Consider the following 144,179-nt stretch of genomic DNA (forward strand, 5'->3'; position numbering starts at 1 on the left):
TTGTAGATCTAAAATTCATATATCAAATAGCATTGTTGAACTTCACAGTATTTGGTACTCCATTACTGCTAGATAATGAAGAAGGGAAGTTTGCAATAACTTATAAGGTAACAATAGACAGAGAATTAATTGCTTTGTGTGAATGAGAGCTGACTGTATCATGTGTTCCAAGTTGGAAAGGGATGAACAAGATATGCTGAACAGGACTAATGGCAATAAATAAATACACTGAAAAAATTAAACAGGTAAGGTGGGTGGGGAGAGCACTTTTATTTTGGCAAAGCCACAAGAGGTGGTAACGATGGTGGTGAGGGGTTGTTACAAAGGGTAAAACAAGATTATTAGTTTTGAACATAATAGACACACACACATAGTAGTTAAGGATGACGCAAAGAAGAAATATTTCAGTGTCATCATCAGCCGGGAAAAGCTGCCTTAATAGGTCAGATGCAGCGTGTGTAACTCACGATCACAGGATCAATCCTCGTTGAAATAGTAGACTTTTGTAAGCTGAGTAAAGATGTCTATACTTCAGGTCATATAGTTAGTAGCATCTTAAAACCTCTGGCAGCACATGCAATGTACCAAGTGCTTCAGATATATACTCTGCAATAGAAAGGGTGATTTACACCGAGCTCGATAGCTGCAGTTACTTAAGTGCGTCCAGTATCCAGTAATCGGGAGATACTGGGTTCAAGCCCCACTGTCGGCAGCCCTGAAGATGGTTTTCCGTGGTTTCCCAGTTTCACACCAGGCAAATGCCGGGGCTGTACCTTAATTAAGGCCACGGCCGCCTCCGTCCAATTCCTATGCCTTTCCTCTCCCTTGTCGCCATAAGACGTATCTGTGTCGGTGCGACTTAAGCAAATAGCAAAAAAAAAAAAAAAAAAAAAAAAAGGGTGATTTACCTGGTCTGCTTTCATTGTGATGCACAAAATGGCTATATGCAACAACGTAAAGTTGGAGAAGTTGCCAGACGTTGTAGGGACTGCAGACGAATGGGGAACTAAATTAGCTAAAACACCACCTGTGGACTTTGTGCATTACTCAGGGTACAAACAGCTCTAGCATGTCAATTCATAGTAATAGAAGACCACGTCACTATGCTGTTTGTATTTGGAAGGTGTCGTCACAATGAACAACAAGCAGCTGTGCTCTATACACAGCAATAATCAGACACATGACATCCAGATCATAATACATTCCAGAACAGGGGTTTCCAAATGGCAGCCTACGAAGCCGTATTTTGCAGCCTGCGAGGACTTTAAAAAGAATTATGTTAAGAAATGTGAAGAATATTTACAAAAAATATCTCATAGCTCGTTCAAAAATGTATTAATGTTTGTACCCTTTATAGACCCAAGCCAGAAATAATTTATTCTTTAGTGTTATTTCCTGTTTTTAAGTATTCACTTAGGCTGAATAGATTATTTTTTATTTAAAAAATTAAAATCCAAACTTTGGTAGAAAATGAGTTCTTGCAAATACCATTATAAAAATAGGTATTGGATGAATACCAATTCTTGAACTCCATGAAATGAAATGGCATATGGCTTTTAGTGCCAGGGGTGTCCGAGGACAAGTTCAGCTCGCCAGGTGCAGGTCTTTTGATTTGACTCCCATAGGCGACCTGCGCATCGTGATGAGGATGAAATAATGATGAAGACGACACATACACCCAGCCCCCATGCCAGAGAAATTAACCATTGATGGTTAAAATTCCCGACCCTGCCAGGAATCAAACCCGGGACCCCTATGACCAAAGGCCAGTATGCTAACCATTTAGCCATGGAGCTGGACTCTTGAACTGCATGCCACCCTCACTGTGGACAAGATTACCAAGAAATACTTTAATTGCCAATGGTGTGAGAAGCAGTTTTAATTCTTCTGTTGTTGGTAGTACTGGCTGGTACACAGTGCTGCACACTCAAAGAAATTTTCAGGGAAGTAATCCTGGGATTTTAGGCCCTTACAGCTGTATACCATTGTTCCCTTCACACTGCTTCCACTAAATTGTCCTTCTTTAAGTTTTGTTTTGTCTACATCATTAATTTCAGTTCATCTTTTGGTATTAACATTTTTTTTTCATTCTTCAAATATTAATTCAAATGAACTGGCGATATTGGGTGCTTTTCTTCCAAATTCAATTGTCCTGGTTATAATAGTGTTTATTTTTAATTTATCTCTGTTATGCAATTGTAAAATAATGTTTTAAGCAATTAAAATTATTAAATCTTCATTTCAATTGAACTATGCATATTATTTCATACTGGTACCTCTATTCTATTTGCAGAATTTCACAAAAATTGGCCTATTATTCAAGTGTGGCCCATGATCATGCCTAAGGTTTCCAATGTGGCCCTTGAGCCTTTACAATTTGGAAACCCCTATTCTAGAATGTAGAAAAGATACTCGGACAGTACGGTACGCTTGATGTTGTAATATGGCCATTGAGGACACAGCAAGTGGATCCGGACAAGATGAATATGGTGATGATGGTGATGAGGGAAAGTACAACTGGGCAGCCTCTTTTAACACTAACCAGCAGAGAAATGGAAGAGGTCCGTATTTACGAATAGTGAAGGTATCAGAAAAAGAAAGGGAAAGACCATGAAGGGCATGAAAATGAGAGAATCCCTAGTCCTCTTAGCACTAATCAGGAGAAAGAGGTCTGATGTGAGAGAAGCTGTTCACCACAGAACCTCATACAAGTACTAGAACTGTGGCACACACATCGCCAAGTCCATAAGCAAACAAGCTCCATGATGATACAGACTTGATGGGCCTTGGTCTACTAAGCAACCACTGCTCAGCCCGAACACCTTCAGATCACGAGATGATGGATGATCAGTGGCCTTAGAAACTATCCAGCATGTTTCTGTTTCCATTGCTTGATAGCAGTGCAGTCAGAATATTCAAAATGGTATGAAGGCTGGCTAAATAGCATCACTTCAGAAAGGAAAAGAATTCCTAATAATAGTAATAATTGTACAGGCTCAGTTACTGGATTGAAGAACTTTCTGAAGTGATTCTATTTAGGTGGCCTGCATATCATACCTGATGTTCCAAATATGCTAACATCTAACAATAAAGTAAAACTCTTCTACACATTCCTCAAGCTCGTTAGGACACAGAGTATACCTCTAGAGGACTTAACATGTTAATAATCACACGGTATGAAGGTTTATGAAGGGACAGAATCTTTGCCTGCCCTTCAAGCACTGAATATTTTGGCTTGGATCTAATCTGTGAACTTGGATCATGAATCAGACACTATACTTCTGATTCATGGAGACAGCTAGAAGAATCCTGAGCACTTGTAAGTGTTCCAGAGGGATTGAAAGCAACACCACCACGGATGAAGGAGAGATTAGTGAATAGAAAGGTGGGAAAGGGTAGCCAAGGTGGAATACTGGTGTGCAATCTTAAAAATCTTCAGAAAGGGAAGATTTTTGCCTTGTCAGGAAATTCAGACTCAAAACAAGACTCATTCCATGGATCTCAATGCATTGAATCTTTGTGTAGCCAAACTTAGAGCCCTAACATATCAATAAAAGTGGTGAGATATGTACAATCTCAGTAATCTGGCTGTCTAAGGGCAGGGAGGGGTGCCAGATAACTGGATTATTGTAATTTATAGGCTATAACTTTTGGTGTTACAGAAAAAAATATGCTACAGATATTTAAAATGAGTTATAAATCATTCTGTTTCATACCTTGATCCAGTTTTGTAAGGATGTTACACTATTTACTCAATGATGTTTTGTGCTTGTGTTTCTCCATTTTCAGCATTTTTCAAATCACAGTTGATATTTAACATAACACTCTTCATTAACAACAAAGTTTTATGCTTGCATTTCTCCAAGTTCAACCACAGTTGATACTTAACACATACATTAGGGGAAAAAGATCTCTACAGGTCGATGCCCCAAACAAATAGCATTTTTTTAACACATACATTTCTTGGACATGTCAAACTACAAAACAGGCAGATTGTGGAGATTGTACTGTTGTCAGGCTTGTTATAACTTCCACCTTAGCTGCATGAAAAATGAAAATCCACAGCCTGTTTCCAGTCATTCCAACCAGGTCAGAAATGGAATGAATGACACCCCCATCTAGCGGCAAGGATAGGAATTGTGCCGGCTGCCGAAGCCTGTCATACTCCTCTAGGGCAATGATTAATGACTGACAGATGAAATGATGATATTGGAGAGCGTTGCTGGAATGAAAGATGACAGAGAAAATTGGATTACCCGGAGGAAACCCTGCCCCACCTCCGCTTTGTCCAGAACAAATCTCACATGGAGTGTTCGGGATTTGAACCACGGAATCCAGCGGTGAGAGGCCGGCACACTGCCGCCTGAGCCATGGAGGCTCCTTAGCTACGTGCAGTGTATTTAATTGTTACTTTATATGTTGGTATGCTGTCTCTAGAGGGATGTTCAAAGGGCTTTTCAACCGGAGAGTAACATGACTTCACTTGCAGCATCATAAAATAAAGTGACATCAATATAAATAAAAAATAGCTACACAGTGACCAGTTAAGCAGCAGTTATATGGATAGTGAAGTGAATGACAGTTGGCAGTGAAGTAAATCAACTTTATTTGGTAAAGGAACCACTCTAGAATACATTCTATTACAAATATCACATCATTCTTATCATGAAGCTTTACCCTGCTTACCCTACAAACTTCCTAGTGAATGAAGATTTATTATTACATTATTAATAATGCAAAGAGATAATTCCAAACTTCAGACACCTGAAATGAAATTCCTATGCACTATGATCCAGAAAACCAGAAAAGACAAGATTAGGAATGAGAAAATTAGAGAAGAAGTAGGAATAGATTATTCTCTCCTCAATAAGATTCAGATATCACGACTGAAGTGGTTTGGTGACATGAAGAGGATGCCAGTAAACAGAACTGCAAGGAAGGAATTTGACAGAAAAGTAGAAGGAAGATGACCCGTGGGAAGGCTACGAAGAAAATGGATAGATTTAGTTAAAAACGATGTACTGCTGAGAGGTCATGACTGGGACAAGTTGGTGGAGGAAGAATGGTACAAGGACAGGATGAGATGGAGGAGGCTCATATACCACACCTGGGAAACTGGAGATGGTTTAGGATGATGAGAGAGTAAATATAGTAAAAGTTTGACATGAAGAGAATTTTTCCATGTGGGGAATAAAAGGAATCAAGAAAAGACATTAAAATTTGTGGAAAGAAGGATCTTATATTGACCAGCTATACAGCTGGGAATGATGATGACAGCAGGCAATAATGACATTACTCCAATTCAAGAGTTATTTTCCAGCAGTAAAAGTAGTTATGTGCTTTCACCGAAGATAAAGAAAATGTGATAGTATACTGCAAATACACTTTGAGGAAACTGTGGATAAAATTTATGAATATTATCATTCGGGATGAGAAATCAAAAGCGTATGTTGATGTTTTAAAATGCCAATTGACTACCATGTCAAATGGGATTCTTCAAAGAATAATGACATTATTCAAACAGAAGAAATTGACAACAAACAACAATGGGTTAAGGAAATAATTAAGGTAAGAAAAATACTTCTAAAAGAAATTGTGATTGTGAAGCTTGATTTGGCCAGAAATGTTCACAGTTCAGTCAGTTCACAACTGTTATTTATGATTATAGTCTTGAGAATCCACAAAGAAATGCAGGCTGATAATTACAGAGTTTCACCAACTTTAATCAGAAATTAAAACATTTATTCCAAGTAAACAACAAAATTTATCTGTACTAATTTTATAAAGAGGAAAAATTTGCTTGTTTGTAACAAATAGGCTCAAAAACTACTGAACCGATTTTAAAAATTTCTTCACCTATAGAAAGATACATTGCCAGTGAGTAACATGGGCTGTATTTTATTTTCAAAACAATTCGATGTGGGGGGACATGGAGGAGAAATATAAAAATAATAGGCTAATATAGGCAAAATATCGAATTTGTCGTATAAGGACGAGACAAAGCTCAATTTAATCCCCTTGACGCAAAGAACAAAACTCAGTAAACCCTATGGGCCCGAAAACTATGTTTTAAGGCTCAAAAACCAACCGTTACGGACATATTGGCACCATACTACCCCTGCTCTAGAAATCGGATAAAGAAATGAACTGCCGTAACCATGGCAACGTCAGCTCCAGGCTTCTAGAGCCGTGAGATTATGTATGTATGTATGCCAACCAAAATTGGTACAAATAAGACTTAATATCTGGAAAAAATATACTATTGTGTAAGGCACTCATAAGGCTCCTTTGGGTGGGGATGGAAAGGGGGTGAAGTACGAGTATAAAATCTTACTACTGTATATATAGAAATGGAAGTGTGTGTGTGTAAATGACACATCTCCTCCTAAACCACTGGAGCAATTTCAACCAAACTTGGTACACGTATTACTTACTATTGGGAGACGATCACTGTGTGGGGTAAGCCATCCCTAGCGCCCTTAAGGTAGGGGGTCAGGGGGTGGGGGTAGTTATAATAATAATCGAGAATAGTGTCGAATTCATAGTTTTCGAGGTCGCTGAGTTGAAAAGTAATACTCTAGAATTTTTTAAAGTCCAAGTCCAGCCCCCTTTTAGGTGGGGAGCAAAGGGGGGGGGTGAGATATAGAAATAATTAAAAACAGTTTCGAATCCATATAGATTTCAGGGTCTCTGAGATGAATATCTACAACAAATCACAGAAACATAACATGTTACAGGCATGAATATTGATAATTGAAATCTCCTTTAAAAAAATCCACTTAAGTGGGGAGGGGGGGGGGGGTGAAAAAAGTAAGGAAGGAGTTGAATTATTTATATGATGATACATATATATCTCAAAAATGAAAATGTTACAGACTTTAAAATTGGTACTTGCAATTTCCTTTAAAAATGAACACACTCTTTTTGGAAAATCCACTTAAGGGGGTGAAAAGAATAAAAAAAGTGGGTGAATTTTAAATATGAGTATCTTCTTCTTCTATCGCTTTACCCACCCCTGTGGGTTTGTGTGTGCGAAGTGTGTCGCATATGTGTATTTGACCCTGTTTTACGGCTGGATGCCCTTCCTGATGGCAACCGTATGAGTAGAGATGTAATCTATACTTCTATACTAATACATAAAGAGGAAAAATTTGAATATTTGTTTGTAACGGATAGACTCAAAAACTACTGAACCGATTTTAAAAATGACTTCACCTATAGAAAACTACATTGCCAGTGACTAACATGGGCTGTATTTTATTTTAAAACAATTCGAGGGGGTGCGACGGGGGGGGGGGGTGATATAAAAATATTAAAATAATAGGCTAATATAGGCGAAATCGAATTTGCCGTACAAGGACGAGACAAAGCTCATTTTAAGCCCCTTGACGCTAAGAACAAAACTTGGTAAAAAACCCTTCGGGCCTGAAAACCATGTTTTAAGGCCCTAAAACCAACCGTAATGGAGATATTGGAACCACACTACCCCTGCTCTAGGAATCGGATAAAGAAACGAACGGCCGTAACCATGGTAACGTCAGCTCCAGGATTCTACAGCAGCTAGATTATGCATGTACGTTTGGGCATAGCTGCCAACCAAAATTGATACACATCTGGAAAAAATAAACTGCTGTGTAAGACGCTCATAGCACTCCTTTGGGCGGGGATGGAAAGGGAGTGAAGTATAAAAATAATAGCCCCGGAGATCTCCGTAGTACAGCGACCAGCGGCTGCCGACAGGCCTCCGTTTTTACGTACTGCCTTAAGTTTCAGCATTTTACGGAGTCTGTTACCTATAGTGTAAACTATTTTCTATCAAATCATGGAGTAGTAGGATCACTGATGTTATTAGTGCCACATCAGTGCTGATATTTTTGTCCACTTTTACGATCATCGTAACCATGAAAACAATCTATATACTGTACCCAATTTTCAACATTTATACTCAGATTCATTATATGATGTGCGACATGAGTGACAAGCCCAGAGAGTTACAATTATCGATAATTATAGTCGTTTCTTTTATACATCGCGTATTTCCTTGATCATTTGTAATAGTTACGAAATGTCGGATCAAACAAATACATTCAATAATATTTATATTTGTGGTACTATCTAGTGGAAGTATACTTACACTAAACCTGCAGCTTTGTGAAGGGAACAGGTATATCTAGGTGGAATTGAAGGGAAAACATGGCAGCAAAATATCTTAGAGGTCGACGCTAATTAGGAACTAATATTTAGAGGCCCCCATGAAAAAAGAAGAAGAAGATACACTATAATTCCAAACATGACAAATAATTTCTACGTACTTAATAAATACACCAGTGATATAAATATCTAATGAAGTCAGTCACACCGATAGTATGAGTAACTAAAGCCAGTTTCTGATAACCCGTACGAAGAACGGGTACTTCTGCTAGTAACAGATAAAGGCATTACAGATGTCACAGAAAATATATTAAGGGTTGGATTTCATTACTGGAATCAATTATGTTGTGAAAATTGAAAAGTTTGATGATGCAGAGATGTGGAACAATGTTCAAAGCCAAATGATTTATTAAATAACATCAGTAAATACATCTCAATCTGCACAGATCTCACAGATACCATTGATGTTGTTCGTTAGGACAACTTAAGTGATAATAATGGTATGTTTCTGACAAATATTAAACAACAAATAGAACAAAATCTTTCACTTCTTACAAGGTATAACAAAATTCAATACCTATCAAACTTCTAGGGAAGACAGAAAAGACCAAAACAAATATGTTTTATTAAATGACTGTAGATCAATAATTGATAATTGAGGTACGGTACTTTTTAGTGTGATTGAGAACTAAAATACTACATTTCAATTTAATTGTAATTCTTTGCAAAAACTGTTAAAAAGTACAGCCTCCTGCTGCTATACAAGCTCTGCAAAGATGAGCCATTGCCAGTCATACATGTAAGGACCCTTGTATGTGCTGTAGAGAGTAAGCTACTTCATGCACCCAAGTGGCAAGTTGTTCCTCTGATTCTATTGGAGTCTCATACACCAGGCTCATCAAGTGCCCCCCAACACAAAAAAAGTCAAGTGAGGTGAGGTAAGAAGAACATGCTTGTATTGAATCAGGAGGCTACATTGTTGACCATTTTTTGAAAAGGATTATCATACAATTAAACTCAAATGTAATAGTTTCATTCTCAGCCCAGTCGAAAAAGTACCTCAATTATCAATTTCTGACCAATGGTTATTTAATGAAACATATTTGTTTTGGCCTTTTCTGTTGTCCTTTGAATGAGTACTGAAATTTATTACACTCTGTATATTCGTACGTTAATGCTAGTTTGAGGGAGAAATATCTTAAGAATATATTGTCATTTACTAATGACATATTGTAGATTTCAACACTCTGATGCGGGTATTGGTGTTGCTATTTTGATGAAAGTCATGTGTCATACATTTGGGTAGTTCACAATTGAGAGTAATAATAATGTTATTGGTTTTACATCCCACGAATTACCTTGATGATTTTTGGGGACATTGAGGTGCCAGAATTTTGTCCCATAGGAGTTCCTTTTTATGTACCAATATATCTATCAACACGAGGCTGAGATACTTGAGCACCTTCAAATACTACTGGATTGAGCTGGGATTAAACCTGCCAACTTAAGTTTAGAAAGCCAGTGCTCTAATATCTGAGCCTCTCAGCCCAGCTCAACAGAAAGAGACAGAGGGCAGTAGACATTGACACTGTTGGTGATGAATCTAAATTCTTTAAATAGGGAAGGCATTAAGGTCAGCTTATCGGGAGGTTCTTAGTAAAAAGGCAAAGAGAAAAAATGGACTCTCTCATAGAGGAAGTGATTTACATCATGCTATCCACAGAAGTACTGGGAGACCACAATACAAGGATGAAGAGAAGGCATTTAATAGGAGCAGACTGGGTGCTTCAGGAGATATTTGAAAAATAACAAAGCATAGAAGACAATGGACTGAAAGTGAACTGCTCAAAGACCGAACATTTTCATTACACTTTATTATTATTATTATTATTATTGAATATCCAAAGCAGTTTGGAACCCTATTCTACATAGTATACTAGGGTTATAGTTAAAATACATATTCAGTTTTACAATGAAAATGAATTCATGTATTTAATCAATGGAAAATGAAGTGGATGAAGTTAATAAAATATTTGTAACAGCATGGCTTCTCAAACCAATGATACAGGGGTTTTGATAATGCAATGAAAATGAAATGAAAGGGCGTATGGCTTTTAGTGCCGGGAGATCCCAGGATGGGTTCGGCTAGCCAGGTGCAAGTCTTTTGATTTTGACGCCCGTAGGCGACCTGTGTGTCGTGATGAGGTTGAAATGATGAAGACAACGCATACACCCAGCCTCCATGCCAGGGAAATTCACCAATGATGGTTAAAATTCCCGACCCTGCCGGGAATCAAACCCAGGACTCCTGTGACCAAAGGCTAGCACGCTAACAATTTAGCCATGGAGCCGGACGATAATGCAGTGTTGCAATAATTCAAATGAGAATTCGAGTCATGCCTTCTTCTTTCAAATGCAGCACATTCAAAGAGTAGGTGGTCCACTGTTTATGAGGATCCGCAAACACACATGTAGCCATCAGGATGATTGATTCCAAATCAATGAAAATAATAACCAAATTTGCCATTACCAGTCAAAAATTGAGTAATTTCAAAGCTTGGCACCAACACGTTACTTTGCAGACGGTTGAAAACCTCAGGGAAGAATATTTCTCTGGTGACTTGGCCTCTAGTGGAAGCAGTCCAAATGTTGTTCCATTGATGGATTACGTGCTTCCTTATGATTTTTTTAGTGTATCTAGGTGACGTTTTGTCATAAGAAATTTTCAAATTAGATGTTGCTGCTGCTTTTGCCAGAAGATCAGCTTTCTCTTTTCCAGATATTCCACAATGACTGTGAATCCAGTCAAAAGAGATGTGCAGACTTTGTTGAGCAGTGGTTCTAATAGCTACAGATATTGGATTCAGATTATTTTATTATTTATCACATTCAACGTAGCTTGTGAATCACTTAATAACCAAGATTTCTTATTGTTAGATTTGCACCATTCAATTGCTGATTTGATCTCCCACAGTTCAGCCTGGAAAATAGAGCAAGTGGAAGAGAGTTTGTACTGGGATGAGAACACCTCAGAATCGTTTTCATGAACAACAAAGGCACATCCAACTTTGTCCTGTTCATCTGTGCTTGGTATGCAAGTTTCATCTGTGTAAATAAAGCAGTCATGGGTAATTGAACAATTTTCATAAATGAAGTTTTTGAAGAGACTTGGGTGATCAGACTGTAGAAAATGACAAGGTTGCTCTAGAGTGGTATTCAGAATGGGCATTGGTGATACTTTGTTTTTCTTCAAAAAAGTTCAGCTTTTGCTATTGCCATCAGAAATAGTGGGTCAGTGCCTGCAATAAGAAGACCTGCATCAGTAGAGGTGGTGCGGTAAGCACGGGAAATACGAAAAGCAAATCCTCTCTGAATTTACATCAATTTATTCTGAGCCCATTTCTTCTCAAGTGTCATTTGAAAAGAGGAAACATACTACAGTATCAGAGGTACAAACACTGTATCATAAATAATTCTTACTACCTCTGAATTTAGTCCCCAAGAAGGTCTGCAGGCAATAGCTAGTCCTTGCATAAACTTACTGCCTTTCTGTTGTAGTTTGTTGAAATGGGCCCTGAAGGTTAACTTCTTGTCAAGCACAACTCCCAGATAAAGAATATGATTTTCCATAGTGATATTTTGTCCATTCATTTTAGTCTTTCTTAGTTTCCTTCTCCTCTAACAAGCATGGCCTTTATTTTCTGGGGATCAAATTGTAATTTATTATCACAACCCCAAGTAAATAAAATGTCAAGAGACAAATTTACTCTTACTCTCAGAACCCACACATTATCTGCTTTAATTAAAAGAAGGGCGTCATCAGCGTAGGTCACAACTTTACAACCAACAGGAAGACCTAAAGTTAGAAGGTCATCGTATAAAATGTTCCAGAAACCAGGACAACAACTAGATCCTTGTGGGCAACCCCTATTCAGGATCTTTGAAGAGACTGTTGATCCAACTTGAAGTTTAACTTTCCGATTTTGGAAATAAGATTGTATTAATTTATATAAATTTTTGGGACAGAGCTTCTTTTTCAACTGAATCAGAACTTTTGGGCACCAGGCATTATCAAATGCAGTGATATTAGGATAGCTACTTCATGCATGGAGAAAACAGTCTCAGCCCATTCTATTACACTAAGAACAGCATCTTCTGTCGATTTTTGTGGAGTAAATCCGTACTGGCATTGACTTAAATGCTTGTTGCTATATAAGTGGTACATGACCCGATTGATTATTAACTTCTCAAAACTCTTCCCCAGAACTGGAAGAAGGCAAATAGGCCTAAAAGAGTTGGCAGTAAACATTCTTGAAATAATGCCTTTAGGGATTATTTTAACAACTGCAATTTTTCAAGATGTAGGGAAGAGGCTGAACATCAAGCACTTATTAAAAAGTGTGACAAACAGGGAAGCAAAACACAAGTAGATATTTTTGATAATGTTTGCTGATAGTCCATCCCAACCTGGTGCTTTCTTATCATTTTGTGAGAGTATTATTCGCTCAACTTCTTGGCGGGCGAGGGAGAGTGCAAAATAATCTAATGGCCTTTTGCGTTTCTGTGTCGTCATCTTCTTTGGAGAAGAAAGAGTTGATAAGAACATCAGCAGTGTCAGAGAAAGATTTTGTAAAACCGGTGTCTGATTCAATTGAGCAAATAGTATTATTCAAGTTTTCAGGTTTTCTTGTTAATTTGTAAACAACACCCCAAGGATTACATTTTGTAGGCAGTGAGCAGAATTCTTTCCATTTTTCTGATTTCCTTCTTATTATCAAATTCTTGTACTCTTCCTTAACTACCAGATATATTCCTTCATTTCGCTGATGGAGAAGAGGACAACAACTTCGTTTGTAACATCTGTGACAAGAAAGAAACCGTTTACGCATGACTGTTAGCTCTTCGTTCCACCAGAAATCTTTAGGAGGTTTCTGAGATTTTTTGGTCGATTTGCTTCAGAAATTTTGATTATGGCATGAGTTAGTTCGTCTGTAGCTTTTCCTAGGTTTTCTGCGGTATTGCAGAATTTTATATCTTTTGATATTCTAAGTAAACTTCTTTTAGCACCCTGTTGAAAGTGAGCCCCTTTGATGTTTTTGGTCTTGTATTTTCTGGTTAAATAATGAGAGGCATTCACTACAGGTGAACTGGCCATAGACTTCATACTTATTATAATTAGAGACTGGTTGGAGTAAGTTGGCAGGTTGCTTACTTTCCAGTCGCGTATAAAAGGAAGGAGTGAGGAGTTACACACACTAATGTCTAAGGAGCTCTGAGAATTCCTGCGCATATATGTAGGTATATCACCGGTATTTAACAAAATTAAGTTGCCGGCACAGCAGAAATCATGGAATAGTTTGCCTTGTGCGCCATCAAAAAGGCTGCCCCAGGACCCGTGTTTCACATTAATATCTCCTGTTATAAGTAATGGCTTCCCTTTTAGCTCATCGTGTATTAGTTGGAGAGCATTTATTTTCTCAGAAATATCGCATTTAGAGTCAAAGTAAACATTACATATGCAAAGCTCCTGTTGGCCAATGGTTGTACATACAACCACTCTATCAGCTGAGCAGAACTGTGACAATAACAAGACATTCTGAGATTTTGTAACAATTGCCACCCGGATTTTTTCTGAAGATGTAGTGTTTCTTGATGTATGAATAAGAAAGCCTTGTCCAAATCCCATAACTATATTATGCCTGACATTTGGTTCTTGTATGCATAAGATTGTTCTGTCATTTAGCTTGAAATTGGATATAAGTTTGTGCATTGGAACGAGAGACTTGTGCAGATTTTGTTGATATATTATAAGTTCAGCTATAATTAATTTAAGATTTGATTATATTAAATACCTTCTTGTAGATAGGACACTCTACAGATGTTGCTGGGTGTTGAATGTATTCAGTATTCATTTTTGAACATTCATGGGCATAATGTGCCTCAAAACAGTACGAACAGATCTGCTGTATATCACAATTCGAGGAGAAATGACCAAATCCTAAGCACTTATAGCAACGAATGATGGAGATGTATTCATTAAAGCTACACCTAGTGTATCCTACATGCAATTTGTCACAATTTTGTAAAGCCCGAAAAGTGGCGGGACTAACTTCTATAACTGCGTACTTTGTGCTGCCATCTTGAGTAATATTCATGAAACCCTTTTGTATTTCAGTACTCACATCTGTCAAAGCTAGTTTCCCAGCTGGATTTTGCTCTATGATTGGTTCTACTAACTCGTTCTCAGGAAAACTAACCTTTATTCCATGAATTATTACTCTAGGATTTTTCTTGTGTGGAATTGTAGCTCTTAGATGAGGGCTGGCTTCTATTGTATTTACCGTAGTCTTGTATTCATCCTCACTTCGTAGTTCAACAATCACACCTTTATTTACTCCAACCTTCATGGACCTGGTATTTGTTGTGGTTTGTAAAATTCTAAAAGTTTGTTCAGAGTCTTTTACTGTTTCATCATTTTTAGGAGAAACCATAACCACATGTTTAGTTGAGGTAATTGGAAGCTTTTTAGAGTGCACTGCAGGTTGTTTACCTGGATTAAGAGATACATTCGTCAAGATCATAAACTGTTCATTGAAGACGTCAAGAGTCTGCTTGATCACATTAACAGAAACTAATACTTCATCACGCCAGTTTTTATTTGTACGTTTGTCAGTTTTTAAAATATCATTGATTAATTTCACTTGACTTTCAGCCGAGCGATATAATTCACCAACATTCATATTCAGCGCCATCTTTATCTTTATTTTCATTACACTTTTGAAGATTATATATAAAATTAAAAGTTTAGTTTAACAGTTCCACCTTTTTAAAACAAAATATTTGTAATGAGGGTTACATTACAAATGAAACATTTATTTGGTACTAGTTTCGACCTAAGGTCAAGGTCATCATCAGCTAACAACACGAATTGCACAACATATTAAATAGTCCATAAACAACATACATACATCGCAGAAACATTATGGTTTGATGCTATAAAGTTAAAAGTTGAAGACGAAACAGTCACAATGGAGATAAAAGTTTTAAATTATGCATAAATTGCATTAAAGTAAGGCACTTAGCTGCCATTGAAGGATGCTTCAATTTGATCAATCTGGATGCCGAAGAATCTTGAAAATTTGTGTATCCTTCGCTACAAAGTTCTGACAGCTATAAGTCACCATATGGTAGCAGTGGCATTTAAAATAGAAATTATGCACACGCAATGAACAATGTAGAAACATGGTACATTGATGTCCGAAGAGCTTCTAGGTAATGTTCTTAAATGTCCTGAAGGCGAAAGTTGCGCTTGAAAGTCAAATTATTTCTGTGAAGCAGGTGGAGAAGATTTGCAGTTCAATGCAGAAACAAGTGAACTGATAAATAATAATAGTAATAGTAATAATAATAATAATAATAATAATAAAGAGCCAAATTAGTGCAAGGGCTGTTGAAAAAGGGACAGAGTAGGGCAGATTGGAGAGAACCGGGAAGGGAGGGGGAAGTGAGGAGGGGCTATTTTATGGCAGGGCTGAGGGGTGTGGGAATAGCAGTAAATGCTGTGGAAAGGTACCATGAATTGAATGGAAAGTCAATTTTTGATTTGTTAAATTAAAATTTCTAAAAATAATAAAGAGAAGGTCAAATAGAATGTTGGATTTCTCTGAAATGTCATTGAGGTTGTAGTTTGAATTGAAATACTGATCTAAATGTAAAAAACAGTTTTCTGTTATATCATGTAGGGGGCCTTTGAAAATATCTTAAGGATTTCCATATCTTGCTCTATGTTAGTAAAATTATGATTGTAATCTTGCATGTATTGACCTACTGCTGAGAATTTGTTGTATCTTAGGGCATTAATATGTTCTGAATATCTTGTGTTGAAACTTCTCCCAGTCTGTCCAACATACGAAAAATTGCAATTATTACACTTGACTCTGTAAACTCCTGATTTTGAGAAACTATTAATTCTATTAACTGATGTGGAATTGTATATCTGCATTTTTATTATTTGTTTTAAAGGCTTTTTACATTGAGTTTCTTAAAAATATTAGTGATTTTATAGATCTCTTTATTAAACGTGAAGGTGGAGATTAAGGGGAATGTTGTTCAGTTCGTTTTCTTAGATCTTTTCTAGACATATGTATAGTAAAGGCTTGGTGAACTAGGCTGTTGTAAGTTGTTCGTTTGTGAGTCTGTGGATGTATTGAGTCTTGGCGGATAGTAGAAGCAGTTTGAATGGGTTTCCTGAAGATCTTATAATTTAAAAAGGTTGGATGTCTGGTGATGGTTAAATCCAAATAGTTTATTTTCTGGTCTTTTCCGGCTTCCAGTGTGAATTTAGTATGTGAATCAAAAAAAAAGGTTGGATGTCTGGTGGTGGTGATGGTTAAATCTAAATAGTTTATTTTTTGGTCTTTTCCGGCTTCCAGTGTGAATTTAGTATGTGAATCAACGTTATTAAGACCGAAAGAGTGGTAGCAGTGTCGTCTGTTTTTTCATCCATAATTACTAAGATATCCTCTATATATCTAGCCCAAAGGAGAATATCGTTGAAGTTTTTGTTGTTGTCAATTTTAGTATGGTCTACAAAATCTAGGCAGATTTCTGCTAAGATACCAGAGGCAGGCAAGCCCATTGCCAAACCTTCCTGTTGATAGATGATGATATCAAAAGTGAAGAAATTGTTATTTACAACTAATTTTAAAATGGACATCAAATCCTGGATTTCTAATTTACTTAAATGGCTGTATTTATTTAAATTATTTTTGATAATAGGGTATAAGTTTCATACTTGTATGCTGGGATACATATTTACAATATCAAAAGAATGAAGGGAGTGATGGGGTTGGATACTGAACGTTTTTAATTTATCAATTAGATCTGTAGTGCTTTTAATGGATTTTTTGGACCTAAATTGGTAATTCTTCCTCAAAAACTTTTGGATAAATTGAGATATTTTGTATAAAGTGCTTGGTCTGTAGTAGATGATCGGGCAAATGGGGATGCCAGCCTTGTGTATTTTAGGAAGGGCTTTTGCACTGGGAAGATCTGGATTCATAATTATTCATTTTGTTTTTTTCTTGGTCTGTAAATAGGTACAGGGTGTTCTTTAGGATCTGTCTGAGTAATCGTTGAATTCTCTAAGAGGGGTCCTTTTTAACTATGGAAAATGAACTGTCTATAAAGAATCTCTTTGTTTTGCTAATGTACTAATTTCTGTCAATTATAACAGTTGTATTACCCTTGTCGGCTTTAGTGACGATAAGCTCGTTGTCATTGATTTTCTTTTTAAGTGCATGTAAGCATTTTTGTTCGGCAAATAAATCCTCGTTATTGTTATGATTAGTGGGGTTGAGTGAATTGTTTCAAAATGCTGGACATTCTAAGAAAACCACAAAGCATTGTCTAGATGTGATGAAGATGCTTAGAAAGTCAGCAGGAGTTTTGAAGAAGAGTCACGTCTGAAAAGAGTACATCAGAGCTATTACATGTGAAGGGGACAGTTGCAGAGAAGGTTCAGCGTGAGTGGGTACCATGGTTCAAAAAGGTGAACAAGCAGGATTTGACCTATCTAGCCATAAGTGCACTTGACCTTCAGCTAGCTGAGATACAAAGAAGGGGAAGGCCTACTAATTGTTGGGCCCAACAGATGAGGCAACAGCAAGAAATTGCAACTGCATTCCACTAACACTGAGGATCTGCAACAGCAGCTTCACAACCAGGATGTCATCAATGAAGTGCATCGACGGCAAAGCATGGAATAAGAAGAAAATGAAGAAGACATTGGGTGCATCTGGCCAGGTAATCCCTCGTAACAAAGGAATTGATGACAGTTTTCTACTCATAAGTTATGAATTTTATTATGGTCTGTACTGACAATTGATCACTATCAAAGGGTAGAGAAAGGTCCACCTATTCAGTACCATTACATCAATGTTGGATCTTAATATCACTCGTAATATTGGTACTAGTTTCAACCTTGCTATATTAGGTCATCTTAAGCCATGATAGAAATTGGAAATACATGCATATACATGAACACCAATGAAATATTATAAATTGGTATGTCTTAAGTAAGTCTTAATCTAAAACAAACCAATGTGGTGTTGATGTCCGTGCTGAGTGCATATAAATTACGAGAAGCATGGGGGACGTTCACTTCACACTGAATTCAAACAATAAAACAACAACTTCATCTGATGGAAAGGCCATTTTCACATTGTGAACATCCCCTTCAAAGCTATATAAACTGTTACTCATATATTCTATTCATTAAGGCGTAATTTGTAGATCGAATGGGTCCATAATACACACAAACAATAAATATCAGCTCCAAGATCAATTCAAGACTCAAGAATACTTGTTCATTATAAGGACATTGGCATAGTCCAACAACACTATTCACAACAGTTTTAAAGTGTTATTTTAATTCCAATTTTAAATGTGTAGTCTGACATTTCATCCACACTGTTTTAGATTAAGATTAATATTAATATAAGATCCAACATTAATCTAATGGTATTGAATAGATGGACCTTTCTCTGCCCTTTGATAGAGACAATTTTCTAGTAGGATGATATGGCTCTGGTATTGAACAGATCCACTTGCACTGTATAGCTTAGCTGAAGGACAGCAAGTGCTCAGCATTGTAGGGGTGAAAGTTGTCGAAGTGAAGACATTGCTGATTGAGGATAGGTTTAATAGGGAATGAGATGTCATTACAACTGGTGTGTAGAGAGAGATCAGCATCTAAAATGATGCTGGAACTTGAAATGTGACTACTTGAACTTAAGGATGGGAAATGGGTTGTTGTATTCTGAAGTTACCGGATTACACTAGGTAGACATACTGTACTTGATAAGGACCTCAACAATATTGTGAGAAGGACAGTAGGCAATGGTATGATGATAAATGGTGTTAAAAGTCAGGTTGTGTGTTTCACTAATAGGAAAAGTCCTTTCAGTTTTAATTACTGCATTGATGGGGTGAAAGTTTGTATGGGGATCACTGTAAGAACCTTGTAAGATCTTCATTGGGGTAATCACATAAATGGGATTGTAAATAAAGGATACAGATCTCTGCACATGATTATGAGGGTATTTAGGGGTTGTAGTAAGGAAAACTGAAAGTGGGAAAGATTGAAAAACTGCCATTAAGAAGAGAGAAAAGAATTAAAGTATGGAGAAAAGCATACAAGAAGAATTTCAGAGGGAAATAATACCTTTGGTACCCAGGACGGAAATGGTGAATGGTGAAAATGAATGGAAAAGATTTAAGGAAGCACTGGTTGGATGTACAGAAAAGGTATATGGTAGAACATCAGGAAATGTGAAAGACAAAGAGACACACTGGTGGAATGATAGGGTAAAGAGTAAAGTGAAGGAAAAGAAAATGGCATGGAAAACATCTAAAAAAGTAGAAGAAAATATGTGGAGGCAAAGAATTTTGCCAAGAAAGTAGTGGTGGAAGAAAAGAGGAAAAGCTGGGCCTTATTCACACAGAAATTGAGAGATTATATGCAGGGCAGCAAGAAATTATTGTATGGTATCTTAAGAAACAAAAAGACCAATCAAGTAAACACCAGATTTGTGAAGAGGGGTCCTTTTTAACTATGGAAAATTATCTGTCTATAAAGAATCTCTTTGTTTTATTGTTTGAATTCAGTGTGAAGTGAACGTCCCCCATGCTTCTCGTAATTTATATGCACTCAGCACGGACATCAACACCACATTGGTTTGTTTTAGATTAAGACTTACTTAAGACATACCAATTTATAATATTTCATTGGTGTTCATGTATATGCATGTATTTCCAATTTCTATCATGGCTGAAGATGACCTAATATAGCAAGGTTGAAACTAGTACCAATATTAACAAACCAGAAGAAATAAGAAATAGATGGAGAGAGTATTTTCAGAAGTTTCTGAACATGAGAAATAATGACAGTCATTCAATGGACCACCAGGAAAGGCATTAGTTGATGAAGAAATGGATAAATAAATTACAATGAATGAAATTGAAATGGCAGTAAGAAAGATGAAGAATGGAAAAACTGCTGGAATAGATGAAATTTTGGTGGAGATGATAAAGGCAGCTGGAGCTGTAGGCCTGCAGTGGATATATTGAGTTCTCAGGATTGCCTGGGAGAAAAAGGAGGTCCCTGAGGATTGGCAAAAAGGAATAATCATCCCAATTTTCAAGAAAGGCGATAAGAAAGTATTGAAGAACTACAGGGGAATTACTCTGATATCCCATGTTACTAAGATAATGGAGAGGATACTGGAAAGTAAGATGAGGTTGAGGGTTGAAAATCAGACACAGGAAAATCAGTTTAGTTTCAGAAGTGTAAGGTCAATAATAGAGCCCATTTTCATTATGAGACAACTAATGGAAAAGCAATGCGAGTATGGGAATGATATGGTGATAACATTCATTTATATTGAAAAGGCATATGACAGTGTCCCCAGGACTCAAGTTTGGGACAGTCTGGTGAAAAAAGGAATTGAACAGGGATTAATAAAAATGATCATGGCAATGTACAAGGAATGTTGTAGTTGCATGCAAACACAAGTTAGCAGGACAAGTTGGTTCAAAATCACTAGTGGGCTGAGACAGGGAAGTGTTCTGTCACCTATCCTGTTTACAATAGTAATAGATGACATCATGAAAACAGCAAAAGCAGCATATGGAGGAAGAGAAATGAACATGTTATTTGCAGATGATATTGTGATTTGGGAAGAAGATGACATGAAGGATCAAGAACAGTTGGATGTGGTGAATGGGAAGATCAAAGAATGTGGATTGAAAATAAGTGTAGAAAAATGTAAAACTCTTGTTATGACTAGAGGGGAGAAGGGAGGGAAAAGTCAGATTAGGCTTGCAGACAAGTGAATTAATGGAGAATGCTCGACCGGATGCTGAAATTAGTAAGAGGATTCAAGGTGGAAGCTGCTTCTATCATAGTGTAAGAAACATGTTATGGGACAAAGATGTGCCAATGGAAGCAAAGGAAACTATGTACCAGATGTATTACTTACCCATAACAACTTACGGAGCAGAAACTTGGACAATGACAAAGAAGGGTGAGAGTCGAATACAGGCAGCCGAAATGAAGTTCTTGAGGAGTATGATACAGAAGAGTAGAAGAGACAAAATAAGGAATGAGAAAATCCGGGAAGAAATTGGAGTTAATAAATTAATGATGTATGGTCCACCTTTTTCAATGCTATATTATGCAATATTATTGAATTACATTATTAAACTAGGGACTAGTTTTGGCCTGGCTGCCCATCTTCAGCCTTAATGTAATACATCTAACAATGAAACAAATGTAAAAACACACAATTAACATTAAAATCTGGGATGAACTAAGTGTAAAATCTGAAAAATAAATTAGGCTCTAAATTCTTAAATTTCCTGTTTTGCAATTGAAATTGTAATGATTAGCAGTGATGGAACTAACAGTTCTATGAATATCAATACAAGAAAGAGTCTGGATGATGAGCATACTCCAGATGCTAAGATGTCAATTGTGTGTTTTTACATTTGATTCGTTATTAGATGTATTACATTAAGGCTGAAGATGGCCAGCCAAGGCCAAAACTAGTCTCTAGTTTAATAATGTAATTCAATAATATTGTATAATATAGTATTGAAAAAGGTGGACCATACGACATTCATTTAATAATTATTATTGTGATCACAATTCAATACGGATCAAAACCATGAAGTTTATATCCCATGAATTGGAGTGGAAAAAATGAATGATAGAATAGAGAAGAGCCGATTAAGATGATTTGGGCACATAAAGCGAATGAGTGATGAAAGAATGCCAAAAAAGGTGATGGAAATGCAAATGCGAGGAAGGAGAGGCTGCGGAAGACCATGATTGAGATGGAAGGACACAATCTAATGCAGTATTAGAGAAAAACGTGGACTGGGACACAGTGTTGGAGGAGGAGTGGTGGAAAGACCGAAGAAAGTGGAGAGGAACCATATTTGGCTCTATCCGGCCAAAGTTGGATAATGGGGAATGATGATGATGATGATGCCATGAAATGAAATTTCTTATGTTAAATGATGATGATGAGTAAGGATGTAAAGGAGGAGGCATATAAGTCTCTGGTAAGACACCAACTAGGGTATGGTTCCAGTGTATGGAACCCTCACTAGGATTACTTGATTCGAGAACTGGAAAAAATCCAAAGAAAAGCAGCTCGATTTGTTCTGGGTGATTTCCGATCAAAGAGTAGTGTTATGAAAATGTTGAAAAGTTTGGACTGGGAAGACTTGGGGTAAAGGAGATGAGCTGCTTGACTAGGTGGTATGTTCCAAACGGTCAGTCGAGAGATGGCGTGGAATGACAGTAGTAGACGAATAAGTTTGAGTGTTGTTTTTAAAAGTAGGAAAGATCACAATATGAAGATAAAGTTGGAATTCAAGAGAACCAATTGGGGCAAATATTTATTTATAGGTAGGGCAGTTGGGGATTGAAATAATTTACCAAGGGAGATGTTGAATAAATTTCCAATTCTTTGCAATCATTTAAGAAAAGGCTACGAAAACAACAGGTAGGGAATCTGACATCTGAGCGACTGTCCTAAATGCAGATCAATATTAACTGATTTGATTTGATTTGACTTCCACCAGCATATGAAGGAGTTTCTCAGTGAGGATATCCTCAAGTTTCCTCATAAAGAGGTTAAAACAGGAAGATGCTATGTGCTTCCCTGTAGAAGCCATACCATCCATACCAATTCCACACATTGACAAAATACAACACTAGAAAATGTTGAAATGTGTAGAATATATGTAATTTTTTCTTTTTAAATTCAAAGATTATATTAACCTTTATATATAATTTTGATATACTAACAGCATCCGTCCGTCCCCCCTCCCTCCCTACCTCTGTCCATTCGTCCATCTATCTTCATTACAAATTGTTATGCCTTTCAATATGCAGTATGCAAGCCTCCATGAATTAACTAAATGCCTCCACTATCTTCTATTTGCAGCTAGTTGTATGGCCTCATTTAGTTCCATACCTCTTATTTTTAAATCATTAGAAACCAAATCTAACCATCGTCATCTTGGCCTCCTTGTACTTCTCTTACCCTCCACGACTGAGTCTTTATTCTCCTAGGTAACCTATTCTCTTCCATTCACCTCACATGACTCATCCACTGAAGCCAGTTTAAGCATACCGCTTCATCCATCACATTCATTTCTAACTCAGTCTTTATTTCCTTATTCCAAGTACCTTCCTACCAATTGCTCCTAGCACCCAACGGAACATATTATCCCCGTCCCTATTAAGGTACTGTTTTACTATATGTGCTCATCTGCATAAAAATGTATTTTGATTCCTAAAAGGGACTTAATTTGATGGGAGTTAAGCGAGTACAGTCTGTGAAAAATAAATTGGAACAAGGTTTCTTTTTTTATTAATTTCCCAATAATTGGTAACAATAAGCTACACACTGCATATACTTAGATCTTACACTTTCTAGGCATTGTTTATTCTTTATTGAATAGTAATTGCTCTGTGTGACTATTGTTTTATGTTAAAAGTGCACTTGTTTGCATGTATTGTATTTTTGAGAAATTTTGAGGTTACTGCATGAGATTTGTAATATCTCTCTTCTGTGTCAGTGCAAAGTTAAGACAATTGTAAAAAATATAAAAACATCTCTCTTCAGTGGATATGACTCTAAGGAAGTAATAGCCTGATTGTAGCATTATCACAGGATGCTTCTATAATGCAAAGAGAGATGGCTACAACATTTTGCATCAATGTAGCCACTGTAAATCAAATTATTCAGCAGCAAAAATAGTCTGATTCAATTTTACACATTAAAATGAGAAAGAAAACTATGCCAGTCAATGACTGTTTTCCCCTCAGAAGAAGCAAATTAAACACTGAGGACATGACTCATTAATTAGGAACTGAGTGACAACCCAGTGAATCTACAGGTAACTAACATTTGTCATAGATTTTTAGTAGATGGAAGAAAAGCCCACAAAACTTAGAAAACATCTTCTGACAGGAGAAATGCATAGGAAACACCTCTTGTGGGCACATAGTCATCAGTAGGCTATTGGTCAACAGAACACTGGAAGAAAGTACTTTTCTTTGATGAAAGTCACTTTGAGTGTGAAGACTGAGCCAAGTTCAGCACATTTGCAACAGACCATTAACAAACCTCTGAAGAAGATGTTTCAGGGTTGTTTCACTCATGAAGATCTAGGACGCTTAATGCCAGTCAATGGCATGATGGAAAGAGACCAATATATTGTAATACAGAAAACCAGAGTTCTTCATAAGTTGTAAAACAAAAAAAAAAGTTTTCAGATGGTAGTGGAAAGTTTCAGCACTTCAAAGAAAGGACATTCTTCAATGAAAACAATATTGATGTGCTAGAATGGCCAGGAAACTCCTCTGACATTAATCCCATACAAAATATGTGGGCTATTTGTAAAAGGAGACCCACAAAACTTTACTGTTCCATAAAGATATACCAGTACATGATAAATGAAGTATGGTATCATGATGTTGAACGTTTAAAAAATTGCTCAAACGTTTATGTCAAAATAAATAAATAAATAAATAAATAAATAAATAAATAAATAAATAAATAAATAAATAAATAAATGTGTGTATATAATTGTCATGCGTGGAGCTGTATGGGTAGATGTATTGTAGTTTTTTGATTACCCACATAAAATACTGCCAATTGGATCAACAAGCTTCCCAGCTGAGCAGCAGTTCTGTCTTAATCTACACTTTAGTTTTACTTAACATAACAAGCTTCTATTTATTCAATTTTTTACTTATCTAACATTGAATAATATGGGATCTAAACATCCGTTCCATACCAGAGGATAGGAAACTTACTGTAAATTGTATGTATGTTCAGTTGCCAGCACTAAGGCTGGTTGGATCCTCAACAGCTCCACCATCAGCTGTCATAGATTGTCTAGTTATCACTGAAGAGGCATACTAGGGAAATGAGGAGTGAGGTAGTTTCCCATTGCTATCCTCACCAGGCCAGAAGTTGCTATTACATATCAGTCTGCCAAGCCCACTGAAATGTATGCATCAACCAACCCTATGAGCAACATTTTTACACCATTCATAGCAGGGATTAGCTACATAAGGAATGGCATTACTAGCATCACTCATACCTCAGTCACTTTCATATTGTCAAAGCCAAGCATAAGACTGAGACAGGTCAATTAAAGTAACAAAACTGCTCTAGTCTATACCAGAAGACATAGTGCACTGTGAACACTAGGTCCTGCCAGCAAAGGCATTACTCTAAATTACTCCAATTAAAAGATTGTTAGACTTTATAGCACCCTGTTGATTTTTTTTTCCTAGTTGCTTTACGTCGCACCGACACAGATAGGTCTTATGGCGATGACCCTGTTGATTTAAAGCCTAATGTACAGCTGAGGTATTAAATTAGGAAATTTTTTTAGACCAGAAAATGGGCTCAGATAAGAAAGTGTCCTCTCCCCACTATTTTTTATCATGGACAAATTACTCTAGCCTTCTGAGACAAAATTGGTAAGTTTGATTCTGGCTCAGCCTGGTGATATTTGAAAGTGCTTAAATATGCCTGCTCCGTGTGGTAAATATACCAGCACAAAAAAAAAAAAAAAAATCTCCTGTGGAGCAGAATGGCATCTCTGAAAAACATAAGAAATACTGTAATTAGAGGGAAGTAAAATAAATAACATTACATTGATACATTACTAGAGAGTGTAACAAGAAGAATTGGAGAAGCAAAAATGAAAACAATGTTGTTCACCGATTCCATGATATGCACTAAAAGTAAGAAATAAGTACAAGAACACCTAGGTATGAGAGGAAATATTTTCATTTTATGGAAAGAAAATTGAAATTGGCATCACAACATGCATGAAAAGATGTAAAAATGTGTAGAGGGAGAAATTTCAAAGAGTGAAAAGTTTTTAAATACTTGGGAAGTGTGATTGAGGAAAGTCAGTAAAATAGGGTAGGAAAGAATGTGAATTCAACAAACATGTAAGAAGTCTAATTTGCAGCAGACAAATGCCACAGAAATACAAGGGACATTGTACAACACCTATTATGTTCCTATATTGACTTACGTATCACAGATTTGAGTAATGAAGGAAGGAGATAAAAGCAACCTAGTGAAATAGTGAAATGAAGCACCCGAGGAGCAGGATTAGAGCGATAAGACTAGACAAATGGAGAAATGAGCGAGTGAGAGAAGTAGTGAAGGAGTAACCCATACAGGATAGATTAGAAAGGTCAATGTTATATTGATATGGTCACATGAGGAGACTGAATGAATAAAGAATGCCACAGAGACAGATGGCTACAAGAAGTCAGGAAATGTGTAAATACAATATGATTAATATTGATGATAGAGGTGAAAAAAAAGACATGGGCAGAGGGAACGTGGAGAAATGGCTTAATTTCCTAACAGACTCAAATGAAGTCTGGAAACTGTTTGAGATGATGATCCATGATAATATTTTTCTCACGGCCATCATATAACAAATCTGTATTGTTGTTTGTAATTAATACTAGAATAACACCCAACATCTTCTTGATAAAACTGCATTCTCTTCAACATTAACTTATAAGCTAAAGTTTGTTTGTTTTTCACATCTACATGGTACAAACAATTATTATAAATCAAAATATTTTAACAACAATAAACAATCAACGATACTATCATAAGTATGCCACATAGAAAAACAAATTTTCAACCACTTTATAAGTTAAAAAGAAAATCAGTAATGATTAAAACTCATTCATTGATCATTCTACATGGTAGAATTTTACCGTGGCTTGAAAATAACCTCTAATACATTCCACAATGTGGAAGAATTATTTATTCATAAGAAAATGTATTCCTTAGCCACTCCTACTAAGAAGTAAAATTCATTTCATTCTAGAGAACAAGCATTTCTATAGTTATAGAATACTTCTTTGCACAGAAGACTGGAGCTCACACTCAGAAAAGCTATACAAAATATATACTTCAAAAACCAAAATTCACCATTTTAAGCAGACTAATGACAGTTACCCTTAACTAAAACTATTATTTTACAATATTAACTTGGATCTTAAGATTCATACATTTGAAATCATTTCCTTGCACACAGAAATCACATCTGTATATTAGATTGAACTTCAGTTTCAGGCTAAAAAATGCTTTAATTGTACTAGATTAAAAGTAAAAGGAGGTCAAATTACTATCTTAAACCCTCATGAGGTCCCAGCTCCAGTTGCATAAATGGCCTTTAAAATCTCATTCTCTTTCTAGCTACCTAACTTCCAGTCTTCTTTGTGTACCCATTGCATTCAGAGCTGCCATTGTTTTCTGGAGATAATTCTTGTAATAACTTGGTCCCCAGGGCCCCATATTCGTAGCTGTGTAACTGTAATCTCTTTCAGATGAGAAGCTGTTTTAGTTGCCGTTGATTTTATGAAGTAAAAATAATTTGACCAAGTGTAAGAGATACTTAACATTGTGAAATTTTCCATGGATTGCAACAATGAGCAGGTGGGATAACATGTCAACACATCAGCCCCTTGGTTGGACTATTCCAACTAGATCTCAAGGCCAAATTGCTTCCCATTTGACATGGACTATAAATGTGGTTGTTTACATTCCCCAACTTTACAGTACAGATGTGGATGATAGTCTGTGACTATCAAAATTGAGACAGACAGGCACATGTCTGATGAACAAAGTGATTTATATGTTGCAAAGTAAATTATCTCAGAAGATGATTTTCATTTATCATGCTCGGAAAATGAAGATTACGGTATATCCAAAGTGAACATGACTGTGAACACAATTCAGACCCTGTAGTTGACCCTAACGAAAAGTTAACAAGAGAATTTAGGAAGACCTGCTTCCTCTGTCCATCCAGGATGAAGAGAAAAACAAGTTGTCTGAATTGTCTTTATAAAATTTGATCTGCTTAAAATGCACCTGAAAAATGTGTCTGTAGAATCAAAAGGTGAAAGTATTGCAATTTTTAGTTTAAATTGATTACTATTCTAGGAAATTTTTGATATATTCCATTATGTAAACAATTAGTTTATGATGCAGTTAAGTAAGTGTAAGTTCCAAACTGCAGATATTATGATATTTTGAAGCCTCTTGTTTCATGCCATACAAATGTAAAATTAATAGTTTTGATGCTTTAATGTTTCTATTATTTGCTTGTGTTTTGTGTGTTTTAATTCAATATGTTTTATTAGATTAGGAATGAGTAGTTAATGCACCAAAATTAATACTTTGGGATTTTTGAACCCATATTTCCAGTAGCAGTCCTCGGAACCTCACAGCAGTAACCATGCACAAAATATTATCGTCAATGGTTAAGTGTTAATATACTGGTTAATATATGTTATATCAGTATCTCAGTAATTTGTAGCAGTATCTCAGTAATTTGTAGTGACATTGTTTGTAGATGTGAAGATAAATTTCCCATACAAATGCGTTTCTTATGTGTCAAGCAAAATATCCTCTATCTGTACCCTATATTCACGTCCTCTCCTGTGGTTGCAAAGTTCGTTAGTAGTATCAACATTTTTGAGAGATGTCAACATTTAAAAAAGTAATATATTTCTGAATTTTGAGAGAAAAATAATTTTTTAATAGAGTAATATCATGACAGTATAGTTTAAAGATATAAGAGGAAAAGAAGACTATCTCATAGAACAATCTGTGGACGTGTTTACCCACTTCATAAAGTTCATTATCAATAGCTTCAGGGATTACAGAACTCTATATAATTTAAAAATGCTGGCATACCAGTTATGTTCAGCAGTGTTGTAAATGATTTCATTTTGGACTTGTCATCAAGTTATTGATAACCTATATTTTATATTGATTACATTATGATATTGTTAAGTAAATATTGAACTGTGTGAGATTTGTTCAAGAAATAATTTAACTTTGAAAACACTCTGCAAAGTCTTAACTGCTTCTGGTACACGGCACAGTATAGTGGTATCCTTCATATATCTGAAACAATTAGTTATCGTTCAGAAGCAGTTAGTTTGTGAGTATGTTGAGTTTAAGGTGAAATTGTTGAGAGGTCTGAATATTAAAAGCAGTATATCAATATTCGCTTCTGCTTCAAACTGGGGAAAATGTTTATGGAGATGTGCCAAGTGATGAAGACAGTTTATGGCGTTTTGCCAAGACCGAAGATAGCAAGGCAGGTCAGGTTGAATGTTACAATCTTATTTTGACATTGACAATGTAGTGCATCATGAATTCCTATTTGGGGGCCAAATCAATCTTGAAACATTTGAGAGAAAATAATCAAACTTGTGGAAAGATAACTTCTGGAGCCTCCACCATGACATAATGTGCCAGTGCATACATCACTACTGGATCATGAATTTTTAACAAACACAAAGACAACTGTATTTCTTCTCCTAACCTAGCACTGGCAGACATTTTTCAATTTCTTAAATTGAAATTTACCCTGAATGGGCATTTATTTCAGTCAATTGAAGAGATCAATTTGAAATCACAGGTGGAAATTCACGCCATCTGCCAATTTGCTTGCCAGGACTGCTTCCATAAGTGCAAAAGGCATTAGGAGCATTGAGTTAAGAGAGGAGGGAAGTTCTTCAAAGGAGACAAAAGTGAACTATGCTCCATGTAAGCCCCTGAAGAGTTATTTTCAAAGTTTGGTTATTTTCTGAACAGACCTTATATTATACACTGTAACATGTTCAGATCTAACTATGCAATACTTTCACTTAATGTTGCTATATTACAAAAGACCAGCTCATAACTGAAGAAGTGATTAAGCTGCAATTGCAATACAGGGATTGTACAAATTCTTTTCTTAATGATTTCACCAAGTAATGCAGTCATCAGAAGTGAAACTAATCTGAATACTTTTTGGATTATGACTTTTCAGGATTAAATTTGACAGAGTTTTACATTTCTATTGTTGTGGGCAAAAATGTCATAACACTGATAAAAATGTTCACATCTTAAATCTCTCTGATTTCATGCAAATTATTACAAGATTTTATGTTGCCTTGCTGAAATTTGCAAAAATACCAGATATTTAGCAAAATAATATGTCCAAATCCCTCTACTTCATACAAATTATTTTAATAGTGATATAATTTGGTGAGGCTCTTGTTACAAAATACTGTTGAACTTCTAGCAATATGAGTTCATTAATTCAAGAACTGAATAAAATATTTTGTACAACTTATATTACTTATAGTACAAAGAGTTCATTTTTTTGCACTCAATTATAAAGAAAAGACAATATAATTGAAACATTTTGATCTGCAAATTCATTTGTGAATTCTATATGTACACTCGAAAGACCCCTTCCACATTTGATTCCAGGAAGGCCATTATTGTGTCTACAGAACAACAGCGGTAATACACTTATCTTGACCACTCTTTAACCGGACAGAATATCATGTTTAGTGAGTAAATAACACTTGACATATGCTGTTTACTGGAAAAATAGATTTCACTTCATTATCTTTCCATTTCATCTTAAGTTTTTATCATAATGGATTTTTACACACGTTTAGTCCTAAAATTAATTGCATTTTGTAGCTTGCTTTGCTCGATACAGTTCAGCTAAGGACTGTATAGCTGCAGAACTTCTCCGCTGGCTTTGGCGATATTTCTGACATGCTTCAAGACCATGGCGTTCCATGTAGCGACGCTGTGAAAAGGCTTTGCTACAAACTGAGCAACGCCATTCCCATTCATGGTGGTTTCTGGTTCGTTGATGAGCTCTTAAATTAGACCTGCAACATTACATCTTATCATATTTAGATGACTGATTATGTATTGGTTACTTTATCAAAAGCAATTACAAATAGTAAGAAAGAGAAGCATTATATGAATCAGAGGCATATTTATTGAGATTCTATAGGAATCAATGCTGTAAGAGGTCAGATATTTACTCTTATACTCTCACCATTTCTCTCTGTACACAAGCATATATAGTATATTGTATTGAATTTGCTACTTTACTCATCAAGTGGTTAGAGTACTGACTGCAACTGATTTTAAAGATTCTTCCATGTAGATAATAAAGTTTCTAGTGGTATGAGCACTGAAGTTATTTTTCAAATTGTTCTTGATGAAATTTATTAAGATCAAAGGGAAGTGATGTGTATCTTCTGCTAAGCAGATCACCCATGACATTTGCTGATAATTTAGAAGACCTTCAGTTCCTTTCTAAAAGCATCATAGAAGTAAGCAAGAGGCTTGGCCTTAAAATAAACATAAAACAAAAAAGGAAATCATCATAATCAGCAAGCAGAAATTTGTTAATGCTGTTATCACCCTGGATGAAAACAGGCTAACACAAGAATGTAATTCAGATGTAGAAATTAAAACTGGAGGTGACATTGCAAGAAGTGTATTTCTAAAATTGAAATGTCTTGTATCTGTGACCTCCAATTCAAAATTCATTGGATAGAGATATTTATTTATTTATATATTTAGCCTATTTATTTATTTAATTAATTAATTTATTTATTTAATGTATGGCTTATAGTGCTGGAAATGTCTGCCTTCATAGTGTAATGTTCAGCACTATTAGCTACTGTCCTTGGAGGTCCAGGTTTGATTCCCAGTACTGCCAAAAATTTAAGAATGACAAGAGGGTTGGTATGTGGTTACAATGGTACATGCAGCTCATCTCAATTGGGGGGTGTGCCTGAAAGGACACAAGTTTACTTACTAGTGCCGGGAGTGTCCTAGGATATGTTTGGCTCACCTGATGTAGGTCACTTTATTTGACACCTACGGGTGACCAGCACATCTGGGTGCCAGATGGTGGTAAGGAAGGGAGAGGGTAAAATTTGGTATCGGGACATAGCCTACTCATGTTGAATAACACCATTGTGACTCGAACCGGCTAACCGCAGCGTCAGACAATATAGCCTTGATGCTTTAACAATCATTGGATAGTGTTATCAGTGCTGCTTTATGGTGTCAGAGGCTGGGCACTAAAGGTTTTATCAAAGAATTGACTGTTGGTTGTTACAGAATATAGAAGATCCCATTCGTAGATCATGTCAGCAATGAGGAGGTACTCTGACGTGCCAGGAAATATGCAATTTCTTGACCAATATTAAATACAGGAAAGCTGCCTGTTTCAATCATGTCTTTTGAAATGACAAATCCAGCCTGATACAACTGATCATACACCACAAGATAGAAAGGAAAGATAGATGTGGACAACAAAGATGGACAAGGATGTGGACCTGGGGAGTTGAACCTCCAGCAGTGGTTTGATAACCAAGATACGGCAAACACAAAATAGGCAGAATGATCGTTGCCAGTCTACCATGAACAGACAGCAATCTGATATGAGAAAAGTTCAAATTATGTATAACTTTTTTAAGAGTCTCAGGTTAACAGAAGGTAATTAGAAGTGATGTAACACTAATAGTATGGGCCCAGTTACTGCAAAACAAGATGGTTGCATAACTACAAGACTTTTCGTTTGCAATCATTTTTTTGATTTGCTGCCTTGCTGGATATCAGGATTTCTGTTGTATTACATCTCATTAAACAGAGTGTGAAAACTCTAAATATGATATAGAAAATGTCATGGGTATTATTGTCATAATATATTTACACCAATGAACATTGTTTCACAAAACTGGATATAAAGACTTAGGTAGTATCCATATTCATTCTAAAGGAGAATCTTAATTCTGGAGAATTACTGTTGAGGAATACATCTCTTAATGTGTTTCATGCAAACCTGAGTAACTTATAATATTATACTTACCTTGAATCTATCAGGGGTAGCATGCCTGCCTCTTATCCGGAGGACCTGGGTTCGATACCCAGCCAGGTCAGGGATTTTTACCTGAATCTGAGGGCTGGTTTGAGGTCCACTCAACCTACGTGATTAGAATTGAGAAGCTATCTGACGGTGAGATAGTGGCCCTGGACTAGAAAGATAAGAACAACGGCCGAGAGGATTCGTCGTGCTGACCATATAACACCTCGTAACCTGCAGGCCTTCGGTCTGAGCAGCGGCCACTTGGTAGGCCAAGGCCGTTCAGGGCTGTAGTGACATGGGGGTGGGGGGTAGGGGGTGGGGGTCTGAATGACAATCTATCAACTATTTTCTCTCAAAACACATCTGATAATATAGAGCGAGGTTCTTATATTGGTTAGCCAAAGTAATAAACTTATTTGTCTACTAAACAGTTAGTGTTATACTGTGTACTGAAATGCTAAAATTGCTATTACAATAACAATACTCAGCAGCATGCTGAAACTTCAGTCTAGCTCCACCGGGCGAGTTGGCCGTGTGCGTAGAGGCGTGCGGCTGTGAGCTTGCATCCGGGAGATAGTAGGTTCGAATCCCACTATCGGCAGCCCTGAAGATGGTTTTCCGTGGTTTCCCATTTTCACACCAGGCAAATGCTGGGGCTGTACCTTAATTAAGGCCACGGCTGCTTCCTTTCAACTCCTAGGCCTTTCCTATCCCATCATCGCCATAAGACCTATCTGTGTCGGTGCGACGTAAAGCCCCTAGCAAAAAAAAAAAGTCTTGCTCCAACAGTTGTTATTGCTCATGATCAATTATAAGTTCTTAAATACAAGTTATGCAGTATTTGAGTGAACAATGATGAATTTCAACATAATTAGATAATTTACTATGGGAGAAAAATGAAAAATTTTAAGGAAGGAGAAAAGGCAGAGAAGCTTTGAAATAGAAGAAAGTATGAATAAAAATCATTGTTATCCGTATTGAAGATACTGAATGTAGGATGCTAAAAGGTTTGTTTTTTCCACCTATTCAATACATATAAATTTTATAAATTAGGAATTTATTATTGATTCCACTTGAGACATGTTTCGCCCTTCATTGAGGGCATCATCAGTCAAAATATCACCTCAAGGTAAAAAATCAGGTAACTGGTTAGTAGTTGACATGTACAAATTAATACATATTATTAATACAATTACAAAAATTAAGTATGGGAAATAGTTCTACAAAAGTGATGGTTGAACATATAGGTTTATAGATGAAAAGTCAGCATCAATGCCTAAAATTAACATAGTAGAGTTCGGCAGTGGTGCTCTGGAGAAACAGTTGACGCAATCATAGGAAAAAAAAGTTTAAAAATATTTACATTATAACAATTAAGGGAGAAAAGGTGTAGTGTTCGGCGTCAATGTTTGTAACCAAAAATTAATGTCAAAGGTTGGTAACTATACAGTATTTACATTGTTCAATTGAACAGTTGAGATAAAGTTTTAAAATATTTACATTATAACATTCAGCGTAAATGTTTGTAATAAAAACTAATGTCAATAGTTGGTAACTATATAGTAATTACATTATCTAATTGAATAGTTGAGAATTACAATTATATACATAATTACACAAGAGCAGCTGGTGTGCAAGGATAAAAAATTTTCAGTACCAAGTGCGTCCTGATGTTTTAGAGGTTGGAAGGAGGATTTAGCATTGACATTTCAGAAACTAGAATAAACTGCTCTACATATTTCTGAAATGTCAATGCCAAATCCTTCTTCCAACCTCTAAAACATCAGGACGCACTTGGTACTGAAAATTTTTTATCCTTGCACACCAGCTGCTCTTGTGTAATTATGTATATAATTGTAATTCTCAACTATTCAATTAGATAATGTAATTACTATATAGTTACCAACTATTGACATTAGTTTTTATTACAAACATTTACGCTGAATGTTATAATGTAAATATTTTAAAACTTTATCTCAACTGTTCAATTGAACAATGTAAATACTGTATAGTTACCAACCTTTGACATTAATTTTTGGTTACAAACATTGACGCCGAACACTACACCTTTTCTCCCTTAATTGTTATAATGTAAATATTTTTAAACTTTTTTCCCCTATGATTGCGTCAACTGTTTCTCCAGAGCACCACTGCCGAACTCTACTATGTTAATTTTAGGCATTGATGCTGACTTTTCATCTATAAACCTATATGTTCAACCATCACTTTTGTAGAACTATTTCCCATACTTAATTTTTGTAATTGTATTAATAATATGTATTAATTTGTACATGTCAACTACTAACCAGTTACCTGATTTTTTACCTTGAGGTGATATTTTGACTGATGATGCCCTCAATGAAGGGCGAAACATGTCTCAAGTGGAATCAATAATAAATTCCTAATTTATAAAATTTATATATATTGAATAGGTGGAAAAAACAAACCTTTTAACATCCTACATAAAGTATGAATAGTCGGAATCATGCATTCAAAATTGTTAAAATCTGAATACATTACAGAATTGTTTACATTATAGGACGGCATTTAATAAAAATCATTAACTGCAAGTAAAAATTAACTTCAAGGGAATAAATATAATTTGAATGAGCATTTTCTGAATGTAGCAAAAATTTTAATAACAAAAGTTAGTTATTTTATATAGTAACAATGAAGTTTCAACTGAGATCTTAAAGGCATAGTTACTACAAAATGAAGAGTACTGTATATTTCAGATCAACTGCTTATAATTTGTATATTATAATTTTTAAATGAAACATTTAATGTTCCACAGCTGTTATTTTTCTCTTAGATACAAGGTTTATGGTACACAAGTGAGTAATGATAGATTAAAATTTTTAATTGCTTCCCGTATGACTATGAATCTTAGCCTCTGTGGCTCAGGAGGCAGTGCGTTGGCCTCTCACCGCTGGGTTCCGTGGTTCAAATCCCGGTTACTCCATGTGAGATCTGTGCTGGACAAAGTGGAGGCAGGACAGGGTTTTCTCTAGGTACTCCAGTTTTCCCTGTCAGCTTTCATTCCAGCAACACTCTCCACTATCATTTCATTTCATTTGTCAGTCATTAATCATTGCCCCAGAGGAGTGCGACAGGCTTTGGCAGCTGGCACAACTCCTATCCTCACCGCAAGATGGGACCATCATTCATTCCATCCCTGATCTGATCACTGACTGGAAAACAGGTTGTAGGTTTTCATTTTCATGACTATGAATCTTGTATTCACTACTACTAAAATATTTTCATTTCATATCCTGATGGGGTAAGGGAGGCTTCCTGAAAGGGTGACACCCTCTCTCAGGCCAGGGGATATATTGTGGTCATTTGAGGTGTGGAGAAGGTGAGAGGGAAGTGGCCAAGGCCTATAAAAGGAAATGTCGCAGCATTTGCCTTGGTGAGGAGAATGGAAAACCACAGACAACTATTATCAGGACAGCTGATGATGGGACCAGCCTACTGCCTCCCAAATTCAGAGCTGTAAATAATTTTTCAACCTATTGTAGTGCTTATAAGCTGGCCCCGCGGTGTAGGGGTAGCGTGCCTGCCTCTTACCCAGAGGCCCCGGGTTCGATTCCCGGCCAGGTCAGGAAATTTTACCTGCGTCTGAGGGCTGGTTCGAGGTCCACTCAACCTACGTGATTACAATTGAAGGGCTATCTTACAGTCAGATGTGGCCCCGGAAGCCAAGAATAACGACCAGGAGGATCTGTCGTGTTGACCACACGACACCTCATAATCTGCAGGCCTTCAGGCTGAGCAGCAGTCGCTTGGTAGGCCTTGGCCCTTCAGGGCTGTTGCGCCATGGGGTTTGGTTTGGTAGTGCTTATAAAGATAGGATACACAATGTAAATAGAAGAGAATAAAAATTTGGTCTGTAATTCAGTGCTGGATCTTTAGATCTGCACTTTAATTTTTCTTAATTTTGCCACCTATGCCATTTTCTGTGTTTGTTTGGTGTACAGATTGTCAGGTGCTGTGAAAGATATTTAATTTACATTTGATTCCCTAAACACTGTATATATGAATTTTAAAGGGTGTGAGGAAGCTTAAAAATGAAACAGTGAAGCACACACGGCACTCAAATAAAAATAAAGTATCACTTAATCTAATTCTTTCATTTACTTTTACCAATTAATTTTGAGGTCAAACTTCTTCTAATGATGTAACAGCAGAAGTAATAAATACTGTCTCTAGTAACTGATTCCTAACAGTTTTATGTAGACCACTTCATATTGTCTAATAGAATGGATGAAAATGGATTTGCTGAAGCATGTTATTGGTAAACTCTAGCATATTACATAGCAAGCCTAAGAATAAGCGGTGTGATGGGACGAGGATAGACTCCACTCATAAGCAAAATGAAAACTTTTTACTTTTACCTCCCTGCAGTATCACATGGAGCCGCCATGAGATAGTATCTCTTCTTCTCTGAAGGCTCACCAGCTGGCCAGGTGGGAGCAGCCCAAAATTTTATGGGAGGAATTCACCTATACAGAAATAATTGTATTTCATAGCATGCATTAAATTGTCTAATAAAGTAGCTGAGTTAGTACAGCATATATGACAAGGTCATTTGTGCTGGTACTAAACCCTTTACCAAAATTTTGACTAATCAAGAGTTGTCTTGATTACAGTAAGAATGTTCTGTACGCTAAGAAAACCAAAAGCAAGACCTCATATGTTGAGCTGCAAATATAAATGCAATACGGTTTTAATTTTCATTTTGTTTATGAGAGAGTCTTCAAATTTTATTCTTATATTTACATACATTTGCTGAAGAATAGCCAACAGGCTTAGAGAATAAGGAATACTTACTCTGCATTTTCCTTTGTCTTTAGCAGATAGTTATGGAAGTGAAAACCTGGACTCTGTACTCCTGTGACATCAAGAAACTGGAATGCTTTCCCCAACATAAACTTCAGTCTATTATGAATATTAAATGGCAGGGCTATGTGGCTAATATTGCAGTTCCTGAGAGAACACAGATGAACAGTATAGAAGCCTCCGTTATCAGTCATCGGTTCAGATGAACTGGCCATGTTCAGCATATGAGAGATGACATTCCCTCAGCAAATCCTGTATGGTGAACTCGGCACCGGCATGAGATCTCGTGATGCACCTACAACGTTCAACTCAAATGGCATGAAGAACACAGCCATCAACTTGAACAATTAGTTATGCTGTTGCAGAAGATCAAACTCCTCGGTGCACAACCTCGTCATCTGATGTTGTGTAGTTTGAACAAGACTGATGAGGACAGGAATCAGAGGCTTGTTAAAAGTTGAAACTTCAACAAACCCAGTCACAACCCTCTCCTTCATTTATACATAACCTGTGTGACCACATGTTTCATGAAAGGATTGGCCTATGAAGTCATCAACACCATCTACTCAGAATGAATAAATGACAACAGGAACTGCAGGAAAGTGACGTACACTCTGAAATGAGTATCAGCTGCCACCACCAACCAATAGACAGTTGGATCCCACTCATTCCTACACTTAAAATAGGAAAGGGGATGGATCTAAAGATATTAACTTCATTAAGATGTGCCACTTTTCCAAGGGAGTTAGATGAAAAATACAGTGTGAAAAATTCACCTCCTTTCACCAGTTCTGATAGTCTGCAGGTGTAAATTTGCTGGACTTACCATGATATTCATGACTGTGCCTTAGAAAATTGGTGACATTGACAGAGAAAGAAGATATATTTGTCAGGCAAACTTGAGATGGTGCCTCCTATGTTCCGTAAATACATTGAGTGCTGTCCGACTCGTTGGCTGAATGGTCAGCGTACTGGCCTTTGGTTCTGAGGGTCCCGGGTTCGATTCCCGGCCGGGTCGGGGATTTTAACCTTAATTGGTTAATTCCTATGGCACGGGGGCTGGGTGTATGTGTCGTTTTCATCATCATTTCATCCTCATCACGACGCGCAGGTCGCCTACGGGAGTCAAATAGAAAGACCTGCACCTGGTGAGCCGAACCCGTCCTGGGATATCCCGGCACTAAAAGCCATACGAGATTTCATTGAGTGCAAAACTTAAGGATGAAAGCAACTTTCGCGTGTTGTGTCACTGCCAAGTAACGCAGCTTAATGAAACTTGAACCATACATAGGAAGAACTGCTGCAGTATGGTATGGTAGGCAACTGAAAGGAATATGCAATGAGATGAACAGAAATTACACGTTTATACAGAGACAATAACTTACACGTAAGTCACAGCTACTCATGATGGTCCCCTGGACATAACAAAAGAAAGGTGTGTGATCATCATGGACAGCAAATGCATGCTCTGCAATGTGTTACCATGCTGGCCACAAGATTGGTAAGGAGTTTTTGTGGTAGGGCGTTCCATTCCTCCACCAGCACGGTTGACAACTGTTGGATGATCATTGGTGCATGTGGACGTGCTGCAATACGTCTGATCAACATGACCCACACATGCTCGATGGGATTTAAGTTGGGGGAACAGGCAAGCCAGTCCATGCAATGAACATCCTCTCGTTCCAAGAACTCCTCCACCTGCGCTGTTTGATGTGATTGTGCATTGTTGTCCATAAAAATAAAATCAGGGCTGAATGCACCCCTGAAAAGATGTACATGCTGAAGGAGCACACTGTCACAATAACGTTGACCGGTGAATGTACCCCGTTCAAAGATTAGGAGGTTGGTATGTCCATGCAACATTATGGCTCCCCACACCATAACACTTAGACCATCAAAATGATCATGTTTGTCATTGTTCCTGGGTGCATTACATGTTCTCACCTCTTGCCAGATGAGGGTACATCTAGAATCACTACTCAGACTGAATCTGTTCTCATCTGAGAAGAGCACGCGACCCCACTCCTCATCGGTACAGACCCGATGCTCTTGGCACCATCACAAATGATGCCGCTGATGTGCTGGTGTCAATGGAACACAACGTAATGGTCCTCGGGCAAATAGACCACCGTGCCACTGTGGTATGTTGAGATTGGGTGCCTTGCAATCCTGTTAAATATGACTGTAATTGCATCCGCTGTTTGACATGAGTCTCTTCTTGCCTGTTGCACAATGTAGCGGTCATCTGCTGCTGTAGTTGACCATGGTCAATCACTTCCTCTCCTTCGGGCAGCAGTGCCTGTGGTTCGGAATGCTCTCCATACATGTGAAACAATGCTGTGAGCAATACCAAACTCCTGGGCTACACTTGTCACACTTCATCCTTCTTCCAGTTTTGCAATGATTCTTCCCCATGTGATGTCATCAAAATGTTGTTTCTGGGCCATGTTGTAATGAATTACACCACCACAGTGCACCGCAACAGCTCGCTGATTGACTCAAACTGTCTTGTCCCGTTCGTTCAACTGCCTCATTTTGTGGGGCCGGACCTGTTTGGTGCTATAGTCACGCTGACCTCACGCCATGTTTCTATGCTCGTGTGGGAGACCTCTGCCAACATTTTACCGCACTTTCATTCATTTCCACTGAGTAGTTGATATGTTTTGTTGCTTTATCTATCTCATCCTTAAGTTTTGCACAGCAGTGTATTTATAATACGATGATGTCTCATGTTTCAAGAAATGATCCCCTTAAAAACAATTGATTATAGAACTGATGAAATGTTGGAATTTGTAATTATTTATGGTGGCCACCTATAGTCGACAGATGATGAAATGAAAAGGAACCCATTACCCTACTACAAGTGAAATCTAGGAAGCCTTCTTGACAGCTCAAATAAATTTTTGGGTTAATCATTCACTGATGAATGAGTGTGGTAAACTGAAGCCTTCTCTCCTTGCTCCCCCTTCAAGTCCACATAGCAATAAGTTCTGCTCAGCAGATGAGAACAGTCAGTCCACATTCAATATACCAGTCTACAGGTTGACACAGGCCAGAGGGAGTAAGTATAAACAGTTAGCATAATGCTTTCATGTTAGGTATTTGCAGTCACATACTTTTCTATCTTTTTTTACAAGTTGCTTTACGTCACACCGACACAGATAGGTCTTATGACGACAGTCACATACCAGTTCTACCATTTCTTTCATTAAAGGCATCCACTTTTCTTCAGCCCACTTTACCACTGTACAATAGTCATTCCAGCGTCATTTTATCTCCTAATTATGTTGTAGCCAATAACACTCAAATGCAACTAGAAATAGCAGTAAAGGGTGTTTCCTCTTTATGACAATTAGCACCATCTATATATCTATATTTAATTATAAAATGAGAGTTTTGTTTGTACATTGCTCAGAATTTGAAAATAATGTTTTTTTCCTGTATCAGTCATGTCCACAGTAACAAGGAAATAGACTTTTTACTTTTCCGTAATGTCTGTCTGTCTACCTGTCTGTATGTATGTACACGCATCACAAGAAAATGGCTGAAAAGAATTTAATGAAAATTGGTATGTAAAGTCAGGGGATAAGCCACTACAATCTAGGCTGTAAATCAATTTATTCACACTGAGTGAAATGGTAGTTTAGGGAAAGTCCTAAAATTTAATTCTCAAATATTTATATTATTAGTGGTCCTATTGATAAATATTACATAACTAAGGTTATATAGAATTAAATTTCCAATCATTTATGTCTTATACATTTTTAGCATACTGGATATGATAATACCGACATTCATGAATTTGTATTTTTGTTGTTAAGTCCATATCAACGCCGAGCCATGAGAAAATGGGTTAACAGAATTTAATGAAAATTGGTACATAGAGTCGGGGAATAAGAAACTACAGTCTAAGCTATAAACAATTTTATTCACCCTGGGTGAAATTGTAGTTTAGGGAAAGGCACCTAAAATTCAATTTTCAAATACCTTTGTTATTGGTCCTATCGAAAAGTACTAGATAACAAAAATTGTAGAGAATACAATTTCTGATCATTTATGTTTTATTCAGTTTAACCGTACCATCTATGATAAGAGTGGCATTTCAGAGTTGGAAGAAAACTAAATGTGAAGGCCTACAATATCGAAAGCGCATAACATTGATCAACAATAACATTACATTAACCATTGTTTGTTGTCCTGTTCTTTGTCTCTTATGCTGCCACTCAACTCCAATAGATGGGATTACTGCTGCATACCGAGTATAACAGTCTGACTGAATATTGGCAGGAAATAGCTGGGGAGTTAGAAAACTTTCTTCTTTAGCATGCCATTCCTCTGGTTCATACATTTTCTGATACTGCTGGTATGTAACACACTGGTTCATCATAGTATTCCAGCAATTCGATCCCTAGTCTGACACGCTGTTTTGAACGAGCAGTGTGCAAATTTAAGGCAGAGGCTCACTTAGTCATAGTAGTAGTATGACCTGGACTAGAATTATAATGTAGGCCTATTCCATATTATAGCACAATTATTGATTAAATAGCTCAAAATTCAACCCTGAAAAGAGCCATTTCTTAAGAAAAGCTTCTTTCTCTTCACTTTTATTAAATTCTACATTCATTTTATTCCAAATTAGCAGTGAAGAGGGGGTTTCTCCTCTCCAAGTCAGTGGAGTGAATTGAGATTTTCCGACTCATCGGGTACTTCTAGGAAACAGATTAGTAAAACGGCATAGTTTAAGGCCTGGGGCTCTCCACTATTCGAACCCCCTTTCTCCCCGCCCCCCTCCACTGAAAAAAGACGAAGTGTGTTCACGAATCACGGCTATCTGCGACTTGGTCATTCCAGCTCTGGAACTTTGGACTGTTAGATCAGCAGCATAGTACTGTTCATTAAAAGTGAGAAAATGTGTGGTTCTTCATTTGATCGAGTATTTCATATGAAAGCATTGCTTTTAATCGTGCCATCCCTATTGAAGTCATTGTAATGACCTATGTTCATTTCAATTGGGAAAAACCAACTAAGACAGTCTTTCTGAGGATGTAAAAAGACAGGTGGCGAGTGTGTGTCTGCCATTATAATGAAAACTCCCCAACCTGATTGTGACTGATGCTAGGTAAGCAGGCGTACCATTACAATGAAAATTCTCTAACCCAGACTTCGTATGAGAAAAGATGTTTGGTGACTTCCCCGCCGTGTTTCTAGGATAACGTTAAGAGCAATACAATTTAATACAATCTTGCTCAAAACGTGTAACGCTACCTAACCTGGAATTCTGTATACAATGCAGAAATCCATAGTGAAGCACGGGTACAACAGCTAGTTTTACATTAATTTAGTATCAACAATTGCTTGTCCCAGCCAGCTATGTCTGTTGTGCTCCTTCAATCGTATGGCAATGCTACGCTTTGTCTTGCATTATTATGAAAAGAGCTTCCCTGAGTTTGCTTAAAGCAAATATAAACATCAAAAGGGTGGATATTTACTGTTATTGATTCAGTGTAAGCGGTATATTCTGACCTGTCAGTGGGCAGATGGCGTGGAATGACATTAGTAGAGTGGTGTCTTTAAAAGTAGGAAAGATCACAATATGAAGATAAAGTTGGAATTCAAGAGGAAAGTGGTCTCCGGAAAGCTACATTAGCTGTCACTCCTCAAAGGACACAGTAGGTTTGTTGTAATAACAAGATTTCGGGGAAGCTTTCTTCATAATAATAATAATAATAATAATAATAATAATAATAATAATAATAATAATAATAATAAAAAGACAGTAATCAGCTTCAGAGAACCTGTAATTAACAGAATTAAGAGACTCACTTTTATAAAACTAAAACAAATGAGAGCAGCTGAAGAGAACATTTTTGTAAAAACAGAATATCGACAAGAAAATTATTTTTCAAAAACTTTTTTATTAGCAGACAACTAGAGAATCACACTTCATAGTGAACAAATGTGCTGGGAAACAAAATATTTTTTTACATCTGTTCAAGTGAATAGATATAGTTTTAAAATACGTTAAAATATTGTAAATCCATTTCCCTTCCCATTTCGCCGCCACCGGGCGAGTTGGCTGTGCGGTTATGGGGCGTACGGCTGTGAGCTTGCATCCGAGAGATAGTGAGTTCAAATCCCACTGTTGGCAGCCCTCAAGATGGTTTTCTGCGGTTTCTCATTTTCACACCAGGCAAATGCTGGGGCTGTACCTTAATTAAGGCCATGGCCATTTCCTTCTCATTCCTAGCCCTTTCCTATCCCATCGTTGCCATAAGACCTGTCTGTGTCAGTGCGACGTAAAGCCACTAGCATTTCACCGCCCCATTCAACCCTCCACACTGATTTTAATTATTTAAAATTTTTTTTAAATTCATATACTTTTTAAGCATAACAAAGTACTGATTAAGATGTTTTCTAAGAAGATAAAATATGCTTTGTAATTTCACCTAAGCACTGTAACATAGCTGAAGATGTTCCCAATAGAACGAAACATGTATTATAAATGATTAATTAGTTTGCTTAAAGCAAATATAAGTATCAAAAAGGTGGATATTTACTGTTATTGATTCAATGTAAGCGGTATGTTCTGAGCTGTCAGTGGAGAGATGGCATGGAATGATATTAGTAGATGAAGTTTGAGTGGTGTCTTTAAAAGTAGGAAAGATACAATATGAAGATAAAGCTGGAATTCAAGAGGACAAATTGGGGCAAATATTCATTTATAGGAAAGGGTGTTAGGGATTGGAATAACTTACCAAGGTAGATGTTCAAAAATTTCCAATTTCTTTGAAATCATTTAAGAAAAGGCTAGGAAAACAACAGATAGGGAATCTGCTACCTGGGTGACTGCCCTAAATGCAGATCAGTAGTGACTGATTGATTGATTGATAGATAGATAGATAGATAGATAGATAGATAGATAGATATTTAGAATGAGGAGATTCAAACATCAGAACTGTGAGACCGTGTGATCACTAACTTCGATTGACAATCAAATTAAATACATTAAGGAGACTGTTCAAACTATTCTTTAATAACATTAGTGCCTTACATTATTAGCCATGAGTATACAGGCTAGTACTTAGTAACACCTGCAAGTTGCCAGTAAAGTCTGTGTATTAAATTAAGAGGATCGGTACTAATAATTTGTGAGTTTGCATTTGGGAGATAGTGGGTTCAAACCCCACTGTCGGTAGCCCTGAATATGGTTTTCTGTGGTTTCCCATTTTCACACTTTTATTAAGGCCACAGCTGCTTCTTTCAAACTCCTGACCCTTTCCTATCCCATAGTCATCATAAGACCTATCTATGTCAGTGTGACATAAAGCAATTTGTCAAACAAAAAAACTTGTAATAAATAATTTGTAGAGTGCAGGCATGGGATTCAATTGCATTAATATTATTTACTGGTTTCCCTTGTACATAGAGACTTAGGAGCAGGGAAGCTGAAGGGCCAAGACCTCAATGGAGGTTTCCAGAGCAGACGGAGTCCTCGTCTTTATCTTATCTTACGTAGTATGTAGAATAGTGGCCTCACCACCTTGTATATAGTGTAAATAATAGCAGAGTTAAATGCTGAATCACAGCTTATGTATTTGTTTAGCTGAAGTAAGACCACCATTTGCAGTTGCATGCTTTGTTTTCAGGATTTCAAGGATAAACAGTCAATTCTTGTGTAATTACAGTCATCGTGTATAGTTCAATGCATATTTCCCTGATATATGTTAGGCAGTCAACTGTAATCTAGGACCATGAACGCTTAACCTAGAATCGAACTGAAGACTGTAGAGAGATAGGCAAGTAATGATTAAAGGGGATTTAGATATTCATGAATTTTCAGCTTGCATTAGGAAAGCTACTCTCTTTTGTGAACCCGTGACTCCAGCGAGGATAACCTGCAGATCGAGATCTTTTGGGTCATATTTGAGATTCTTTATGTTGCGTGGATGTTGTATTGATATTCTTCTGTGTCAGGAGTAGTGTACTTGCTACCTATAACTATGTTTTGGAGTGGTACGTGGCGGTGTGAGGCTTAGAGCTTTGCTGTTTGTGGGATGCTCATGATATAATGAGAGACAGAGAATCAGTGTATTATTGAGCCCTGGCTGCCAATGAATGGAGCTAGACCATGAAAGAAATGGGAATTTTATGTTGATTATTGGCCGAGTTGCATCTGAAGTGGGAAGATGTTCCCGTAATTTATGTCCTGCTGAAAGGCTGTGTAGTCAGCTGTGTGGTCAGAGAAGGTAAGATTGCCAGCCAAAGCAGGTTAGCTATGAGAAGAAAGGGATTCTTGAGGGACTTGAAGAACTTTTAGCCAAGCATGTCTCGCTCCTCGAGTCACCCTGAGTTATGTAATTATGTTGTGGTCATCAGTAAAGACTCTCATTAGTGCTGATGTAAGAAGGAAGGAAGATAGATAATGTCATACAACACAAGCCATGTGATTTAATAGGGTTATAGATCTATCAGTCATGGAAGATGTTCCAACAGAACACCTGTTCGCAGGGCCGGATTAAGGGGGGGGGCTAAAGGGGCTGCAGCCCCGGGCCCCGCGTGCCAAGCGGCCCCGGCCCTTGGCCAGACCTAAAATGGTATAAAAAGGCCTGCTGCTCCACCTCCGTGCATGTATATGAATATTTACGCTCGCAAAATATCAAACAGCGCTCTTCCTTCTTATCAGCTGTCCGCGTTAGTATTTCATCGCTGCTAGAATCAATTACCGTCCGGAGATACGAATCCTCGCTACTTACGCACTGTAATTATTGTTGACGAAAATTTAAATCTGGCAGTTTGCGAGTGCCGGCAGAGGGAAAAGGGGGGAAGAGGTCTAGGAAGTTGAGCGGGAGGGGACAGGGGAAGCGCGGTGGAATGCGCATGTAATACTATATCTTTGCATAAGGAAGAGAACTTCCAGTTCACCTCTGATTATTGAACCATTCTTAAGTTACAACTGTATTGTTCCTGTAAAATGGATAGAAAATATCCTAGTGGTGCTAAAAAGCGTAAATTAAAAGAACAACATTTGAAAAGTTGCCGAAAATATCAACATTTTTTGACAGGAAGTCTACAAGTGCATCGACGACTGAAGAGACTGTTACTGGTGAATTGGAATCTTCCACAGGTAAGCGAATAGTGTCATATCTAAGTCTGCTGTTTTATGAGAGATTAGGTCTTTACGGAACTGGAAAGCATGAGCATTAGGAAGATGGTTTTAGGAACAATGAAAGGGAATCCTAATGTGTATTTTAAACTTCAGTCACATTGTATGGAATACTCAAAGTCGTAAATAATAAATTGCCGACCTCGTTGGTGTAGTGGTAGCAATAATGACTGCCACCCCCGGAGACCCAGGTACCTTCCCCGGCATTGCCTGGGGGGTGCCTTCCTATGGGGTCTCAATAACTTGATCAGGGCACTCCGAATTAAACCCAGACCCGACACGGTGTGGTCACACGTTTACTTACTTAGTAATAAATTATTTAATAAATACACGAATTAAAAAACCCCAAAGGTCTACAACCGCGGAGGACCTTGTCTTACCAAGTGACTGCTGCCCAACCTCTAGGACCTGCAGATTCCGAGGTGTTGTGTGGTCAGCACAACGCATCATCTCGGTCGTATTCTTCGTTTTTTTGCCCGGGCTGCCATCTCATCGTCAGATGACTCCTCGATTGCAATCACACAGGCTGATTGAGCCACTTGCTAGCCCTCAGGTACACCTGAAAATCGCTGACCTAGCCGGGAATGGAACTCGAGGCCTCCGGGTGAGAGGCAAACACGGTACTCCTACACCACGGGGATGTCTAAATACACTAACACACAAGTAAATTACTTGTGTTCTTATGTTGCAGGTTCAGATTTAGTACTCAAGAATGAGGCCGTGTGTGTCATAGAGCCTGGTTGCAGCTCTGCCACTGCTAATGGCAGTCCTGCTTCAAATCTTCCTTCTGCTGATCCTGGTTATTGGCCTGAGTGCATGATGGACGAGTTTAGAGAGCAATGTATTCAGCTTGGGCCTCAATACTTTCAAAATCGTTCAGTTACGGGAAAGTATCTTGAATCCAAACAAGTGCAAAAATCGCAAAATCGTTATTTGTCAGATAGTTTGTTTATGCGCAAACTCAGAAATGGAGACTCTGTTGAAAGGATTTGGCTTGTATATTCACCATCTACTGGAAAAGTGTTTTGTTACCATTGCAAATTACTTTCAAATGACAAGATGAACTCTGCATTTTCTTCACATGGTTTTTGTAACTGGAAAAAAAGCAGACGAAGCTGTCAGTAGCCATGAAAACAGTATAGAACATAGGAATGCAATTAATTCTTGGCTGTATAGGAAGAAAATTTCCTCACGAATTGATAGTCAGTTAGTTAGACAGATAACTTTAGAGTCCCAGTACTGGGGCGAGGTGTTGAAACAAATTGTGGCAGTCATAAAATTTTTGTGTGTGCGAGGACTAGCATTTCGTGGAGAAAATGAGATTTTTGGAGTGCATAATAATGGGAATTATTTAGGAATCCTTGAACTAATTTCCCAGTTTGACCCTTTTCTGAAGGAACACATTTCAAAACACGGTAATGAAGGAAAAGGGAAGCCTTCGTATTTATCGAAAACAGTTGCCGAAGAACTGATTCATTTAATGGGGGAAAAGGTGTTAAATACAATCCTAAGTGAAATAAAAGAATCAAATTACTATTCACTGATAGTAGACTCTTCCCCGGATTGTGCTCATGTAGACCAATTGTCAATTGTATGTAGATATCTTCATTCTGGGGAAGTCAAAGAAAGGTTCCTTTGTTTTAAGGCTATAGAAAGCCACACAGGAAACTCATTGTTTAATGAAGTAAAATCATTTTTGGATAGCAAAAGCATACCTTTGAGTCAATGTAGAGGTCTTTCTTGTGATAATGCGGCGAATATGTCTGGCCAGTACAGTGGGTTCCAGGCACAACTAAAGAAGGAAAATAAATTTGCCCCGTTCGTGCCTTGTGCAGGACACTCATTAAATTTAGTCGGAGTAAGTGCTGTTGAATCCTGTCGTGAAGCTTTGAAGTTTTTCGCTTACCTACAATGACTGTATGTTTATTTCTCAAGCTCTCCTCGTAAATGGGCTATGTTGACGAGAAATTTGGAACCGCACTTAAATTACAAACTTCTTCACCTGAAGAGTTTGAGTCAAACCAGATGGTGTTGTCATTATGAAGCAGTGAAAGCCTTGCATATCAACTATGACAATATTTTGTGTGTATTAGATATTATATGTGAGAATGCTGAAGAGAAACATGAGTCCCGGAGAGAAGCAAAATCACTGAAAAATAAGTTCATGAAATTTGAATCGGCTTTTATGTGTGTCTTTTGGCATGAAATTTTGGAAAGATTTGATAAAGTTAGTGTGAGTTTACAGAAACCTACACTAGACTTGTTAACAGGTTGTAAACTTCTGGAGTCTCTGGTTACATTCACAATCAATGAAAGAGGTAATTTTGACAAATATGAAGAGGAAGCTAAAAGGTTATGTGAAAAATATCTCACAGGTTTTGAGCACAAATCTGAAAGACAATCAAAGAAGAGATATGCTGATGGTAATGCCCTTAACGAAACTATTTTGAAAGGAAGAAAAGAATTTGAAGTAGAAACATTTTTGGTGATAATTGATAGTTTATGTAGTGGACGTAATAATCGCCTTCAGTCTTACAAAACATTTCAGTCATTGTTCCAGTTTCTAGTAGACTGTAAGGCTTCGTGTACTGTGGATGAAACTTCTCTTAATAACTGTTTACAATTTTACCGAGATGATCTCGATGAATCTTTGAAACTAGAAATTAAACATTTTTATGATTTCATTAAAAGTGTAGATGTAGTTACTTGCCAGGAGATAGCTAAATACATATACGAAAATGATTTGATTAGTGTATTTCCAAATGTATTTGTGGCATTGAAATTGTATTTGGTAATTCCAATAACCAATTGCGAAGCAGAGCGTTCTATCTCTAAACTGGCACTAATCAAAAATAAATTACGGTCAACCATGCTTCAACCAAGACTGGACGGTTTGACTATCATGTCTTTAGAACATGACATAACAAATGAGTTGTCATTCGATGATTTTTTACAGTCATTTGCAAATCTGAAGGCAAGGAAAAAGACAGTTTTAATGTAAAAGTTATTCAACTACCAATTAGGTCAGTTCAGTACAGCATCGATTATCCGAAAGTATTCGGGAATGGGAACGATCAGATAAGTGAGTTTTCGGGTAGCCGATCATTTGCGAAAAGTCTGATCCTACGCCATAAGAGCAATGGAGTAATACTGAACATTTTCAAAGTTTATCTGTTTCAAGCTTCCGTCCTTATTGTCAAATGCACTTATAATCTTTGAATAGGTATCACTCTTCATTTAAATGTTCGTTACTGTGTTCTTACAGCTCCAAATTCTTGAACTAATCTTGACCCGCCAACACCATCTTTAACTAGTCTATTTTAAATTTATCGGAAAAACATAAAATGACCTGTGTTCCTTCAGACGTCATTGCGATCTCTACAATCATTCATTTCATTTCAATACCTGCCACAAGCGAAGATTCATGCACCACTGACGCCAACGGCAGTATTGTTAATTATGTCGGAGTAAAAAATAGGTAAACGTTGGATGAAAAGAGTTACAATTGGCTGAAATGGACCTAGATTACAATTATAATATATTTTAATGATATTTCTGTATTTTTGGATGCGAGGCTGCTGACGTAGGAAGGAGAAAATGTTATTTTGTCACAGCACTTGCGGATATGCATAACGCAGATATTTCAATTTGCTGACTGGGACACTTTCTGTTAGCCGATATTTCTCTTGATCGACATTCGGATAATCGATACTTTACTGCAGGCAGGAACGAGTTTGCCGTTTGCCAATGATATAACGAAGGACAATGTAGTATTATGACTTGTAAACAAGTAGTACAAGTCATAATACTACAATGTCCTTCGTTATCTCATAATACCACTTGTGCTAGCTTTTTACATGTTGATTTAGTTTTAAATTTTAGATTTTAAATTCATGTAATGCCAATAAGATAATGGGAATGAGTTCGTATTAAGTTCTGTTTTGTATGTCGATTTGATAGTGATGATGAGACAAATGTAAAATATGTTTTGGCATTATGAAATATTAACATGAAAAATAGAGAAAAATTGTATTCTATTTCAGCACTTCCCTATTCATCAATTTAAGTGGAAGTAGTTCTATAACGACTTCAGTATGCTAGTCTTACGTGATGTTACGAAGAAGGGGCCCCACATTTTTAAATAGCCCAGGGCCCCCAAACACCTTAATCCGGCACTGCCTGTTCGATACCCCAGTGCCTCTGTAGAGAGGCAGCAACCATTGTTTGTACAAGTCTTTTTCTTTCAGAATTTTCTGCTGTGTTTGCCTGCCTGCCTGCCTGTCTGTCTGTAAGATCATCAGCCCAGAGGCTGGTTGGATCCTTAAATAGCACCACCAAAAGCTATGCAGTTACAGGAAAACTGCAAGAACCAATGGCAGCACCAAAATGAGGTGTACTTAGGCAAGATTAGGAGTGAGGTGGTTTGTCATTGTTTTCCTCACTGGGCCAGGCAGTGCTGTTGTAGGATGACTAACCCTATGAGCAACACCTTTCATAACACTCAGATGCACTGGTCATGCTTCGAATATCATTACTCGGCACCACTGTAAAAGTACTGTATCCATCAAGAAGTGACAGCAGGTAGCGTGTTCGCCTAGATATTTTTTATTCGTGTTGACTGCTCCTTGTACTGTACTGTACTGTATGTTTACCATGTCTTTGTATCATAATGTTTTGTGTATTGTTTGAGTTGTTCATGAGTTCTGACTCATGTTAATCGTGGGTTTAGATCCCATCCTTAACCCTTGTCTAGTCGCGCAAAGATTATTACGTTACTAGTCGCGCATGGAGGTAACCTCCGGGGTTGAAAAATGTGCATCATTTTCGTCCTTTGAGATGTTGTTTTGGCATGTTCGTTTGCAATATTCTTAGGTGTAATTAAAAGAAACCCTTTTAAGTACTTGTAAGTTATTTTTACACAGTTTGTTTGATCTAAATGCAGAATACTGTAGACCTTAACTATATCGAATGATCTTATGATATTAAATTCCTGAGACTCGCCATTACCTACGACGATCACATCATATGAAATAGGAAATAATATTTTTCTAAAATAAGTTTAGAAGAACAAAACAACAAGGTCATCAACATCCAAAATAAAAAATTATGCACTAAAATATACAGTAATTTACTTAATCGCACATGGAGAAAACGTCCAGGCGATGTCACTCGTCAAAACAATTATCCTACACCTGCACACAAATGCACGATCGCGCCGAAATGCTGACAGGATGAGTCCAAATGAACAAGGAGAAAGGTATAGGGATGAGGAGACCCACAGTTCAACAGGGAAGTTCAGTACCATGCAAAATGCAATCGACCCGGAGGAAATCTCCGTGAGCGACTAATTAAGGGTTAATGGAGTGGCCGTATATGCTTAGTAGAATCAGCAATTTTGGTTTGGGGATTGTTTTGGGTCTCACTTCATAATTTCTGTGTATGTTATTGTTTCATTTGATCAAAATGTACAGGAATCTTGGTAACTGTGTGTGGTGATTCACTCCTAAGTGATAAATACTCAGATATAATTAGGGCAACCTGATTCGTAAGATGATAGCTTAGCTAGTCAGGAATACATTCAGAAACAACAGGTTTTTATGTAAATGTTGATGGACTTTATGCAGCTTGCAAATTATTAATGAATTATTGTTGCAAACTTAAGGGACTTCTATCTCCTACTTCTTCTTTCCTGGCCATATATGTGCCCACAATGGACACTCCCAAGTATCACTCAGCATCGGCTCTTCTGATCCTTAGAGAGTACTCCTTGCGGTTGGATGTCTCTGCCACTGGAATGCTGTTTCTATTCAAGGCATTTTCGACTGTATGCCAAAATGTTGCTCTCAGATGCCTGTGTCCTCTCCTTGGTTTCTCGATTGCAAGTGCTCTTTTAACAAGATGATCTTCATCTCGACATTGTTCGTGTCCATACCAGCGCAACTACCACTCCTCCAATTTCTCTCTGATAGGGGCCGTATTAAATGATCCTTGTATATATAATAATAATTTTGTGTGGCTATTTCTAGCCGAGTGCAGCCCTTGTAAGGCAGACCCTCCGATGAGGGTGGGCAGCATCTGCCATTTGTAGGTAACTGCGTGTTATTGTGGTGGAGGATAGTGTTATGTGTGGTGTGTGAGTTGCAGGGATGTTGGGGACAGCACAAACACCCAGCCCCCGGGCCATTGGAATTAACCAATTAAGGTTAAAATTCCTGACCCGGCCGGGAATCGAACCTGGGACCCTCTGAACCGAAGGCCAGTACGCTGACCATTCAGCCAACGAGTCGGACATCCTTGTATATGCTCGCTGCACACTCAGTCCAAGAGGATAACGTCCGGTGACCATCACAGCATCCGCATTTCAATTACATGCATTTGCTGATCATGCTTCTTTTGCCTTGTCCAACACTCAGAGCTGTAAGTGAGGGCAGGTCTAACAACAGTCTTGTAAATCTTGCCTATGAGCTTTACACATAATATGCCTGGCAGCAAACACCATTTGGTCCATCCAACATTGTTGTGGTGCTTCACCTCGTCATCAATCATCGTTTCGGTGGTAGTAACTGAGCCCAGGTACTTGAATTTATTGTCATTGCCAGTGGTTCACCTGCTAAGAAAATTGTATTGGATGGACCTTGAATTTCTTGAGTTTCCCACTGTTTTTACCATTAAATTTTTCTCTTTCAAATATATCTTGTTTGATGTGATCAGTGTTTTGTTCCCTAATAGGAGGCGTGTTTTTTAAGTAAGGTCCATTTGAAAATAAGTACACAATAAAAGGTTATTTCTAAAAAGTAAATTTATTTTCAGACTTCATTCTATTTTCTAACATAGTTGCCAAGTTTGTTCAAACACTTATCATGCCTTGTAACCAATTTTAAAATACCCTCTTCATAGAAACTTGCCGCCTGCTCCAATAACCAAGAGTTCACTGCCGTTTTCACGTCGTCATCATCATTGTAATGGTTGCCACTGAGGTGATGGTTGAGGTGGAGGAACAGATGGTAATTGCTTGGCGCAAGATCAGGACTGTAGGGTGGGTGATCTAAAACTTCCCAGCCAAAACTGTCCAATAAATCACAGGTCTGACTTGCAGTGTGAGCTCTTGCATTGTCATGGAGAAGGACAATTCCCTTTGTCAGCATGCCGCGTCTTTTGTTTTGAATCGCTCTGCGTAGCTTTCTCAGGGTTTGGCAGTATGCTTCTGCATTGATAGTGGTTCCTCGTTGCATGAAGTCGACCAACAAAACACCATGCCTATCCCAAAACACCGACGCCATGATTTTGCGCTGGGACAGAGTCTGTTTGGCCTTCACCTTTACAGGCGAGTGTGTGTGTCTCCATTCCATGCTCTGTTGCTTCGATTCGGGCGTGATATGCGCAACCCATGTTTCGTCTCCAGTTACGATCTGACTCAAGAAGCCCTCCCTTCTTCATCATAATGAGTCAAGAACATCACACACTCAAATCTTTGGTTTTTGTGGTCCTCTGTTAGGAGTTTCGGGACCCAAAGGGAGCACAGTTTCCTAAACTTTAGGTGTTCAGAAACAATGTTGTAATGCACTGATCTCGACACGTCAGGAAATTCGTTTGAGAGACCTGTTATTGTGAAGCGCCTGTTCTCACAAATCTTTGCTTCAACTGAAGCCACCAAATCATCCATAATCAAAGAAGGGCGACTGGAGCAGTCCTCATCATGGACGTTGTCACGGCAATCTTTGAATTGTCTTACCCACTTACGCACTTTGCTTTCACTCATAACAGTATCGCTGTACACTTCGCAAATCTGTCAATGAATTTCTGCAGCAGACAGGTTCCTTGCTGACAAAAACCGTATCACTGACTGAACCTCACACGCGGCGGGTGAGTTGATAGTCTTAAACATTTTGAAAGCACAGAACAGAACCGTACATGTTAGCTACAGAGCTGAAACTGAGCACAGTTGTTCCTGAGGCATGCTGGTACACGATGCATGCGCTTGTTGCGATATGTGCACGAACTACTAGTGTCTACAACAAAACGGACCTTACTTAAAGAACATGCTTTGTAATTTGCCTTATCGTAAGTAAATTAATTTTTTTCCTCCTATTGTATGGTTCTCATTTCATAGAATTATGTACCTTCTTATCCTCCAATTATGTGTGTGATATTAGACAGAACCCCCATTTCCGAACATACCAGTACCACTGCCTGATGAGCTAACTATGTGCATTTAGGATAGGGTGGGGTGCAATAGCAGTGTATTGGCTATATGAAAGAAAAAAAAAAAAACACCTCAGGCACTCAAGGATGGGTCACTTAACCTCCTTGACAATACCCACTCATCATATATTGGGAATTTTGAGACCAATCTGCTGTATAACTATAGATGGGAAATGTTACTTCACACGACATATAGTACAAACATAAACCACACTTTGAATTATTCCCCAAGTTGAAAGAACTCATGTGTGGACATTGTTTTTCTTTACTAGATGAGCTATCTGCAAAGGTTATCTGAACCATTTGACAACTGAACAAAAATTGTACTCTTAGTGGAAATGTAAAGCTTCCACAGCATAGGAATGTAGAGAAGCTGGAAGACTATATTGAGGAAATGCAAAGAAATAGTGTCCAAACACATCAACATGTAAGAAAATGTACCTCGTTACTAAAACTGTATGCTATTGTGAATGGATCAAAAGTGTTCGTAGAGAACAAGTGATTAAAGATAATGTATAAAAGGATTGTTTTGTTGTGTCATTGCATTAAAGAGAAATGGGACAGAAAAGGAAACTGAAAAGTAAAGCCATAATGTGTTATTCATTCATATAAAAAATGATCTGTTTCTGGTTTGAGGAAAATTAGTAGCAATGGTTCATGTCCCCTGAACCACATGTACTACATATACAGGGACTTCCAATCTCCTAAGAAATGCTACATATAGGAAAATTGCAGCAAGGTTGTGACTGTAGACTGGAATATGTCAAATGCTGGTCTCTTAAGTAACTGCTTGTTTAGTGCACTTTGCAGAAAATAGCTTGCAGGGATATAAGGTCTTCCTTTTCTCTAAAACTATTATTGAGTAAATGTAGCCTTTTGGGCTGGTGAAGGACATTCCCAGAAACTGAATGACTGATCTCTGAACAAGAATCTTAACCACGGTTACAAATACTGACTTTTTGCTGCCCGTTAAGAGCAAAATACCAACTGTTTATGGCAAGAATGTATAGATAGTAATATTTCCACTATTTCAACAACTAAATATTACTGAGCTTGTAGTCTACCTACCTGTCAGCAAATGTTTTATGGCATACAGGGCATTCAAATGGGCGTTCTCCTGTGTGCAATCGTAAATGACCTTTAAGAACCCAAGGTCTATCAAATTTCTTCTCGCAGAAAGGACAAGCATGATTGGCTCCACGCTTGTATGTACTATCCATACTCAAGTTAGTGACGGACTGTTTGCTAAGTGAAGGAAGAACTGACATAGGAAACATGCTATTACTGATGAGTAACGATTGAGGATGTTTAATTTTGTTATTTAGTATTACTGGCAATTTCTCTGAGGCTTGAAAGGCTGGATAGAGTGATTCATTTCTTTTTTCCCGAGATACTGAAGAATTGTACTGCTGCTGTGAGTTGAGAACAAAAGACCCATTAGAGTGTGGCATGAACTGTAGTCTTTCAAACACTGCTCTGGGAATATTGATAACTATATCTTCTGATCCTTGGCTGTTGGGAACTACTGGTGTAGATTCATTTTGAATATTTCCTTGATTTTCCTCTGAAGTGAAGTGTTCTGTTGCACTATTTTTGTCATTAAATGTCTGTTCATTGGTCTCTAAATCCTGTGTATTATTTACATCCCCTGGTTTAGAAGGATCATTTACATTAGCAGTATTACTAGTTGTTTCAAGAGATAGATATGTTTGCACATTTGCTGAACAAGTGCTACTTTTTTGTGCATTATCAGGTGCATTATTGAGTCTTGGTTGTGAATTCACAATGCCATGCTTGATGGACAACAAATTCAACTCAGAATTAAACTTGACATTCTTTTGCTTTGCACTGTTTGTAGATTTACTGACTGCTGAATCTTCTGGGACACTATCATTCTCTTTGTAAACAGCAGGCTCATCATCTGCAAACCATTTTTTTGTTGATATTGTCTCCCGAAGATTATATTTTGTTCGAGCTGACCTTTGAAGATTTTCTGTCACTGAATTTGTTTTTGAATTCACTGTTACTTTAGATGAAGGAGACAATGAACAGTTCTTTCCGCTTCTTTGTTTTGGAACACGGTCAGATTTTATTCTTAGTATTGCTGGTCTTTTCTTTTCCACTGTGAAATCATCATTATCTTCTGCACTGTCTTCATCTAAACTTAATGGTAACGATTGTGAATCATCTTCACATTCATATCTTTCAAACTGATGCAGATGGTAGCGTGTAACAACTGAAATATAGTCACTGCTTCCACCTCGATCACGGATATCTTTACTGCAGTGTTTTCTAACAGGAAATTGATGCCCATGAGGAAATATCAAATCTGTAGAAGCACCTGGAAAAAGAAAATGTCATTCACATAAGTAGCAGTTCAAGAGCAGGTAAGCATTTTTCAGATTGGAGTGAATTATTATTGCACATGTAAGTTAGTAAGTTTAATTGTACATGTACATGAAACATTTAATACCTAGCTTTTAGCTGCAATAATAATGAAATTAACACAATAACTATTGAAACAAAAAGCATTAAGGATAACAATGTATATGGTGGTAGTTGTGGTGGTGGTGGTGGTGATTATTGTTTTAAGAGGAAGTGCAACCATCCTCTATAACAATATATATATATTGGGTGTTTCTGAATTATACGATATAAAGAACAATGACGTAATGAGATTGGCGGAGAAACTTTTCCTTTCGAGAAAATGAGACCACTTTGTTACTTCCGAGCATGTGATTCAAATTGACAAATTCACTGTATTTTCTGTGTCAGAACACATTTTGCTGCCTGCTGCTGTGCTTGAGGGAAGGGAGGGGAAGTGGGGTGATCATTTTCCACATGAAAGCATGCAATCACTTCCCAGGTCCATTAGGTTGTTCTGTTTTGTTCTGTCCATATTGGCTGCTAGTTTGCAGTATAAACAGGTGAGAATGGCCCCATTTTGGTACGCCAACAAAGAAATGGCTGATATGCACCTAGACTATGGGGCAGCAAATGGCAACGGGAGAGAAGCCGCACTGATTTATGGCATTCGAAACCCTTATTGCTGCCAACCTCATCCTTCAACCTTCGTATCCATTGGCAGGTGTCTGCATGAAGCAGGGCGGAGAAAAATCCTCATCTGACAGTAGTGTGCACACTTCAACATCAGTTTAGTGTCAATATTTGGGTCGACATTGTTGGTGACTATTTACTTGGGCCGCATGACCTTCCTATTTCCCTGAATGGTGAAGAATGCTATCATTTCTTGGTAGAATCACTGCCTGGATTATTGGAAGGTGTTCCTCTGTGTATTCGGCAGTGAATTTGGCTTGATGATGATGTTTGTTGTTTAAAGGGGTCTAACATCTAAGGTCATTGGCTCGTCATAATGGCAGTAACGTACAACGGGTGATTGTTTGGTCCGCCCTGTCAATATATTTTGAATAATTTATATGTACATGTTTCGGGAGCCTTAACTCCCTTCGTAAGCATATTTACATCAAAATCTACCTTACCTAAGTTTCAAGATATAACATCTTATCACATTAACATTCATCATTGTCCTTTCTAACCTCAACTCTAGATACTATATGTACACTTTGCATTTTTGTATAATAATGCCTGTTGTACCCGACAAGTAAGGCATGGAACATTTTAATAAGGACCGATATGGTCAAGTTTGTCAACTTGTCATAATGGCACTAACCGCATTTCACTTGCCATGTCACATAGCACTTAAATGATCATTATCCAGGGAGATGGTTAGACCATGATGGGCCAGTTAAATGCCTGCCACGCTTGGCCGATTTAATTCCAATGGACTTTTCTTGTTACGTGAAAATCGAGGTAGAAGTGGAGGAATATTGAACATTTACTGTAATCAAACCATAGGGCATAGTGTTTCTTTCATCCAGTATTTCATTCCTTTTATAATGTTATGAGTAAATGAATGCACGATCATCTGGTGACAGCAATGCGTCTTTGTGCATGTTAAATAATAGAGAACATTACTTAGGCGAGCAGACAGGAGGAGAAATAGGAGAAATAATCATGTGCACCGCGTGTCTTAATTACTGTGGGGTCTTGTGCTGTGTGTTCAATTACAGCTGCTTAATAAACAAACTGTGGATATTGCCTGTAAGAGACAAGGACAATTCTGCACGAGTTGAATGAAGAAACTTGTGCATTACATAAAATAAATTTAATTGTGCTAAGCCCGTATTGTCATAATGTTGTGGTGCCTTTATTGAACTGCACACCATGAGCCTGCATCTGCAGTCAACACTCCAGAGTGCAGCGCTGGATAATGATGTCACGCCAACCTACAGTATAAACTGGCATGCAGGGTGAGCCGCGAAGCATTGCCATACCCTGCCGTATGCTGCCATGTCTGCACTGTACTCCAACAATGTAAGGTATCCCCTATTTGAAAATGTGGTCTGGACAGATGGACTGATAGAGGTCGTGAGGTTTCACCTCTGCATGTGCAATCAGCCATTCCCTTTCTCCCTCTCACTGTAACCTTCTTTGCCTCCAGCATACTCGTGACATATCCTATTGTGCAGAAGGACTTCATTCCTTACTCTTGATTTCATGTGCTTTAAGATAGGGCTTCCCTTAATATTTGTGTTCTGGCAATTGGAATATTATTGTGACTTAAATCACACTCAGGAACTGACACTAGTCATTCCCACTAATAAGCATCATTGTAAATAATGTATATAGTTTGGTCACCAGCAAGGACAACCACACAAATCAAATTTGCTTCTAAATCTGAACACAATAATCCATTGAATATTTTAGATATTATTAAAAAATCATCAAACAAACTCACATTCAAAATATTTAGAAAGTCTACTGAAACAGTTAACACCATCAAACGAGACTCAACAAAACTCCCCATGGGCATTTTAGCCAATACTGTAATTACTTGGACCACTTGGAACATTCTCAGATCACAGGTCACATCAAAGTTTAAAGACTTATGGCTACATTATGTTGATGATACATACGCTATAATAAATCAGAAGCTCAACAATAGCCAGAATGTTCTGAATATCTTGAACATTTTGGACCAAATATAAAGTTTACAGTGGAGGAAGAAGAAGATGGTTCCCTCAACTTTCTGGATATCAATACAACTCGGAAAGAAAACCATTTCTACTTCAGAATACATAGGAAACCCACCTTCACACCAACCATGATTAAAAAAAACAATTCTTTTCATCCTGATACACAGAAGAAGTCCACGTTTTATAGTTTCATTAACAGAGCATTTGAAGTTCTGATAACTAAACTGTAAGAAAAAAAGGAGCTTGCATACATCTACAAACAGGCCTTTTTTAACAGTTTTAGAATCATTAATAAAATAATCACTAAGTGCAAATACAGACAACAGATAAATTTGGTAGAACAACCAGCAAAAGCAAAAATGTATATAAAGTTTACATACAATAATCCTAACATTTACACACTTACAAATTTATTTCAGAAACACAACATTAAGATAGCTTTTTCAACAAACAATAACACTAAACATCGGTTTTTCAACCATAACATAGTCAACAAATCCAAAGAAGAGGAATATCACGATTCAGAAATTTATAAGTTGACATGCTCCCACTACAGGGTTTGCCACGTCGGACAGTCTGAACAGAATATTTCAATAAAGTATCAGGAGCATGTGAACGCCAAAAAAACATTGGTGGTTCTCTGCAATGGGGGCTCACATGAAGGAAATAGGACATAAATTCACCTACATTAAACAAGACGTTGAAATTATTTATAGGATAAATAAGGGAAGACTTACGAATAATTTAGAAAATATTCATATCCTTCTTGATAAATTAACAAATAAGGAATGAAATTCAAATGATACAAATGTAGAAAGAAACCGTCTATATGAATATATAATAAAATATATGGAATTTCTGAAAAGGAAGCAAAATCTTAGAATTAGAGTAGGTGAAGTAATATCTGATCCTGTAATGATTAAGAAGGGAGATCCCATAAGGCAGTATTATTGGACCTTTTAATTTTCTTATATACTGTACATAAATGATATGAATAAAGAACTGGAATCACAGATAAGTCTTTTTGCAGATGAAGTTACACTGTATAGAGAAATAAATGTTTTAGGATTGTGAGTGACTACAAAAAACCTCAACATTGTTGTGAGGTGGACAGCAGACAATGGTATGATGGTAAATGGGATGAAAGCCAGGTTGTAAGTTTTAACAAGAGGAGAAGTTCTCTCAGTTTTTATTACTGTGTTGATGGGGTGATAGTACCTTATGGGTGCTAATATGAGGGAAAACCTTCATTGGGGTAATCACATTCATGAGATCATAAATAAAGGTTATAAATCTCTTCATATGATTATGAGAGTATTTAGGGGTTGTAAAGAGGTAAAGGAGAGAGCATATAAGTCTCTGATAAGATCCCAGTTAGAGTTTGGTTCCAATATATGGGACCCACATCAGGATTACTTGATACGAGAAATGGAAAAGATCCAAAGAAAAGCAGCTTGACAAGAGTAGTTTTAAGAAAATGTTGCAAACTTTGGGAAGACTTGGGAGTAAGGAGACAAGCTGGTCCACTTAGAAGTATGTTTTGAGCAGTCTGTGGAGAGATGGTGTGGACTGACATTAGTAGAAGAATAAACATAAGTGGAGCTTTCAAAGGTAAAATTAGAATTCAAGAGGACAGATTGGGGCAAATATTCTTTTAAAAGAAGAGGTATTAGTGATTGGAATAATTTATCTAGAATAATATTCAACAAATTTTCAAATTCTTTGAAATCACTTAGGAAATTACTAGGTTAACAATTGATAGGGAATCTGCCATCTGTCCGACTTGTTGACTGAATGGTCAGCGTACTGGCCTTCGGTTCAAAGGTTCCCGGGTTCGATTCCCGCCCAGGTCAGGGATTTTAATCGCTTCTGATTAATTCTTCTGGCTCAGGGACTGGGTATTTGTGTCCGTCCCAACACTATCCTCATCATATTCAGACAACATACCACACTACCAGCCACCACAGAAACATGCAATAGTGATTACATCAGGAAGGGCATACGGCCATAAAAGAGGGCCAAATCCACATGTGCGACGCAGTTCGCACCCGCAACCCCACAGGTGTGGAAAAAAGTGGTAGCAAAAGAAGAAGGGAATCTGCCATCTGGGTGACAGTCCTAAATGCAGATCAATGATGATTTTGTATCTGTTCATAGGCTTAATGTACACTTTTTGTCCTAATGCAAATGTTCTTTGCAACTGTGATTGTTTTATGAGTTCATTACAGTGTTTATCATTGAATTACTGAGCTGTATGTAGTGAATAACATGTCCAGATGCTGTGTTTTGTGCTCAAGCACTTGTATACTTAATTATGAGGTACCCGGTTTCAGTGGTGGCTCATGACAAAATGTTAGGGAGGTTCACAACATTTTTAATAACATAATTTAATGCAGCCAATGGCCATGAAATAGATACATACATAAATAGATAAATAAATGTTCACTTAGAATACAATATGTAGTTCTCTTTGTTAATCACTACAAAATTTGGTCAAAGACACCACTCTTTTTCCACATTCCTGAAGGTGATAGAGATCACAATGATTCTTGCACAGCTGACACATACAGAACTCCTGCAGATCATGATGTTTCATATTGTAACGTATTCTGTGATGAAAGCCATGTACCGCAAATCATGTCATGACATATTGTAGCTCATAATTTGATTGTTTCCCATCTGGAGTCATCATGGCATCCGTGGTATAAAACGTGTTCCATATTTCCTTCTTCTTTGAATAAAGTTCTTGTAGAACACTGTTGTAGGCAGGTGTAGAATGTAGTAGCACCCACTCTCGTAGGTTCTCTATGAAGAACCTTTCTCTTACTAGTTCATACACCAATCGTGAAGGAGTAAATTTCGATAGGCTTAGAACTTTCTTTAGATAAACAGTTTTGGTCTTCTCTAATACTCTTAAATCACTCTTAGTAAGATGATCCCATATTAGCTGCCATCCGTAACTCACTATTGGTGAGATCTTCACTTTAAAGAGATGCATTGCCATATCCACTGAAAGAATCCTCAGATGCTGGATTTCATTCATGGTTATTACCACAGCAGCGACGTTGTCTTTTATATGTAGCATGAAAGTGGTACCCTTGACCTGTAGAGTCATTCCCAGGTACTTAAAAGAAGCGGGCATCGATAAGCACTCACTCTTGTAATAAATTTTGTCTTTCAATGCAATTTTCCCTCCTCGTTTGAATGTCAAAACTACTGTTTAACATTTTTGTTCATGTATCAAATGTACCAAAGCATAACACAAATCAATAAAAATATAACATACTTAAATAATTTTAATGGTTCCTTCTCCACCCATAATATGGTAGAAGCCTTATAACCGAGTATCCATTTTATCAGAGACTCATCTGTGAGAGTACAACAAAACTAAAATTAATACTACTACTACTGCTGCTGCATACGTCATGGAATACTGCAAAGCTCTGCATATTTACTTAATTAAGTGGTGTTTTTAAAGGCTGCGTATCGATGTGATTATAAGTGGAAGTGCTGCTCTTCAGTACATGGTATTATCTCTCTTTGAAGAGCTAAAGAGGCATCCCTTTTTTGTCAAGGTAAAAGTCACTTATACTCCTTTAAATGATTTAAGGTTATGTCCTCAAAGAGAAAAGAGAGTAGAGGTACTGAGAGTAGCAATGTCAAATTCAGAGAGGTTGAAATAGATGTAGAAAACCAAGGCCTGTTACAAGCGGGAGAGCTTAGTGGTGTGAAATGGGTGGTGGCCATAGGTACTATGTCAGATGAGGAGCTGGACGTAACCATGGAACTACAGAGTATGAAGACTACAAACCAAAGAGTAGGATTAGAGGGGATGCGACTAGAAATTGAGAAATTAGTCAAGTATAGTGAAGACTTATTAGCATTAGTTAAGATGACTCCTAATACCAAAGCGGAGATAAAGAAAGGTATTAAAGAAATGGGACAAATGGCAGAAATCATCCGTAGTCATTCGTGGGAATGGGAACAATTTGATATGAATGAAGATCCAAAGGTTAGGAGTGATTTGGAACAGGGCTCTACCTTTAGTAAGAAAATAACCCGTGTCGTTGGGACACAGGCGCAATTCAGTGACAGAATGCTAGATATAGAGGAGACCCTCTTGGAAGCTACGTGCATTGAAGATTTTGTGAAGCTTTTGGATAAGGAATGCCTGACTGTTTTTATGGTAACACGCACGTCATCTCTGGAAATATTGGGAAATTGACTGATTGGGGTATATCAATGGTTGTAAATCCCAAACAAATTATGAGAAGCATGAAGAATATGCATTCAGAAATCTCTGACTTGCTGAACTCTAATCTGGAGGAAGGTACGACGGAATTCCTGCGCACTGTTACGCAAACCTACACGAGTCGAGGAGGAGAGCGGGAGAAGCTGTGATATGTGTATGTAATACCATATTCATTTAATCAGGATGGAGTAAATGACCTGCAGAGCCTGTATTCATATCTCACCCACTGGAGGGAGATAATTGAGACGCAATGCCAGGACTCAGCTGAGGGCCCCTTGGTTGCCAACCCACGCTCCCAAGTTAAGAGCAACTAGGGTCTCTTTTTGTTGCCTCTTACGTCAGGCAGGGGATACCATGGGTGCTATTCTACCGCCCCCACCCACAGGGAGAACAATCAGGAAAGCAGAAGACCGTAGACAATGGTGACTGCTGGTTGACACCATTGAATAGTTAAGTGAGCATGAGATCACGATACTCAGACAAGAGTTATGCATCTGAGAAGAAGATATATGTCCAACTCCTTGGCTGAATGGTCAGTGTTGAGACCTTTGGTTCAGACGGTCCTGGGTTTGATTTACGGCTGGGTCAGGGGTTTTAATCTCGTCTGATTAATTCTTCTGGCTCGGGGACTAGCCATTTGTGTTCATCCCAACACTCTCCTCTTCATATTCAGACAACACAACACACCGCCAACTATCACAGAAACTCGCAATAGTGATTACACCCCTTCACATAGGGTCGGCATCAGGAAGGGCATCTGGCCATAAAACATGGCCAAATCTACATGTGCAACACAGTTTGCACCTGCGACCCCACAGATGTAGAAAATGTGTTAACAAAAGAAGATATCATATGTATTATGTAACACATATATTTATACTGTGGCAGGTACTTGCAGAATAAGCTCACTCTCAGGTGGGGAGCGATTTTCCTTATTGAAGAAAATATTTAATTACTTGATTAAAAACAATCTTGGACTAAAATGAACTATTGAAGGGCCAAAAGAGAAATATTTACTTGAATATAATGTATTTAATTCTTGAAAAATTATATTATTTTAATTTTTCAATACTTTGTGTAAAAACGTACTAAGTGCTTTCACACTGTGATATCGAGATTGCTTCTTCCTAACAGCAAAGCTCTGGTTTTTTTGTATATAATAACTTTCACCTGAATATTTTAGGCAGTTTACTATCAATCTCTGCCTGGAAATAAATGTTTCTGTATATGTAAATTGTAGATTTACAAAGTTTACATATACTTAAAAGATGTGCAATGGAATAAATTATAATACTCACAAAATTTTCTGTTATATTGGTTAGCGCTTTCGAGGGATCAAATTTATATAGCCTCCCTACAATTACTAAGTGACAAACGGACTACATTACACTACAATACAGGTAATATTTACAGTATTTACAGTCTTCACAGTGTTATGTCTTTTACAGCTGTTCATTATGATACACACAGAAGCAGGTCATGTTATATAACCTGTCTCGCCTTCGCATAATTTATATAATTCCATTCCGAAACGCGATCGTTTTCTTGTTATGTAAACTTTACACCCTAGCCACCCTTTACATAACAAGAGGTTCTCATCAATTGACATTTTGCCATCAGGGGTATAAGCTTCCGAAAATTTTGCTAACAGGTGGTCAAATACTGGATTTATCTCGTATATTTTTGGAGGAAGTTTTGCATTATTCACCTCACTGTCAGAGATATGTATAAAGCTGTGGAGGAAATATAATAATAATAATAATAATAATAATAATAATAATAATAATAATAATAATAATAATAATAATAATAATAATAATGCTATTGGCTTCACGTCCCACTAACTACTTTTATGGTTTTTGGAGACACTGAGGTGCCAGAATTTAGTCCCACAGGAGTTCTTTTGCATGCCAGTAAATCTGCTTACAAGAGGCCGACGTATTTGAGCACCTTCAAATACCACTGGTCTGAGCCAGAATTGAACCTGCCAAGTTGGTGTCAGGAGGCCGGCCAGGCCACTAATCTGGCGAGAAAAAATCTCTTCTGTGTCATCAGCTCATAGAAAATAGGTGTAGTGAACAAATGATTGCAAGAAATAATGTCCTAAGTTAGGTTTCTGTACAATCCCCTGCAGCAACAGTATGGCCAAAAGAAGCTTTATTTCGTCCTTATTTGTTCAGACACGGTCTTGATCTCGATTCCTACCTTTCGTCTTACTAAACTGGGTTTTATGTGCGATTTCCTGCTTGGCATCTTTTGTCTGTTCATGTATGTTCTGGCATATCTCGCCATAAAAAAGTAATTAAAATATTTCGCTCAGTTTTGTTTTCCCTAAAAACACTCTCTTTACATCACGATAGAAATTTGGATCAAAGCTGGAATTTCTTTGTCCATTTTCAGTATAAGTTGATGAAGAAGTTGCAATGGTTGGATTGTAATCAGTATTATCGTCACAACTGTCACTGTCATGATCGCTACTTGAACTGGAATCAAACATGTGTTGTCTCTTTTGCGACTGCTGAACATTTGCATCAGCTACACCCAAACCCTGTATATTCGAGCCTGCAGTACTTATTTCAGGTAATTTTCTGTCACTTACGAATTCCCCTTCGGCAGAACTTACTTCACTAATACCACAATTCTCCTCACTAAATTCCAACATTTCGTTTATCATGACCCGTAAATCATCTTCCTCTAACAGTGGGGGCCGGTAATTCGTTACAGATATTTTAGCGGAAAAAATGTAAGAAAAAGGATCGAATAGAACCCTGGTCTCAGCAGTTTGGTCGGAAATCATAAAATATTACGGATGCGTACGATAATAAAATGTCGTGTTACTCGCGATAAACACACACTCCAGCCGTGAAGGAAGGGGATAATAAATCAGGTCACAGTTCTAAAATGTCATCAGAGATGTCTTTTCACTGTCATAATCACTAGAAATCCCTTAAACAGCAATATTATTACATCCAAGGGACGATTAGGCGATGAGCTATTAAAAAAGCTTCAGCGCGGAGCTATTAGGCCTTAGGTCATTCTTGCCCGGACTTCAGTTGCGTTCTTTATGTTGCAACTCATGGATGACACATTGGTATTGGGAGAAATAGTTGAAAAAATTCACATCGGAGGGCAGACTCATCCGGAATACGCTGCTGAAAATAAAATAAACCTCTGCAGGCAGGCAACTGAGAAAAAAAATATAATTTGAATCGGCGGATATATCCACGTTCCCCACCAAGCAAGCGACTTGTAGCCGCGGATCTCGCCGCATCGCCCACCCAACGGGTTAATGTTTAAGATTTGCTGTCGACTCACCCGCATACACCCCAGCGTCAGTGGGTAGGGTCTGACACATCCCACTCTGAAGAGTCTAGTGTCAGACCTAAGACGAAACGCTGGTTGATAGAGCAAACGCCTGAAAAGCCATACATCTAATTTTTGATCTGACCACTATACTTGCCAGCAATGAAGATCAACTTGCTCACTTACTAGTAACAGTGAAAAATGTGAGCACAATGTATGGACTGAATATTAACCTTAGTAAGTCCAAAGTAGGGGGTCAAAGGGGTAGTATGTGGTCCTGTGGGTGCACTTCTTGCTGATGGGAGTGTACTAGCAAAACACAGGAAATGCCATCTATTCCTACCAAGTCCGATACATGCACGTCCACGCCGTGGCCTCTGGGCAACGGGTACATTCTTTAAGGTACACGGCTAAGTCATGTAAGGGCAGAAAGCGAGTTCCCGACGCTTAAATGGGGACCTATCAGCTAAGGGAGACAACCCTAACAGAAAACATCGGTCCTCCAGGATTGCTGGGGGTTGGAGCAAGGCTAACAACCTCGCTCCGGAAAACCAACTGTTGCGAAGCCCCAGAATATGCCTCGGAATGGTGGATTTAATAGATGACGAGCTAAGCTAAAGGCAATGGACTACGCAATTGGTACATGGAATGTACGCACACTTCTACGAGCCGGAGCACTGAAAGTACTGATGCAGAAACTAGAAGTCAACAAAGTGGACATAGCAGCCATACAAGAAACTAGATGGTCAGGAAGGGATGAGATATGGGACACCAAAACCCACACAATATTCAGTAGTGGGAAGCCAAGGAATGCACAAGAAGGAGGAGTAGCATTTATAGTACGAAACAAGCTAAAGATGATGTACTATAGTTTTTTGGCAGTAAATGAAAGATTGGCAACATTGCATGTTAAAATGTGATTCTACAACTTAACAATCGTAAATGTATATACACCGGGCGAGTTGGCCGTGCGCGTAGAGGCGCGCGGCTGTGAGCTTGCATCCGGGAGATAGTAGGTTCGAATCCCACTATCGGCAGCCCTGAAAATGGTTTTCCGTGGTTTCCCATTTTCACACCAGGCAAATGCTGGGGCTGTACCTTAATTACTTCCTTCCAACTCCTAGGCCTTTCCTATCCCATCGTCGCCATAAGACCTATCTGTGTCGGAGCGACGTAAAGCCCCTAGCAAAAAAAAAAAAAAAAAAAAAAATGTATATGCACCAACGGAAGACAAGGAACAGATAGTCAAGGATCAGTTCTATGCTGAACTGGAACGAGTGCTAGATTCAATCCCATCGAACGATGCTAAGATGATAATAGGAGACCTAAATGCACAAATTGGGAAGGAGGAGATATATCAAGGAATAATAGGGATCCATAGTTTACATAACACTACTAATGATAATGGACAGAGATTGCTTGACCTTGCTACCAGCAGAAACATGAAAGTGATGTCAACTTGTTTCCCTCATAAAGAGGTACACAAGCAAACATGGATATCGCCGGATGGAAAGACCTGTAATCAAATAGACCATGTAATAATGGAGAAAAGATGGGCATCCAATATCATGGATGTCAGATCATTCAGAGGAACAAGTTGTGGCTCCGACCACTTTCTAGTTAAGGCAATCTTAAGGTGCCGCATTATGAAAACAAGAAAGGAAGGAATGAGTAGGATAGAAAAGTACAATACTTGTGAACTGAAGAATAAGGAAGTATCAGAAAGATACGGGGAAAGAATGGCAGAAGTGCTGGTAGAGAAATATAATAAGGACCAAACAGCAACGGTCGAGACCAAATGGACTGCTCTGAAGGAAAGCGTTAAGGCCGTGGCAAAGGACACACTAGACATTGTACCCAAAAGGAACACAAAGGAATGGTTTGATGAGGAATGCCAAAAAGCCATAGAAGAAAGGGATAAAGCATATAAAGCATACCTAGAGAGACCAACAAGGGTGAAGAAACAAGAGGTTGAAAACCAGAATAAAGAAGTAAGGAATGTATGTCGAAGAAAGAAGAGAAGAAAATTAAATGAGAAAATGGCTAGAATAGTGGAGGAATTTAAAGAAGATAATAGCTACATGGCTTACAGAGAAGTTAAGGAAGTGAAAGAAGGATTCAAGGCAAGAACAAACATGTGTAAGGACAGAAATGGATAGCTTTTGGGAGATAAAAAAGGGATCCAAGATAGATGGAAGGAATATTTCCAACACCTCCTGAACCCAGTAGAAATGAAAGAGAAAACACCAACTACCTCAAGGAAGAATACTGAGACAAATGAATCAGAAGTCACAGCACCATCTATGCAAGAAGTGATAGAAGCCATACAGCAACTGAAAAACAATAAAGCACCAGGTATCGATGGAATCCCTGCAGAGTTGTGGAAATACGGAGGAACCACACTACAAGAAGCTATATATGATCTCATTGTGAGTGTGTGGAATGCAGAAGAAATGCCTGAAGACTGGCGCAAAGGCATCATATGCCCAATATACAAGAAAGGGGATAAGTTGGTATGTAGCAATTATAGAGGGATCACACTGCTGTGTACAGTATATAAGCTGTTCACTTCCATTCTGAAGAAGAGACTAGAACCCCTGGTGGAAGAAATTCTAGGAGAATACCAGGCAGGGTTCCGGAAGGGAAGATCCACTATTGATCAGATATTTACTGTGAAACAAGTGTTGGAGAAGTGTTGGGAATGGGGCATAGATGTGGTACAGATGTTTATCGACTTTCAACAAGCATACGACTCTATTGACAGGGATAAATTAATGGAGGTATTAAGAGAGTTCAAGATACCAGAAAAGCTGGTGCGACTGGTGGAATTGACTATGAGAAATACGATGGTGGGAGTGAAAATTCAGACTGAAGTAGGCAGCTTCTTCGAAGTGAATCAGGGATTGAAGCAAGGAGATGGCTTAGCACCAATTCTATTTAACCTGGCACTAGAGTCAGTGATTAGAAAGTTAAGGGTGGACACCAGTAGAACACTTCTGTACAAAACAGCTCAACTAGTTGGATATGCTGATGACATAAATTTGATGGGAAGAACAACAAGGACAGTTAAAGAAACATTTGAAGACTTGAATAGGGAAGGCAAAGAGATTGGACTTAAGATCAATGAACAGAAGACGAAGGTAATGGTGCAGGCTCGGAGAAGGAAGTATACAAATGACCAACTTGTCCCTGAAGGATCCAAAGTGGAGGTGGTGGATGAATTTAAATATCTTGGTGTACATCTGAGCAACAAGAATGAGGAAATGGTGGAAATACAGGCAAGAATTCAAGCTGCCAACAGAGCATACTTTGCAGTACTACCACTTTTCAGAAGTAGAGATATAAATCAGAGCTTAAAAGTTATGCTATACAAAACCCTCATTCGCAGTATAGTGATGTATGGAAGTGATACGTGGACCCTCCCAAAGAAAGCCGTGGAGAAGATAGATTCCTTCGAAAGGAAAATCCTGAGGAGAATTTATGGACCCATATGCGTACAAGGGGAGTGGAGAATTAGATATAACAATGAACTATATTCCCTGTATGGGGAGGCACCCCTGTCGCATGCCATTCGAATGAAGAGACTTAAATGGGCAGGTCATCTAATTAGGATGGAAGAACACCGAATCCCAAAGAAGGTATTCTTAGGAGACTTTGGAGGAGGAAGGCCTGTGGGAAGGCCACGTAACAGATGGGAAGATGGTGTACATCAGGACGCAGCACATATCCTCAAGATCCGAAATTGGAGAGTAGCTGCACGAGATCGACAAGTTTGGCGGAGAGCAACTGGGGAGGCCATGACCCGAAAACGGGCCGTCGCGCCATAGGAGGAGGAGGAAGTCCAAAGTAACAATAACTGACCAAAGATCACATATAAATTAAGGGGACTGGAGGAAGTAGAGGATTAGATGACTGCTAATGTCATAACCATTTGAGCCGTGCCGGGCAGGTCCATTGCCAGCATTGCCACAGCAAGATAGAAACCCTTTCTCATGTCTTGGGATACTGTCCCTATGGCAAAACCCTGTAACTTACTAGATACCACGCAATACAAAGCTCTATCGTTCAGTCATTATGAGACGCTGGTTACACAGGGCACAAAGAGGTCCATGGACTGTCGAACAATGACGGTACCCGTAGGACTGATATGACAGCCTTCAAAAATAACAACAAGGAATACCGGTATATTATTGAACCTACGATTTGATTCAAATTGCACGCTAACCAGCCCAGTGAAGTGCACAAGGTAAAGGAAAGAATCTACAAACCAACTCCCCCCTTCTACCGACGTGAGTACAGACTTGATAACATCGAGGTGATAGCGCTCATGATCGGTGCAAGGGGAACAATTCCTAAAGTTCTTCGAAGAACTCCGCTCAAGATTAAAACTACTAGAATCGTTGATGAAGTGTGGTTCTCAAAGCCTTGAAAGGTTCATTATCAACACTGAGAAATCATTTATATGGTCATAAATGTACTTAGTATCCTTCATCCTAATGGACAGCCTCCTTATGGGGGAAGTATTTATTCTCTGAATAAATATGTATATATATATTCTACCCTTCCAGCTTATGATATAGGGTGCTGGCTGTAATCCCAGGGTCGTATATGGGTGATCCCTGGTGATATCTTCGAATAATATAAGCTAGTCTTAAATTACTAAGCAGGAAGGATAAGAGAGAAAAAATAATAAAAGATTATGAATGAGAACCCATTTTTTGCAAACAAATTTATTGAAAAAGAAAAACTTTGGCAAAACAAATATGAAAATTAAAAAAAGATAACACTTCAAAATAAAAATTATCACTCACTCTCACTAGGTCAACTGAAACCCATGATTATAGATCAATATTACAAATCGATTATATCCATTTAATATTATTTTCCATTAAGCACCAATGCTTTATTTTTTAAGTTTAATAAGTCAGCCTGTTTCAAATCTAATCCAATTCCACTCATTAAATTGCTGACATGAAATAATATTCTTTTGTAAACTCCAACCCCAAAGAAATGCATATTGAGTGGTTGAAATATCAATACATCATTCCGTAAATTCATATTTACGACTCTGTTACAACAAGATTTTGCCGACATCAGTTTAATTAACTAATTTAACTACCTCTTATTGGGTTTCATCATTAATTTATTAATATTATTTCCAAAATATAGTTGACCTGTGCTATTTTTATCAATTAATTTTAGTGACAGTTCATTAAAAAAATATAATAGCATTTATTAACTGTACATTGATTCGTTAGTCATCGTTATTAAATCATTATCTATTATGGCTTACTACATTCCATCCACACCTATCATGAAATGAACACGGAATGACACGTACATCGGATACGACTACTACTATGTGAGACTATCTGATTTTTACACACACAAAAAAATAATAACTCCACACATACATAATCAGTTGTTTTATATTCATAGTCACACTAGATAAAACACAATCTGTAGCGAAGGGCCCTATGTGATATGAATAATACAAAATCCCCCCAAAACTTACATCTACACTGACTCTACTGCCTCGAACATAGCAACCACATGGAACTGAATCCACAAATCAAAAATAACTACAACCACAAATCAAAATTTGCATTGCCAAAATATACAATAAACACAATTCATGTATAACAAGAGAATAAATCCAGCAATAATAACCGTCAGGAAATCCCAAGTCCATTGACCTGATCAAGAGTTGAGATGGCGTTCATTGAGATGTTTCATTACACTAACCTGAAAATCCCCACCTTTAATTAGAGTAATACAAATGACGTTGAATCTTTAAATATTTATGTGCTGTGGTCTATCTGATCAATTAGAATTATATAATAAATGATATTGTATCTATTCTTTGATGACCCTATTTCAACGGGGTTTATTCTTTAACACGTAAGAATGTAGTACTGTGGAGAAGTTTCGACTTGGAATATAACCACATTTATTTCATTCGTGCCTCAGCTATATAACTGTCATTACCTGACAATATCTCCATGTTCTCGGTGAGCTCATTCAATCTCTTCCAAATAACACTTCATGTAATCCAGCCTTCACTGGGCTTGTCACCAAATATTCCTTGCAAATCTACATTTCGGAATACACAATACCTCGCCATCAGTTATCATATCCACTGGTTCAAACCTCACCAGGATTCACACTATTATTCACTGAGAACACTTCATCTCTTTACATTCAAATATACTTGACGATATTCCGTTCCACATTATCATTGGTTCACTTCCTCTCACTAGCGTTCTGAGTGTTAAAGTATCCTATCTCAAACAAGGCTTAAGAATAAACTTAATAATGAAAAATTGGAAAATATGAATTAACTCACAGCACACATCATTAACCTGACAAAATCAAATCACTTATCGATGAACAAAGACTCTAAATATACACTGTAATGTTTGTTGATGGTCGCTGGTTCAAATCTGCAGCACAATATAAATGAACTTCTCTTGAAGATTGGGAATACTCATTCAACATGCCATTACTACAACTAACATGCCCAAGAACTACTCAAATGTACTAAATGCCATCTATCCTTCTTAAAATATTAACACACACCGATATTATTTCAGATCATTACCACACGCTTATATAATTTCAGAAGATCGTATAACACAACACACACTTAGGAATATATTCTAAGGATCAAAATAACATTAACGCATGCATATTATATTGAACCATATGGTTCATGGGACAATTGTATTAATTTTAGTATTGGATATTAGGATCACACAAGGCCACCCACGAAGCCATTGTCTTACAGTATATTTCATAAAGGAGTCCAGAAGACGCGTTCTTGTGTGAAGTGAGCTAGAGCATCATTATGAGAAATCTCCAGAACCTCATTAAAAGGAGTTATGTCCCAAGCCAAGCCTCTTGATGAAGATTGGGGACGCTTCCCAGATCCCGGCAAAACTTATATTAGGAGGGAAGAAAGAATTAAATTAATATCTTTGGTTACGGAAGAGTTGCATTGGATTTGAGACAAGAATTGCAACATGCATAATTTCTGCTTAATTTTGATATGCATTAGGGCTGCATTCATAAATGCATTCGTTAATTAGAGCTCATGATGTACTTTGTGTGGGAAAAACTTCGTGGGCGTGCGTATATTGCACGCGACCAAGCGGCGTGATGACGCTAAAACTGGATTATAAAAATAAGGCCGCCTGGCATATCAGTCTCATTCTTGGACAAGAAGACCGCTTGAACGAGTCGTCATACTGCGTGTTGGTACTGAGAACAACACTTTGTCTTCGAGCTGCACATACTACTAGTACTACTGTACCTGCGAGGACGTAAGTAATCAACTTGAATATTCAGCTGAATTTAAGATTTTACCTGTGAGGATATGCTATGGGGAGATGAGGTACTGCCTGTAAGAGACTAATGAACTAGTAGCTTCATATTTCTGTGAGGTCAAGGTATTACTGACGAAAGGCTAGAATTAATATTGGCTCAGGATAGGAATTCAGAAACGATATGTTGTCCGTGTGAAAGGGTGAAATAACAGTGACTGAGAGGAGTGAAGAAACTATTGTGTACCAGGTTAAAACTATGAACGAGACTTGGTCAATGTAACGTGTGAGACACGATAGTAGTGGAAACAGGCATCGAATTTGAACAGTCTGTAATGAATGAATTTGTTTTCAGTTACCCCAGCATCAAGTCAGAACGAGTTTTGACATCATCATTGCGAGGAAGCCACAACCAGGAGCTGAAGCCAACACGACAATGGGCATCGATCCAGGAACGTTGGGAGCACCTGATCAGCGCGACGCCGAAGGGGATACCTTCCAACCACATAGGGAGCTGTACGAAGGAGCCACACAAGAAAGAATGTCTCCAAGTGGTCAACAGTATCTGATGCCAGCGCCGCAGTCTATCATGATGTGGTAAATTCAGTGGTCCACAGGGAGGGCCGCTCCGCAATGTCATCGATAACATAAGGTCAGAGCTTTCCAATTCTGTTTCAAGCATGTCATTTAAATTTAGATAGGAATAGGGGGGCCGTCAGTCAACAGATTAGTTACGGTAGGAAATTGTCTTGGTAATAATGAGCTAGGCCTCAAGCTCGAACCCCGTACATTAGGGTAGATGATTGTTTGTAGATTCGTTGTTGGTGTATTTATATTTCCTGTGATAGTATTATTTTAACGTACGTGTTATTTTTATGGGTCAGGTCGAACTCCTTTGGTCATAGTAGGTTAGTCTAACAGACAGGCACTTTTTATTGTATCGCATTTAGGCATTTGTCTCTGCAGACGTAGATGTGTATAGTTGTGACCAAGATGTAACCCGTAATTCACCCAGCTTCACTGATAGAGCGAGCGAGTCCGAATATTTGAGAGATATGAGCCCATGAGAGGCAGAAGTAAGATTTGCGATTGATATGAGAGAGCCCAGCACAGTTGAGAGTATATTGGATATATTGGAGATGCCTAGTATGGCCATGTGACTATCGCTTAATGATTAGTGTTTTTGTAGCACCAAGGTTGAGCCCATGAGAGGCGGAAGTAAGATTTGCGATACGGCTGGTGATATTGAGACGAGGGCAGATAGCCCAGGTGTATTTAAAAGAGGGCTTTTAGCAGCAGATTACGTGAGGTGTTTTTCTTTTGAAAGGCGAGATTTTTAGCCTGCAACCAGATGAGCTCATAAATTATGTGGACTGTCGCTGGTGAAGTGGTTGAAGGGTAAGGGTCGTTGAGCCTGACGTCACAGTCTTGAAATGAGTGATATTGCCGTCTGCATTTTTTCAAGTGTGCCAAGGGGAAGAAACGACCTTCATGTTTTGAAAGCAGGAAGAGATTTTTTTAATGTTCTTTTTGTTCTACGTTAATTTTTAACACTGGCCCGTTTGATATTGACACCCGTGGATATTTTAGTTATGTTCCTTTTATAGTGTTTGCATATGAATCTTATACGCCTTACTCTTCATGGGACTAGGGTTCGTGACCGAGTCAGGTCACTGTACATTCTGAATTGATATTCGTTAGCACCGGGGTTCGACGGCGCGAGGCATAGTAAATTTTATGGGAATCACTGTTTGATGTGTATTTCAGCAGATATCCATCTTTCTAGACTTCGTTACTTACACTATTGTAACATGCTTGTTACAGTACAGCTGTTTTCATGAAGGCAGTGAACTGGTTGTCATCGGCTCAGCATTATCTTGACCAAGCATTTTGAAAGCTATCTGATTTGTAAATAATTCAATTTTATGTAATAAATCCCTATTTGTTAAACTTTGAAGGCAGCGATGTTTTCTGTTAGATATTTTATTTTATTTTAATTTAGCAAATTCTTACCTGAGTAGGCACATATCCTGGTGTTTATCTTTTGTTGCCCCGTTATCCCCATGTTATCCCTGAGAAGAGCGCTTATCCGGCTGAGTGAAGAGGAATGTGTTCAGGTAAGACTATGTGCACCAGCTCACGTCTGTGAGAGTTCTTTCACTACTGTACTCTGGGTTCGAGACCGGCTTTCGCCTGGCCGGAACTTTAGAGTCCAGTAGGGCACAATATATATATACAAAATACATCCCCCCCCCCCCCAAGGCATTAGTACTACAAAATTAACTATCTAAATCTAGCTGACCCTTGCTACATTTTAAAATCAAATAAACTTAACCATCACATGCAAGAGGTTATTATTTGCAAATTTATACAACAAGCTGATTCATGTGTAGTGAAGTTAGATAAAATCAGATGTACTCATCTTAGTCTGGTTCGCTCCATGTTCAGCCACGCACCACCTCAGCCATTGGGTCAGCCCATCAATGTGGTGCTCACTCCATCATGATGGAAACACAACCGTCAACAAAAATTCTCTCTTGAGGTCCACGTTCTTGTCACAATTTACGTACGGCACAATTGGTATACATGTGTCTGCACACAATTGATAATCACTGAGCATACAAAAAAAATACAAATTAATTATGATACAAATTATAAACACAAAAATACATTCTTCTCTCTCTCCCGCGTTCAGTTCCCGGAACAGTCTAATTAACATCCTATTTCAGCAAGAATCTGTGATTCAGTGGTAAATCAAACTCCAACAAGCCCCATAACTTCATCTATAACTATGTTTACTGCTGCTTGACGAACAAGTCTATCGGCACTCTACATGTAATAATTCAAATCTAAGATAATTTGAATATAATCAATTCCCTTATGGCAAGAATCCCTGCGGATTAAGTCCAGAATTAAACAGGTTACTGTTTCTTTACGTCGATAAATGCTTAGTCCACATTTTTCCGGCAACAATCACAATACACGTCTGAACCGTTCAGTCCCGAAGTTAAGAGTAGAGTGCTGCTCCTCATCACTTGGCATCCTCCTGTCCGCGTGCCTCATGGAACAAATGTCTTGGGATTCCCTGGACCAGTTTCATCATATCCTGCTTCCAGTAACCACATATCTAATTAAAAAGGTTTGCCAGAATATCTCTATTGCATTTTTATAATTACATGAAAGTCTTATTTGTCTTTAATAATCACTTCTTATGGATTTAAGCTTATATCAGAGCGTGTTCATATTGGTGTCCCTGCTCCTGCCTCATTTCTTTCCTCGTCCGCTATCTTGTGATTCGCTGGTTTGAAAGTTCTGCCAACTTAATTTAATCTCTCTGTCGCATGTTGATCTCATGTTTCACTCTGTAGAACGGAAGGCTCCATCGCCTTCTTTCTGATGCAATATCTGGTGTTCTTTGCACGTGCGCTGTCAAAGATATAATTTTAGCAAACTGGATTACGACAAACATCCTGCTTTACGTATGGATTCTACCTCAAATAATATTACTTTTATCCAACTACAGCAATCATGTGCCAATGACATGAACCAATTGGTTTCAATATATACATATATCTTGGATCAACTATTTGTGATACGGGAAATTGTGAGGCAGAAATAAGGAGATGGATCAACTTAACGAGAGTTGCCAACAACAAACTCACTAGGACCTGAAAGAACAGAACAATAACAAACAACACCAAGACCTGCCTTGTTCAATGTCTTGCTTTCTCTGTCTTTCTCTACGGTTATGAAACATGGACCCTAAAGGCTAGAAACAAACAATACATCGATGCGTTTGAGATGCGGAGTTGATGCAAAAATGCTGTGTGTACAGTGGACTGATAAAAGAACAAAGTGAACTACTCAACACCTCCAAACATCTTTTTCCCATGACAGTCAGAAGACAGTGATGATGATGATGACGATGACGACGATAGAGCATGGGAATTGGATATTCATGTTTGTCTCAAAACATATCTCTTCATATGCACACAACACACCACACTACCAACCACCACAGGAATATGCAACAGTGAATACATCCTTCCACGCAGGGTTGGTATCAAGAAGATAAAAAAAACAACATTATTGGCTTTACATCCCTATAACCACTTTTCAGTAAGACTGATCATGGATGGAGTGTCTGGCCAGGTGATTCTCTGCTATGGGAATGGAATGGACTATACAGCCAGTGACTCAATGTCGAGTGTTGGGCAGTGTAATAACCTAACTCGCTAAGGGAATGAACAGTTTTGGGTGGAAGAACTTCCTCAGAAGAAAGTGTCACTGGAAAATATCTGATAGCATTGGCTCTCCATATCATGGCCAACTACCAAAAGCACCAGTTCCCTATGTTAAGGGCATCCTGTTTTATAACAATCTCAGAAGCCCGAGTGATTCACTATTTGAGACAGGAGCCAAAGCCCCCAACACACATAGCAGAAAGAGAAAATGCCCTCAGTATCATATATCAGTCCAGCTCCAAGTTTAAATGGTTAGTGTGTGGCCTTTGGTCACAGGGGTCCCGGGTCTGATTCCCGGTAGGGTGGGGAATTTTAACCATAATTGGTTAATTCCCCTGGCACGGGGACTGGGCATATGTGTTGTCTTCATCATAATGTCATCATCGTCATAACGTGCAAATCACCTGCAGGAGTCAAATCAAAAGACTTGCACCAGGCCTCTTCGGAGGTCACATGCCATTTCATCATATATCAAAGGGCAAGATAATGCCAGGGGACCCCAGCAATGTTGGAAAAGGGAGCAATATTGTGGAACAGGCTACTCCCTAAAACAAATATCCTTAATGTAGAAATTCTTCTAGGAGAAGCAAGATTGGCACAATTAGATGCAGTGCTTGAAAAAATCAAATGGAATATATTTGGCTTACCAGAAGTGAAACAAGCAGGAGAAAGCATTCTAGAAAGAAGAAGATGGATCCCTCTTCTACTACTAAGGAAAGCTGAAAGGACTCTATGGAATAGTACTTCTGGTTAACAAAACATTGAGGTGAAAATATATTCAAGATTGTGGAATATCAGAGAGAATATCCACGATAAAATTTGAACTTTGTGGTACCGGTACATCTTTGACTCCGATCTAGGTATATGCTCCAACTGATGCAGCACCTGATGAAGTGGAAGTATATGAATATGAACTGAGGAAAACGGGGCGAGTTTGCCATGTGGTTAGAGTCACACAGCTGTGAGCTTGCATCCGGGAGATAATGGGTTCGAATCCCACTGTCAGCAGCCTTGAAAATGGTTTTCCATGCATTCTCATTTTCACATCAGGCAAATGCTGGAGCTGTACCTTAATTAAGGCCATGGCCACTTCCTTCCTAATCCTAGGCCTTCCCTATCCCATCGTCGCCATAAAGCCTATCTGTGTCGGTGCGATGTAAAGCAAATAGCATGAACTGAGGAATGATTGGAGAGACAAACTTCTTCAGTTTACTTTTGGACAAAGACTGAAAACTGCCAATTCCTAATTTGAGAGAGAGAGAGAGAGAGAGAGAAAAAAAAAGAAAGAAAGAAAGAAAGACATGGACTAAAAATTATATAGACTGTACTAGATGATGTACCCATGTGCTTCGTAACAGAATTCTCAGAAAGACTGTCTTTGTGATTTTCCCACTGAAGTCTACGTAGGTCATTACAATGTAGGAATGTAGTGATTAAAAGCAATGCTATCATATAAAATAATAGAGCAAATGGAAACTGCACATCTTTTCACTTTTAACGAACAGTACTACGGTGCTGGTCTAACCATTCCAGTGCTGGAATGACCAGGCTGCAGACAGCCATGAACTCTCCTCTGCCATTATTTGGTTAAATGTATACACTGCTCCTTCCAATCAGTGCCTCAGAGTAGGGACGGAATAGCTGGAATGCTATGATGAACCAGTGTATTACGTACCAGTAGTATCAGAAAATTTATGGACCAGAGGAATAGCATACTAAAGAAGGGAGAGGTCTAACTGCCCAGCTACTTCCTGCCAATATTCAGGAAGGCTGTTATACTCAGTATGCTGCAGTAATTCCATCTATTGGAAATGAGTGGCAACAAAAGACACAAAGCACATCACGACAAACAAGGGTCGTGTAATGTTATTGTTTATCAATTGTATGAGCTTTCTACATTGTAGGCCTTCACATTTCATTTTCTTCTGACTATGTGATATTAGGGCATCTTATAAAATTATTTATAGCGTAGACTTAAGTTCCTTATTCCTTGACTTTACATACCAGTTTTCATTAAATTCTGTTTACCCATTTTCTTGTGACTCAGCGCTGATATGTGTTTAGCAACAAAAATCCAAATCAGTGAATATCTCTGTTATCATAGCCGGTACAGTAAAAATGTAAGGTATAAATGATCGGAAATTTAATACTATATAATGTTAGTTATGTAGCATTTATCGATAGGACCACTAATAGCATAATTATTTGAAAATTAATTTCTAGGCCTTCCCCTAAACTACCATTTCACTCAGCGTGAATAAAATTATTTATGGCCTAGATTGTAGCAACTTATTCCCTGACTTTATATACTGATTTTCATTAAATTCTCTTCAGTCATTTTCTCGTGATGTGCTTACAGACAGACAGACAGACAGACAGACAGACAGACAGACAGACAGACAGACAGACAGACAGACAGACAGACAGACAGACAGACAGACAGACAGACAGACAGACAGACAGACAGACAGACAGACAGACAGAAGTTATGGATAATTAGAAAGTGCATTTCCTTGTTACTGTGGACATGACCGATACAGACATACCATTCTTTTTAAAATCTGAGTAATGTACATACAAAACTCTTATTTTATATATATTAACCAAATATATTTTAGTGTTGAAAGATGTAGATATGCACAGTTTATTTAAATTTGACAGTGGTCACAGAAAGGTGAGAAATATTAGGAAAAAGGACTGAAAAAATCCTTCAAACTTCAGAAGTCTATCAAACTTGATGATCTGGACAAATAAAAGTTTGTTAATGGAAATTGTTAGATGACGAATATACAGATTGCTTGGAACATTATAACACTCATGTAAACCAAATAAATGAGGCTGCAAATTCATCTCAGTTGACCAGCAGGAAAGATAGACAGAGAAACAAATATGCAAAAATCTTTGATTTGTTTTCCTTTGTATCCATTACTACAGCAACAATGCATATCATTCCTGTTATCCTCACTGGTTCAGGGAGGAAGAAATGATGACATAGAAGATGAGAGAGAGAGAAAAATAAATAAGGATGGAAACAGGGGTCCACAAAGCAAAATCAAATACTGTATGTAGAATTTAACAAACTCACTGGGAGAATAATCAGGAATGACACCAGGAAAAATAATTTGGAAAGGGCTAAAGCTATAATAGGGCCAATGACCTAGATGTTAGGCCCCTTTAAATAACAAGCATCATCATCATCATTAAAGCTATAATAGAACAATCAAAATCAGCCAAAAAAGTGAGGGAAGTATCTAACTAACGAGAATTAGTGGTTGCAGTGGCTTGCCTCTCCAAATGGCATGAAAGTTTCAATAAGGAGGGGGTCTTAAAACTAACCACCAACTACTATGAAAATCTGTATACAAGCCACGCCAGTCAGTATTGATGGTGCTGGTTCCAGTATTAATGAACAAGATGAAGCATTTGAAGAGCAGCTACCACCAATAATTAAATCATTACCTTGCTGTAAGATCTAGAGAATAACAAAAGTCCAGGTGAAGATGGCATAACCAATAAAATTCTGAAGGCTATCATCTATGAACTTGTTAACACACTGACTAAGAATATTCAATGAAATCTTATGAACAGGCTATCAATCAATCACTACTGATCTGCATTTAGGGCAGTCACCCAGATTGCAGATTCCCTATCTGTTGTTTTCCTAGCCTTTTCTTAAATGATTGCAAAGAAATAGGAAATTTATTGAACATCTCCATTAGTAAGTTATTCCAATCCCTAACTCCCCTTCCTATAAATGAATATTTGCCCCAATTTGTCCCCTTGAATTCCAGCTTTATCTTCATATTGTGATCTTTCCTACTTTTAAAGACACCACTCAAACTTATTCGTCTACTGATGTCATTCCACGCCACTAACAGCTCGAAACATACCACTTAATCGAGCAGCTCGTCTCCTTTCTCCCAAGTCTTCCCAGCCCAAACTTTGCAACACTTTTGCAACACTATTCTTTTGTTGGAAATCACCCAGAACAAAACAAGCTGCTTTTCTTTGGATTTTTTCCGGTTCTTGAATCAAGTAATCCTGGTGAGGGTCCCATACACTGGAACCATACTCTAGTTAGAGTCTTACCAGATACTTATATGCCCTCTCCTTTACATCCTTACTACAACCCCTAAATACCCCCCTAACCATGTGCAGAGATCTGTATCCTTTATTTACAATCATATTTATGTGAAAAGTGGTGGCAAAAGGGGCTGTGGTTAAGACGCAACAGGTCGTTATTCTACTTAAAAATTAAATAAATAAATGCAATGTAAATTTTAATCTTATACCAGTTGTATAGTATTATTTGAATTAATTCCACATACTGTATATGAGATGACTGTTTGTAACTACAGGAGATATTATAAGTAGAAATTTTTAAACAATATAAATTTACTAAGGATGAGCTGTGTGTGTTTTATAGAAAAAATTGTTAGCATAAATTGTACAATATTGTATTCTAGGAAAATTTTCTTCTTCTCTTGTTAATTTAAAATTTAGTGCTAAAGTATTTTAATGTAGGCCCTACCATTTGCTGACGGCCGGGTGTAGAGCTAACCACTCTACCCCATCACGTGCCAAGGTTAACAATGGTGGAAGCCTTTACCTTCCACTCCTCCTAGGGTTTTCATGGCCTGTACTGAGGTGACTTTGCTTTGCCTACGATTTGCTACCAAGGTAGACACCTCATTTGCAAATAAAGATTTGATTTGATTTGATTTGATTACTCCAATGAAGATCTTTCCTTATATGAACATATAGGTACTTACAATGATCCCCAAAAGGAACTTTCACCCCATCAACACAGTAATTAAAACTGAGAGGACTTTTCCTATTTGTGAAACTCACAACCTGACTTTTAACCCAATTCACAAAACTGGTGTCTGGGACAGACTCAGTGTATTTCCTGTCTGTTCGCTTCCACAATCTCATCTTCAAACATTACCTTAGCTCCCTCTCTCCATATGTTACTTTCATCTCTTTCAGAATTTTGTTCATAACCGTTATGAATAACGGTGGTGACAGCATACTTCCTTTTTGTAGTCCAGTTTCATTCCAAACCACTCTGTTCTCCCCACATGTGTCTGGACACTGCTGCAACAATTTTTGTACATTGCTTGCATATATTCAATCATTTGTTTTCCAAATCCTTTTCACTGCATTACTTTACATACTTTATTTATTTATTTATTTATTTATTTATTTATTTATTTATTTATTTATTTATTTATTTCAAAAGAGGCACCTGAGCCAAGGCTCATAATTAATATTATTATTATTGTTACGGAGTTTTCCGTGGTAGTTAGAGGTGAAAGAAGGTGCGGGGTGGTGAATAGGTCTCAGGCTACGAAATTAAAGTGAATTTAAAATTTAACAAGGTTATATTTTCTTTTCAAAATCAAGAAATAACAAATATGGCAGGTACAGAGTAGCAAGGCAACAAAAGTACAATTACAGTATTTACAGGGTTTGGGCTTCGAGCCCCGCGATCACAATCCTTGAGCAATCAGCTCAGTTTTACCCCAAACACAAGTGTCAACAGAGAGGGGAGAACCCCATTCATACCTAGGAGCACTTGCTCCAAAATACACAGTAAGGCCTCCTTGAGGCGTGCAGAAAACAAAATTTTCGGGAAAAGAGCAACTTGCTCTCAAAATTCAGGCCTGTCAAAGGCCACACCTAATTCTACTTTCAAGCTGTCTTCTCAGGACATATACACAGGGGTAAAATACCCAACCTACTGAGGTCTGTTAAATGACAAGAAGGTTAATTACATGACCTCTAAATCAACAATTTGAGAGGAGGCGATTTGCACTCCTAATGTATTTGTTTCAAAACCTAATTTGGCTCTAGGCCACTGATGCAAGGGCTAATCCCATACTAAAGAGGTGACTTTAGAAATTGACAAATTTACATAATGTTAAGGAAGAATAGGTTGAGAAAACAAGTTCACCTCAAAACAATATGAGTGGGAGCTCGAGAGGGTTAAGCACTCTCTATCCCAATATGTAGTTTAAAAGATAGAATAGATACAAGTTCCTTTACATTTAAGGAAGGTTACATAATGGAAAAACTTCGGACCCACCCCGAGAGTTAAACTGCTGAGCAAGCAAGAAAAGAAGTAATTAATCGGCCATTACCTGGTTGTTGACTGCCGCCGAAGAAAGAGGCGCTTCCCGCCCCCTGCTATGTACTTTACACACGAAAAGATGGAACAGAAGTGGCCCGGAGACCCTAAAATCAGCAGTTTATATACTCTCGCGGAAAGTTCGAGGCATTAGGGGAATGAGAATACCCTCCCACAAACTCTTTATTGGGTAGGATACAGCAACATATTCAAGTTGGGGGAAGATACATCCGATTGGTCAGAAATTAATAAAAGAAATTCGGAATTGGCTAAATATAAAACAAGGGGAAAGAGAGGGGTATACAGCCAACTTAAACAATAACAGAAAGAAATTTAACAAGAAACAAACTTTTGAAATAAAAATTTCTCCAAAAAAAAAAAAAAAAATAGTTCTTTCACGTCGCACTAGGGTGCACCATTGTAGTTTTTCAGTAGTGTCCTCTAGAAGAGAAAGTTCACACTTCTTACTACAAGCAAAACAAAAATACGTCGAAAATGACACAGTTCAAAAACTCCAAAATTTCCAGGTAGTGACATCTTCTGATAAAGTAGAAAATTAATACCGTAGATAAAGTTCAGACTTCCTCCAGCAGAGGAGTTTCAAGTGGCGCACATTTTTAAACTAGCGGCGTGGAGGTGTACCGCCCGGTACAATTATTATTATTATTATTAATAATAATAATAATAATAATATTAATAATAATAATAATAATAAAGTCAAGTTCCTTGGAGATATATCTGACCCGTTCGAAATCAAGACAGGGGTCAGACAAGGAGATGGACTGTCCCCGATCCTTTTCAACCTAGTTTTGGAGAAAATAATGGAAACTTGGGAAGAAGCTCTGAAATCGGAAGGGATAAGAGGAATACACCTTGGAAGAGAAGGCCAGAACTTGGAAATTAAATGTCTAGCTTTTGCCGATGACCTCGCCGTCTTAGCTAAAAATCGAGAAGACGCTATAAAGGTGATAGAGAAACTGCACGAAATCGCCGGAAAAGCAGGTCTTAAAGTTTCTTACGGAAAGATGGAGTATATGGAGTATAGGCACCGAAATGAGAAGTACATATCCTACATGGCCAAAATCTGACACTATCATTCAGTAATCAAACCAGAAGGATTGCATGCCTCAGAGTGTCTTATTTTGAATAAAAAAGGGGAGCTACAAGAACTGGAAAAGAAAGAAACGAAGATCCTAAGGAAGATTCTGGGACCCCAGAAAACTACTGATGGAACCTGGAAAAAATGGAAAAACAAGGATCTTTATAAACATACGGAAAAGATCACAGTCTAGCTCGAGCGGTCGAGGAGAGAGGTTGCGTAGTGAAGTGCGTGCTGTAAACATGGTCGGCATTGAACAGTACCGGGCCGCTATTGGGAAATGGCAGGCAAGGCAGAAGAAGGAGACCAGGAGTGGATTGGTGATAAGTACGGACGGATTGAAAATGAGTGAAGCGGTGCTGGTGGTGACAGTGATAGCGGTGCTACTGGTTATTGGGGGGGTGGAAGTAAACCCAGGCCCAAATACCAGTGGAAAATATAGTACGGAGGATTTGGCTGCACTCAGGGTGGTTGTAAGTGAAGTTATGCAGGAAAAGTGTCAATGGGATAAGGTGCAGGAAATAAAGGACATGATGGAGGAGCAGAGAAAGGAGATAGGGAACATGAAGAAATGGCTTGAAACGAAGACAGAGGAATCGAGCAGGAGAGTGGTCAATAAAGAGAAAGAAATCGAGTTATTGAGAGGGGAAGTGAAACATCTGAAAGAGGAGGTGATGAAGATGAAGAAAGAAGCGGAGGGGTACAGGCAGGAGAGATTGAAAAAAGCCATATTTATATATGGAGTTGAGGAAGGGGCGAGAGAGAGCAAGATTGAGCTGATATATAAGGTGGTGGAAGTTATACGTGATGCAATGAAGATAAACTTTTGTGAGATAGACATAGATGATGTAGAGAGAGTTGGTAAAATCAAAGGTCGGAGGCCAATTAGGGTTAAATTGTTCTCAACCTTAATGGCAGAAACTGTGTTAGGTAACAGCAAGAATTTACAAGGACTGAAAATAGGGGTGAAAGGAGACATGGGAAGAGAAGGAAGTGAAAATATGGAAGATCTTGAATAGGCACCTATGGAGAGCGAGGAACCAGGGGCTAAAGGCCCGAATAAGAGGTCTGAGGTTGGAGGTGACAAACGGGCGATGGGTTAGAGTACATTCAGTGATGAAGCTAAAGGAAATGGACGAAAACGAGAGGGTTGAGGGTGGTGAGAGGACAAGGCAAGATGGGAAGAAGAAAGAAGAAAAGAAGAGGAGGAGGGACGTGGCAGGAGAGCAGAGCATCTCGGAAGAGAATGGGCAGTGCAGCCGGGAGACAGAAGATCAAGATAGGGAGGTGGACGGTGAGAGTGAGCAGCAAGAAACTGGGAGAGTAGAGTGTAGAGGTGCAGTGAGCAAGAAAGGACAAGGGAAGATGGATTCAGAAGTCCAAAATAGTGAGGGGGTGAGTGGGGGTGAGCAGCAAGAAGCGGTGAGAGCAGGGTGCAGTGGTGTAGTGAACAAGAAAGGTCAAGAGGAGACAGATCGACAAGAAGGTAAAAGAATTATGAGTAAAGTCAGAAGTAAGAGCTTAAAAGACATATGGGGAAAAGTACGTAAAGGGATGGAGGATACAGAGGAAGAGAGGTCGATAAATACTAGAAGTAAGAATAGAGGGGGAGACCTAGAAGGGAGGGAGGGAAAGTTATAACTATATTGGAAGATAGGATGTGTGAATATTGAGGGTCTAAGGAACAAATTAGGAAACAAGAAAGTTCGGGAAGTAATTGAAAGTTTTGATGTTGTGGCACTCTTGGAGACGTGGTTGGAAACAGGGAGGGAGATTTCATGGAAGGGGTTTGAGATAAAATATAAATATAGAAGAAAAGAGAGGAATAAGGGACGAGCACCAGGAGGGATGATAGTTCTAATTAGGGAAGAAATTAGTGAAAGAGTAGAGGATATAGAGACCGATATGATGGAAACCATATGGCTGAGATTGAATTTGGGAGGGAGTGAGGGAAGGAGGAAGAAAATAAATCTAGCTTTTGTTTACTGCCACCCTAGTAATTCAGCATATGCAAATAAATATTTTTTTGAAGAGTTATTGGTGGATATTGGTAGGATAAGGGGAATGTATCCAGGTGAGGAGGATATGTTGTTATTTGGGGATTGGAACGCGAGAATAGGAGAACAGAGCCCAGTTTATAGTAGGGAGGATGGAATGTGTTTGTTGGAAAGTAGAAGGAGTGAGGACAAAATTACAAATAGTTATGGAGAGAAGCTCCTAGAGATGTGTGCTGTGGGAAATTTGTATATTTTGAATGGGTGGATAGAGGGTGACAGGACGGGGAAATTGACATATGTTACGGAGAAGGGGGGTAGTGTGATAGATATGGTTTTAAGTTCGGAAGGGATGATTGAGGAAGTTGTAAGTATGGAAATAGGAGATTGGATTGAATCACACCATTTCCCGGTGAGGGTTATGCTGAAAAGGGAGGAAGAGAAGTGTACAATGAAGATGAGACAAATGATAAACGAGGGAGTGGTTATAATAAGTATAAATGGACAGAGAAGGTGGGCCGGGATTGGAATAGGGTAGTAAAGGAGGAGCTACATCTTCTGAAATATGGGTGGGAAGGGGCGTTAGAAGAGAATAATACTGATAAAGCTTTGGAATTGTTGCTACATCCAATAAAGATGATAGCGCAGAAGGTGAAAGCTAGAAAAGGAAATAAGAAAGAGGGAGAAGAATGGTTTAATAGGGAGTGTGAAGGATTGCGGAGGAAGGTGATGGACGCGTTAGGAGAATATAGAAGGAAAGGTGGGAGCCAAGAAAGGGAGTTTTTCTGTAGATTGAGGAAGGAGTATAAAAAGAAAATCTCTGAGACAAAAAAGACGTGGTTAGAGGAACAAATGGAAGCCATAAATAATGACTGCAAGACAAACAATTTTGAGAGAGTTTGGGATAATATTAATAAAATTATTAAGGGTGGAAGGAATATAGAGAGAACGAGTATTGAGGAAGTGCAATGGGTCAGGCACTTTGATGAATTACTAGGAAAAAAGGGGGGTGATAGATGGAGAGGTTCGGGAGAAGTAATTTGGAGGAATAGGAGAGTGGCAATTTATGACCTGGATAAAGAAATCACAAGAGAGGAAATCCGGAGAGTGATAAGCAGAGCCAGAGCGAAGTCGGCCGGGGGGTGTAATGGTATAAATAACAAGTTTTGGAAGGAAATTAGTAAAAATGAGATAATGATAGAGGGCATGGTTAAACTATTCAATAGGATATTTGAGGGAGGAAATTACCCTAAGGAATGGGAAACAGGAATTATATGCCCTATATACAAGGGGAAGGGTAGTAGGAACAATGTGAACAGTTATAGAGGTATATCTCTGTTGGATTCTTTGAGTAAAATATATACTGGGGTGCTAGCAAACAGAATAAGCGGGTGGGCGGAAGAAAATGAAATTTTGACAGATTACCAAGGGGGATTTAGGAAAAAGAAAAGAACAGTGGATAATATAATGATAGTAAAGACTATTTTAGAAAAGTATAAGAATATGGCTAGAAGTACGGTTTATGTAGCAGCAATAGATTTTGAGAAAGCTTTTGACAAGGTGAATAGAGAGGCCCTACTAGAGAAATTAGGCAGGTTAGGGATTTCGGATAAGATGTTGAGGGCAGTGGAAGGAATATATAGGGACGTCAGGTTTTGTGTAAAATTGGGAGAAGGGAGACTGAGTGGACCATTAGAGTCCAAGGTGGGTTTAAAACAAGGATGCAAGTTATCGCCAATACTGTTTATTTTATTTATCAACGATATTTTAGAGGGGTTTGGGGCAGAAAATTGGGCTGTACCAGTAATTAATGGTTTGGAAGTACCAGGACTGATATTTGCGGGTGGAGATGTGAATGATGAGTTTCACTTGCTAAGAGACTGTGAGGTAACGAGCGGGTTAAGACATGGATTATTGAGTGCCGAGCATCGGGAAATATTGGGGAGAGGGGATGAGAACGCAATACTGAGATGGATTATTAAACAATGGGAAAAAGGGGGTGAATTGAACAGGTATTTTTGTGCGACAAAAAAGGCCTGCGAGAGTAAAATGAAGGAGAGTGAGTTAGAGGGTGGGCAGGGGAATAGGGGGGTGGAATAGTTATCTGTATAAGGGAAGGGGATAGTATGTTAAAATTCTAATGGATTAGGGAATATAGGGACTGAGTACTTAGTTATGTGGAGTTGGGTAAGAGGACAGGATTACATGGTCTGTTTGTTTTAAAGTTAGCTGGAATGCAAGTGCTGAAATGCTGAGTGTTGTTGTTTGATTATTGATCAGGTGTAGGTCAGTAACAAGAATGTGACGCAAGTACAGAGCATAATAAGGACACTGGATGAACACTGAGTGAGTGACCTGCTTCAGCTAATGACTGCTAATTATTCTTATTATTATTATCCTTATTATTATTACTATTATTATTATTATTATTATTATTATTATTACTCATTTTATTATTATTATTATTTATCCATTTTATCATTATTATTATTATTATTATTATTATTATTATTATTATTATTATTATTATTATTGTTATTATTATTATTATTATTATTATTATTATTATTATTGCATGTGAACATGTATAGAGGCGAAGTCGCCTGTTATGTTCAATAAATGTATGTACAAGAATACGGAAAAGATCTCAGACACAATGAGGAAGCGAAGGTTGAACTTCTACGGACATCTAGTAAGAATGGATGAAAGCAGACTGACCAAAAATATCTTTAAGTACATTGTAGGATTGAAGGCCACCACTAAGTGGGTAGAAGAGGTCAAAAGAGATGCAGAAGAAGTTGGAATTACACTAGAGGTGATCAATAAAAGGAAAGAGTTTAGAAACATAATCAACAAAATCAAATTTTTTGAGGACAAACCACCTAAAAAGAAGCCCAACCGGATAATCTCTGAGGAGGAGAGAAAAATACGAAGCGAGAGAATGAAAAGGTTCTGGGAAGAGAAGAGAAGAAAGGCCAACAAGCCTTAAGTTCTATGCGGTCCACAGTTGGCCAAATTCGGAATAATAATAAAAAATTATAATTAATAATTAATGATATATATATTATTATTATTATTATTATTATTATTATTATTATTATTATTATTATTATTATTATTATTATATTTGGCAACAAAGATGAGATTCGAGAACATCAGCTTCTAGGACAAAAATATAATATACTGTACAATGAATAATAATAATATTAAGGTATCATAGTGATAGAAACCAAATATGAACAGCAGTGATATAGTACTCTATTGGCCTGGCAATTTTACTTTTAGAAAATTAACAAGCTTGGTTTTAAAGATGGGTAATTTAGCAGCTTCTTGAATATGCTCAGAAAGGCTATTGAAAAACTTTACAGAGAAATGCCATATTTAGTAGACTTTGATGATTTACGGTGAATTTTAGTAGATCCTCTTGTACTGTATGAATGTATATCAGAATTCAAAATGCAAAGTGTGTTCAAATGACCTTGTCCATTTTTCAATTTATGCAACATAATAGCTGAAGCTTTTTTACAGAGACCATCTAGTGATAGCACTACAATACTGGTACCGTAGACCTGTATGGATGCTGTTAAGGTGGATAAGTTGAAGCGTATTTTCAGTGCTCTTTTCTGTAAGATACTGATCTTTTCAAATTGTTCTTTACTGCAACATGCCCAGATATGAATCATGTACCGGTAATTCAGGTGGCTTTCAATTAGTGCATGATAAATACTCTTCAACAGTCCATGAGAAACTTTTTTAATCGGCTGAGTACACCAATAGCAGGAGTTATTCTATCACACAGCATTGTGATGTGATTCTCCCAAGTTAGTGACTCATTTATGCTAAGTCCTAGAAATTTGATTGATTGAACTCGAGGTATCACTTGGTCATAGAAACTTTAAGTCACATTTCTAAATCAAGAAATGTCATCACCCTATCTCTACCACATTCCCAATGTTTTTCCATTAACTACCTCATACTGAAGATGAAGTATAGTGTTGATCTTCCATTTCAAAAGCCATAGTGCTCTTCTTGTCATTGTCCTTCCACCTTTCTTCTCATTCTCTTTTCTAGTACCTTGCTGCCTGAAATATGAGTGTGATTTTTCAATAATTATCATATATCTTTGTGTCCCCCTTCTTAAATATAAGTATTATTATTACTCCTCTACTCTAGTCATTTAGTATTGATTTTTTCTTTCCAAATACTTCTAATAGCCTATATAGCCATTGTAGGCTAACAGGTCCAGCTGTTGTTGTAATTTCCACACACAATTCATCCCATCCCACTGCTTTTCCCACTTTGATTTGTTTGACAGTCCATCTCTTCTATTTTGGTTTCACTCTTGGATTCTGCCTTCTCACATTCTACCTCTACCATCTCATCTATACCCCTTTTCACATTCAGGGGTTTATCAGAGTAATCCTTCCATATTTTCCTCATCTCTTCTAGTTGTGTTATAATTTCTTTTTCTTTCCTTTCACCTGCTTTATGTAGACTCTTTCTTTTCTTTCAGTTTTACAAGTAAATATACTGTAGCATCCTTTTACTGCTATACACACATTCGTCGCCGTAAGACCTATCTGTGTCGGTGCGACGTAAAACAACTAGCAAAAAAAAAAAACAAACAAACTGCTATACACATCCTCTTCCAACTCTCATGTAAATCCTTCCCAACTTTTCTTCTTTTCTTACTCCTTTTCTGCATCTTCATTTAATTTCCTAATACTTCCTTCTTATTTTTAACTGCTTCCTTTACTCTCTCATTCCACGATGGTGGGTCTCTTTATCTGTCACTGTTTCAGGTATTCTGCCACAGGCACTCTCTGCACAGCTTACAAATGCCTTCTTAAATATGTCCCATTCCACTTCCATGCTCTCCACCTCAGTTCTAGGAATGTGTTGTTTCAGTTTCTATATACATTTTTATTTTACTTCCATAACTTTTAATTTCTGTACCTTTATTTTCTTCTCTCTTGTTTCTTTCATTTTCTCTATTTTTTCTTCCTTTCTTCTTCTTGGTTCAAATGGGCCTATTTTGGACCATGCTTGTTTAACTGTTGGACTTTGATATTTGCCTAGTATTGTCACATTTTCTGCTGCCAGTGTAACTCCTTTCTTCCCAGGGGATACCTTTCTTCTGGGGATTTCCTGAAATCCATGCACTTCTTTCAGGGTATATCATACAGACCATCTGTCTTGAAAATCTGATATTATTCCCAGTTCTTCAACGTCATTCTCAGTTTCTCTCAGCCAAATGGTACAAATCTTCTTGTTCTGCCAGAAGATGAACTGGCGATTGGTCAGTCTTTTGGGAGTCAGTCTTACTATATGGCCATTGAAAGCTACTCTTCTTTTCCTAGCACAATCAGAGAGCCCCTCTATATGTTAGTAAATCTCAGGATTGTGCTGTCTATGGAATTCTTCATCTTCCTGAGAATTCTCCTCCTTCTGACTTTCAGTTTCTCCATCAGACCTCTTCGGTTCAACGAAAGACAATCCATGACATACTGAGCTTCTGGTCGTATGACAGCCATGTAGTGCTTCTTTTCTCCCTTTCAATTTTTGCTACCACTACTCTATGGTCACCATTGAAGTATACTTCTGGTAAGGCTGTTATGTTCTAAAACTGTTTACGATTTGCTCTTTCCACCAAGAAGTAATCAATTAATGTATTTCTCCTTCAGTTTCCCAATCTAAATCTTGCAATCTTTCTACTATTCTTCTTCCTGAACCACAAACTGCCCACACTTATTTCTCACACAAAAATCCACCAACTTCTATCCTCTTCATTCCTCTTTCCATATTGAAAAGGTCCAATTACTTCTTCTATTCCTTTTCTGTTGCATCCCACCATTGCATTAATAACTCCCATGACAGTCACTTCCACAGCCTTTATTTCTTTCTCCTGTTTCCAGGAATTTGTCCATATCCTCTTCTTTGCAGGCTGCATACGGTTGTACTAAATCCTTTACTACTTACTCTGTCCTTAACTGTATCTTTATTATTCTATCACTTATGTAGTCCACTTTATCTACATACTGAGCTAATATCTTATTTGTTATTATTCCCACTCTATTCTTTGCCTTATTTTCTCCACTCCAGTAGAGTGTGTAACCCTTCCTCAACTTCTTCTTATCATTTCCTCTCCACTTAATCCCCCTGTGGGTGGGGGTGGCAGAATAACATCCATGGTATCCCCTTTCTGTTGTAACAAGTGACTAATAAGGCCTCCAGGGGTTCTCAACTTGGAAGCGTGGGTTGGCAACCACAGGGCCCTTAGCTGAGTCCTGACATTGCTTCCACTTACTTGTGACAGGCTCCCGTTTTTCTTGTATCCTATTCAACCTCTCTTGGTCATCTCTTGTTCTTTTCCAACACCGACGGTATTAGCTATCGAGGCCTACAGAGTCTTTCATCTTCGCACCCTTCCAGGCCTTTGCCTTTCTTTGGCCGATATCTTGATTTTTTGAAGTGTTGGATCCCTTCCATTTTTTCTTTCCGATTAGTGTTATATAGAGGATGCTTGCCTAGTTGTACTTCCTCTTAAAACAATAATCACCACCGCAACCATCCCCACTTAACCTCATTCTGTCCCATCATAACTACGTTATCCTTCTTCCTGAATTCAGTCATCTCTTCTAACTTTCCAGTCAGTGACAGTTGATTAGATCATTTCATACCAATACATGTTTGGGTTGTGGAATGAATCATCTGCGTTTCAATTATTTCTTACGGGAAAATTCACTTTGATATACAAGTGCTTTGGTTCAGAAACACATTTACAGAATGAATTATGCTAGCAGTCCAAGGCCTTACTGCACAAGAAATTCAAGTATTCAACAAAGAGCTTTATCTAGCATTCATGGATTACAACAAGGTCTTTGATTTGGCTGAGTGCTCACTTTCTGGGCATACCGTACTTGGTTAAGCACACAATTCAGAAACATTACATCAGGATCATACAGCAAATCTACCTCCAAGGTAAAGCAAGGATCACAGTTGAATATATTGGAAGCAAAGCAAAAGCAATCTTTGTGCAGGCCATGAAGGCCTGAAGGTGAAGACTTCAACTATACATAACCTCGGCATTTGATGAGATACTGTAGAGTGGTTAGCTCTACACCCAGCTGCCTTTGGCCCCAGGAATTAACCTGGTACTCACTTTTGGTGTAGGCTGAGTGAACCTCAGGGCCATGTGTACCTTGGAAGTGGAAATATTGTTGGTTAAACTTTTCAGCTTCCTGATGGGGAATCGAACCCACGTACTTCTGGGTGGACCGAGCATGCCTTTACTACCTCACCCAGGCAGCCACTGAATACACTGGAAGACCTTTTAGAATTAAGAAAGCTATTCACCTGCTTATTAGAGAATGTTTTCCAGGCAATGGAATGGACTGATAAATATGGTACTAGCATTGATGGTAAGAAACTCTCAAATCTGAGGCCTGCAGATGACAGTATCCTTTTCTTGGAGAGTACGTATAACTTCAGAAAATGATAGAAGATTTAAATGAGCACAGCAAGCAAGTTCAACTCATGATTAATAAAAAAAGAAACCTCTCATGATCAGGAAGAAATTAAGATCTTGCATGAAGTGCTCAGACTTCGTCTCTAATAAACAGACAGTGAAACAAATTGAGTGTTTGCCAGAGAATAAGAAATGAAGATATTATATATAATAATATTGACACACATAATATAATAATTTTACAATGTCTCTAATAGATTGGGAACATGATACCCCATTAAAACTTTAAGACAAGATTAATCATTTCAATCGAAATTGTGACCTTAATGTTTTAATACATCATTGTAAATTATTGTAAACAACTAGTTTTTAAGGAATAATGTTAAATATAACATCCGTTCGAAAGCTTAGAGTATAGAATTTATGGTTGATGATGCCTGCTATGACAGGTGAAACATGTACCATAACAACCTTAATAGAATGATTATATTATAATCATAAAGACTGTAAAGTACTGAATAGGTGGTTTTCAATAAATTAATTGTAAATTTTAATATATTGAATTTTCAATACGGTCTTATAATGAAATTAATCACTTACATACCACTTAGTTGAGCAACTCCTCTTTTTTTCTCCCAAGTCTTCCCAGTCCAAACTTTGCAATATTTTTGCAACACTACTCTTTTGTTGCAAATCACCAAGCACAAATCGAGCTGCTTTTCTTTGGGTTTTTCCCAGTTCTTGAATCAAGTAATCCTGGTGAGGGTCTCATGCACTGGAAGCATACTCCAGTTGGGGTCTTACCAGAGACATATGTCCTCTCTCTTACATCCTTACTTCTTTCTTTTTCTTGTTCATCATCCATTACCTTTTCCAGAATCTCTCTGGGTAGGGTAGTGTACCAAAGCCCTCACTTTACTCGATCTTTCCACCACTCCTCTTCTAGTAGTTTATTGCTATTGACTCCTCTATTTGCAATACAGTCCACAACAAAGCTCCTCCATCTCATTCTAGGCCGTCCCCTAGGCCTCTTTGCAGTCTCTGCACCCATGAATGTTCTCTTTGTTATTCTGTCTCCTGACATTCTCATCATGTGTCCAGTCCAGCTCCATGGCTAAATGGATAGTGTGCTGGTCTTTCATCACAGGGGTCCCGGGTTCGATTCCCGGCAGGGTCAGGAATTTTAACCATCATTGATTAATTTCGCTGGCATGGGGGCTGGGTGTGTCGTCTTCATCTTCATTTCATCCTCGTCTTGACACGCAGTTCGACTACGGGTGGCAAATCAAAAGACCTGCACCTGGCGAGCCGAACATGTCCTCGGACACTCCGGCACTGAAAGCCTTATGCCGTTTCATTTCATCATGTGTCCAAACCATTTCAGCTTTGCTATATCAATCTCTTCTTCAAGTTTACACACTTCCACACTTCTATTTATTTCCTCATTTCGTATTCTGTCTCATCTTGTCTTTCTCTGTATGCTCCTCAAGAACCTCATTTCATCTGCTTGTATCTTACTTTGGTTCCACTTAGTCAATATCCAGGGTGCTGAAGCATAGGTCAGTATAGGTTTATAATAGGATGAGTATAAAACCTCCTTGCACTTCATTGGTACATCTTTGTTCTATACAATGTCTCTCACACACTGATAGGAACTTACAGACTGCTGTATTCTTAAATTAATTTCTCCATCCAAATTTCCATCTTGTGACATCATGCTGCCCAAATATTTAAAAGTCTTCACCACTTCAAAAGGTTCATTTCCTATTTTTATCACTCCCCTGGATTTTCTGTTACCTCTCGTCATGATCAAAGTCCTGCTTTTCACAGTACTAATCTTCATTCCAAAATTTCTTATCTCCTCATTCCATAATTCAGCTTGTGTTTATAGTTCCTCTTCATTATATCCCCAAACTACAATGTCATCAGCAAAGATTTTACTTGCTCGCCCATCATCTCCTTGACATTATGTAGAATTCTATCCATGATGATAATGAAGAGTAAGGGAGACTATATACTTCCCTGTCTTAAGCCTGTCTCAACTCTGAACCATTCAGTTTGACCCACTTTGGTTCTAATACAGCTTTCACAATTTTTATACAATGCTATTACCATCTGCACTGTTTCATTCCCAATCTGTGCTTCTGTCAATGTTTTCCATACCAAATTCCTTGGGACACTGTCATATGACTTTTCATTATCTAGAAATGTTACTACCCAATCCTTTCCATATCCCCAATACCTTTCCATCATTTGATGCAATGTAAATATTGGGTCAAATGTGGACCTGCCTCTTCTGAATCCATGCTGGTGTTCTGCCAATTTTCCCTCTACTCTGTCTCTTGTTTGTTTATCCAAGATTTTTTCAAGGATCTTAGCTGTATGAGGTACCAGTGTCACTCCTCTGTAATTTTCACATTGCTTCCTGTCTCCTTTCTTGAAAATTGGTATAATGACGCCTTTTGGAACAGTCTTTTCTCTCCATATCACTATGAAGAGTCTATACAACCACTGTAGACCAATTGCACCTGCTGCTATTATCATTTCTATGATGGTCTCATCAATTCCACCTGCCTTGCCTCGTTTCATCCTTTTAGTGGCCCACTCAATCTCTGCCATGGACACCTCGTTTTCCTTAACTTCCATCTGGAACAGTAAATCTGATTCTTCTATTTCTCGTTGTAATGAGGAATTTTGCACATTGTAAAGTTGTTCAAAGTATTTTCCCGACCTTTGCAATATATCTATCCTGTGTCATCATTGGTACTTATATCTGCTTGGCTTAAGTTGTTGATACCAATGGGAAATACTACCACCTTCTCCTTTCCCTCCTCCTTCTCTTCTACTTTCCTCAACATCTGCCTTAACCTAATTTCTGGATATCATTCTACCCTGGTTCCCTTTCCTCCACACACTTAACAATGGAATTCCCCATGACCAGAGCCTCAACCCTACCCATCTCATTTGAACCCCTCTCCTTCTGGTCAGCCCTATCTTCCCTGACAGCTGCAGAAGCTACTTCCTCCTCCCTTTTCTTCCTCCCATGACCCTGTTCCACCTGTCTTTTCCTATACTCTACATTTACCTTTCCTACCTTTTCCTTTCCTCCTACTTCCATACTTCTCAGCAAGAGTTCCCTGTTCCTCATCTTCCCTCTGTTGTCCTACCTGCAGTGCCTCATACCGATTTCTCACAGATACCTGTCCTGAATTCTGATCTTGAATAGAGCCCTTAGTCTGCAATCCCCTTCCCCTTAAAACATTAGATCATCTGTCTTCTACAATTCCCCCCTTTCCTTTCGATCCCTCTTTTACACCTACTATATCATGTACATTGTTTTGGGGAGGACTACCTAATATTCATTTATAGGACAAGGAGTAAGGGGTTGGAATACACTATCAAAGGAAATGTTCGGTGAATTTCCAAGTTCGTAGGAAATATTTGAGGGAAAGCTAGGTAAACAACTGATAGGGAATCTGCCACCTGGGCGACCACCCTCAATGCAGATCATCGATTGATTGATCAATTGATTGATTGATTGATTGATTGATTGATTGATTGATTGATTGATTGATTGACATCAAAATTAGGTGCAAAAACTGGAGTAAAGAACATCGCAAGATAATAGCAGGTCATACAGTGAGAATGGATTGAATGAAGTGGATGAGGGTGATAACTGAATGGTACCCAGTAGATGGAAGCTTTCATTCAGATGGTCTGATATCCTGTAACCAGTTGCAGGACCAATTTGGATAAGGAATTTGGAAGAAGTTTAGGGAGGCCTTTGCCCCAGGAGGGGACTGAACAGGCTAGAACAGAATCAGAACAGATCAGATCATGGATGAATTCCCACCCAATGGTCAGACATTATTAAGAATGTAACTGGGCTGAACCTCTCTGGCTGAGGACCGCAGGAAATGGAGAAAACCGCACAAAAGTCTTGTTTGGAGATCATAATCTGCAGAATTTAGGGAATGTTAAGAGCGAAAACTACTTTAACAGTTTTCAGAGATATTGAGGTGCCAAATTTCTTTTAACACACCAATAAATCTGCTGGCATGAGACTAGTATATCTTCTTCTTCTTCTACTACTACTACTCCTTCTTAGGACTCCATCTCCCTATGGCGATCCAATTGATTGTGATTACTCATGAAACAGAGGCTCAAAATATTTCAATAGAAGTTCGTCCATAGCAACAGCAGAAGTCTTTAAGCCAAGAATTATTCTGTCTCCCTACAGATCATTGTCCTTCAACTTTCCCTTCGATGATGAGTTGGAGAAGTTCCAGTTATTGAAAAACATAGTAATTTTATGCTCAGGATATTTTATTTGCAAGCTGGAAGTAACTGACATAAATGCAGCAATGATTGGTGTTACAAATGGTGGAATAATGACAGAAAGGCACAAGTTAGGAATGAACTCAATGGATGAAGCTGTGCGTATGAATCAGCTATGTTGGTGGGTCATGTGAGGTGAATGAAGAAGAATACTGTAGGTTTCATAGGAGAATAATGCACTTGGCCATTAGGCAATGATGGCTCAACACAGTTTTGAATAACTGTAGAACTAACAAGGCCACAGTGGTAGTTGCAAATTGTGACAGTGCACAGTTAATTCACATAGGCTTGTAGACACTGAATGTTGAAAGACACAACTATCTATAACGGAGACATATCTATTTATAGGCTTATATTTCCAAAATGACCTTATTCCAGCCTGCACCACTACTAATGCTGAGCAGAATTCTGTCAAGGGAGGTTTTCAGAGAATGCTTATTAAGGGAGGATCAATTATGATGCCACCAGGGTCTTCAGACCTCATGGTTATTCAAAAGACGAATTGTGCACCAGTAATCTCATCCATCGGGTCACTTTCAGAAGTTGATTGAGATGTACAATTTTACCATCCCTTGCGTCACCATTCCTTGACGTCTTCAGTTTTGTGTAAATGTGGAGAGAAAGCAAATTGCTTCTCATAGTTGCTGGAAATCATATTAGACATTAAATGACTTTTGCACAACCTGATACTTTGAGTCAGGGTACAATATTGCTGTAAGAATGCAAAATATTTCTTTAAAAATGCAGGTGGTGGCAGTGGTGGTGATTATTGTTTTTAAGAGGAAAAACAACTAGGTGGTGGTGATTATTGGTTTAAGAGGAAGTACAGCTTCTTACTTTCACAAATCTCAGAAGAACAAACCGGGTTTGTTCCAGGCAAAGAAACTCGTGAGCAGATCCTTAACATCTGGCAGCTCATAGAGAAGGCAAGGGAGTACAATATCAAGATGTTCTTGTGCTTTGTGGACTACAAGAAAGCCTTTGACAAGGTAAAATGGTCAAAGCTCTGGGCTATACTCATTGAGATGGGGATGCCGAGACATTTAGTGTACCTGATTCAACAATTGTACTCTTCGATCACTGCGACAGTGAGAGTTAATGGCGACTTCTCAGACATCTTTTCTACTAGTGCTGGAGTGCGACAAGGTTGCATTCTTTCCCCCCCTCCTATTTAATGTATACAGTGAGTACATTATGAGGGAGATTCTCGAGGACCGGAGTGATGGCATCACAGTTGGTGGCAGGAAAATTAACAATCTCAGATATGCAGATGACACTGTGATAATTGCAACAGATGATCATGAACTAGAAGCCATCATGCAGAGGTTAGACGAGTGAAGCAGAGAATATGGTCTTGAAATCAACAATAAAAAGACCAATGTGATGATTGTAGACCGCTTTAATAACAACAGACCTGCCATAAGAAGAATTGCGGATTATGAGGTTGTCAGTCACTTCGAGTATCTAGGATCTATTGTCACAAATACTGGAGGCTGCGAACCTGAGATCTGCAAGCGCATTGCGATTGCGAGAAATTCAACAGGAAAACTTACTCGCATCTGGAAGGACACCTCCATCACTTCCAAGACAAAGCTCATCCTCATTCGAACTTTGATCTTCCCCATTGCAACCTATGCAGCAGAAACTTGGACGATGAAGACGGCAGATTGCCGCAGGATTGATGCTGTAGAAATATGGTGCAATAGGAGATTACTGCAAAGACCATGGACAGCACACCATACTAACGAATCGATCCTGCAACAGCTCGGCATCAGAACGAGACTGTCTTTATCAACCAAAAACAACTCAGATATTTTGGTCATATTGCCAGAAGACAGGAGGCAATGGAAATACTTATCATAGAGGGAAATGTTGAAGGGTGAAGACCTAGAGGACGTGCACCGTTATGATGGATGGACCAGATCAAGAGCTTGACCAGAATGAGCTTACAGCAAGCAAGTCACCATGCCCAAAGCAGAGACTCCTGGAGGAAGAACACATGATGCCACTACACCCTTATGGAGGGTTGGACTAAAAGAAAGACAGCTAGGTAACTAGGGAACCAACACTTAGGAAAATAAAGGTATTGGCCAAAGAAAGACAAGAGCCAAGAAGGGCATGAAAATGGAAGACTCCCTAGCATTCACAAACCTAATACCATCGAGGTTGGAAAAGAACAAGAGTTGACCAAGGAAGGTCAGATAGGATAGATGAAAGTGAGGAGCCTGGAAGAAGTACGTGAAGGCAATATCAGGACTCAGCTGAGGGCTCCGTGGTCACCAACCCACACTCCCAAGTTGAGAGCCCTGGGGCCCAATTTAGTCGCCTCTTACGACAGGCAAGGGATACCATGGGTGTTATTCTACCGCCCCCACCCACAGGGGGAGTACAACTAGGCAATCATCCTGTTAATCAAAGATTAAAAAATGGAAGGGATCTGGCACTTCAAAAAAGGAAGATATCGACCAAAGAAAGATAAGGACCATGAAGAGCATGGAAATGAAAGACTCCCTAGGCCTCCATACGTAGGCCTAATACCGTCGGGGTCGGAAAAAAACAAGGGTTGACCAAGGTAGGTCGGGAAAGGATCGATGAACGTGAGGAGCCTGACACAAGTAAGTGGAAACAATGCGAGGACTCAGTTAACACACGCCCCGAAGTTAAAACCCCCTGAGGCCCCTTTTAGTCGCCTCTTACGAAAAGCAGGGGCTACCGTGGGTGGTAAAAATGCAGGCGCCAACTCTCGGATGGCATTCATTGCATAGAAAAGAAGGAAACACTGTAGCTGAATTTTGTGGGGAAAATGAACCTCGAAACACACAACATAAATTTATGCCTCTATTTAGACGCAGTTACAGGCTACGTACTTCAAATGGGTCCTAACGTCGCACCGACACAGATACCGGTAGGTCTTATGGCGACGATCGGACAGGAAAGGACTAGGAGTGGGAAGGAAGCGGCCTTGGCGTTAAGGTAGGCCTACAGTCCCAGCATTCGCCTGGTGTAGAAAAAAATTAAATTCTCAGGCTAGGCGAGAAACATTCAACCGTGAAGGGAAAGATGATCAATATCACCAAAACGGTCTCATCCACCGTGACTGAAAGGAAGTCTGATGGAGTTGGGGTGGACTGAAGAGAAAACTGGGAGGAAGTGCCGGATAAGGCACACACCATCCAATAATCTTGGATCATGTGCAGGATATAATGGACAAATGTTTCAAAGTTGATCGACGGCGGGGTTCAAAACAGGCACTTGGACAGTGGCCTCGTGGTTAATGGAATATTGTCATATAATATTAACATAGGCTATAGCCCTATTCTTGTTTCGTTTGGAAAGGTGCAGAGTAGGGTAAGAACGGAATCAGGAATCCCTTTCTGGTTTTCGAGAGACGTAGGCCACTTGTCAAACAATTCAGCAATGATGATAGCCTCCTAAGTGGAATAGGCCCGTAGCTTCCAGGCGATCCATGAACTAGAGGCTATTGAGACTATAGCGTACCGGCAGTCGTTAATGACAACTTATCGGCCTATTAAGTCTGTTTTTGTTTATGAAAAATTGAAACGTTTTGAATCTGAAGCTGTTAGGCTTAATCGAGCATTTGACGTGCCAAATCTTACAGTACTTTTCATCAACTCCAGGCTACGTTAATTCACGAACCGTGAGTTGTGAGTGAACTCCCAAGCTTAAATCCAGACAACGTAGACTTTTGGCGTCCTTTCCAAATATTACTTTTAGTAAGGACTCCTCAAACTGAGTTTCATTCAAGTTCCATCAACTCTTATACGCTTTCTGTAGAGGATGGAGGAGAAATCACTCGTGTAACCCGAGCACCAAGCTAAACTTTAGACCTATATCATTTATCATCCTTACACCTCGTGGCGTCATCGTAATGTCTGCCATTTTCTTTACTGCATGTCCATGATGAGGGAAAGAAATATAGAAGAAAGATGCAAGCAAGGAACGACGAAACTGGTAACGGGACGGACGGCAGCAAGGCATTGTTCCCCCACCCCATCCTACTAAGGTTTCCTAAAGTCAGTTCTCGTAGGCCTACTTGTATCAAAGGCCAAGTTCATCCTTTATGATCTGTTGTGACAGTTGTCATTCCCCAAATAGGATTCTCATTATATTTCTAACATGAGGATGTTTTCTTTACTGCTATGTTTTAAATCTCAAATCAGATTTATATAATGATACCTATATTAATTTTCTTTTGTAAACACTTTCTTCATTGAAAGTATAATCTTATTAGAACTAATCATTCACTAGCCTATAAACAACTATTTATCTGAATATGAGCCATATGTGCAAAGAGTATTAAACATAAACCAACGATTTCTATAATTTCATATTCTTAGCTTCTAAAATCTACAATTACTATATGCGCACATTTTTTATCAATGTTGAATAATCTACAAGTTATAACAAGAAAACTGTAGGCCTACAGTTCGTGTTCTAAAGAGCAACAGAATGTTATCATAGAACAGAGTGCAGCCTTTCAACTTAACATGGCGTAAGTCGAAATAAGCGCTTTGTTGCACTGCCTTTAGGAATAATTATAAGACATGGATTGGTAATAACTATATCATGACATAATTAGCGTACCGTAACTATATTTTGTGAAACACACCATTTAAATATACTTGAATTACCAACAAGAAAACCCATGATATTGCTAAACGTACGAGGTCAAACAAATGATGACTACCGGTACTTCAGTGGTACCTGCATCGCAGGTACGACTGATCATATGTTTAGTGGCATCATACGTAGGTAAGCAATATTACTTTATATTAAATTATTACCTAAATAATAACTAGAACTGCTGGTAAAGAAAACATTACTTACCTGTTTGATCACAATCAGCGAAAGGCTTACGTGTACACTTTATGAAGCAGTACGGCATTGTGAAGAACAACTTACTAAGGATCAGCAAACTACCATAAACCACTTTGCTCTGAAATGAATCTTGGGTAATAGCGTAGCAATTGTTACGGGCAATTGACAACGTTGCCAGTTTTAGAAATGAAAAAATATGGTAACTTTGGTTTATTCCTAGTATTAATATGAAATAATAATGCTCATGTCATTTCGTTTAAATATTAAAACTAAGAAGTAATACGTATATATTTATATCACTTTTGTTATATATAATACTGACCAAAGCACACTGAAGTTCATGGCCAACTGCGTAAACTCTATTTTTGCTCTTTATTTTGCCTCTCGCACAATTGCATGTATTTAAAATGGCAAATTTGTGTTTACTGCTAATAAATAAAACTCTAATGGAGTGATATGAATTAGGAATACTCTATACTTGCATGAAAAGTTCAATATCTGTACAATAAACCCGTTACCTGTTCCTTATGAGCAAGTAGGAAACTGGCCTGTAGCGAGTCTATGCAGTTCATTTTTACGATGAAGTAGGCAATGTCAAATGGATCGTGTAGGTGAAATATTAAGAAGCAATAATAACATAATATAAGGTGAAAAAAGGATGAAAATAATTCTTTGTTTGCAACTATATTTGCATTTAATTATACGATTATTATTCTTTGGAACCGAGGAAAGCATTCGAAATATTCAAGAACTAGCGACTGAAATCATTTTACAGGCCGATTAAATTGATAAGTAGTTTTATTTTAACCATTATTTCTTTTTCTGAAAAAACATTAATATTTAGGACAAGAAGTAATTACTATTATTTGCTTATATGTACTGCTTTCCGTAAGTGTTAAAGTATCAGCATTTCTATTTACAGTAGTTCATAAATTATAACCTGGTGAGAAAAACGTATCATTACCGCCGAGAGTTAATACCTCTTGTCGAATGTTATGTTAGGGAATTATCAGCTGTTACTATTTTCACCTGGAAATACGTAAGTAGTAGCCTAATATTTTTCATCGAAATTTGACATGTGTTTTAGTGAAAGAGTTGGTAAATGTACAGTATAACCTATATAAGCATTCAGTGAAAGGACATTTATTCGACAACAAACAAATTCATTGTAGATAGGTTAAGCTCGTAAAGGAAACTATTGGAAATAATATGAATGCCGTTAACTAAATGGTGTAGAGTTTTGTGCTTTACGGTCGTGGATATTTTGTCTGTTATTTCAACGCTGTAGTTAATGAAAAATCTTAGAATAAACTGCAATACTGAATTGCCATTAGGCCATTGTGACCCACTGATTGCTACTTAATTTCCGCCGATCTGGGATAAATCGCATTACGGATTATGTTACTTGTTAAAGCGACGTCATCAGTGGGACCCACTGGTGTTATCTAGGTTAGGGAAAACCCAGTAAAAGGCTCTCGACTTCCACTCACTAGAGTAAATGAACGAATATTATGAAATGATATTACATGTTAAGTCATAGTGAACGATTATCTGTTTACTCAGCCCTGGAGATCTCTATATGCACCTATCTCCGAAAAGATAGGTGGTGTATGAAGTATCGATAACGGTGCGCCCATTTGCTCTCCTCACTCGGTCTTGTTGGGTGTGTGTGTTTCAGTGTAAGGTTGTGTAGCAGTTCAATTATTTGTTAGTTTTAGTAGTTTATGTTTTGAAGTGTGTTTGTGGTGTGTTTTCAGTATTGTGTGTGTTGCCAGGGGACTCGGTATTCTGTTGTGATGTGGCTAACATGGGAATCTAGTGTTCCAGTGTGGCAGTCCAGGATGGTGACCCATCCAGGTACTGATCATTACTCCTGATGTTGCTTTGGAGGTTGCAACTGGCTGCACTGTTAGATTCGCGCTCCTTATTTTGCGTATGCATTGATAAGGTATTGCGGGTGGAATTTGTTAAAGCATCTTTGGTTTAGCAGCTATTGGTGCTCTGTCTCGGCTGTACCCGAGGTTCCAGTGCTTTAGTGTTTTAACAGTTAAGGGTTGAGGAAGTGAAAGATTGAGTTGGTCTTATTGGACTTGGTGGGTGGCATATTACTTGGTTGTAGGAAGGCAGAGGGTCTGATTAGGCTTGTTGGTTAGGGTATTCAGGCACGGGCACTAAGTGAAAGGTACCGGTAATTGCTCCTTTCATGTAAAACTCGGAGAAGCATTGGAGAAAAAAATCCTCTCCTGGTTGATACACTGAAACATAATTCAGCTTGCATGCTTGTGTATTTGTTTCTCTGTATCTTACCTTTGCTACCACCAATTTACTTCTTCGTTTACCTCCTTCCTGGGCAATTATGCTTCCTTGCTATTTATATTACGATAGAAAGCAGTAGGCCTACGCCAGTTGCTTAACATGATCTGAAATATCGAACCTGGAAGGTTTAATTGTTGTTAGCAGATCTCAACGTATTCTAGTTATTCGTGATTTCCAATTAAATCACTATTCAAAAGCAATTCTGGATGCAAATTTCTTCTAATTACATACGGTAGCTTTGCTGGTCAATAATATCATGAATTTACGAATGTAACACGAAGTTAATTGGTTTTCTTTACACAGTTCTCAACTGAAAGCTACAGTATACAGTAGCTTCAGTTCGGCAAGGAGTTCGTTGTTCAGAGCTTGTATTTGTTCTGAAATTAAGCTCGTGTCATAGTCATACGATGAAGCAGAGCTGACAATCAAAGAATATTTGCTCGACTTGCTGGCATAACGTAAGTCAACTTTGGCCTCACTTTGTTCAGGCATGTCCTAGCTGGAATTCTTCTCTTCTATGAATTGTCCGTTCAGAAACAGCAATTTAGCTACGAGTCTACAAAAGTCAATCATTATTTCCAACCTAAGTGTGTTTATTCAAGCAAGCTTATAGTATTATGTGACCGATGACATCATGATAATAGCAAAGTCATCTTCGTACAGATCATGAAGGCCCTTGGAGGGGTGGAGGGTAAAGGCTTCCACTATCCGTAACCTCGGCACTTGGTGGGGCAGAGTGCTTACCTCTACGCCCGGCCGCCTTTGCTGCCAGGAATTAACCTGGTACTCATTTTTTGTGTAGACTGAGCGAACCTCAGGGCCATGTGCATCTCCGGAAGTGGAAATCTCGTTTCTTACATTTTCGACTTCCTGACGGGTAATCGAACCCACGTCCTTCCGGATGTACCGAGCACGCCTTTACTGCCTTGGCCAGGCAGCCCCTTCATTGTGATAATAGCCACGAACCCTCCAGTTTTACCGGTACTTAGAATCCGAACCACTTTTCATAAATCTCATCCTATCTATTGACTAGGTTTCGAACCGTGACTGCCTTGGCGAGGAGCCAGTGACCAAACCATCTTCTTCTTCTTCTTCTTCTTCTTTCACTTTTATGACCGTATAGGATTACTTTAGTCAGTCCATTATCCAAGCTTCTTCGAAGAGACTCTTCGGGTTTTGCGGTCCATCCAGTACTTTTTCATTATGTTGCGATCTTCGTGCCCTTCTTGGTGTTGACGATATTCGTTTCTTTCTTCTGAGTGTGAAGCGGATGTTTGTGTCCTGGGTTTTGTTTGTTTAATTTGATCTTACCTATAGTGTCTTCTAGTGTACGGCCAATTTCCTCCAGATCTCCTCTTATTTCTCTGTCGTAGCAGGGGCAGAGGTGGCGCGTCCCAGCTGGCGAATAAGGGGTCCTCACCGGCTTGCCGGCGGGCGGACTTGAGAGAATTAAATTAGTTCTCGAGGACCAAACGCAACATCGGATTGGATGGTCAAGGGCTAGGAAGTCGTAAGAGGGTGGTTGGCAACATCCCAGCAGTGGAAGAGGCGGAGGAACCATCGGTCACCAGCTGTTGCCTTGCAGTCTGTAGGGGGACCTGCAAAGGCTAGGGGATTCATCCCGACGTTAGGAAACCTCACTGGATCAATCCAGAGTTGTAATTCGGGACCTAGTCCAGCCACAGGTGACCCCTTGACAGTCAACCATCAGCTTCATCAAATGTAAACCTAGAAACAGAATGAAACGCCTTTCTAACCCTTTTCTCACGTGTGGTCGTGGGTGCGAACTGTGTCGCACATGTGGATTTGGTCCTGGCCCTGATGCCAACCCTGTATGGAGGGATGTAATCACTATTGAGTGTTTCTGTGGTGATTGGTAGTATAGTGTATTGTCTGAATATGAAGAGGAAAGTATTGGAACAAACACAAATACCCACTCCCCGAGCCAGAAGAATTAATCAGATGCGATTCAAATCTCCGACCCGGTCGGAAATCGAACCCGGAACCCTCGGAACCGTAGGCCTCAACGCTGACCATTCAGGCAAGGAGTCGGACCCTTTCTTACGCAAATACTGTCTAGAAATATAGTTCAGTCACATTAATTATAACCCAGGCAGAAAATGTCGTTTGGAGCATTTTTTCGACAAACTGTTTTATTGCAACACAAAATCATTTCTTGACAAACCATCTCTGTCTAACCACTACACCACAGAGGCGGAAGTAATAATAATAATAATAATAATAATAATAATAATAATAATAATAATAATTGTTACCGTGTTTTGGTGGTAGTTATGCATGAAAGAAGGTGCGGGGTGGTGAACGGGTCTCAAGCTACTAAAGTGAGATTAATATTAAAATTTAACAAGGTTATATTTTCTTTTCAAAATTAGGTAACAACAAATAGAACAGGTACTTAGTAGCCGGAACACGATTGAGAAATACATTTACATAGGTACCCCATTTGGGGCTTCAAAAGTCAGAAACATAATTCTTGAGCAATGAGCCCAACCTTACAATGAACACCATACAACAAAGGGGCCGAAAACCCCCAAACATGCCAGAAACATCTGCTTCCAATTACATCCAAAAGCCTCCTTGAGGCAAAAACACAATTTTCAAAAAGGGCAACTTCCCCCTAAAATACAAGCCTATCATAGGCCACTCCGAACTCCACCTTTAAGCTGTCCTCAAAGGACATATACACAGGGGCAAAATACCCAACCTACTGAGGTCTGTTAAATAACAAGAAGATTAATACATGACCTCTAAAATATAATTTGAGAGGAGGCGAACTTGCACTCCTAATACACTTTGCTTAAGACATACTTGGCCTTAGGCCGTTAGTGCAAGGGCTAATCCCATACTACAGAGGTGACTTAAGAAAATAACAATTTACATTACATTACGGAAGAATTGGTTGAGAAAATAAGTTCACCTCAAGACAATGTGAGTGGGAGCTCGAGAGGGTTAGCACTCTCTATCCCAATATGTCGTTTTACAAGAGAATAGATGAAAAGAGAAGTTACATTTAGGAAAAGGTTACATGGTTGAACGCTTAGAACCCGCCCCGAAAGTTAAACTGCTGAGCTAGCAAAGAAAGAAGTTATTAATCGGCCATTACCTTGTTGTTGACCGCTGCCGAAGAAAGAGGCGCTTCCCGCCCCCTGCTATGTACTTAACACACTGAAAGATGGAACACAAGTGGCCGAGAGACCCAAAAATCAGCAGTTTATATCCTCTCGCGGAAGTTTCTAGGCGTTAGGGGAATGAAAACACCCTCCCACAAACACTTTATTGGGTAGGACCCCGCAACAGATTCAAGTTGGGGGAAGATACATCTGATTGGATAGAAATTAATTGAAGAAATTCGGGATTGGATACATTCATAACAAGGGGAAGAAAGGGGTAAATATTGCCAACTTAAACAATGATAGAAAGAAATTTAACAAAGAACAAACTCTTGAAATTAAATTTTCTCCAAAAAATAGTTCTTAGACTCCGCACTAGGTTGCACTATTGTAGATCTTCAGTAGTGTCCTCTAGAAGAGAAAGTTCACACTTCTTACTTCAAGCGAAACAAAAACACATCAAAAATGACACATTTCAAAAACTCAAAATTTTCCACGTGGTGACATCTTCTGAGACGGTAGAAAATTAATACTGTCAATAAAGTTCAGACTTCCTCCAGCAGAGGAGTTTCAACAGGCGCACATTTTAAATTAGCGGAGTGGAGGTGTACCGCCCGGTACAGACCTCCCCCCCCAAAAAGTTCCTCCAGGGATGACACATGAAATCAGTTTGAAACAAGGTCCAAGTTATGCTATGGGTATGAAGATTGATTGCCAAAAAATTTATAAGATTTCCTTAATTTGGTTTGATTTGGTTTCAAAATTTGTTGTTGCAGATGAAGTAAAGTCTTTATATTTGTAGAAGTTGAATTTCTGAAGATAACTTTTTATACTTGAAAGTGAAGGAAAAAAAATTTTCAAAGTCCACCAAATATTGCAGTTGAATTCCCAAGTGTAGTCATCTCTTATAGTGACTGTCCATGTAGTTGATGTAGGCTAAGTTGGATGGCCAGACCGGCCGTTGCAGCTTGCGTCCAAAGGAGGCCGCTCGGACCCCTCAAGTACCCTGAGATACCGCTCGCCCGCACTATGAGGGGAGCAGAGGTGTTGAAGCACGCCGCGCCCGCGGTGAACATATACAGGCCGCGGGCAAGTAGCAGGTCGTGCGCCGCACATCAGCCTTGGCCGGGAGGAGAGCTCCGGCTCGCCGTGCACACGTCGTCCTCGCTGGGGCCGAGGGGGCCCGTCCTCTGCTCCAGTAGCTGCACGGCGTCGCGCGGCTGCGGGGGCACTGAAACATTAAAGCTTGGCGGCAGAATTGTGTTGGACTATCATCTTCTTTGAGGGTACAGGCTTGTGGAGAGGTTGAGGGGCCAGCGGCGTGCAAATATCCATGGCATAAGTTAAGCCACTGTGTAAGGTGGAGCAGGAGACGGGAGCGTGGTAATGGCCGAGGCAAGGACAGAATGGCAGTTTAACGGATCGGGGAAGGTTTTACAAGAGGCTTACATATAAGACAAAATATTATAGAAGGGGCAGAAAGCCTTAAAAGTTGAACTCAAAAAAAAAAAAAAAATATAACCTTCATATTCCTTTCAAATTATATGAAGCAAGTTGACACAAAATTTACACTGGTTTCACCTGTGACAGGTGAACCCTAAATATCCTCTCGGTGGCTGGATTGCTTAATAACAACGTAACCGGGGTGAGGAAATCGAGAATAACACATGGCCCATGGAATCTGGGGGCAAGCTTGCCCGCGGGAACAAAATTTTTGACCATTACTTGGTCACCTACCTTTAAAGGGGTGGGTCTCCGTCCACGATCATACCTTTCCCTAACCTTTTCATGAGATACTTTAAGATTAGCTTTAGCCTTCTTCCAAAGATCTTTAATGTTGTCCGGATCTATTGTCTCGGGCAGAATGTCACTCAGAGACCAGAGGTTAGAGAGCGGCGTGTTGGGAACAAACTTAAACATCAAAGAAGCTGGAGTACACTTGTGAGATTCATGAACCGCTGAATTCAAAGCAAAAGCTAACCAATGCAGGGACGTGTCCCACCTGAAATGATCATCATGATGATAGGCAATCAGTGCGGACCTGAGATTACGATTAACCCGTTCAGCCAGAGATGGTTGAGGGTAATAAGCAGAAGTAGTTACATGAGAGATGGATAAGTCAAAACAGAATTTACGAAATAAATTAGATATAAAAGCCTTAGCATTATCAGATACAATATATTGGCACGGACCAAAAGAAGCAAAAATAGAATTTAAGCAAGTAATTGTAGACTGAGCGGTAGCCAGCTTAGTCGGAAATAACCACGAAAATCTTGTAAAACCATCTACACATACAAAGATGAATTTGTTGGCATTTCCCTTTGACTGGGGGAAGGGTCCTACATAATCAATATACAGGCGTTCCATGGGGCGCGATGCTTGATGCGAAGACAAGAGGCCTACCTTGGTGGACATGGTTGGTTTACTGAGCAAACAAGATTTACAAGCTTTTACAAGTTCACGAATTTCGCCATCCATACCTTTCCAGATGAACATTTCACGAATCTTTTCACGGGTTTTAAAGATTCCAAGATGCCCTCCTAATGGGGTCTCATGATAATACTTGAAGATCATAGGTACAAGAACCGCTGGAACAACAACTTTCATCAACTTATCATGCCTCGAAGGGCAACATAGAACACCATTCCTCAGAACATAAGGGACAGCATGTTCCCCAGAAGAAAGGGTTTCCATTATCGGAGCCAGCGTCGGATCTTCACGTTGGTATTTCTCAATATCCCTAAAAAGCATGGGAGCATCTGTTAAGATGGCATTAACACCAGATAGTATGGACTCGGAAGGTGATGAACTTTCGACCGGTTCGTGGGTCTCGACGTCGTTATGAAACATACGGCTGAGTCCATCAGCAACAACATTTTCGGTACCTCTGATATGTCTGACATCAAACTGGAAGGCGGAAATACGAATAGCCCAGCGGGCTATACGACCAGTACGACGCGGCCTACCTAAGACCCAGCTTAGGGCTTGATTATCTGTTTCCAGGTCGAATTTGACATGTTCCAGATAGAGGCGGAACTTTTCTAAGGCAAATAAGACTGCCAACCCTTCGAGCTCATAGATGGAATACTTGGCTTCTTGAGCCGATAGAGTCCTAGATGCATAGGCGATGGGTCGCCTCCCTAGTTCAGTCTCTTGAAGAAGGACTGCAGCTACAGCTGACGATGACGCGTCCGTTTGGACGATGAATTTCTTTGAGAAATCAGGCATAGCAAGGACAGGGGCATTACAGAGAGCTAATTTCAGATCTTCAAAAGCGGCTTGTTGAGAAGGTCCCCACTCGAATTTGATGCCTTTCCTACGAAGAAGGTTTAAGGGCGCCGCTCTATTAGCAAAGTTAGGAATGAACTTTCTGAAGAAATTCACCATACCAATGAACCTGGCGATACCTTTAATGTCCTTGGGAGGTTTAAAATCACGGATGGCCTGTGTTCTAGAATGATCGACTGCTACACCATCGGGTGACACAATATGCCCTAGGAATGACATAGAGGGCTTAGCAAAGGCGACCTTGGACAACTTAACGGTTAACCCAGCCTTACGAAGGCGATCGAGAACTTCTCGCAGATGATCTAGATGTTCTTCAAAAGTCTCTGAAAATACGACGACATCATCTAAATAGTGATATAGGTACTCGAATTTGATGTCGGAGAAGACCCTATCTAGTAGCCTAGTGAGCACAGCTGCTCCCGTAGGGAGCCCGAAAGGCACGCGGTTGTATTCATATAAATTCCAGTCCGTGGCAAACGCTGTAAGGTGTTTAGACTCTTCGGCAAGGGGAATTTGATTATAGACCTGATTCAAGTCCAAGATAGTGAAGAACTTGGCCTTACGAAACCATGAAAAGCAAGAATGAAGGTCAGGAAGGGGCACCGATTGCAACACCACCTTCCGATTGAGAGCCCTGTAATCAATGACAGGCCTGAAGCCTCCTTGGGGTTTCGGGACTAGAAAAATAGGCGATGAATACGCCGACTTAGAGGGCCTAATAATACCATCCTTCAACATCTGATCGATAATTTCTTTCAGAGCCTTCATTTTAGGTGGAGATAGCCTATAAGGTGGAAAACGGACAGGAATCGAATCCGTGACCTCAATTTTGTATTCAATAAGGTCAGTAACACCAAGAGTATCAGAGAACACCTCGGGAAACGACTGACACAGTTTGCGAATACTATCAGCCTGCTCCTCAGGTAGATGTCTAAGGTCTAACAACATCTCATCCTGGGTAGGCAAAATAGAAGAACATGACACAGAATTACACTTTAATAGTGGTATTTTACAACTAGAAGCAAATTTGAATGTGCACGACCTAGACTGGAGATCGAGCACAAGACCAGTGTGAGAAATAAAGTCAGCTCCCAATATAATGGGGCAAGACAATTGCTTGGCCACAAACAATTTAATTTTCCATGTAAACTTAAAAATACGAATCTTGACCAGTAAGGAACCTAGAATTTCTAATGGAGATGAATTAGCCGAAACGTATTGAACAGGAGAAGAGACATAGTCAGGAAGTTTACAGACCGATTTCAATTTAGAATACCATTCAGCCGAAATAATCGAACAAACACTGCCTGAATCTAAGAGAGCAGTTATAGGCTCGTTATTTAACTCAATTTTGAGAAAGGGGACCGGTGCGGGGGAATCCGCCGCAATCCTAAGACACTCTTTGGGACCTTCAAAAGATGAATTTGAAAATTGCTCGTTCCCTGAATTTGCAACCTGTTTACCCGGGGCTGAGTCTCGGGAAGATGGATTAGTCGACTCAGCCGAAGCCACTAGTCACTTTTGATTGTTGTTGGAAGTTACACCAGAAGTTGAGCAGGAGGGGGTGCTATTCGAATTGGGACAATTCTTTGCGATATGTGAGAAAGCCCCACATTTAAAACAGCCTTGTGATGAACCAGCTCCATTATTTGCCCTACTAGTTTTGATCAGAGGACACTTATTGCGCAGATGGTCAGGCGACCCGCAAGCATAACATTTACGGGGGGTGACTGATCGGCGAGGTGGAGGCCGAGTATTACTAAAGGAAGGCGGGGGTTCTTTCGCGACACGCAAAGAATCGGCGTATCTAACTCCTTCCGCTGAGACGGCCAATGCTTCAAGTTCCGAGAAAGTTTGCGGGCACGCCGCGAAACACAAATATGACCTATAGGGAGGTGAAATTCCCTCTACAATAGCCTGTACAATCTGATCTTCAGGAAAGTGAAGGGCAAACACCCTAGTATAAAACTTAATGTCCTGTATGAAATCAGCCAAGTTTTCATCCAAGCGCTGTACACGATAATAGTACTTCTGAATAAGGGAGGACCTGGCCCTAGCAGGGATGAAGTTAGCTAGCAAATGGGCATGGAAATCCTCAATAGATGATTGCTCGGCAATGGCTCTTACGATTTTATCAGAGAGAATACCAATAGCATACGGATAGATAATTTGCAAGATTTGACATGGAGAAAGAGAAAAAACAAGGGCATGATCCTGAAATTCCACTAGAAATCTTAAAAATGAAATTACGTCACTGGTGGTATTAACGGAAAACTTAGAAATACCTCTGAGCAACATTGCCAATGGATGAGGCAAGCTACTAAACCCGGGTGACATAGTAGGTAAAGGTTTCAATGGCAAGGAAGTTAATTCAGAACGGATGTTACTCAGCGATGCACGGCGTTCAGACTCGTTGTCCAATGGGGCAGAGATAGTTTGAGCAGCGATGGTTTTCCTATTTACTTCTCCCTTAGCAGGTTCTTCCTCGCTACCTACATTCACTATGGTGGGCAGATCAGATTTGGGAGGAACTTCCCCAGTTAACAATTGAGTGACCTTACTAGATAATTCGGAAATATTTTCCAGGAGCGTACTAGCTTCCTTCCTCTGAACGTCATTCAGTTTTAGAGACAACAGATCGTTAACCCTATTCGAAAAATGATATAGCCTGCCTTGCACACGCTTAATTTGATTCGGAGACGGATCATTTTCATCAAAAAAACTAACTACAGAAGCTAGCCCAGTAACATTCTCCGTGATCGTGGAAAGAGAATCGTCAATTTCTTTCTCTCCCAAATTGGGGATGGAAATGGGCAAATCCAGGGACTCTCTAAGCTTGTTAGTGTCTATTGCAACCGTGCCTCCAGATTGCACATTTCTGATAGTTAATTCATAGATCAACTCCTCCTTGCGCAAATAGTTAAGAAGGAGAACATCGCGAGGGCCGGGCATGATGACAGACCAATTTTGAAAAGGTCAAAAAATTCCAGCAACTGAGAAAATGGTTAGAGTTCGGAACAAACAATATTTAGCCGTCAAAAGGGGCTAAATTGAGACCCATTCAACCACGCTCTGCTACCACTTGTTACCGTGTTTTGGTGGTAGTTATGCATGAAAGAAGGTGCGGGGTGGTGAACGGGTCTCAAGCTACTAAAGTGAGATTAATATTAAAATTTAACAAGGTTATATTTTCTTTTCAAAATTAGGTAACAACAAATAGAACAGGTACTTAGTAGCCGGAACACGATTGAGAAATACATTTACATAGGTACCCCATTTGGGGCTTCAAAAGTCAGAAACATAATTCTTGAGCAATGAGCCCAACCTTACAATGAACACCATACAACAAAGGGGCCGAAAACCCCCAAACATGCCAGAAACATCTGCTTCCAATTACATCCAAAAGCCTCCTTGAGGCAAAAACACAATTTTCAAAAAGGGCAACTTCCCCCTAAAATACAAGCCTATCATAGGCCACTCCGAACTCCACCTTTAAGCCGTCCTCAAAGGACATATACACAGGGGCAAAATACCCAACCTACTGAGGTCTGTTAAATAACAAGAAGATTAATACATGACCTCTAAAATATAATTTGAGAGGAGGCGAACTTGCACTCCTAATACACTTTGCTTAAGACCTACTTGGCCTTAGGCCGTTAGTGCAAGGGCTAATCCCATACTACAGAGGTGACTTAAGAAAATAACAATTTACATTACATTACGGAAGAATTGGTTGAGAAAATAAGTTCACCTCAAGACAATGTGAGTGGGAGCTCGAGAGGGTTAGCACTCTCTATCCCAATATGTCGTTTTACAAGAGAATAGATGAAAAGAGAAGTTACATTTAGGAAAAGGTTACATGGTTGAACGCTTAGAACCCGCCCCGAAAGTTAAACTGCTGAGCTAGCAAAGAAAGAAGTTATTAATCGGCCATTACCTTGTTGTTGACCGCTGCCGAAGAAAGAGGCGCTTCCCGCCCCCTGCTATGTACTTAACACACTGAAAGATGGAACACAAGTGGCCGAGAGACCCAAAAATCAGCAGTTTATATCCTCTCGCGGAAGTTTCTAGGCGTTAGGGGAATGAAAACACCCTCCCACAAACACTTTATTGGGTAGGACCCCGCAACAGATTCAAGTTGGGGGAAGATACATCTGATTGGATAGAAATTAATTGAAGAAATTCGGGATTGGATACATTCATAACAAGGGGAAGAAAGGGGTAAATATTGCCAACTTAAACAATGATAGAAAGAAATTTAACAAAGAACAAACTCTTGAAATTAAATTTTCTCCAAAAAATAGTTCTTTGACTCCGCACTAGGTTGCACTATTGTAGATCTTCAGTAGTGTCCTCTAGAAGAGAAAGTTCACACTTCTTACTTCAAGCGAAACAAAAACACATCAAAAATGACACAGTTCAAAAACTCAAAATTTTCCACGTGGTGACATCTTCTGAGACGGTAGAAAATTAATACTGTCAATAAAGTTCAGACTTCCTCCAGCAGAGGAGTTTCAACAGGCCCACATTTTAAATTAGCGGAGTGGAGGTGTACCGCCCGGTACAATAATAATAATAATAATAATAATAATTAGAGCCCGGAACTTCAGGCATTTATTTTGGCTAAAATAGGCAGACAAATAAGCACGTAAAATTTAGGAAATTGGCAGGAAAATAATTAAAATAGGCATTTATAATGACAAAATTGCCCCAGTGGAGTGCGACAAGCTTCGGCAGCCGGCACAATACCCTATCCTTGCCGTTAGATGGGGGCTTCATTCATTCCATTCCTGACCCGGTCGAATGACTGGAAACAGGCTGTGGATATCCATTTATAATGACAAAAATGGGTCCAAAAATAGGGCCTAATAAAGATGGTTTAATGTAAGTCATTTAATGCACTCCTGCATCCCGTTTTACTACTTAATCTTACGTTCCCCTTTGGGTGGGGGTGATAGAACATCAACGGTATCCCCTGCCAGTCGTAAGAAGCAAGTAAAAAAGGGGAAACGGGGCTCTCAACTTGGGAGTGTGGGTTAGCGACCACAGTTCCCCTAGCTGAGTCTGACGTTGCTTCCACTTATTTGTATCAGGTTCCTGTCTTTCTTTCATACCCGAACTCACTTGGTTTATTTGTATCCATTGGACACTTCGATATAAACACCCAAATACTTACTTATTTAATCTGTTTACCCTCCAGGGTTGGTTTTTCCCTCGAACTCAGCGAGGGATCCATCCTCTTTTTCTTTTATGACCCCGACGGTATTAGGTTTTCGGATCTTCGGGGGTTTATTATTTTCACGCCGTTCGTGGCCCATTCCTTTCTTTTGCCTATAAATTCACTTTTCGAAGTGTCAGACCTCGTCCATTTTCCTTCTGATTAGTGTTAATAGAAGATGGTTACCAAGTTGTTCTTTCTCTTAAAACAATAATCACCACCACCACTTAATCTTACGTAGCAGGAACGGGACCTGGCAACTCTCTCGACCATTTGGCTTGTGGAGTGAGTTTTCAGCGGAGATTTGTGTAATAATAAAACACCGTTTATGTACAGGTATTCTTTATCTATTAAGTTAAAATGAAATTGTCTTCTTTATTATTAACACAGCACATTGGGATCGTATTTGTTTCTTTCAATTGCTTAATTTTCACATGTAAATAAGAGCAGAAAAAATCCACAACTCAAGAGAGGCAAAAAATAGGCACTAAACTATCAATTAGGCATCGGAAGCTAAAATAGGCATAAAAGGCAAAAATAAAAACGGGTCCTACCGTTCTCAAACGTACGGAAATATGTTTGTATCCATTGGACCCTTCGATATAAACACCCAAATACTTACTTACTTAATCTGTTTACCCTCAAGGGTTGGTTTTTCCTTCGGACTCAGCGAGGGATCCAACCTCTACCGCCTCAAGCGCAGTGTCCTGGAGCGTGAGACAGTGGGTCGGGGGATACAACTGGGGAGGATGACCAGTACCTCGCCCAGGCGGCTTCACCTGCTATGCTGATCAGAGGTCTTGGTGGGGGTTGGGAAGATTGGAAGGAATGAAATGTCGTATGGCTTTTAGTGCCGGGAGTGTCCGAGAACATGTTCGGCTAGCCAAGTGCAGGTCTTTTGATTTGACTCCCGTAGGCGACCTACGCGTCTTGATGAGGATGAAATGATGATGAAGATGACACATACACCAAGCCCCCGTGTCAGCGAAATTAACCAATTATGGTTAAAATTCCCGACCCTGTCGGGAATCGAACCCGGGACCCTTGTGACCAAAGGCCAGCACGCTAACCATTTAGCCATGGAGCCGGACATTGGAAGGAATAGACAAGGAGGGGGGAAGTAAGCGGCCGTGGCCTTAAGTTAGGTACCATCCCGGCATTTGCCTGGAGGAGAAGTGGGAAACCACTTCCAGGATGGTTGAGATGGGAATCGAACCCACCTCTACTTATTTGACTTCCCGAGGCTGAGTGGACCCCGTTTCAGCCCTCGTACCACTTTTCAAATTTCGTGACAGAGCCTGGAATCGAACCCGGACCTCCGGGAGTGGTAGCTAATCACACTAACCACTGCACCACAGAGGCGGACAACACCCAAATAAAAAATGCATTTTGCCTAACTTCCGGGTTATAATAATAATAATAATAATAATAATAATAATAATAATAATAATAATAATAATAATAATAATAATAATAATAATAATAATAACGCTTCGTTTACCATGTGCAAGTATTTTGATTTTCCGCCATCCAGGTTGCCTGCACGCCTATTTCGACGCAGACCTACCGTTTTACTCTGCCAGATGACAGAGTAAAGTGGATCACTCTTGAGCGATCAACGACTGAGTTAAAATTAATTTTGCCGCATGTGCACTAAATTGTCACCATTTATCTTCTACTTGCCAACATGGAGAATCGAATATAATTTTTCTCGCCCTTCAAAAATCCGACTACCTCTACCGTCTTTCAACCCGCGATCATGGGATCCGGAGGTCGACATTGTACCACTGGTTCACAGAGGAAGCTGTGGGTGTTGATGTAGTGATTATAGATCACTGCTAACACATTTGGTGTTTATCCGACAAAATTAATTAAAACTCAACGTTAGACACCCAAGAGAGATTCGGTTTACTTTACCATCTACACACCTCGAAAAATGTTTTGCACAACCTTATTTTTTGTGTTCGTGAAGAATGTTCGCTTTAAGAGTTGTTGCATGACACGACACCTGAATGACGTATAACGCTGCCTGTTAGAGGACGTGGAGGTAATACGCGCAGTCTCAGAACAGTCCAGAAGAGTGCACCGTTACTGTCACCTGTGGACACTGCACGAAAAGAGCACATTCGTGTCCTGTGCAATATGCAAACATGCCTCGACACGTCATTATGACTTTTGACAGTACGCACATAGTGGCATTGCGTCAGCAAGGCCCTCTCTGTGAGGGTTCTTGTCGGCTTAGTTGGTGTACGTACATCATTGACAACGTTGACAGGACATACAGCCGCTATTGAGTGACACAAAATGTTGAAGCTCGTCCTCGTAGTGGTCATCCGCGGTCAACAATAGAAGTTGATGACCGTTACGCGCGAATCCTCGCCCGCAAGATCCCGGCAGACACCGCAACAGAACTGCGTAATGCCTTATGGCAGGCAACCGGTAGGGCTGTGTCTACGCTGACAATCAGAAATCGTCTCCATAGGGACCACCCACCCTCAAGAGTTCCTTGGCGAGCACCTGCACGTACATCCCAACACAGAAGCGCCAGGTAGAGATGAGCAAAGGAGCTCTTGAACTGGACTCGGGGAAGAATGGCGGTGGGTCCTCTTCACGGATGAGTGCCGAATGTGTCTGACGCCGGATAATCGTCAGAACAGGGTTTCGAGAGAGCGAGGTATCTCCAGACGAGTTCTGCACGCCATTCCACATGCCCATGGGGGAGGCCGACCCATCATTTTTGGGGCGGCATTATGTATGGACGTCGGACGCCACTAATTGTCGCAGAGGGCAATATGACTGATACTCAATTCCGGAACAGAATCCTCGGGGACATTCATCAACCATACCAACAACATTTCGATGACAGATTCGTTCTGAATGATGATAACGCGCCCTCGCACCACTCTAGTCTTGTGAACCTCTTCCTCAGCGAGGCCAACATCCATCGGATGGACTCTCCCGACATGAATCCCACTGAACATGTCTGGTATACTGAAACAGGCGGTGCGACGACAAACGAATTCACCTCTCACCCGGGTCGATCTCCGGAGTGCTACTGGCCGATCTCCGGAGTGCTACTGTGTGAGAGTGAGACAGGATCGACCAGAACAGCCTCAATCGCCTTGTGGACAGCATGCCACGACGGGTCTGATCATGCTTCAACTCCATACTGAGAAGCAGAATCAAATTCTCATGTTCGATAGGCGGATGCACGTTGCCGAAGAATAGTGTTTGTTTTACGCCTGCCGTTGCTTTTTCTTTACATCAGTCATGATTTGACATAAAGTGTGTATTTTCATCTCATAGATTCCCTGGGGCCATCAGAAACCTAGAAACCCGGAGCTCCAGGAGGTGAAAAACGTTTTTTTTTTTTTTTTAGGTATGTAGTAGGCCTAGAATAATACGGATCGTCGAAACTGACGAGCAACCACTCAGATGGAGTCAAATTAAAACAAATTAAAATGCTTGCACACGGTAGTTGAGGCCATACGATTATTATTATTATTATTATTATTATTATTATTATTATTATTATTATTATTATTATTATTATTATTATTATTATTATTATTATTATTATTATTATTAGTCTGTCATCATCATCATTATCAACGTGATTATACCCACGAGACTTCCCATTTTGCGGGGATTCGAAGTACAGGGACCTGGCTTTTCATTTCAAATGTCCCACATGCATTGGCTGGGATTCAAACCGCGGCCTTCATAGTAAGCAGCCAGTGAGTGTCACTACTTCGAGCCGCGTCTGGTTAATTCCTCTGGTTTATATACTGGGTGTTTGATTTAAAACACATCTTCATTTACACACAACACAACCAACAACCACAAAAGAGGCAATAAAATACAACGTATTGGTTGAAAGCCCGACTCCTTGGCTTAATGGTCAGTATAGTGCCCTTCAGTTCGGAGGGTCCCAGCCGGGTGGGGGATTTTAATCGCTTCTGATTAATACTTCTTGTGGCTCGGAGACTGGGTGCTTGTGTCTATCCCAACATTCTCGTCTTCATATTCAGACAACACACCACACTACCAACCAGCATAGATACACGCAATACTGATTACTTCCTTCCCTACAGAGATGGTATCAGGAAAAGCATCCGGCGACGAAATCCAGAAGTGCGTCGCAGTTCGCACCCGGGACCCCACAGGTGTGGGAAAAGCGGCAGTAGAAAAAGAAGAAGAAGACGTATTGGTTGAATACATTGCTCCACACTGGGTTTGGATAACAAGAAAGTCATTTAGGATGTAAAACTGATGCAAGCCGACATGTTCGACACAGACCTCACCCGCGACACAGCAGAGGAAGATAAAGGAAAGGTACCCCATGCGCAAGTCATTTCTGTAAGTCTGAAAGAGTGGTTTGGATGCTCAACAATTGATCTCCTACGGGCTACATTGAATAAACTGTCATGGCTGTTAAAATAGGATTTAATCCACCTTGTTCAATACACAATATTAACAAACTTTAAAATGAATGCATAATCATCTAAGATGTACACATGTATATACATACAAATCGTTTGGAAAATTAAAATATAAAAACACTAGTCAATACGGACCAAAAGATGTTCTGTCATGACTGGTAAATGTATTGCATCACTAGTCGATAATGAAAATCCACAGCCTGTTTCCAGTCCCTCGACCGGGTCAGGAATGGAATGAATAAAGCCCCTATCTAGCGGCGAGGTTAGGAATTGTGCCAGCTGCCGAAGCCTGTCGCACTCCTCTGGGGCAATGTTTAATGAATGACAGATGAAATGTAATGATATTGGCGAGTGTTGGTGGAATGAATTATGACAGGGAAAACCGGAGTATCCGGATAAAAATCTGGCCCGCTTCCGCTTTGTCCAGCACAAATCTCACATGGAGTGACCAGGATTTGAACCACGGAACCAAGCGGTGAGAGGCCGGCGTGCTGCCGCCTGAGAGAAGGAGGATCACTAGTCGATAATAAATAAATCATTATTATGTTCACCGAGCAAGTTGTTTGTGAGGATCGGGTCACGTAGGCTTACCTGCAGGGTTGTCGAATACCTGAAATCAAATACGGGACAGGTGGGTGCGATCGAGGAAATAAACGGGCTCGTAGTCTACAAGTTATGAACTTCGTTTCAAAATGACAGCTTATTATTATGTTGACATCATAGTACATCCTCTTTTTTTGCTATTTGCTTTACGTCGCACCGACACAGATAGGTCTTTTGGCGACGATGGGATAGGGAAGGCCTAGGAATGGGAAGGAAGCGTCCGTGGCCTTAATTAAGGTACATCCCCAGCATTTGACTGGTGTGAAAATGGGAAACCACGGAAAACCATCTTCAGGGCTGCCGACATTGGGGTTCGAACCCACTATCTCACGATTACTGGATACTGGCCGCACTTAAGCGACTGCAGCTATCGAGCTTGGCATACATATACACAGACTGAAACTTACAGCGCCGGCATGAGTGGCTCAGACGGTTGAGGCGCTGGCCTTCTGACCCTAACTTGGCAGGTTCGATCCTGGCTCAATCCGGAGGTGTTTGAAGGTGCTCAAATACGTCAACGTCGTGTCGGTAGATTTACTGGCACATAAACGAACTCCTGTGGGACTAAATTCCGGCACCTCGGCGTCTCCGAAAACCGTCAAAGTAGTTAGTGGGACGTAAACCAAATAACATTTATTATTAAATACATGATACTGTATAGGCTTATTATACTGTGAAATTCTGCGAAACGTTAAGAATTTCACCTTATTTTCTTGACACGGCATAAGCCCAAAAGCCTACACAGTATCATGCCTTTAAGTACGGGCCGTAAAAGCATTAATGACAACATTTATTATTATTATTATTATTATTATTATTATTATTATTATTAAACTTACAGTACCAAGCAAGTTGGCCGCACGGTTCGCGTCATGTATTCGGGAGAAGATGGGTTCGAAACACACTGTCGGCAGCCCTAAAGATGGTTTTCCGTGATTTCCCATTTTACAATCAATCAATCAATCAATCAATCAATCAATCAATCAATCAATCAATCAATCAATCAATCAATCAATCAATCAATCAATCAATCAATCAATCAATCAATACTGATCTGCAATTAGGGCAGTCGCCAGGTGGCAGATTCCCTATCTGTAGCTTTCCTAGCCTTTTCCTAAATGATTTCAAAGAAATTGGAAATTTATTGAACATCTCCCTTGGTAAGTTATTCCAATCCCTAACTCCCCTTCCTATAAATGAATATTTGCCCCAGTTTGTCCTCTTGAATTCCAACTTTATCTTCATATTGTGATCTTTCCTACTTTTATAAACGCCATTCAAACTTATTCGTCTACTAATGTCATTCCACGCCATCTCTCCGCTGACAGCTCGGAACATACCACTTACTCGAGCAGCTCTTCCTCTTTCTCTCAATTCTTCCCAACCCAAACATTGCAACATTTTTGTAACGCTACTCTTTTGTCGGAAATCACCCAGAACAAATCGAGCTGCTTTTCTTTGGATTTTTTCCAGTTCTTGAATCAGGTAATCCTGGTGAGGGTCCCATACACTGGAACCATACTCTAGTTGGGGTCTTACCAGAGACTTATATGGACTCTCCTTTACATCCTTACTACAACCCCTAAACACCCTCATAACCATGTGCAGAGATCTGTACCCTTTATTTACAATCCCATTTATGTGATTACCCCAATGAAGATCTTTCCGTATATTAACACCTAGATACTTACAATGATCCTCAAAAGGAACTTTTACCCCATCAACGCAGTAATTAAAACTGAGAGGACTTTTCCTATTTGTGAAACTCACAACCTGACTTTTAACCCCGTTTATCAACATACCATTGCCTGCTGTCCATCTCACAACATTTTCGAGGTCACGTTGCAGTTGCTCACAATCTTGTAACTTATTTATCACTCTATAGAGAATAACATCATCCACAAAAAGCCTTACCTCCGATTCCACTCCTTTACTCATATCATTTATATATATAAGAAAATATAAAGGTCCGATAATACTGCCTTGAGGAATTCCCCTCTTAATTTTTACAGGGTCAGATAAAGCTTCACCTACTCTAATTCTCTGAGATCTATTTTCTAGAAATATAGCAACCCATTCAGTCACTCTTTTGTCTAGTCCAATTGCACTCATTTTTGCCAGTAGTCTCCCATGATTCACCCTATCAAATGCTTTAGACAGGTCAATCGCGATACAGTCCATTTGACATTCAGAATCCAAGATATCTGCTATATCTTGCTGGAATCCTACAAGTTGAGCTTCAGTGGAATAACCTTTCCTAAAACCGAATTGCCTTCTATCGAACCAGTTATTAATTTCACAAACATGTCTAATATAATCAGAAAGAATGACTTCCCAAAGCTTACATACAATGCATGTCAAACTTACTGGCCTGCAATTTTCAGCTTTATGTTTATCACCCTTTCCTTTCTACACAGGGGCTACTATAGCAACTCTCATTCATCTGGTATAGCTCCTCCGACCAAACAATAATCAAATAAGTACTTCAGATATGGTACTATATCCCAACCCATTGTCTTTAGTATATCCCCTGAAATCTGATCAATTCCAGCTGCTTTTCTAGTTTTCAACTTTTGTATCTTATTGTAAATGTCATTGTTATCATATGTAAATTTTATTACTTCTTTGGCCTTAGTCTCCTCCTCTATCTCGACATTATCCTTGTAATCAACAATCTTTACATACTGCTGACTGAATACTTCTGCCTTTTGAAGATCCTCACATACACACTCCCCTTGTTCATGAATTATTCCTGGAAAGTCCTTCTTGGAACCTGTTTCTGTCTTAAAATACCTATACATACCCTTCCATTTTTCACTAAAATTCGTATGACTGCCAATTATGCTTGCCATCATGTTATCCTTAGCTGCCTTCTTTGCTAGATTCAATTTTCTAGTAAGTTTAAGTTTATTTATTTATTTATTTATTTATTTATTTATTGAACAAACAGGCTTTCCACCCCATTACATGTTCACAAAGCAATAAGACACAATATTAATAATTATAATAAAAAATAATAATAATAAAAATAATAATAAAATAATGATAATAATAATAATATAATAATAATAATAATAATAATAATAATAATAATAATAATAACTAAATACATAATAATATAATAATGATAATAGAGATAATAGGAATAAATAATAACAAAAATGATAACAATTCTGTAGCAGTCCTCGGCTCGAGGATCCAGCAAACTCATCACTTGTCCTTATGCCTACAGCAACTTTCGTCACATTCATTTTCCCTGACATACTCCCGATCAATACCAAAACATCGACAGTCAGCACTTACTTTCTAACCAGCCATAACACAAACAAAAGTCCTCCACGTTCACAACACTAAATAACGCAATCCTAACCCAGCAGAAAATCATAATAACTTACAATCAAATTACAACACTGGTCTCCCTCCACACTTACCTTAAATACCACTTTTATTTCAATGCATTACTACCTCTCCTGTTGCAACTTGTCCATTATTTAGCCATGCTTGATCTCATTTTAAAACCCTAGCCATGCTCAGCATTACATTTGCTATCGCAACCACCACTCATTACGTGTCCTTGTGGATTCAGCACATACGTCATCTTCATTGTCCTCTAACTTACTCTCTGTCCAAACCATAACAACCAACATTCCGCACTCGCCCTTCAATCCATCATACACTACATTTACCAACCCGCACTTAATACAATCATCTCTCCAACTCCAAAAGTTTCAGCAATAAATTAAACCATCTCATTACCAAACCATCTTCGCCTATACCAACACTTCTCCCACACCACCTTTTGTTTCAATCGATAAATCTAAAATAATTCAGCAATGAATAAACCATCTACATACAAACTCCCGGATTCAGATACCACCTCTTACCCCCAATTTCCATTCCAGATCCACCTCATATACCTTCCACAATACACCACTAAATCTAAATTTACAACATCTCAGATTTACAAAATAACACCGCTTAACACCGCTTCTCACCATATTTCAACCATAGTCCTCAATAACTGCGACCATTTTATACCACCACTTCTCCAACACCTCATTTCAGCAATATGACACATCTTAACTTAATCGTATCTAGATACCAGGCCATCTTCACCTTAAAATACCAAACACTCATATACCATCTCTTCACCAACACCACATTCCAATCTCTACCATCCAAAACTCTTGTCCCTCTTACCACTCACTTAGTTAGCATTAAATAAACCTCCTACCAAACCAAAAGCTACTACAGCTACCCTTCAATACCAACACATCGCTTCATATACCACCTCTCAACCTCATACCACACTATCATGCTATCCTCTCTCTTATATACATCAACAATAAATATACCACTTCACCATTGCCACATTTCAGTCTTCACAAATAATTACCATCATAACCTAATAAATTTACAGTGAATAACAATTACTGACATATCATAAAACTTACCAATCAGCGTCAACTCCAAATATCACAATAAATATATCACTTCACCCTTACCACGTCTCAGCCTTCACAAATTATTTACCATATTTCAGCCTTCACAAATAGTTACCATCATAACCTAATAAAATTACAATGAATAACAATTACTGACATATCATAGAACAAACAGACCATGCCATCCTGTCCTCTTACCTAACTCCCCTAACTAAATACTCAGTCCCTATATACACTAAACCATTAAAATTTTAACCTACTATCTCCTTCCCTTATACAGATAACTATTCTACCCCCCTATTCCCCTGCCCACCCTCTAACTCACTCTCCTTCATTTTACTCTCGCAGGCCTTTTTTGTCGCACAAAAATACCTGTTCAATTCACCCCCTTTTTCCCATTGTTTAAGAATCCATCTCAGTATTGCGCTCTCATCCCCTCTCCCCAGTATTTCCCGATGCTCGGCACTCAATAATCCATGTCTTAACCCCCTCGTTCCCTCACAGTCTCTTAGCAAGTGAAACTCATCATTCACATCTCCACAAAGTACACACCTTGTCTTATCCCTGCCCTGTAACCAGCCCTTATTCCTTGGCAGACCTAAAAGCCACCACATCATCCCATATCGATTTGACCTATCGACGTATCTAATATTCAACCCTGCTATCTCCTCTATTTTCGTCAAAACAATCAGCGAATTTCTTAGTCTGCTTTCCCCCAATAATTTCTGCCTATGGATATCCCTAATTCTCCTTTCCAGTATTTTCATCCCTCTCACTTCTGTCTTTGACCAAACCTCCCCCCACAGGTGCCCTAATCCTATCCTCTCTAAATATCCTTTTATTTTTTCCAACCATCCACCCTTATACATGCTCTTAAATTGCTGTACATATGCAGCCTGTAAAACTCTCCCACCTTCCTGTCTTTTTAAATTCATCCAATATCTAACTATTCTTTTCACACCCTCTGATTCCAAATCCTCCCCACACATTAATTCCGCCCCTGCATTTGCTGTACACCTCGGTAAGCCCATCACTAACTTAGCAAAACTACTAACAATCTTTCTTAGTTCCTCTCTTTTTTCATCCAGCCCCCAAACTTCTGCTCCGTATAATACCCTCCCCACTATTACCGACCTGAACACGAGTCTCAGTGTTTTGTAACTGATCCCCGGGAACTTGAGTAGCAAATTTCTGACTGAGGCTAAGGCTGCCAAGCCTCTATATTTCATTCTTTTGATCTGGTCACTCCAAGTTCCTTTATCATTAAAAATAACTCCTAGATATTCCAGCTTCCTTACCTGTTCCAATCTTTCTCCCTGTATTACCCAATTCCCTTCCATCTTTCTCCTTTTGTTCACCTGTACTATCAATATTTTAGACTTATTTCCATTAATTTTCAATCCCCATTTCCTCGCAAATAGCATCACTGACTCTAAGGCCCTATTCATCGCCCCTGAAGTTAACGTCATCAATAACACATCATCCGCAAATATCAGTCCTGGCACTTCCAAACCATTAATTACCGGTACAGCCCAATTTCCTGCCCCAAACCCCTCTAAAATATCGTTTATAAATAAAATAAACAGTATGGGCGATAACTTGCAACCTTGTTTTAAACCCACCTTGGACTCCAATGGTCCACTCATTCTCCCTTCTCCCAATTTTACACAAAACCTGACGTCCCTGTATATTCCTTCCACTGCCCTCAGCATCTTCTCCGAAATCCCTAGCCTACCTAATTTCTCTCGTAGGGCCTCTCTATTTACCTTATCAAAAGCTTTCTCAAAATCTATTGCTGCTACATAAACCGTACTTCTATTCATATTCTTATACTTTTCTAAAATAGTCTTTACTATCATTATATTATCCACTGTTCTTTTCTTTTTCCTAAATCCCCCTTGGTAATCTGTCAAAATTCCATTTTCTTCCGCCCACCCACTTATTCTGTTCGCTAGCACCCCAGTATATATTTTACTCAGAGAATCCAGCAGAGATATACCCCTATAACTGTTCACATCGTTCCTACTACCCTTTCCCTTGTATATAGGGCATATAATTCCTGTTTCCCATTCCCTAGGGTAATTTCCTCCCTCGAATATCCTATTGAATAGTTTCACCATGCCCTCTATCATTATCTCATTTTTACTAATTTCCTTCCAAAACTTATTATTTATACCATTACACCCCCCGGCCGACTTCGCTCTGGCTCTGCTTATCACTCCCCGGATTTCCTCTCTTGTGATTTCTTTATCCAAGTCATAAATTGCCACTCCCCTATTACTCCAAATTACTTCTTCTCCCGAACCTCTCCATCTATCACCCCCCTTTTTTCCTAGTAATTCCTCGAAGTGCCTGACCCATTGCACTTCCTCAATACTCGTTCTCTCCATATTCCTTCCACCCTTAATAATTCTATTAATCTTATCCCAGACTCTCTCGAAATTGTTAGTCTTGCAGTCATTATTTATGGCTTCCATTTGTTCCTCTAACCACGTCTTTTTTGTCTCAGAAATTTTCTTTTTATACTCCTTCCTCAATCTACAGAAAAACTCCCTTTCTTGGCTTCCACCTTTCCTTCTATATTCTCCTAAAGCGTCCATCACCCTCCTCCGCAATCCTTCACACTCCCTATTAAACCATTCTTCTCCCTCTTTCTTATTTCCTTTTCTGGCTTTCACCTTCTGCGCTATCATCTTTATTGGATGTAGCAACAATTCCAAGGCTTTATCAGTATCATTCTCTTCTAACGCCCCTTCCCACCCATATTTCAGAAGATGTAACTCCTCCTTTACTACCCTATTCCAATCCCGGCCCACCTTCTCTGTCCATTTGTACTTATTATAACCCCTCCCTCGTTTATCCTTTGTCTCATTTTCCTTCATTGTACTCTTCTCCACCTCTCTTTTCAGCATAACCCTCACCGGGAAATGGTGTGACTCAATCCAATCTCCTATTTCCATACTTACAACTTCCTCAATCATCCCTTCCGAGCTCAGAACCATATCTATCACACTACCCCCTTTCTCCGTAACATATGTCAATTTCCCCGTCCTGTCACCCTCTATCCACCCATTCAGAATATACAAGTTTCCCACAGCACACATCTCTAGGAGCTTCTCTCCATAACTATTTGTAATTTTGTCCTCACTCCTTCTGCTTTCTACCAAACACATTCCATCCTCCCTACTATAAATTGGGCTCTGTTCTCCTATTCTCGCGTTCCAATCCCCAAATAACAACATATCCTCCTCCCCTGGATACATTCCCCTTATCCTACCAATATCCACCAATAACTCTTCAAAAAAATATTTATTTGCATATTCTGAATTACTAGGATGGCAGTAAACAAAAGCTAGATTTATTTTCTTCCTCCGTCCCTCTCTCTCTCCCAGATTCAATCTCAGCCATATGGTTTCCATCATATCGGTCTCTATATCCTCTACTCTTTCACTAATTTCTTCCCTAATTAGAACTATCATCCCTCCTGGTGCTCGTCCCTTATTCCTCTCTTTTCTTCTATATTTATATTTTATCTCAAACCCCTTCCATGCAATCTCCCTCCCTGTTTCCAACCACGTCTCTAAGAGTGCCACAACATCGAAACTTTCAATTACTTCCCTAACTTTCTTGTTTCCTAATTTGCTCCTTACTCCTTCAATATTCACACATCCTATCTTCCAAAATTGTTATAACTTTCCCTCCCTCCCTTCTAGGTCTCCCACTCTATTCTTACTTCTAGTATTTATCGACCTCTCTCCCTCTGTATCCTCCATCCCTTTACGTACTTTTCCCCATATGTCTTTTAAGCTCTTACTCCTGACTTTACTCATAAGTTTTTTACCTTCTTGTCTATCTGTCTCCTCTTGACCTTTCTTTTTCGCTACACCACTGCACCCTGCACTCACCTCTTCTTGCTGCTCACCCCCACTCTCCCCCTCACTATTTTGGACTTCTGAATCCATCTCTCTTTGTCCTTTCTTACTCACTGCACCACTACACTCTCCTCTCCCAGTTTCTTGCGGCCCACTCTCACCGTCCACTTCACTATCTTGGTCTTCTGTCTCCCGGCTGCACTGCCCCTTCTCTTCCGAGATGCCCTGCTCTCCTGCCACGTCCCTCCTCCTCTTCTTTTCTTCTTTCTTCTTCCCATCTTGCCTTGACCTCTCATCACTCTCAACCCTCTCGTTTTCGTCCATTTCCTTTAGCTTAGAAACTGAATGAACTCTGACCCATCGCCCGTTCGTCACCTCCAACCTCAGACCTCTTATTCGGGCCTTTAGCCCCTGGTTCCTCGCTCTCCAAAGGTGCCTATTCAAGATCTTCGCGTTTTCACTTCCTTCTCTTCCCATGTCTCCTTTCACCCCTATTTTCCGCCCTTGTAAATTCTTGCTGTTTCTTAACACAGAATCTGCCATTAGGGTTGAGAACAATGTAACCCTAATTGGCCTCCGACCTTTGATTCTACCAACTCTCTCTACATCATCAATGTCTACCTCACTAAAGTTTACCTTCATAACATCACGTATAGCTTCCACCACCTTAAATATCAGCTCAATCTTGCTCTCTCTCGCCCCTTCCTCAATTCCATATAAAAATATGGCTTTTTTCAATCTCTCCTGCCTGTACCCCTCCGCTTCTTTCTTCATCTTCATCACCTCGTCTTTCAGATGCTTCACTTCCCCTCTCAATAACTCGATTTCTTTCACGTTATTGACCACTCTCCTGCTCGATTCCTCTGTCTTCGTTTCAAGCCATTTCTTCATGTTCCCTATCTCCCTTCTCTGCTCCTCCATCATGTCCTTTATTTCCTGCACCTTATCCCATTGACACTTTTCCTGCATCACTTCACTTACAACCACCCTGAGTGCGGCCAAATCCTCTGTGCTATATTTTCCACTGGTATTTGGGCCTGGGTTTACTTCCACCCCCCCAATAACCAGTAACACTGCTATCACTGTCACCACCAGCACCGCTTCACTCATTTTCAATCCGTCCGTCACCAATCCATTCCTGACCTCCTTCTTCTGCCTTGCCTGCCATTTCCCAATAGCGGCCCGGTACTGTTCAATGCCAACCATGTTTACAGCACGCACTTCACTACGCAACCTCTCTCCTCGACTGCTCGAGCTAGACTGCAATTTTCTAGTAAATTCCTTCAATTTCTCCTTACTTCCACAGCCATTTCTAACTCTATTTCTTTCCAGTCTGCACCTCCTTCTTAGTCTCTTTATTTCTCTATTATAATAAGGTGGGTCTTTACCATTCCTTACCACCCTTAAAGGTACAAACCTGTTTTCGCATTCCTCAACAATTTCTTTAAACCCATCCCAGAGTCTGTTTACATTTTTATTTACCGTTTTCCACCGATCATAGTTACTTTTTAGAAACTGCCTCATACCTGCTTTATCAGCCATATGGTACTGCCTAACAGTCCTACTTTTAAGACCTTCCTTTCTATCGCATTTATTTTTAACTACCACAAAAACAGCTTCATGATCACTAATACCATCTATTACTTCAGTTTCCCTATAGAGCTCATCTGGTTTTATCAGCACCACATCCAGGATATTTTTCCCTCTGGTTGGTTCCATCACTTTCTGAATCAGCTGTCCTTCCCATATTAACTTATTTGCCATTTGTTGGTCATGCTTCCTGTCATTCGCATTTCCTTCCCAATTTACATCTGGCAAATTCAGATCTCCCGCTACAATCACATTTCTTTCCATGTCGTTTCCCACATAGCTGACTATCCTATCAAATAATTCCAAATCCGCATCAGTGCTACCCTTTCCCGATCTGTACACTCCAAATATATCAAGTTGCCTATTATCTTTAGAAATGAGCCTTACACCTAGAATTTCATGTGTCTCATCTTTAACTTTTTCGTAGCTTACAAATTCTTCTTTCACCAGAATGAACACTCCCCCTCCCACCCTTCCTATCCTATCTCTACGATACACACTCCAGTGCCGTGAGAAAATTTCTGCATCCATTATATCATTTCTCAGCCATGATTCAACTCCTATTACAATATCTGGTAAATATATATCTATTAAATTACTTAATTCTATTCCTTTCCTTACAATACTTCTACAGTTCAACACTAACAATTTTATGTCATCCCTACTTGATTTCCAGTTCCCTGTTCCCTTATCACCGCTCCCTAGGCCATCCCGTTTCCCTGAATGTACCTCCCTATTACCCTTCCAAACAAATTTCCTAACTTATACGTACCACTGCGGTTTAAATGAAGGCCATCTGAGCGCAGATCCCTATCTCCTACCCACCCATTAGGATCTAGAAATTTCACTTCCAGTTTCCCACATACCCACTCCATAGTCTCATTAAAATCCCCAATCACCCTCCAGTCAGTATCCCTTCTACACAATATTCCACTAATAACAATCTCCGCTTTCTTAAACTTCAACCGTGCTGCATTTACCAGATCCCACATATCTCCAACTACTGTATGTTGCTACTTATATCAGCTTGCCTTACGTTGTTGGTACCAACGTGAAACACTACCACCTTCTCCTTCCCCTCCTCCCTCTCTTCTACTTTCCTCAACATCTGCCTCAACCTAATTCCTGGATAACACTCTACCCTGGTACCCTTTCCTCCACACACTTTCCCCACGTGTCTAACGATGAAATCCCCCATGACCAGAGCCTCAACCCAACCCACCTCATTTGATCCCCTCCCCTCCTGGTCAGCCCTATCTTTCCTGATAGCTGCAGAAGCTACTTCCTCCTCCCTTTTCTCCTTCCCATGACCCTGTTCCACCTGTCTTTTCCTATCCTCTACTCTATATTTTCCTTTCCTACCTTTTCCCTTCCTCCTACTTCCACACATCTCAACAACAGTTCCCTGTCCCTCATCTTCCCTCTGTTGTTCTACCTGGAGTGACTCGTGCCGATTTCGCACAGACACCTGTCCTGAATTCTGATCCTGAATAGAGCCCTTAGCCTGCAATCTCATTCCCCTTAGAACATTAGACCACCTGTCTTCTACAACTCCCCCCTTTCCTTCCTCTCCCTCTTGTACACCTACTGTATCCTGTATATTGCTTGAGGGAGGCCTATCTTCCTTCCTGTCTTCTGTGAGAATCCTAATTATCTCCCTCAAACTTTCCAACTCCTCCCTCATACCCCTCAATACCTCGCTACACCCACAGTAAGTACACTCGCGCTCCTTAGCCATTCTTTACGGAAAAAAATGAAATTAAAAATAAAATAACTTATTTGCAAAAAATAAATGAACGGAGGGATATATTGTCTGGGATAGTACACAACAATAAGGTAATTAATATACGACTACACTACAATACTACTTAGTCGTGTTCTATTTTTTTTATCCTACAACCCCTGACAGGATAAAAACTGCTGTTAATTACTGAATATCGAAAGTAATAGCCTACACAAGAACTACACACTTCCAAACTGCAATTAAGCCTGTTCTAATTTCAACAACAGTATTTTAGTAAGATTTTCTACGGATACCCCTACTACACCAGTACTACACAAATATTTTACAATAATAAAATAATCACACTAAATTCTAATAGGATATTACTCGTATACTACTGTACAGTGCACTACAGTAATTTTAAACTACTTTCAGACGTATCCTAATTACGATACCGGTACCGTACCGCATGTCACTAAACTAAGCACAACAGAAATGAAATTTGCAAGAACTACTGTACTCAAAGATTATCAACGAATCTAAATGCTTAGACAAATTATTATTAGTATTACGGTCTAATAGATACACACGAATATAGCAGGCAAGATACGGCACTATCTAAATGTACTGTATCTATACTACAATGTATCTACACTACACTACACTGCATTTGGTTAAATGCTTAAGTATCGAAAGGATTGCCATACACGAAGAAAAACACGAATATAACTGGCAAAATACTATCTAAGATATTATACCTTATCTTCACTACAATTCTACTGAAATGTGGTTATGTGATTATTACAGCTGGTGGATTACTATTATTTTCCCTACTCCACGGGACGGAGAATAAAAGTGTCCTTAATTAGGCCTACTGAAAAATACGAGGTTGTCTACAGTAATTTCTCAAATATTTCTATCAAAACTACTACTACTACTACTCCAGGGACTTGAACTGCAATTACTGGGATATATGAACGTTATTATTATTAGCTAACCGCTCATAAATACTGAAAGATCAAGGGAGCGAAATATAAATTACGGATACTTCAACTACCTACTCAGAAGTACAAATGAATGGAATACAAGGTCAGCTGATTTTTATTTATATTTACTTGACTACACTACACCCTTTGTTCACGACTGTAGCCAACAATGCAGTATTTGAATATGAGGAGCGACAATAATCAATAACAATACAACGACTGTTAACTATTACCGTGTAATCTCTTTAACTTCTTTTTAAATGGAAGTTTACAGGCGTATCGTGTTTTTTAATGTAGTAAATTATTACCTTCGCGATAGTTTGAACGGTTATCTATACGAAATACAGGAGAAGTTGCTGCAGAAGTCACGGTACTATTCCTTATGATAATCTGCCTTTGTAAGTATAACCAACAAACCTACAGATATTTACAAATATTTTTAAAGTTAATATTTTTACCTAAAGTATTTCCTAAACCTAAATTCGAAACAAGGTACACCTAGCTAGCCTACTTAACCTAGAAAACGTAATTTACTGAAGACCAACTGAATTACTTGTTACAAAATTTAAATAAATATCACTACTCCCAATTTCTACCAACAAGCACTAAACACCACTATATAAACAGCACTAAATGAATCAGATATACACAAAATTTAGCTATTTCAATAGGTTTTCACTACTTTATCACTACAATAATGCAAGAGCTCTCTCAACAGTCAACCGTTCTCAAGCGCATCCAAAGGACACGGCCGCTTCCTTCCCTCTTCTTTGTCTATCCCTTCCAATCTTCCCGTCCCCCACCAATCCTGCCACCCACGGAGGCCCGAGTTCGATTACCGGCTCTGCCACCCCCTCCTGTTCAGCATAGCAGGTGAGGCCGCTTGGGCGAAGAACTGGTCATCCTCCCTAGTTGTATACCCGACCCAGAGTCTGAAGCTCCAGGACACTGCCCTTGAGGCGGTAGAGGTGGGATCCCTCGCTGAGTCCGAGGGAAAAACCGACCCTGGAGGGTAAACAGATAAAAAAAGAAGAAAAATTTCACACGAACATGCAGTGGAATCGGACTACCTCAGGTAGCTGCCCGCTATTACGCGTCTTACTCACTAGGATGGACAACCCGAGAACTGCAAACAGAAAATTAAAAAGCGATTTTAAAAATCTACGAACCCACACCATATAAAGAAACCAAGGAGTGAAGAAATCTATCCTCTTTGAAAGAAAGAAGAAAAGCTCTTGGTACTTATCAGAGGTGGAAACACTGGCGTATTTCTCTCGAGGTTCAAAATACGGGACAATTGCCGTTCGGATAGGAACTGTCCGGGACGCGGAACATTTAACGCGAATACGGTACTGTTTCATAAAATCCAGGACGTCTGGCAACCCTGCCTACCCATGAGCCCTGAAAAGGCTTTCCATTTTCACACCAGGAAATGCCGGGACTGTACCTTAATTAAAGCCATGGCCGGTACTTCCCCAGTTCTAACTCTTTCCCATTCTTGAGTGGCCGAAAACCTTCTATGTGTTAGTAGGACGTTAAACCACTAGCTAAAAATGAAATAAAATTTGAATTAATTTTCACGGCCGAGTTGTACTAGAAATAAACTTTCAAATTATTAGGTCGGGTTCAATGCATATCGATTATTATTATTATTATTATTATTATTATTATTATTATTATTATTATTATTATTATTACCGTGTTTTGGTGGATCAGCAGAGGTGAAAGAAGCTGCGGGCTGGAATGGGTCTAACTACAAGTCTGAAAAATGAATTTAAAATTTAAATAAAGGTTATATTTTCAATAGACAACAAGGTTTAACAATTTTCACTAGGTGAAATAACAAAGGAAAATCAGGTACAATGTAACTTTACAAACGAAAGCACAAGTTAAGGGGTCTTTACAAATTCTGGGCTACGAGCCCCAAAGTTTAACAATTTCTGAGCTCTCAGCTCACAACTACAAATTACCAAAGAGCAGAAAACCCCTCATAACATGGAGCACTTGCTCCCACCTTCACATCTCAAGCCTCTCTGAGGCACTTTTACCACAACACCATAAAGAGCTGACCCGCTCTCAATCTTTCAAGCGTATTAAAGGCAATACAAAGCTTTACAATCACTTGCCATCGAGGCGCAACTTAACACGAATTAAACAGGGGTATCTCGTACCCATCCTACCGGGCCTTAAAAGATAAATAATAGGTTAATGAAATGGCCCAAAATACCAATGTGAATGGAGGCGTTGCTTGCATTCCTACATGCAACTTGTGAAAACCTAAGGGGCACTAGGCCGATTACACAGGGGCTATTCCCACACTAGGGAGGTGACTCGTATAAGAAAAATAATTTAACACATTAATGAAGAGAAGAAAATCGGTTATGAAAATGTAGTCACCTCAAATCCGAATTGAAGATGAGCTCGAGAGGGTAAAGCACTCTCTATCCCCGATTTACAGTTAAAGTAATAAGAAAATGTTTACATAAGCTGGCACTAAGTTACATTGTTTGAGCGGTAGGATACTTTGAAAAGGTTTCGAACCTTCCCCGGGGGTTAAACTGCTGAGCAAGGAAGAAATAAAGATGTTAAAGGGCCATTACCTTTGCTGAAGAGCTTCTGCTCGAAGGAAGAGGCGCAACCCGCCCCCTGCTATACTTCCATACACTAAGCTAGATGTTGTTGAAGTGGTCGAGAGACCAGAAAATCAGCAGCTTTTATACCTTCGTGGAAGATTCTAGACCTTTCATGAATAATTAAGACACACCCACATGCGTTTATTGGTCGGCTAAAAGTTACAAGTCCAAAAATGAAGAAGAAACCTGTGATTGGAGGGAGATTAATTACAGAAATTCCTGATTGGGTAAATTCAAAACAGGCGGAAAGAAAGGATTAATATTGCCAACCCACCAACGAAAGAACAAACTTTAGTAAAGACAACAACTTATGAATACAAAATATCTTCAAGAAAAGTTCCTTCACTTCGCATCAGGGTGCATGATCATAGTTTTTGGTAGAGACATCTGTGAGAAAATGTCCACACTTCTTGATAATTAGTAAACAAAAACAATTCGAAATTAACACAGTTACATCTTCAGATAAACGGTCGAATTAATTCAGTTTTAAAGTTCAGAGTTTCAGTTGTAGAGGAGTAATTTAAGGCGGAAAAGTCAAATGTACGGCGTATAGGTGTACCAACCGGTACAATTATTATTATTATTATTATTATTATTATTATTATTATTATTATTATTATTATTCTATCTGACGACAGGTCCCTTGTTCTGTCCAAAGAGAAGTCGCCAGGTTGTTCTACTCCCAGCTTCTTCTTTTAGACAGCTTCTTGTTTTAGCTGCTGATTCGCCATCTTTCTTTTTTACAGATCATCTTGTAGCATAACCTCCTTCTTCATACTGTCTCCTTCTTTCAATCTGCCCTTCAATAATATAATTCAGGAATCCATTGCTTGGCATAACATGCCCCTTCTAATTGGTTTTTCTTTGTAAAACCTCTTCTAGGACGGCTCTTTGGTCGTTTTTCCTCATGATGTCCTGTACACTTGACTCCTCCAACACTACATTTCAAAACTCTCCAGAGATCTCTGTTCCTTTTTCCTGAGGGTCCATGTTTCTACTCTATACAAGACGACACTCTAGACGTAACATTTCTTCATCTCAAGTATAACTCGCTAGTGAGAAGTATCCTTTTCTTCATGACCCCTGCCTTGACCATAGCTATCCTTGCCTTTACCTCCTTGGTGTATTTTGAACATCAATCGAGATTATGCTTCCATAGTAGCTTACTTGAAATGCATCACATTATCCAGTTGTTGGTTTCCAACTGCAATGCTCACTGGTGTTATCTTCATTAACTCTGATTTACCAACGTTGATCTCCATTCCATACTCTGTACATGTTTTCACTAACTTGTCCATCTATTTTCTGCAGTTTCCCCTCTTTTTTTTTCGCCAGTACTACGAACAGAACAAAAATGACCAACCGGACACCTGCGGAATGCGAACCCACACCTTTCATTTTACTACACCGGGCGAGTTGGCCATGCGGTTAGGGCGCGCAGCTGTTGACCTTGCATCTGGGAGATACTGAGTTCGAAACTCACTGTCAGCAGCCCTGAGGATGGTTTTCCTTGGTTTCCCATTTTCACACCGGGCACATGCTGGGGCTGTGCCTTAATTACAGCCACGGCCACTTCCTTACCACGCCTCGCCCTTTCCTATCCCATCGTCGCTATAAGACCTATCTGTGTTAGTGCGGCGTAAATCAGATTGTAAATGAATAAAATCAACTTACAAGGACATGCTCGGAACATATGGTACATGTAGAAGAGACGTGCAAAGCAAAAATGGGCAACCGGACACCAGTGGGATTCGAACCCAAACTACAGTAATGTTGAATTTCGGAAACAATATAAATATGTTCCAGTACAAATTCTCATGTAAGTGTACAAATTCATAATTGATTTACTACATGTGCAAACCACATATCATCATATGCAATCCAAGACGATTCATACCCAACGTTTTATTCTATGTAGGCCAGATGATGAGTTGAGTACTCGAGATATTATAGCGCTGGCTTTCTGAGCCCAAGTTGGCGGGTTCGATTCTGGTTCAGTCCCGCGTTCTTTTACGAGCTCATGCATGCCAGTCTCTTGTTTATCTATTAGTACATAAAACAACTACTGCGAGACAAAATTTGCTGTACCTCGATGTCTCCGAAAACTAAAAGTAGTTAGTGGGTTACAAAACCAGTAAACACGACCACTTATCGTTTTATCCAATGCGTCCTTTCTAACTTTCCTTTTAATTTCTTGATTTCTGATTTCTTCTACAGTTTTGTCGTCCAATTTCATGTGTAAGCCCAAATAATTTGAATTAGAGGTTTCCACTGATAAACATTCCTTGAGCCAAGACCCACAAATATAGATAATTAGTAGAGCTCGGATGTTTAAGACCTAAATATAGCCCAAATAAGCAAGAAAATATGTCCTCAAATGTGACGAAATGTGACCTCAAAAGTGAAGAAATATGATGCAAAAATTACAAAATATGGCCAGAGAATGATTACTCTAAATATGGCCATTTTAAAATAAATTCTAAATCGATACATCAATTCCTTCGATACACATTTTTATTTATTCTTACTTTCATATTGATGTTCTGAATATAGATGTTTAGCAGTTATTCACAGTAAGTTGTCCTTGATTCACTTATCAAACGTTTGTGAATACATACTTTTTTTTTTTTGCTAGTTGTTTTACGTCGCACCGACACAGACAGGTCTTACGGCGACGATGGGACAGGAAAGGGCTAGGAGTGGGAAGGAAGCGGCCGTGGCCTTAATTAAGGTACAGCCCCAGCATTTGCTTGGTGTGAAAATGGGAAACCAAGGAATGAATACATACCTGTAAAGTACTAAGTTCGCTAAGATTATCAGATCACACAACATTTTGAAAGTCAGAACATGTTCAGATGGTTTGAAATACGAGAAAACTAGAAATGAATCTACTTTTTAAAATATTTTGGAACGTTTAAACCCAGACTTCATTAATATTATTCAAATGCGTTAAAGTTTAAATTGAGTACCACGAAACGAATTAAGCAGATGTCTTTCAATACATTACGGTAGGGCGTCAGGGCCTATGGTGTAAACTCGCATACGTTTCTCATTCTTCTCCGCGGCTGGAATTGAAGTGTATGATAAGATTCATGTTTTGTGAACAGTTGTTCGCATTCGGTAAGTTGAACATGATTTTGCACAGCTACACCTGTCACCAAACCGCCGAAATATAACGTTTCTACTAAAATAGTTCAAAATATGACCTTATGACAAAAATATGGCCAAAACGTGCATTTATATGACAAATAAAGATCACTTGGTTGTAACCATAATCACCTAATTTGCACAAAAATCTAATCAGGCAAGAAAATAGAGACAAAGAAAAAATATGGCTTTTCCTAAACATCCGAGCCCTAATAACTAGTTTGTTCCAAAACGTGGTAAAAGCCATTGACATATTTGTGTGAAAATCACTACTGAAACAGTACTATGTAGCCAGTCCATTTCCTCAGCTGCTCCAAAACTCTGTAAGTGTAAGTTCTGGGCGTATAAAATGATTCCAGAATTTTGTCCCTAATTTCTCTATTGTGGTTAGTGGTATTGCGTCAAAATGTTGTAAGTTCAACACATCTTTCTATTATTATTCCTTGCTACAGTGTTCTGAAAGACGAACGATTCTGTAAGAAATGTGAAAAACAAAGGTGAGTATATACCGTTTCAGTATTTTGATAGACATACTCGTATATTTATCTTTTTAGGTGGGAAACCGTAGCAAAATAGATGACACAGCAAGAACATCGAGTGAAAATTCTGCTAAAACATCAGGTCATTTTTATACATGCAACAGGCCCAAGGAAACAAAACATAACGAGGAAAACTAAGAAAAGGAAAGAAGAAGAAGAAGAAGAAGCTGTAAGTACATTGTCGGGCATGTTATTTCCAGGATATTACACTGAAGAAAATGGAAATTGCAACACACAGAAGGAGTGGTGCTACATTGCTGCAATTGAACATACAGGACGGGTGTTCGGTTGTGATTCGATGATTACACTTTCAGGTCCCTCTGACCGCAAGTTTGGACAACAATCAATGCAGGATGTGCCCACCATGAACTGCAATACATTGATGAATTCGTCGAGGCATGGAGTCAATAAGGCCCTGGATCACTTCCTGAGGAATTGTGGCCCATGCTTGCTGCACTGCACGGGTCAGTTGTTCCAGAGTTGTGGGTGGCTGAGGACGGTTGGCCAGTTGTCGACCCATCATGTCCCACACATGCTCAATAGGACTGAGGTCCGGGGATCTGGCGGGCCATTCTAAGGTTGTGATGTCGTGGAGAGCTTCTCTGGAGATGCGTGCAGTGTGAACCCGAGCATTGTCTTGCTGAAACATCCCATTAGCAATGTTCGCCATCATAGGGACAACCACTGGATTGAGTACCCTTTCAAAGTACTGTCGAGTAGTCATAGTGGCCTCAACAAGCACTAATTGTGATTTCACATTAAAGCCAATAGCTCCCCAGACCATAATGCTTGGTGTTGGTCCCGTGTGCCTCTCGACAATAAGATCTGGGCCCCCCCCTCCCCGGTATGTCGGCGTACACGATTCCGGCGATCACTGCGGGCAAGACAGAAGCGCGATTCATCACTTAAGACGACCCTATGCCATTCGTCGACCCACGTCGATCTTTCTCGACACCAGGCCAGCCTTACACGTCGCTGTTGTGGGGTCAATGGAACACCTTCTGCATGGACACGGGCTCGTAA

This window comes from Anabrus simplex, chromosome 6 (assembly GCF_040414725.1).
Source record: "Anabrus simplex isolate iqAnaSimp1 chromosome 6, ASM4041472v1, whole genome shotgun sequence".
Lineage (NCBI taxonomy): Eukaryota > Metazoa > Arthropoda > Insecta > Orthoptera > Tettigoniidae > Anabrus > Anabrus simplex.